This window comes from Mya arenaria, chromosome 12, assembly GCF_026914265.1.
Source record: "Mya arenaria isolate MELC-2E11 chromosome 12, ASM2691426v1".
Classification (NCBI taxonomy): Eukaryota; Metazoa; Mollusca; class Bivalvia; order Myida; family Myidae; genus Mya; species Mya arenaria.
This window is the reverse complement of record NC_069133.1, coordinates 20,364,014-20,508,192: the sequence shown is the minus strand read 5'-3', so window position 1 is coordinate 20,508,192 and position 144,179 is coordinate 20,364,014. Positions and strand designations below refer to the sequence as shown.

The 144,179-nt window shown below is 35.6% G+C and overlaps 2 protein-coding genes and 1 pseudogene across 11 annotated transcripts in view; 1 reads left to right on the top strand and 2 right to left on the bottom strand.

Moving 5' to 3' along the window:
- The window catches only part of LOC128211453 (uncharacterized), a 58,751-nt gene extending 12,208 nt beyond the window's left edge, over window positions 1-46,543 (bottom strand). For 2 of the 10 annotated variants that reach the window (XM_052916252.1, XM_052916261.1), the window contains exons 1-12: window positions 46,408-46,531; window positions 18,247-18,292; window positions 15,879-17,444; window positions 12,449-12,925; window positions 11,409-11,458; window positions 9,842-10,081; window positions 8,810-9,031; window positions 5,247-5,334; window positions 2,742-2,858; window positions 1,456-1,611; window positions 1,161-1,316; window positions 452-599 (exon numbers count right to left, since the gene is read on the bottom strand). In XM_052916252.1, the coding sequence (XP_052772212.1) occupies window positions 452-599; window positions 1,161-1,316; window positions 1,456-1,611; window positions 2,742-2,858; window positions 5,247-5,334; window positions 8,810-9,031; window positions 9,842-10,081; window positions 11,409-11,458; window positions 12,449-12,925; window positions 15,879-17,444; window positions 18,247-18,268 (3,242 nt within the window). In that variant the 5' untranslated portion in view covers window positions 18,269-18,292; window positions 46,408-46,531. Of the gene's footprint in view, window positions 1-451; window positions 600-1,160; window positions 1,317-1,455; window positions 1,612-2,741; window positions 2,859-5,246; window positions 5,335-8,809; window positions 9,032-9,841; window positions 10,082-11,408; window positions 11,459-12,448; window positions 12,926-15,878; window positions 17,445-18,246; window positions 18,293-36,759; window positions 36,811-42,151; window positions 42,170-42,308; window positions 42,346-46,407 lie in introns of those variants that run through there. The other 8 variants (XM_052916253.1, XM_052916255.1, XM_052916254.1 and 5 more) reach the window with 8 other exon arrangements.
- LOC128210526 (uncharacterized) lies at window positions 42,896-44,955 on the top strand (annotated as a pseudogene).
- A 22,649-nt stretch (window positions 46,544-69,192) lies between the features above and the next one.
- Window positions 69,193-121,912, bottom strand: LOC128211455 (uncharacterized). Its single transcript, XM_052916263.1, has 17 exons — window positions 121,801-121,912; window positions 109,201-109,276; window positions 93,139-94,671; window positions 92,210-92,668; window positions 91,888-91,937; window positions 89,289-89,528; window positions 88,690-88,911; window positions 84,755-84,839; window positions 83,977-84,087; window positions 83,606-83,761; window positions 83,213-83,362; window positions 82,783-82,921; window positions 82,195-82,312; window positions 76,673-77,660; window positions 75,896-76,042; window positions 75,225-75,257; window positions 69,193-73,061 (listed from the first exon to the last, which is right to left on the bottom strand). The coding sequence occupies exons 2-17, from the start codon at window positions 109,271-109,273 to the stop codon at window positions 73,048-73,050; spliced, it is 4,518 nt and encodes a 1,505-aa protein (XP_052772223.1). The 5' UTR covers window positions 109,274-109,276; window positions 121,801-121,912; the 3' UTR covers window positions 69,193-73,047.
- Between the last annotated feature and the right edge of the window lie 22,267 nt (window positions 121,913-144,179).

Here is a 144,179-nt window from a genome sequence, read left to right as displayed (position 1 = left end):
ATGTTTAATCTTAGTTTTATTTATACTTCGGTCTATATATATATAATGATAGTATTATATAAGGTTCGGTCTTTATGCCGCTGACAATGCTGCATCGAATATTACTTGCAATGGCAGTTTTATTCCAACACAAAACGTAACACATATACATACCGCTGGCTTAACAGTATTGTAAGACAACATTTTCTTAAGAAATTGAGTTTCACTCAGATCATTACATTGGTAGACTTTAGTGGGATCATGAAATAATGTTCTATAGATTATATTAGCCTTAATTTATGATCAGGATAATCAGGAAAGCGTAAACGACAATAATATTTTATAATCTTTATGCATGCTCATCTACCTTTCATTCTGTAATTGATGACCATTGATATATTGTTTAGTTTGCGCTATACACAGGCATACTCAAAGAATAATCGTTTTCAAAAGCTCCCAGATAAAGTATTACCTTTCGTCTAATTCAGCTCTTTTTTCTAGCTCTGTTAACAAACGTCCAATTTGTTGGCAAGCAAGATCTAGATAATTTTCACTTTTCCCAACCAGCTCGACGGATAAATTCTGTTGACCGCTCTCATATGACCACTCTAAACCACTTTCTGAAATCAAATCGAACAATCAAATTTTGATCTACGTTGCAGGGTAAGCATAAAAAGAGTTCATTTACATGTGTCATTTTCCTGATTCTGTTGAAATTAAGGAGTGAGACTCTTTTTGGAAATAAAGGCAGTTCAGTGTAGGAAGAAATTGAACGCCAGCAGCACAATTGAATAAAACTCTGATAAATTGTCAACAGTTTATACCTTTAAAATAGTTTTCACATTTAAAAACATTAATTGCGTATAGTTATTTTTTTTATAAAACCAAATAATTTACCCGTTTTACACAATAAGCTACATGCGCCTTCTTATTACAGTTCTACACATATTACTCTATTTTTGCTCCATCCATATTACAAGATATTGATTGGCCTTAAATAAACCCCATATACGAAAATCTAACTTTTAGATGAACAAAACTACCAGAAGATACGATGTCTATTTAATAGTTGCTTATTCTTAAGAAAAATGTGAAGTTTGGTTCGTGTCCTTGCGACATCTTCCAAAATATATATATGTATTATTTTTGTATTTGTTGAAATCACGACCTCGATATCATACCTTGTGTCTGCAGAATTTCGAGAGCTGTTTCATCGTGGGTTATGATTTTGAACTTCGAAACGAATGACATGTCGTCTTCGTGTTGGCGAAAAAGGGATTCTAACATGCCCAGCATAGCACCTACTTGCGATGAACAAGGCATCTTTGAAGAAGCATCTAATATAAGAAAAAAAGGTTTTGATTCAGAAATGCAATTACAGAGGAGTGTGTGAAGAAACTTTTACTTCAAAGAACTGTTATACAAATAAAAAAATCATAAATACATGCATGACATTCTGATAAATCATAATTTTACCAGTAAACCACACTGCTTCTGTTATGCGTTCTTCTTTGAAGATCTTCGCCAGATTTGCACTATTTACAGTACCAATAAGTTCGATACTTTCACAAATATACATTTGATCATTCCATGTTTCCGGTTTCGAAGAAGCACATTTCATTGGGCCTTCAACTGAAAATACATAGAACATCAATTTTATCAACTCATAAAAAGAGAGTCTTTAAATTATTTCTGTACTTGTATTTCATACAAGTGATGCTTAGGAATGCCCATCAGGCCCAACATGAAAACCGAATATTCACAACAGCAATATTAGGTTAGGGCTTTACCTTTTAAGCTGCACTCTCACAGAATGAACGTTTTGACAACTTTTTCAATTTTTGTCTTGCGACGAGCCAATTTTGGCGAAAATCCATTGAAACCAGTTATAGAAGACTGCTGACAAAATGTTAGATCGCAGATTTTTATATTTAAGTTAAAAAATGATATTTTATGCATTTTTCTTAAACCGTTAATAACGGTTTAAGCAAAACATTAATTTTCGAACGTAAATAAAACAATCTGCAATCTGATCTGTTGTCAGCAATGTATCATTGGTTTGTAGATATTTACTCAAAAATTTGCTCTTTCCAAGACAAATTATAAAAAGTTGTAAAAATGGTAAATCTGTGAGAGTGCAGCTTTAAGTTTAGATTACCATTTTAATATAAATTGAATAGCTTTGTTAATGTATTAAGTCTGTTCATTATTCTAACTGTCTATCCAAATAACTATACATTGAACTCTAAAGGGACAAGCCCAGTAGCTTTGTTTTAAGATGACTCCTGTTTAAAGGCACCAGGTCTATAACCAACACACATTAAACGAGTGTCTCATTACGAACATACACAGCCAGACATATAACATACACACAAACAACAACGCATAATCATCAACCTATATTTATTAGCAACAATTGGCGGTACCGCTTTGGAGCATCAATCAAACAGGAGCTCACTGGGGTTTAAACCTGTGTACCAGTCCTTTACCTTAGTAAAACAATCATACAAAAAGATAAAATTATTTCCGTACTCATCGACCAGATTCAAACATCAATTTCAAACAAAAATATATATTAAAGCCGATTGTTATAACTGATCGATTAGCGATTTTGATGTCTATGTTGAGTATGACTGTTCTGTGTTGTGTTTTCCTTTTCGGCCAGCATTGTACCTATTTCTAAAATAACAAAGATGGATAAATCATTAAGGTTTGACGAGAGAAATGTGTATGTATAAGTAAACGAAAACTACTATACTTACTTAACGTATTTTTGTTCGTGCATAGTTGAACGGCGTACGTGCTTGGCTTTCCAAAGACTGTTTTAGGCAAGATTTCGAGTCGTGTGTTATTCCCTAATTTCTTAACCAATTTTTTGCCTAGAAATAAAACAAACAAATAATAATTTAATAAATAAGAGTATCGCTGGAAGCGACAGATGCGTCCAATACGCCCATTTTTTTTGAAATTGAAATATTTTTATACAATGACAGCTTGCAGAATGTGAAAGGTTGTACCGTATTTGACACATTTTTGAAGTTTCAAGAAAAGAAATAAAAAGCAAGAGTTGAAATTTACAAATAGCATTTAAAGAGGAACGTTGCATGTTAATCTCAATATGGATAGTCAAACATGTTATAATATCATTACTATTTATCAGTATACCTAGTTGCATTTAAACCTTTTCAGAAACTTTAAAATCTGGCCCAAACAAGCAACTGTTATGGGAAATATCAGGTGATAAGGGGTTAACTAAATAAATATGCAGGGTGGGGTAAGTATTCTTTGGTACTACACTTCCTATCAGTGCCATCTATTTATATCACATTGTCAAGTTTTATTTGAATTCCTAAAGTACAATCCAAGACATGACCTGGGCAAGAAGCCATTTTGAAAAATGGCAGATTACTGGTACACAAATACGAATGGTATGAGTGTGGTTTTTGGCTACGGCGCTTCCTCGTATTGCCATCAATCTATTTTTCAAGTTTAAGTTCAATCCTTTTTGAACTTTCAGAAAGGCAGCCATGATCGAAACGACTATCAGGTTTAGAGGACATATTTCATTAAAACATATGAACGGCATGATTATATTTTTTTTGGCACTGCACTTCCTCTCATTGCAATCTTTTTTTTATTTCAAGTTTCAAGTCGACTCCAAGATATGGTTCGGATAAACTCCCGTTTTGAAAACTATGGGATGAGGGGAGTTTCAGTAAGAGATAACAATGAATGCAGAACAGGATTATGGTTCTAGTTACTATTCTTCCTCTTACTGCCATCTGTCTAGATTTCAAGTTTCATTTAATTCACTTAGTACGTATTTTCAAAGATATGGCCCGGACAAGAACACATTTTCGAAATAAAAATCTGGCCCGGACAAAAACCCATTTTCGAAATAAAAATCATGTAAATGGATATAACTAAAATATGCATGCCAGGATTATAATTCGTGTGCACTGCACTTCCTCTCATTGCCATCTATTGATATTTAAGACTGATTTCAATCCAATTACTATTTTAACAAGATATGACCGGACAAGCACCAATTATGAACAAAAGCAGTCACTAACAGCTATATCCCCAGCCTCATGGGGGCATTTTTGTAACGAAAGCCAATCAATGGTAAGGGTAGTTTCTCAGGAACATAAGAAATGCGTAAAATTTTGAAAGGGCAATAACTCTTCCTGAAATGGTTGAATGGCGAAAGCCCGACAATATGCGCTGCGTCACTATATAGTCATCAATCTTTGAAAGTTTGGTAGAAATTGCATGAAAAATGTAAGTGGAGTTGCGAAGAAACCAATTTAAATGTAAAAAAGGGCAATAACTCTTTCAAAAATGGCCGAATGGCGAAAGCCCGACAATATGCGCTGCGTCACTATATAGTCATCAATCTGTGAAAGTTTGATAGAAATCGCATGAAAAACGTAAGAGGAGTTGCGAAGAAACCAATTTTAAATGTAAAATAAACAAAGGGCTACAACTCTTTCAAAAATGGTCGAATCGCAAAAGCCTGACAACATGCGCTGTATCACTATATTGTCATCAATATGTGAAAGTTTGGTAGAAATCGCATGAAAAACGTAAGAGGATTTGCGAAGAAACCAATTTTAAATGTAAAATAAAGAAAGGGCAATAACTCTTTCAAAAATGACCGAATCGCGAAAGCCCGACAATACGCGCTGCGTCACTATACAGTTACCAATCTGTGAAAGTTTGGTAGAAATCGCATGAAAAACGTTAGAGGAGTTGCGAAGAAAAAATAAATAAATCTAAAATAAAGGAAGGGCAATAACTCTTTCAAAAATGGTCGAATCGCGAAAGCCGGACAAAATGCGCTGCGTCACTATAGAGTCATCAATCTGTGAAAGTTTGGTAGAAACCGCATGAAAAACCTAAGAGAAGTTGCAAAGAAACCAATTGTAAATGTAAAATAAGCAAAGGGCAATAACTCTTTCAAAAATGGTCAAATCGCAAAAACCAGACAATGTGGACTGCTTCACTTTATGATCATCAATATGTGAAAGTTTGGAAGAAATTGCATGAAAAACGTAAGGAGTTACGAAGAAATCAATTTTAAATGTAAAATAAGCAAAGGGCAATAAGTTTGTTGTTGAAACTTACTTTACTCTTCAAAAAGCATTTAACAACCACTATTAAAATAAACGATGTTGGTTTATCCAAAAGTACAGTAAATTATAGATTAGTATTGTAAATTGCTTTAATGTGAAAACATAATGTTCAAAGATTTTTAGAACACATACCGCTGCCATTGTGTGGACTACTTGCATGATCTTCCAACCCAACATCGAAGTATTTCAAGTTGCGTTTCCAGTGTTCATCAAAAAAACTCTAAACATTTAATTACTAATTAAAATTTAAATACATATATGACACAACATACGTGTTTTTACAACAATAAGTAATATAAGGACATTCATATTCAATTTTACGATAATTTTGTCATCTTCTTGAAAATATGATAAAAACCACTATTCATTATAGTTTCTGTTCAGTGAACTACTAGGTGTTTTACTAAGATAAATGCATACTCACCCAAAAAGAAACGATTCAAGTAAAGCAAGGTATCGATTTTCTAAGAATTGAGCAAGAAATTTGTTTTGTGTTGACTTACGAGTTATAAGAAAACATTTCCCACAATAATTTTACATTAATGTTCTTGGTAGTGGTCATCGGAAGTGAGTACCTACCTGGTCCTGTCAAGGCGTGTGAAAACAGGTTTCACACAAAGAAAATAGAAATATTTTTTCATATCATTTAACAATCGATTTTGTCACCGGATTTCATAGACTATCACTTTCATAAAAAACGTCTTATTTACGTATGCATGGTTTACGGAAAAGGTTATTATATACAAAAGCATCTATATGCGGATTACTGCACATTTATTGATTGAAAGTATCTTCTCTGATATATTATATTTGAACCCATCCCAAGAATAGTGGCATATGTCAAACATCAAAAAAGGTAATAACCACAACAGGGAATTAGCATATTTTTAACTATTATAACCTTATGTTACAAATGGTATTTGTGTTTTAGTTTGTTTGGCTTCATTTTTCTTGAACTGAATTAGAACTAACGAGAATTAACCCAGATGTTATTTGCCATGCAGATTAGTCTGTCATAAAGATATTATATTGTTAGCGAATTACTTCAGTGTAGTTGTTCTTTCTAGTTTCTATTCTAAATAACTCGCGAATTATTTCCGAGTAGTTGCCTCTTGTTCAAACAATATTAGGGTATAGGTGAGTTTTTTGTAGAAAGTAAATGTAGACGATCTACATGAAAGTTTTTTTTATATTTTAATATTTTATTCTAAACTGCTATTTTGTATGGCAAATGCCTATATCGAACAGTAAATTTATTAAAAGAAAATGATAACTTCAAATTTGACAAGGAAATTATTTAAAAGCATAATTATGTGTATTGTCGTCATCACATTTTAAACACTAACAATACTTTTTCAACCAGTAAGGGAAACCCCTTGGGACGGACATTCGGACAGTAAGTTTTAGATTGACAAGAAAACAGAACGGGCCATATGTGTACGCATATATTTTGTTTAATGTTTCATCTGGCGGTCGTTCCCTTTGGCGGTTTATTAGCTGTCCCGATATGGAAAAATAACTTAAAATAAAAGTGCTTTTATTATTTCCATACATATTGAAACCAGGTTATCCATTACTCCAGAAACATTAGAACATAAACATACAAATTAGTCGATGTAAAAAATATGTAAAAAATATAAAAAAAATACTTCTGTTTCTGCATTTTAATGAGAAACATATTCCTTTCAAACTTGAATGAATGTTTGGAATCCATTATACCACTAATCAAGAGCTGTCAGAGAAACTTCGCCACTTTTACGTTTTAAGGATTGCAAATATTTGGTGACACTGTTAAGGTAGATTACATGCAAAACCGTAACCCGAAATTCTTAATCGAATAAGAAACTGCTATAATTTGCATAATATGCACAATAATTATGAATTAAATGCGTTGGATGGCTAAGAATCCATATTAAGTTTCAATGCAATACATTAAGTAGTTTTTGAGATATTGTTTAATAAGAGCCATAATTAGAATAAGAGTTATCCCATTCACTTAATTAAGTAGGTTGAATTACAAGGAACATTTGTATAAAAAGTAACAATGCAACAAACCGAGTTGTAGCTGAGATATTATCGTATATGTGGAATACATGCAAGCATTAAGGAGTTGATGATATATTGACGAATGTGATTGCATTCAAAAACCTTAAAACTGCACTCTCACAGATTTACCGTTTTTCCAACTTTTTTTATTTTTTGTCTTGGAATTAGCAAATGTTTGCGGTAATATCTGCAAGCCAGTGATGAAAGACTGTTGACAAAAGATCAGATAGCATATTTTCATATTTCTTTCAAATTTAATGTTAAGGAAAATGTTTAAAACATCCAATTTTTGAGCGGAGATATGAAAATCTACGATCTGATCTTTTGTCATTAGTCTTTTATCAACACGTTCAATCTGTGAGAGTGCAGCTTAAAAAAGAATTTCTAAGTCGATTAATAAAGTGGAAAACATTGCAGATCATTTACAGGATAGAGTGATCTCATTTGACTGTATAAAGTTTCAATGCAATATATCAACTAGTCGCCGAGTTATTTATTTAACCATAAACCACAAGTTCGAAGTCGAATAAGAAAGGGGCAAATTTTGCAGTGTATGCAAGAAAGATTTATCTAACTTTATTAATTACGTAGGTCAGATAGCCGAGAGCTCTGCTAAGATTTTGACTTATGGGAAATAATATACAAAACTTTAAACAGAAAAGACATTGTATGTCAAAGTAGAGTTTTATTTGACTTTGTAACAACTGGCATTCATGAGGGGAGGCTGTTGAGGTCAACCTTTAAATGTTTGTCCTTTGCATTTGGTAAAGGCAGAAGTGTCAATTGCATAATTCATCTAATCGGAGGTTAAATTAAAATATATATCCAGGGAAATTACAAAATCTATGTCTTTTGCAAGCTAAATCGTGATCGTTTCTTTAATGTTTATGGTGGGGCAATTATCACTCAATGACACTCCTGATTTGCTTTGTTTAGCCTTTTTACTACAGTTTTGAATAATAGACCGTTGAAACTCAAGGAAAACTACCCATACAATAATATGCTTAAGTGAACTTCAAACTGGTCTTGGACCAGCACGTTCAACAGTTGAAGACATGGTAGTTTTATATATTAATATAGGACACACGTACACATCTCGAAATAAATTGTTCTGTGCCTTCAGTGACATGATAGGTGCCATTAATTTTTATTTATAGAAACATTTTGTGGTTTAATTTTCATGGTAATCAGATAGAAGGAAACTTTTAGAATATTATTTAAAGTATGTACAACAAACAAAATGCTGTGTCGTTTAATTTTTGTATTGATTTGTGTCAATGTTTTCTTTATAGCTTGGTTTTAAATGGTATTGTAACTAATAAACATGAAAATCATTACAGATTAAAATGCATTTTTATTAAGTTATTTGAACAACTTCAATGCAGAATCGTCTCAATCAGTGACATATTAACACATTGTCATACAATATATTAATCATACAAATGACATGTTCGACGTTCACCTTCGATCGCAGGCAACTGTTATCATGGCTCGGTTTAAAAGCAGCTGAATCAGTTTTGAATGAACAGACAACAAACTGCAGTTTTGTAGTTTTTTCCAGAATAAATTATTTTATGAACATGGTATCGTTTCTTTTTGGATGAAAACAGTTGTTGCTATTTTGTAATTATGGATAATCTATTTCTTACCTGACATGCCTTTTTATCCCCTTCATATACAAATATTTTCACTTCTTGAACATTTGTCATAGCCGTTTCATTTTTGTACTCCTCAATGGCTTCTAGCATTGCCGAAGCGGTTTCTCTGCGTGGATACTTCAGCTGTCCAACCCCTACAGCTGGAAATGCTACACTTTTGCAGTCAAGTCTGTCCGCAAGGTACAAGCATCTTTTGACAAACTTCTTCACAATCTGTGATAATAAATATTGTATGCAAATTTCACTATCACTTAATATGAAAAGAAGATATTTCCATGAGAGAAAAAAGCAGAATAACATTTTAATGTTAGCTTATATTATACTTCTGAAAATCAGTATTCTACTTGATACTGATATTCAAGTGCGATAGTTTTGTATCCAATATGATTACCAAAATCAATATTTGATCTCTATGAAATGTTCAAAATATTTTAATGGAGTCTACAAAATAATGATTAGGTTTTCAATATCCTTTTATTTTTTCATTGAACTGTTCAACAGAAGTAAATATAACTGAAACAAGTGAGACCTTTTTACACCACGTGTCTAGGACAAACTAGTTATTTTACAGGTGCTTATTCTGATCATGGCACACATAAATTTGGCGTAGCATTCAGAGAGTTCATAAGTTTCTAATATTTGATTTTAATTCTCAAAGCTTAGGTATTGAATCGTATACATGTATACTCAAATTATGCCTGACCAAGACGCGTTGGTGTAAATTTAATAGCAAAAGACGTTGTTCAACAACTAATAAGAAAAGAAATCTTACATAAAACGTTTTAAATGTATGACAATACGTAAAACCATACATGGCTCCAAAAACAACCATGTTCTTATGACCATTCTTAAACTTATTAGTGCCGAAGAATCAAACATAAGAACTCAACTTAGTATATACATATAAATCTACGTAATACAGTTATAACATGAGAAGACGCAAATGCGTAACACTTTATAAACGTATAACGTAAACGTATAAAATGTGTTAAACAAAATATTAAATATACTAAGTATACAGACCACAATGACGTTTGCTTTTTCATGAAACGGTAGAGCGCTGTGGAACAGATATTTTACATTTCCTGGGTCTTTCAATTCATATGGCCCTGTATAGGCAACCTGTCCGATTTGAATACCCTCTGGGTATTTTTGGCTACATTCTTTCTGCAGCTTTTCGCCAGCTTTTTGGGCAATCATCTTAGAAACCTGTCCCTTTGTAAGATCTAAGGATTTGTTTACCGTATTGACGATCACAGCAGCCTAAGAAAATAAGATCAAATTATCACAATCAAGCTACAATTTTTTTCCGATTTAATAAAACCATTACGAATGTTTGTATTACACACAAATGTGACGTTGCGATTAAAATGAAACAAATTTATCAATAGTTTACTGTTTATGCTGTGGCCTTTACTGGCTTTCATATATTAGCTTCAATTCTATTCAAATGTGTTTCAAATTTTGGGTACATGGTTTGTTCTAAATTCTGCAGTGTACTTCATTTTTCCAATGAATTGGGTGCGGGTATGGAATTGCTCTCTAGTGGTCATAATCGGTACACGTAAAACAGGTTTTGTTAACTATGATTGGGAAAAAACATGCGATCAAAACAACTTACTTCTCGTGATTATGATTTAAAGACGTATTATACATTACATGAAATAAATCAACACTTAATCCGTGAATGTCCACGCAAGCTTTATTGACACAGAGTGTTATCGATTGATTCCGCCAAATGTTGAAGTAAAAAATTATAGATGTTTAAGAATCTTATCAAGAAAATTAATTCCTATTTTTCAACAAGATCAATCTTTGAAAAACAGTTGACCTTAGTCAATGAAAACGATATTAGCCAGAGTCAAGGAAACAAGTAACTACTGCTCTTAATGGTAATAATATGAACCAAGTGATACCTCTAAATAGGTCGGAGTAGTTCGTTCCACAAATTCCAATATAGTGTGCAAATCATATTCAAAGGCACATAATTCTTAAGGCGTAATGGTTGTAGGTTAAGAATTATAAACTAGGCACTTCTACAAATCATGATGTTGATGTGTACAAAGTACCAAAGTGATAGTTTTGAACGGTTGGAGAAGCTTGCTCCACACAATATAATACAAAGAGTTAAATTATATTCGAGGGTATAACACTCTAAGACGAAATGGTCGCAGGTCACGAACCCTTCATCAGACACTATAAATTATCATGGTGGTAATGTGCACCAGATATCAGAGTGATGCCTCTTAAACTGTGGGAACAGTTCGCTCAACAAACACCAGTATAGCAATGTAAATAAATCAGATTCAATGGCACATAACTCTAAGACTAAATGGTCTTATTTCATGAACATATACACCAGTAAAAAATAACCATAATAGTAATTATATTCTGAACCAAGTATGAGAGTTACATCTCTAATACAAACTGTATTTGCGAGGTTATAATTGAATTAAAACGGTCTTGTTATTTACCGTTATTTATGTTGTTAACCAAGTTTGCAAAGATAAGATATAAGGAACGTTTTAAAAATGGTAAAAACCTTAAGTCGTTCAAATTTTATTTCAACTAACGTGACAACTGTACTTACTTTCGCATCGACAATATTTCCGGCAACAACTTGAACTCTGATTGGAGGAACTACAATATAATGCATTATGTTCGGTCACAATTAAAACATTGTTCGAGTGCGGTTTTCCTAATCACATGTTTTTGAGTGTGTAGGTAGGTGGGGTTTATTGTAGTATGCACCTTTTGCCTACTTACACTTGTACCAAATCGACGGAAACAAATTTAACAACGCAGACTGCCAAACTGTTTTTTGGGTCGGGCCGATTTTACTGAGTCGGTCAGGTAACCGCAAACAAACATGTTTTAAATGATGGCTTTAATTGTTTTTTTATATCTTCTATAATACATCATATATGCTACAAGTGTATACGCTATTTTAAATGCTTGTAAAGGAATTTCGATTGCAATAGTGTTGGGATTTTTTCTTAAATTTTATACTGAACAGTTCTACATTAGTTCCAACAGTAGTTTCCAAAACTATTGATTTTACATGTTTAGTTTTTTATGCTTAGGAAAAACGAAGAGAGCAAGCTAAATAGGAATTCATTTGATGTTTGGTGGTTTTTCAAACGTTGATTTTTCTGTAAAAACTCAGTAAACATCATTCATTGAATAAATGAACAGGGTATTTGTCGTCAATTCAAATAAAAATACCTTGTCCGAAAGCGTAAAAAAACGAAATACAAATAAGCTCTTTTAAGATATCCGTCACACGACTATGTGTATTTTAGACGAATGGTGATCCAATATCATTTTGGAATCATTTTGTGTGAAGAAAAGGCAAACGTAAAACGTTTACCGAAAATAAAATAAAACTATTTTTGATTGTCAATTTCGTCCGCTTTCAGATGAAATTACATACTGTAACTCCTGAATGTTTCATGTCCTTTCTGAAATTATTTAAACATATTTGTCCTCAGTAAGCAATGACCTTTCAAATGATACAAATTTTGTATGGGGGGAGGGGTCACCAGGCATTAAAGTTAAATATAAAGAGTAATTGAGCTATCAGAAAACAAGCTCATATATGTGGGTCGGATTTCTTATTTACACACTTACCTTTTATGCGAAGCACTGTCTTTGGGATTCGCTTGAAACCTTTTCTGTTTTGAAATATCTCGTCTACTTTGTCAGATATTATGGACATGTTGTCTGAGTTACAGTAGAGGACAACATTTGTTTCTCGGTCGTAACTTGCATCCGGAAGAGTATCAAAAGCGGCAGCTAGCATCTGTTGGACAATTTCCAGTTCGGGGAGCATATCTGGATGCCACGTCTTTGTAGAAATAGCAAGAGAATGACATTTCTGATCCATCATAAAAGATAATGCTTTTTGCAAACCTTCTTTGAGTTGTTCATTCGATATTACAACAAGGCTCTGTCCATTCCTCACTTGTTCCAGTGCACAGATAGCATAAACGTATTTGCAGTGATTTTCGCAAGTGTTATTGTTGCAATTAAATGACATCACTTCACCAACAGTCAGCGATCTTCCATGTTTTCCGAATTCATTTGACTTCTCAAGTATGGGGTGATCTTTCAAAAGGATCGCATTGTAAAAATATTTTCAAACAACATCAAAAATGGTACCACGAAGAAGGAGCATATATATTGTGTTATAATTATACATCTATCAACTGTTCTAAAACAAGTATTACTAAAGTCTCAATTCTTTATTTAAAAAATAAGAAGGTCTGAAACGATGTTCATGTTGCATTACATTGAATCTAAGTAATACATTGACTTTTGCAATAGGTGCACAATTTTTAATAAAAAACACATCTTCCCATCTTTCTTAAAATTCGTTTTAGTACAATGATGCTTTTTTATGAAACTCTATGACCACACAGTTAAAACCTTTTATTTGCTTAGGTTGACTGTATGTGATGCTCAAGTTTCAAACAATAATTGCAGCGTATCTTTGAAAAGTTTTTGCATAAGGTACTCTGGATTGTATTCCTTCGTCTGCAAAAAGAGGAGTTGGGATCCCTTATCATTGAAGTACTTGGGGTTTACCTATAAGTGTATTTATGATTATTTGTTTTATTATTAAGTTTCCTCGTGTTAATGCATACTTTGATAAAGTCTACCTTTTACTGTTTACTTCTTTACTATTCCACGGCCTCTAAACGCCAGCTCCACCACTTTACGGTGGTGCAAAGAAAAAGAGCTGTCGACACACCCGTGGTGGAGCTGTGCCCTATGTTTACATGAACAAACGTGAGTATGATTTATATTTGATAATTTCATTTAACGGACATATTTCGAAAATCGGAGATTGTGGTACCCTGTAAGAACACTTCTACTGTAGGCTGGTTACTATTTCGTTTCAATATTGTGCAAACTGTGGTGTCAGGAGCTTTTCTCCCGAATTGGACTTGTGCATATTTTGAGATCTGATTGCATAGCAATACATTTCGGTGCTTACACACCCCGTAAGAACAATCTCATGCATGCAAACATAACTGTTATGTATAGTACCTATGCCGGAACACAACAAAACTGATAAGCACTTCTTAAAAAGGAAAAATTCACATATTTGTAAAAGTGGTGGCGCTGTTGCCCTAGTGGTGGCGCTATCGAGTATGTGTTGCGCTTGAAGTAATATAAAAAGTAAACGCTTTTGGAATGAATACAAAAGTTGCTATGTTTATCATTCATTGAACAGTATGCTGGTTATGCATACTACTTGCGGAAACAAAACTCTACGCGAACTACCTTAACCTTACTGAAAACTATTTCAAAACAAATGGCTAGTTGCTGTTAATTTTACCATATAACTATATATAAGTATATATCATGTGTGTCCGGTACGGATAGAAAAATCCGACCCGAGTGCACGCGCGTAAGCCGGTAACGAGGTTTGCCGAGTTACCGGCCACGCAGCGTGAATAAAGGACGGATTTTTCGATCCGGACCGGAAAAATATGATTGAATTTTTTTCTAGCATATCTACAATTATCAATTTGTGGAATAATTGAGGTAGAAAACGCTCGTTTGTACATTTTATCAAAAAGCGCTTGAAACGTTGTTTACTGATGTCATAAAGCGCAGTGATTTTAAATCACTATTGATGTCAAATAGTAACTATTTAAATCGCGTTTTTACGATTATTCATTATCGATTTTAATTAATTGCATACTTATATAATTGACTGTGCTTTATTGAAATGAAATAATGTACTTTTTATAAACCATACAATAAAAGAAATAAGAAGTAGCGAGTTGTTCCGCATAACTCATCTTACATGGTGGTATAAGATGCGTTTTTTTCAGCACTGGTCAAATGACCGGAAACACACATCCGGTATGCAAGAATACCTCTCTCATAACTGGACACACATGATATATACTTATAGTTATATGGTAAAATTAACAGCACCTAGCTATTTGTTTTCGAAATAGTTTTCAGTAAGGTTAAGGTAGTTCGCGAAGAGTTTTGTTTCCGCAAGAGGTATGCATAACCAGCATAATGTTCAATGAATGATAAACATAGCAACTTTGGTATTCATTCCAAAAGCGTTTACTTTTTATATTACTTCAAGCGCTAAACATACTTGATAGCGCCACCACTAGGGCAACAGCGCCACCACTTTTACAAATATGTGCATTTTTCCTTTTTAAGAAGTGCTTATCAGTTTTGTTGTGTTCCGGCATAGGTACTATACATAACAGTTATGTTTGCATGCGTGAGATTATTCTTACGGGGTGTGTAAGCACCGAAATGTATTGCTAAGCAATCAGATCTCAAAATATGCACAAGTCCAATTCGGGAGAAAAGCTCCTGACACCACAGTTTGCACAATATTGAAACGAAATAGTAACCAGCCTGCAGTAGAAGTGTTCTTACAGGGTACCACAATCTCCGATTTTCGAAATATGTCCGTTAAATGAAATTATCAAATAAAATATAAATCATACTCACGTGTGTTCATGTAAACATAGGGCACAGCTCCACCACGGATGTGTCGACAGCTTTTTCTTTGCACCACCGTAAAGTGGTGGAGCTGGCGTTTAGAGGCCGTGTATTCAGGATTGTTGGGATAAAAGTGAGGTTGTGCACGCAAACTGATCTAAACCCTCAGTAAATTTAAATTTTACTGACCGTCCTAAGGTCGGTACCCTTAATAAACATACATAGTTTTTTATATTGTATATATATGCACTGTTTACCTATGCCTTTACCCTGTGCCATTAAAAGGGGTTTATGTTTTAACTTTTGGCTACTAAGCTTGTTTCTGTTTTTTTTTATATTAATGAATCCCCAAAATACAAACAAATTTATTGCTGAGAAAATAATGCAAGGATCGAACACACGGTCGGACGGACTGTGCAGTTACTATATGCTCTATATTGTTCCGGTGATGATCCTGTTAATTTTCTTATTTCCCAAATTAGTCAAACATCAGAGAAATAACGCTGCATTGAATCAGGATCATAAAATGTAAACTGTTAATATAGACATTAATAAAAGTAAACTGTTTACTCACTTTTAGAATGAAATATATCAGTCAATGGAAACAACTTCTCTTGCGTCAACTCAATCAGGATATCAGTCTCAATATCTTCTAAATGAGAAATACTTTGAATGCAAACATTTAACTCTTTCAATGGATCCACCCAAATTCGATCATAGTTCACGTTATCTTCCACTCCTTGCTTCTGTGGGTTTTGCACTTTCCAACAACATTTGTTTTTTTCTGCGATCTGTGAAATTTCATCCGAGACTTTTATAATGTCAGCTTTATCTAATTTCGCTGGAATCGGCAATGATCTACGCAAACGTAAGATTGACTCTTTACAAAATTGTTTTGCGTTTTGAAGACTTTCAGATGGACCTTCTAAGTATACATGTGTGCCATTTATATTTAATTTCACGTTGTATTTTTGTCTCATTTCCTCTCTAACATCCGATCCAAATGTGCCTAAAAATCTGACAACTAAGGGCGATGTAATGTCCAGTTTAAGAGTCCCTTTGGAATGCGATCCATGCAGCAATTGTGCGTCTGTGTAAAGTAATCTATACACGTCATCGGTACAGGAAATGGTCCCTTTGTCCTTGGCCAGAAACAATTTTCCCTTTTCATCCCACTCCCTGCAAAACTCGCCACCTTCGTATGACTTCAAGAAGTCATGTGAAGGTCTAAATACTTTTACAGCATTTTCAATGTTTTTTGCTATCTCCGAAAACGTTTCATTATTAGCGATGTTTCTTGCATAAACTGCAGCTGAACCGTATCTTTTTCCAAATGTTATGTTACTTGTTGATCCTTTTAAACGTTTCCTCATTGCTATCAAGAAGTTTTCCTTAAGGCTGCCTTTTTGGTCAAATATCAGTCGATCGTCAAATTCAGCATTGAACTTTAACGGAGTACAGACTATTTCATCCAAGACATTTCTTGGGATAGAAGTCTTATCATTACTTTTCAATTTGAATACACATTTGTACTCATCCTCACAATGTGGGTGCATTGAAAATGGCAACTCCGGCGCATTCAATTCCTCTTCAACACCTAAGTCTTGTAAGATAACATAGGGATATTTCAAATCTACAATTTCAACACATCTGTGTCCTATCTCTACTAACAATTTGTCCATGCACTCATTGTTTTCAGCTACACATACTATCTGTTCACCGTCACTAAAAATTACAGCGCACCTTTCTAAAACTTGAGTTGGTGGTTTATCCAGAATGCCATTAATAGGAACACTGGTCAAGCTGATTTTCAAAGTAGCAAGTTCTAATAACACCCTTTTAAGCACTTCTTTTATTTTGCGTTTAATCGGTTTTTTGGTAGTAAAGCTTTCGGATAAACTATCAAAACGAATATAGTTCGTATTTTCAGTTCCGCCTCGCTCCACTCTCACCTCCAAATCCTCTTTAAAAGCATTCTCGATAAGTTCTTTTTTCACCTCAAAAAGAAACTGCAATTGTGGTATGTCGAAAGTATGTTTAAGCTCCTTTAAGTTATTGTCGTTTTTAATTCGATAGCTAAGTCTACATTCCTTCCACACAGGTTTTATCCACGAAGCCATGGCTTGACTGCTCAATGAACCTACAATAGCATTACTATAGCTAGATGTTGTATTTTAGTTTTGCAACTTTAATATACATCCTATGCAGTTTTAGATTAGATACAAATTTAAGATAACAAGAGATGTTTGTCAAACATTATGTCACCCCCACCCCCGGAGTGCCATGTTGTCAGGGTTATTGGGGAATTGAATGAAATATACATAGACCGAAATGAACGCTAATTTGTCATTGACATTGGATGCCTTTGAGACAGTTTTAAGATTATGACCAGTCGAAGTGTGAGGACAGTAGTTACATTTTTTAATCATGTTCAGATGATGACTGATATTTGCAGATAAAAATGTATCCTCTTAACAGCTGGGAATAAGAAAATAAGACGTAAATGCCCTTCTAACCCTTTTTAATTCTAACCAACAAGCACAACTTTAAGAAACGAAGGAAATAATACCCACTACACCCCCATTCTTGTGTGCGTCCGGATGTACGGACGGGACAAGATGATTTCGTTAAAGCTCCCACCACCACCACGTGGTCTAATACGTGAATGTCATTATTCAATGTCTTACATTTTAAGCAGTTGTTTTTGTAATTTTTGTTTATTGTTTAGCTCAATTCCGCAATGAAATAGTGGATTTGCTTGACCTAAAATAGGAACAATTTAAACAAATTAAAGAGTTATTTTTATCTTTCATTCAATAGCTGCATTGTAATTGAAAATATATTTAAAATTATTGTTTTTAAGCTTTTTTAAAGCATTCTATCATGATTTTTTAAGAAGCAATTAAAAAAATGCTAAGTCAAATGTTAAAATGGAACAGTACCACAGTCGCTTGAGCTTTCCATGCCATTGCTTAGAGAGCTTCAAACCTGAAAACAAACAGTAATTTGCCTTAAGAGTATATGCAAACTTAAATAAAGACAATTTAAAAAAAACCCACACACACAACATATTTCAATGATCATTGCATTATAACACAAAAATGCCACAAAAACAGAATCTACAACAGTTAATGTCAAAGATCGATAGACAAATATCCCCACCTGTTAAATTGTTAACTTTTTCTTTTGAAAATGGGTCATAACTCGGTCAACATTTGAAGTGTGTAAATAAAGCCAAACTCAAACACGCGCTTTAAAAAATAAATAAATCCATTGCAATTGTCATAAGTTATCGTCAGCGACCAAATATGGCAAATTCTAACTTAAGTTAAAATATTGGTAGTTTACAGACACCATATTTTTTGGCTAAGTCTAAATTAAAAAGGGACAAAAACTGCGTAAATATTAAGTGAATTGTAACCAAAGTCAAACATTACTTTTATTGTATGGTGCACCAAAGATAATTTCATTTCTGTCAACCCTTTCATGAGAAATTGTCTGGACAATGTATTATGACAAGTTAAAAAAGGCAATAAGGCCAAAAAAAAAAAAATAGGTTCGTTTCCGGTCTCCTTCCCAAAAAAAAGAGGGTAGGTAGGTAGGCATTTTTTTTTTTTTTTTTTTTTGGGGGGGGGGGGGGGGGGGGGGGGGGGGGGGGGGGGGGGGGGGGGGGGGGAGTGATCTAGAATAGAAGGCGGCTGACTTTTATTCAAAAACAACCATATTAACTGCGTATGAGACAATTTTAAAAGGTACTAAAGCATAAAATGTAAATACAAGTCCATTCATTTATTAAGAACTGTATAATGTGTATTAATTATAATGTATAGATATACATTTTCTAGAATATAAATGCATGTATTGTTGAACATGTTTGTCTGTATGACAGATGTCGAAAAAGAGTGCCTCAGATTTGTCAATTTTTCATATTTACCAATTTCACATTTGTGCTATAATGCTATTCTTATATTTGATAGAATATTAAAATTCCAAACATTGTCAGAAGCTGTTTTTGTCACTTCAATGATCTCCGAAGTACACCTGACCCGTGTTCACAAAGCGTTTCCATTCTCAACTGAATTAAGAGTATGAAACTTAATTTCTTATTTAAATCTCAAAAATATGTTTAGTACTAAATTTAAGACACTAACTATTTGAAAGTGATAATTAGGTACTGGTTATCTGACTTATTTGGAGTTTAAACCTGAGGTTTGGTAACACTGATATCAAAATTTCATACTCAAACTCAATTGAGATCCATAAATGTTTTGTGAACACATGCCAGTTCTAATTACACATCCACAAGCTGGCTACTTCGCTTTATGCTGAGAAAAATCAACATTTTTCTCAAAAAATGTTCATGGAATGGTATGACCTGCTGTGATATGACAGAATATAGTAATACTATATCACTTCAAGTTCTCACAGAAGACTACAAAGTGAAAATGGTGTTTTTATATTTATAATTCAAAACATGAAATTCATAACAAATCAATGGAATTTAATATATTTAACAACATTTTGCAAATTTAAGTAAAAAAGAGACCAGAGACATATGTTGAACAAATAGTTGACGAACTCGACATGGGTGCCGCCATTTTAATAGACTGCTCAGGGTTAGACACTAACATTTTTCACAAGGTAGTCCCTCGGACTACTGGATCTAAAATCCAGGTAGTCCAGCAAAAATTCTGATAGTCCAAAAAAAATGCAAGCCTGCAACGGATTCCTTCAGTGTTTTGTTAGACTTTTCCTTAAAAGCATTGTCAGAATAACACTTTGATTGATCATGTTTCTTATCTGTCTCAATCTTAAAATTTCCACATTCTTCAAAACAATGTTTGGCCTTCAATTTTAAAAACTTAAAAAGTCTAAAAACCATGCTAAATTACCCCAGAATAAAAATCTAAAAACCATGCTAAAATACCCCATAATCTGTCACTTTCAGGAAAATGGTGCAATAAATCAATTGACACCTCGACCGAGATCGTTGCTAAGTTACGGCACAAATGACAGACATCCTACTGGTCAGCACTATTTGATAATTGATATTGGCATCCTACTATTCAGTAGTCTTTGTTAATCTATTAAAACGACATACAATAATGCTTTAAAAATATAATGAAATTAATTCCCAAAATGTTATTAATTAATTGGGAGTTAGATAAGAATTGTTATTGGCCCTAACTTCAATGTATAAAATGTTACAACATTTTGGCGCGAAAATTAACGCACACAATTTCTGCCGTCGTCTGCACTTACACTGAATTAGACATTTTTGAGCAGTATGATTATTTTTTAAGCTGCTCTTCTAAAAGCCAGTTAAAATATTTCACAAGCCACACATTATGTTCCTTCTGTCTGCTTTATCAAAACACTGACATTTGACAATACTCTAAACGATAAATAAATAACCATAACGTATTTTGAGAAAATCTAAAAGTAATAACAACCATCAAGTTTTTGCTAACATCGTATCTATCATTGTTTCTGACTGAAAATGCAAGGGATCTAGAAATTCTACCTTATTTTAAACCCAAATCTACCTCGCTGACACTGGCAGACTTTCAAGTGTCTGACGATTAAAACACACCATACAGTGCAAAATGGTTTTTCCCTCTCTAAATAAATAAATTCTACAGACTGGTTTAAATATTGATCGAAAGGCTATATGAATTGTGCGCGAAACTCGCTAAACGGTCCAGGTTGTCCGGAACTGCTCGGCCATCTTCGGCAAACTTTAGAATGAGTATTTACCGGTGATACTCGGCTTTTTTAAAATTTTAACAACACGTTTTACGCAAGTTTAAACGTAATAAATATTTTATGCTCAATTACCCGATGTCATATTTACTTTTTCTAGTAGTCCGACGGACTATTGACTTAAAATTTCTTGTAGTCCGAGCACAAAACTGGTAGTCTCGGACTACCGGACTACCGTTAGTGTCGAACCCTGACTGCTTATCAAATTACCGAATTCGAAATGAGACCAAAGATAAGAAAATTAACGGAAAGAAAGTACCGAAAAGTACTAAATATGCGCGCAGTTAACTTTTACACCAATAAAAAGTATAGGGTCGGCGCCGAAATAAGAGGGTCGGTCGGGCGACCGGAAACAGACCTATTTATTTTTTTGGCCTAACTGTGTCAACAATGAGTGGCTTTTAGCCAAAGTCAAACTTGACCTGTAATCTGGACATTGTATTTTGACAAGTTAAAAAAGGCAATAACTGTGTCAACAATGAGTGGCTTTTAGCCAAAGTCAAACTTGACCTGTAATCTGGACATTGTATTTTGACAAGTTAAAAAAGGCAATTACTGTGTCAACAATGAGTGGCTTTTAGCCAAAGTCAAACTTGACCTGTAATCTGGACATTGTATTTTGACAAGTTAAAAAAGGCAATAACTGTGTCAACAATGAGTGGCTTTTAGCCAAAGTCAAACTTGACCTGTAATCTGGACATTGTATTTTGACAAGTTAAAAAAGGCAATAACTGTGTCAACAATGAGTTGACCAGTAATCTGGACACTGTATTTTGGCAAGTTAAAAAAGGCAATAACTGTGTCAACAATGAGTGGCTTTTAGCCAAAGTCAAACTTGACCTGTAATCTGGACATTGTATTTTGACAAGTTAAAAAAGGCAATAACTGTGTCAACAATGAGTGGCTTTTAGCCAAAGTCAAACTTGACCTGTAATCTGGACATTGTATTTTGACAAGTTAAAAAAGGCAATAACTGTGTCAACAATGTGTGGCTTTTAGCCAAAGTCAAACTTGACCTGTAATCTGGACATTGTATTTTGACAAGTTAAAAAAGGCAATAACTGTGTCAACAATGAGTGGCTTTTAGCCAAAGTCAAACTTGACCTGTAATCTGGACATTGTATTTTGACAAGTTAAAAAAGGCAATAACTGTGTCAACAATGAGTTGACCAGTAATCTGGACACTGTATTTTGGCAAGTTAAAAAGAGGCAATAACTGTGTCAACAATGAGTGGCTTTTAGCCAAAGTCAAACTTGACCTGTAATCTGGACATTGTATTTTGACAAGTTAAAAAAGGCAATAACTGTGTCAACAATGAGTGGCTTTTAGCCAAAGTCAAACTTGACCTGTAATCTGGACATTGTATTTTGACAAGTTAAAAAAGGCAATAACTGTGTCAACAATGAGTGGCTTTTAGCAAAAGTCAAACTTGACATGTAATCTGGACATTGTATTTTGACAAGTTAAAAAAGGCAATAACTGTGTCAACAATGAGTGGCTTTTAGCCAAAGTCATACTTGACCTGTAATCTGGACATTGTATTTTGACAAGTTAAAAAAGGCAATAACTGTGTCAACAATGTGTGGCTTTTAGCCAAAGTCAAACTTGACCTGTAATCTGGACATTGTATTTTGACAAGTTAAAAAAGGCAATAACTGTGTCAACAATGAGTGGCTTTTAGCCAAGGTCAAAATTGACCAGTAATCTGGACATTGTATTTTGACAAGTTAAAAAGGGCAATAACTGTGTCAACAATGAGTGGCTTTTAGCCAAAGTTAAACTTGACCAGTAATCTGGACATTGTATTTTGACAAGTTATAAAAGGCAATAACTGTGTCAACAATGAGTGGCTTTTAGCCAAATTCAAACTTGACCTGTTATCTGGACATTGTATTTTGACAAGTTAAAAAAGGCAATAACTGTGTCAACAATGAGTGGCTTTTAGCCAAAGTCAAACTTGACCTGTAATCTGGACATTGTATTATGACAAGTTAAAAAGGCAATAACTGTGTCAACAATGAGTTGACCAGTAATCTGGACACTGTATTTTGGCAAGTTAAAAAGAGGCAATAACTGTGTCAACAATGAGTGGCTTTTAGCCAAAGTCAAACTTGACCTGTAATCTGGACACTGTATTTAAGCAAGTTAAAAAGAGGCAATAACTGTGTCAACAATGAGTGGCTTTAAGCCAAAGTCAAACTTGACCTGTAAACAGGACACTGTATTTCGGCAAGTTAAAAAGAGGCAATAACTGTGTCAACAATGAGTGGCTTTTAGCCAAAGTCAAACTTGACCTGTAATCTGGACATTGTATTTGGGCAAGTAAAAAAGAGGCAGTTTAGTGGTTATGTTGCAGGTCAATATGTATGGGAAAGTACGATTAATGCAGGAGTAATGCATTAGGTACTTGTGAGTACCATGCAAATTTTGTACTATCGTTGCAAGGAATAAGTTGATTTCGTACGATTTTTAAAAGATTATCTCAAGAGAATCTCACGAATGTCGTCCGAGTATTTTAAATTACAGTACACTCCACGCGGAACTACCACTTTCCGTTTTTCTCAGCGAATTTTGGTCATCGCGGACACGACATCCAAGTTATGTGGACCGCTTAATTACAATTGCGGCGTTGCTCAGGAGTGAAAACACCCCGAAAACCAATAAGAATCTCCTACTGTACATGTATCTGATTTTGTGTAATTTATTTAAATACTGTTCTTTTATTGTGTTGTTTCAATACTTTTCATATTTGCTTGCACATAATAAGACTCGTAATCCATTGACGGCACAAAAATGCAATATATGTCGATGTCCATTTTTGACCGAGTTCTAATTATATCTTACTCATTTGACTTCCAACTGTCCCAGTTACTTAAAGTAATGTAAACATTCTGTTTGCTACGTATATTCAAATAATTTTTCTTAACTGTTTTACATTTAAACCTGCAGTTTGATAAACAAGAGGGCCATGATGGCCCTAAATCGCTCACCTGAGTAAAAGAGTTTAACCTTTGTTATTAATATAGCTTGTTTCTCAAAGAATATTGAACAAGAGCTGTCAAAGTATGTGACAAATGCCCCCCAATGTGACATTGATCTATGAACAAGTACATAAAAAGTTGATCTTGCCTTTATGTGTCAAATACATATTGCAAGTTATATTAAATTGCCTCTGAGCATAGAAAAAAAAACAATCATACTAAATGACAGCCAACACTCTTTATGTCCTCATATTCAGCATTCCATTGTGAATAAACACTAAGTGTATCTTTCACCTTAGAGGTAGGGACATGGGTCTTGCACACGACACGTTGTCTTGGTATGTCAAAAACATATGGCAAGTCATTTTAAAATCTGTCCATATAAGAGAAAGTCACAGCTCGGACACGACAGCCTATATTTTCCTTCAGGTTGCCATGGCAACCAGAGTTCTGCATGGAATTAATTTTTTGAACAATTTTGAAAAAGCACCAACCAAGGATCATTCCTATGAAGTTTCATCAAAATTGTCCAAGCGGTTTAGGAGAAGAAGATGATTGTAACCAATTGTTGACACTTTTCCTTTAGGTTGCCATGTCAACCAGAGTTCTATATGGAATTAATTTCTTTGAACAATTTTGAAAAAGCACCAACCAAGGATCATTCCTATGAAGTTTCATCAAAATTGTCAAAGCGGTTTAGGAGAAGAAGATGATTATAACCAATTGTTGACATTTTCCTTTAGGTTGCCATGGCAACCGGGCCAAACAAAATTATGTGAACAAATTTAAGAGAGGTCCATGCAAGGAAACTTCAAACCAAATTTGCTGAAGATCTATCAAGGGGTTCATGCGAAGAAAATGTTAAGGTTTTTTTTACTAATTTTAGCTCTGGTGGCCCTTAAAAGGGGCCAAACAAAATTATTTGAAAAGACCTGACAGAGGCCCATGCTAGGATGCTTCAGACTTGAAGATCCATCAAGCAGTTAATAAGATCAAGTTGTTTAAAGGTTTTTCTATTTTTTGCTCTGGTGACCCCTAAAAGGGGCCAAACAAAACCATTTGAACAAAGTTGAGAGAGGACCATGTAAGGATGCTACATATCAAGTATGGAGTTATTCTGACCTTTACTTTCAGAGGAAAAGACGTTTAAGTGACAAGACAATGTAAAAACAAATGACCCCTGAGCAAGGCCAATTTGACCCCAGGACAATAATTTGAATACCTTTGGTGTAGGTCCACTAGGTAACACTATATACCAAATATGAAAGCTCTAGGTCTTATATTTTGGAGAAGAGGATTTTTAAAGTTTTATTATATAAGACTATATAAAAATATTGAAAACCTAAGCCTATGAACACCAGAGTTTGAACAATCTTAATAGTGGTCCGATAAACAATGCTTCATACCAAATATCTAAGGCCTTCGCCTTTTGATTTCGGAGAAGAAGATTTTATAAGTTTTCATCATATACATATATAAGGAAACCCATGACCGCCCGGGTGGGGCCATTTTTTGACCCCAGGGCCAAAGATTGAACAATATTGGTACAAGTCAACTAGATGATATATCATGCCAAATATCTAAGCTCTTGTCACTACTTGATTTTACGTGTGCATCTATATATGTATATTTGTTATTAATTGTTGTATGTGGCCCATATTGAAAATTGGTATGTGTACTAAATATGTTATCCAGTTTAAATTAAGACGTTACTTGTCTTTGTGAGTTCGGAGAAGATTTTTTTAAGTTTTCACTATAACACATATAGAGAAAACCCATCAGCCCCGGGGTGTGGCCAATTTTGACCCCAGGTCCATAATTTGAACAAACTTTGTAGAGGTCCACTAGACGATGAATCATGCCAAATATCTAAGACCCCAAGGTGTGGCCAATTTGACCCCAGGGCCATAATTTGAACAAACTTTGTAGAGGTCCACTACACGATGAATCATGCCAAACATCTAAGCTCTAGTCCAAGTAAGTTCAGAGGAGAAGATTTTTGAAGTTTTAACTATAAACATATCAAGTATACCCATGACCCCCCAGGGGGGCGGGGCCAATTTTGACCCCAGGGCCATAATTTGAACAAACTTTGTAGAGGTCTACTAGACGATGAATCATGCCAAATATCTAAGCTCTAGGCCAAGTAAGTTCAGAGGAGAAGATTTCTGAAGTTTTAACTATAAACATATAGAGCATACCCATGACCCAAGGGGCGGGCCAATTTTGACCCAAAGGCCATAATTTGAACAATCTTTGTAGAGGTCCACTTGACGATGAATCATGCCAAATATCTAAGCTCTAGTCCAAGTAAGTTAAGAGGAGAAGATTTTTGAAGTTTTAACTATAAACATATCAAGTATACCCATGACCCCCCAGGGGGGCGGGGCCAATTTTGACCCCAGGGCCATAATTTGAACAAACTTTGTAGAGGTCCACTAGACGATGAATCATGACAAATATCTAAGCTCTAGGCCAAGTAAGTTCAGAGGAGAAGATTTTTGAAGTTTTAACTATAAACATATCAAGTATACCCATGACCCCCCAGGGGGGCGGGGCCAATTTTGACCCCAAGGCCATAATTTGAACAATCTTTGTAAAGGTCCACCAGACGATGAATCATGCCAAATATCTAAGCTCTAGTCCAAGTAAGTTAAGAGGAGAAGATTTTTGAAGTTTTAACTATAAACATATCAAGTATACCCATGACCCCAGGGGGCGGGGCCAATTTTGACCCCAAGGCCATAATTTGAACAAGCTTTGTAGAGGTCCACTAGACGATGAATCATGCCAAATATCTAAGCTCTAGTCCAAGTAAGTAAAGAGGAGAAGATTTTTGAAGTTTTAACTATAAACATATCAAGTATACCCATGACCCCCCGGGGGGGCGGGACCAATTTTGACCCCAAGGCCATAATTTGAACAATCTTTGTAGAGGTCCACTTGACGATCCATCATGCCAAATATCTAAGCTCTAGTCCAAGTAAGTTCAAAGGAGAAGATTTTTGAAGTTTTCACTATAAACATATAGAGAATACCCTAACCCCCCCGGGGCGGGGCCAATTTTGACCCCAAGGCCATAATTTGAACAATCTTTGTAGATGTCCACTGGACGATGAATCATGCCAAATATCTAAGCTCTAGTCCAAGTAAGTTCAAAGGAGAAGATTTTTGAAGTTTTCACTACAAACATATAGAGAAAACCCATGACCCCCCGTGGCGGGGCCAATTTTGTCCCCAAGGCCATAATTTGAACAATCTTTGTAAAGGTCCACTGGACGATGAATCATGCTAAATATCTAAGCTCTAGTCCAAGTAAGTTCAGAGGAGAAGATTTTTGAAGTTTTAACTATAAACATATAGAGCATACCCATGACCCCCGGGGCGGGGCCAATTTTGACCCCAGGGCCATAATTTGAACAAACTTTGTAGAGGTCCACTAGACGATGAATCATGCCAAATATCTAAGCTCTAAGCCACGTAAGTTCAGAGGAGATGATTTTTGAAGTTTTCAATATAAACATATAGAGAAAACCCATGACACCCCAAGGGGGCGGGGCCAATTTTGACCCCAAGGGCCATAATTTGAACAATCTTTGTAGAGGTCCACTAGACGATGAATCATGCCAAATATCTAAGCTCTAGTCCAAGTAAGTTCAGAGGAGAAGATTTTTGAAGTTTTAAATATAAACATATAGAGAATACCCTAACCCCCCGGGGCGGGCCCAATTTTGACCCCAAGGCCATAATTTGAACAATCTTTGTAGAGGTCCACTAGACGATGAATCAAGCCAAATATCTAAGCTCTAAGCAACGTAAGTTCAGAGGAGACTTTTGATTTTTTTTAATATAAACATATAGAGAAAACCCATGACCACCCAGGGGCGGGGCCAATTTTGACCCCAGGGCCATAATTTGAACAATCTTTGTAGAGGTCCACTACACGATGAATCATGCCAAACATCTAAGCTCTAGTCCAAGTAAGTTCAGAGGAGAAGATTTCTGAAGTTTTAACTATAAACAAATCAAGTATACCCATGACCCACGGGGCGGGGCCAATTTTGACCCCAAGGCCATAATTTGAACAATCTTTGTAGAGGTCTACTTGACGATGAATCATGCCAAATATCTAAGCTCTAGTCCAAGTAAGTTCAAAGGAGAAGATTTTTGAAGTTTTCACTATAAACATATAGAGAATACCCTAACCCCCCCGGGGCGGGGCCAATTTTGACCCCAAGGCCATAATTTGAACAATCTTTGTAGAGGTCCACTAGACGATGAATCATGCCAAATATCTAAGCTCTAGTCCAAGTAAGTTAAGAGAAGATTTTTGAAGTTTTAACTATAAACATATCAAGTATACCCATGACCCCCGGGGCGGGGCCAATTTTGACCCCAAGGCCATAATTTGAACAATCTTTGTAGAGGTCCACTAGACGATGAATCATGCCAAATATCTAAGCTCTAGTCCAAGTAAGTTCAAAGGAGAAGATTTTTGAAGTTTTCACTACAAACATATAGAGAAAACCCATGACCCCCCAAGGGGGCGGGGCCAATTTTGACCCCAAGGCCATAATTTGAACAATCTTTGTAAAGGTCCACTAGACGATGAATCATGCCAAATATCTAAGCTCTAGTCCAAGTAAGTTCAGAGGAGAAGATTTTTGAAGTTTTAACTATAAACATATAGTGCATACCCATGACCCCCCAGGGCGGGCAAATTTTGACCCCAGGGCCATAATTTGAACAAACTTTGTAGAGGTCTACTAGAAAATGAATCATGCCAAATATCTAAGCTCTAGGCCAAGTAAGTTCAGAGGAGAAGATTTTTGAAGTTTTAACTATAAACATATAGAGCATACCCATGACCCCGGGGGGGGCCAATTTTGACCCCAGGGCCATAATTTGAACAAACTTTGTAGAAGTCCACTAGACGATGAATCATGACAAATATCTAAGCTCTAGGCCAAGTAAGTTCAGAGGAGAAGATTTTTGAAGTTTTTTTAGAGAAAACCCATGACCCCCCGGGGCGGGGCCAATTTTGACCCAAAGGCCATAATTTGAACAATCTTTGTAGAGGTCCACTAGACGATGAATCATGCCAAATATCTAAGCTCTAGTCCAAGTAAGTTAAGAGGAGAAGATTTTTGAAGTTTTAACTATAAACATATCAAGTATACCCATGACCCCCTGGGGCGGGGCCAATTTTGACCCCAAGGCCATAATTTGAACAATCTTTGTAGAGGTCCACTAGACGATGAATCATGCCAAATATCTAAGCTCTAGTCCAAGTAAGTTTAAAGGAGAAGATTTTTGAAGTTTTCACTACAAACATATAGAGAAAACCCATGACCCCCCGGGGCTGGGCCAATTTTGACCCCAAGGCCATAATTTGAACAATCTTTGTAAAGGTCCACTAGACGATGAATCATGCCAAATATCTAAGCTCTAGTCCAAGTAAGTTCAGAGGAGAAGATTTTTAAAGTTTTAACTATAAACATATAGAGCATACCCATGACCCCCCGGGGCGGGGCCAATTTTGACCCCAAGGCCATAATTTGAACAATCTTTGTAAAGGTCCACTAGACGATGAATCATGCCATATATCTAAGCTCTAGTCCAAGTAAGTTCAGAGGAGAAGATTTTTGAAGTTTTAACTATAAACATATAGAGCATACCCATGACCCCCCAGGGCGGGCAAATTTTGACCCCAGGGCCATAATTTGAACAAACTTTGTAGAGGTCTACTAGACGATGAATCATGCCAAATATCTAAGCTCTAGGCCAAGTAAGTTCAGAGGAGAAGATTTTTGAAGTTTTAACTATAAACATATAGAGCATACCCATGACCCAAGGGGCGGGCCAATTTTGACCCCAGGGCCATAATTTGAACAAACTTTGTAGAAGTCCACTAGACGATGAATCATGACAAATATCTAAGCTCTAGGCCAAGTAAGTTCAGAGGAGAAGATTTTTGAAGTTTTTTTAGAGAAAACCCATGACCCCCCGGGGCGGGGCCAATTTTGACCCAAAGGCCATAATTTGAACAATCTTTGTAGAGGTCCACTTGACGATGAATCATGCCAAATATCTAAGCTCTAGTCCAAGTAAGTTAAGAGGAGAAGATTTTTGAAGTTTTAACTATAAACATATCAAGTATACCCATGACCCCCCAGGGGGGCGGGGCCAATTTTGACCCCAGGGCCATAATTTGAACAAACTTTGTAGAGGTCCACTAGACGATGAATCATGACAAATATCTAAGCTCTAGGCCAAGTAAGTTCAGAGGAGAAGATTTTTGAAGTTTTAACTATAAACATATCAAGTATACCCATGACCCCCCAGGGGGGCGGGGCCAATTTTGACCCCAAGGCCATAATTTGAACAATCTTTGTAAAGGTCCACCAGACGATGAATCATGCCAAATATCTAAGCTCTAGTCCAAGTAAGTTAAGAGGAGAAGATTTTTGAAGTTTTAACTATAAACATATCAAGTATACCCATGACCCCCCGGGGCGGGGCCAATTTTGACCCCAAGGCCATAATTTGAACAATCTTTGTAGAGGTCCACTAGACGATGAATCATGCCAAATATCTAAGCTCTAGTCCAAGTAAGTAAAGAGGAGAAGATTTTTGAAGTTTTAACTATAAACATATCAAGTATACCCATGACCCCCCGGGGGGGCGGGACCAATTTTGACCCCAAGGCCATAATTTGAACAATCTTTGTAGAGGTCCACTTGACGATGCATCATGCCAAATATCTAAGCTCTAGTCCAAGTAAGTTCAAAGGAGAAGATTTTTGAAGTTTTCACTATAAACATATAGAGAATACCCTAACCCCCCCGGGGCGGGGCCAATTTTGACCCCAAGGCCATAATTTGAACAATCTTTGTAGAGGTCCACTGGACAATGAATCATGCCAAATATCTAAGCTCTAGTCCAAGTAAGTTCAAAGGAGAAGATTTTTGAAGTTTTCACTACAAACATATAGAGAAAACCCATGACCCCCCGGGGCGGGGCCAATTTTGTCCCCAAGGCCATAATTTGAACAATCTTTGTAAAGGTCCACTGGACGATGAATCATGCTAAATATCTAAGCTCTAGTCCAAGTAAGTTCAGAGGAGAAGATTTTTGAAGTTTTAACTATAAACATATAGAGCATACCCATGACCCCCGGGGCGGGGCCAATTTTGACCCCAGGGCCATAATTTGAACAAACTTTGTAGAGGTCCACTAGACGATGAATCATGCCAAATATCTAAGCTCTAAGCCACATAAGTTCAGAGGAGAAGATTTTTGAAGTTTTAACTATAAACATATAGAGAAAACCCATGACCCCCCAAGGGGGCGGGGCCAATTTTGACCCCAAGGCCATAATTTGAACAATCTTTGTAGAGGTCCACTGGACGATGAATCATGCCAAATATCTAAGCTCTAGTCCAAGTAAGTTAAGAGGAGAAGATTTTTGAAGTTTTAACTATAAACATATCAAGTATACCCATGACCCCACCGGGGCGGGGCCAATTTTGACCCCAAGGCCATAATTTGAACAATCTTTGTAGAGGTCCACTAGACGATGAATCATGCTAAATATCTAAGCTCTAGTCCAAGTAAGTTTAAAGGAGAAGATTTTTGAAGTTTTCACTACAAACATATAGAGAAAACCCATGACCCCCCGGGGCGGGGCCAATTTTGACCCCAAGGCCATAATTTGAACAATCTTTGTAAAGGTCCACTAGACGATGAATCATGCCAAACATCTAAGCTCTAGTCCAAGTAAGTTCAGAGGAGAAGATTTTTAAAGTTTTAACTATAAACATATAGAGCATACCCATGACCCCCCGGGGCGGAGCCAATTTTGACCCCAAGGCCATAATTTGAACAATCTTTGTAGAGGTCCACTTGACGATGAACCATGCCAAATATCTAAGCTCTAGTCCAAGTAAGTTAAGAGGAGAAGATTTTTGAAGTTTTAACTATAAACGTATCAAGTATACCCATGACCCCCCAGGGGGACGGGGCCAATTTTGACCCCAAGGCCATAATTTGAACAATCTTTGTAAAGGTCCACTAGACGATGAATCATGCCAAATATCTAAGCTCTAGTCCAAGTAAGTTAAGAGGAGAAGATTTTTGAAGTTTTAACTATAAACATATCAAGTATACCCATGACCCCCCGGGGCGGGGCCAATTTTGACCCCAAGGCCATAATTTGAACAATCTTTGTAGAGGTCCACTAGACGATGAATCATGCCAAATATCTAAGCTCTAGTCCAAGTAAGTTTAAAGGAGAAGATTTTTGAAGTTTTCACTACAAACATATAGAGAAAACCCATGACCCCCCGGGGCGGGGCCAATTTTGACCCCAAGGCCATAATTTGAACAATCTTTGTAGAGGTCCACTAGACGATGAATCATGCCAAATATCTAAGCTCTAGTCCAAGTAAGTAAAGAGGAGAAGATTTTTGAAGTTTTAACTATAAACATATCAAGTATACCCATGACCCCCCGGGGGGGCGGGGCCAATTTCGACCCCAAGGCCATAATTTGAACAATCTTTGTAGAGGTCCACTTGACGATGCATCATGCCAAATATCTAAGCTCTTGTCCAAGTAAGTTCAAAGGAGAAGATTTTTGAAGTTTTCACTATAAACATATAGAGAATACCCTAACCCCCCCCGGGGCGGGGCCAATTTTGACCCCAAGGCCATAATTTGAACAATCTTTGTAGAGGTCCACTAGACGATGAATCATGCCAAATATCTAAGCTGTAGTCCAAGTAAGTTCAAAGGAGAAGATTTTTGAAGTTTTCACTACAAACATATAGAGAAAACCCATGACCCCCCGGGGCGGGGCCAATTTTGACCCCAAGGCCATAATTTGAACAATCTTTGTAAAGGTCCACTAGACGATGAATCATGCCAAATATCTAAGCTCTAGTCCATGTAAGTTCAGAGGAGAAGATTTTTGAAGTTTTAACTATAAACATATAGAGAATACCCATGATCTCCCGGGGCGGGGCCAATTTTGACCCCAGGGCCATAATTTGAACAAACTTTGTAGAGGTCCACTAGACGATGAATCATGCCAAATATCTAAGCTCTAAGCCACATAAGTTCAGAGGAGAAGATTTTTGAAGTTTTCACTATAAACATATAGAGAAAACCCATGACCCCCCAAGGGGGCGGGGCCAATTTTGACCCCAAGGGCCATTATTTGAACAATCTTTGTAGAGGTCCACTAGACGATGAATCATGCCAAATATCTAAGCTCTAGTCCAAGTAAGTTAAGAGGAGAAGATTTTTGAAGTTTTAACTATAAACATATAGAGAATGCCCTAACCCCCTGGGGCGGGGCCAATTTTGACCCCAAGGCCATAATTTGAACAATCTTTGTAGAGGTCCACTAGACGATGAATCAAGCCAAATATCTAAGCTCTAAGCAACGTAAGTTCAGAGGAGACTTTTGATTTTTTTTAAATATAAACATATAGAGAAAACCCATGACCACCCAGGGGCGGGGCCAATTTTGACCCCAGGGCCATAATTTGAACAATCTTTGTAGAGGTCCACTAGACGATGAATCATGCCAAATATCAAAGCTCTAGTCCAAGTAAGTTAAGAGGAGAAGATTTCTGAAGTTTTAACTATAAACATATCAAGCATACCCATGACCCCCCGGGGCGTGGCCAATTTTGACCCCAAGGCCATAATTTGAACAATCTTTGTAGAGGTCCACTTGACGATGAATCATGCCAAATATCTAAGCTCTAGTCCAAGTAAATTCAAAGGAGAAGATTTTTGAAGTTTTAACTATAAACATATCAAGTATACCCATGACCCCCCAGGGGGGCGGGGCCAATTTTGACCCCAGGGCCATAATTTGAACAATCTTTGTAGATGTCCACTAGACGATGAATCATGCCATATATCTAAGCTCTAGTCCAAGTAAGTTCAAAGAAGAAGATTTTTGAAGTTTTCACTATAAACATATAGAGAAAACCCATGACCCCCCGGGGCGGGGCCAATTTTGACCCCAAGGCCATAATTTGAACAATCTTTGTAAAGGTCCACTAGACGATGAATCATGCCAAATATCTAAGCTCTAGTCCAAGTAAGTTCAGAGGAGAAGATTTTTGAAGTTTTAACTATAAACATATAGAGCATACCCATGACCCCCCGGGGCGGGGCCAATTTTGACCCCAGGGCCATAATTTGAACAAACTTTGTAGAGGTCCACTAGACGATGAATCATGACAAATATCTAAGCTCTAGGCCAAGTAAGTTCAGAGGAGAAGATTTTTTAAGTTTTTAATTAGAGAAAACCCATGACCCCCCGGGGCGGGGCCAATTTTGACCCAAGGGCCATAATTTGAACAATCTTGGTAGAGGACCATTTGGTGATCCTACCTACCATATATCAACGGCCTAAGCCTTGTGGTTTGGGAGAAGAAGATTTTTAAAGTTTTTCCTTTCCATTGCCATGGCAACCAGAGTTCTGCATGGATTTCAATTCTTTGAACAATTTTCAAAGGGGACCACCCAAGGAACATTCCTGTGAAGTTTGGATGAAATTGGCTAAGCGGTTTATGAGGAGATGTCGTTTAAAGTAAAAGTTTACGGACGGACGGACGACGGACGGACGCCGGACAAATTGTGATCACAAAAGCTCACCTTGTCACTATGTGACAGGTGAGCTAAAAAGAATGCCAGATAACCAAAAGTAGTCTAAATTTAGCGCACAATACGTCACTTCGAAATTTGCATATCACGTGTCTTCCACATTGTCAAAAATACTAGATTGCGTTTCTTACATATATTTCTAATTATTAACTAAAAAGTTATGGTTTCAATATTTTTAAGCACAATATTCATACTAACACCGTAACTTTCATAAAATAGTTCAATTGAAAGCTGAATTATATTCCTTTAGAGTTAAGGAAATAAATTACGCCAATATCTTCATACAGACGTAGATTAAATCACAGGGGTTTCTCTCGAAAAAAAAAATTCTTATATATATTATATCTAGACTGTGGGGTTGAACTCAAATTTTGCAATCCTCCAAAAAATGAAGTAAACAATGTATTACAGTTAAATTAATGTGTTTGTTATAAATAAAGTGGCTAATGTCAATATACAAATGACTTTTAAAAGACCGAAATCAACAGAGTATTAAATTATCCATAAAAATCCATATATCCGCATTTTGACACACGTTCGCAAAAAATCCAATATATGAGATTACCTCAGTAAATATCAAGATGCGTGTAATGTTGTACGATTACATGTATCCAGTTCGATGAAGTATCATAAATTTGAACACCAACCACTTTGTTCGTTGTAATTGAATGATTTACACCACTATAATTGGCGAAAAACAAACATCGAGTTTATTTTTGTCTTTCCTCGGCCATTTTGATTTCGAACACTCCAGTTGTATCCAGCGATTTCATTGGCTGATGACTGGCTCCGTCACGGCGGTGGTTTTTACAATAGCCAATAAATTAATTCGTAACAAAGTTTAATGCACGCGCAGAAAATGGCGAGTTTGACAGATTAACTATGCTGAGGGAATTTTCGGTGTTTTGTGCTCTTCTTTGGAATGCATCGGTAAAAATTGCGCATTTAATATGATTATTTTTTGTTATTTTAATGAATTATAGCGTTTAATATTCGTCATTTCGTAGAAAAAGGTACATTTACCTATGTTGTTTCCGTTTGCGAACCTGTGTTAGGATTGCAAAATTTGAGTTCAACCCCTTGTCTATATAATATATATAAGAATTTTTTTTTCGAGAGAAACCCCTGTGGATTAAATCTGCGATTTTTTAAACAATATGTATCACAAAAGAAATAGTGACCGGCAGAAATATTCACACTTACATGGTACTCAACCCATGCATATTACTCCAAGCCAATTTAGTTCTCAACAACACAAAAGCTGTATGACGTAATTATGGTAAACAAACAACACATGGTGTATCATAAATGTGTGCGGATATCAACAGGCAATTTACGAATATTAGTTGAAAGGTAAATTTATAACCGAACGTGATAAAGATGTATTGTTTTATTGAATAGGTATTCTTTCTTTCTTAACAAGAAAAACTGATTTTTATATTTATTTTCAATAGTAGCAATGCATACAACTCTTGAGTTCCGCGTTGAGGCAAATAAAACAACATGATCACCGGCGATACTGGCAATAAAAACCCCAGCAGAAAACGAACAACTCGGCGAAACTCGGTGGATTTTAGCGACGAAAAAGGTTACATACTCGGCGGATGTCCGCGATAAATTAAAAAAAAACCTCGGAGTGACCGAGGAAAGTGGTAGTTCCGGAGTGTACTGTATAATGAGACAAACAGCAATACTGAAATTAAATACTAGTACATATATATTGTACGACATGATCTTCACGTGTGATCTTTACTTTTGTGATGAGGGCACAACTTTGTGTGCGGCAAACATTTCCATGGTGCTTAGCCATTCATTGATCCGATAACAAATGGGAAAGTTACAGCTAATGCATACGGTTAAAGGATGGACTGACGGATGATGAATGGGAAAGTACAGTAACTATATGCTACCTCTTCACAGCATGACAACATTAGTAATGAAATATAATCTTAACAAACATAAAAAGGGTCGAAATTTGAAGCCATTTACAAATAATCTTCACCTTATTACATCGAAAAAACATACCCCTAAAAGGACACCATTTCTTTGATCAAAACCAACTGCATAAATTCGTATCTGAAAAAAGATTAACATCTGAAGCAGTATATCAAACAGAAAGGTGTTCTATCGTCCATCTATAGTGGTATAGAAATGACAATCGTTTTATTGCTTTATCTCGTAATAACTACTTTTGTAGTTCGTTAAAACGACTTAGTACATTGTTTTAATGATTAATGTTATGATGAACTATTAAGTAATAGTTAGATGACGTAAAGTGAATTCTTTATGATTAAGAATGGGCGGAGTGAGCGTAGCCAATGAGGTTGGCTGATACATTGTCGACACAAAATCTGACGCAGGGAGTGTGTATCGGATGATTGGTAGAAGGCGGAACTTTAAACACGCGCGAAAGTTGAAATTCTTAATGATTCAATCTTTTACTTAAAGCTGCACTCTCACATATTTACCGTTTTTTTCAACTTTTTTATCTTTTGTCTTAGAATTAGCAAATTTTTGCATAAATATCTGTTAACCAATAATATAAGTTTGCTGACAAAAAATCAGATCATAGATTTTCATATTTCTAATCATATTATTAATTTATGTTTTATGGCTAATAGAGAAAAGAAAAATGCATAAAACATCAATTTTTTAACTTAAATATAAAAATCTGTGAGCTAATTTTTTGTCAGCAGTCTTATGTAACTGGTTTCCATGGATTCTCGCCAATATAGGCTCGATCCAATACAAAAAATAAAAAAAAGTTGTCAAAACGTTTAATCTGTGAGAGTGCAGCTTTAACGGTTGCACGTCTGCAACTTTATTGGCTGAAAATGCAGGTTGTATTCTAAGTCATTTTAACGAGGTTTGAAAGTCGTTAAAACGGAAACTAAGTCGATAAAAAAAACAACGTCATTGGCTGACTTATTGTCAACGCAAAATCTGACGCAGAAATTATGTATCGGATTAGTGGCAGTGGGTGGACCTTTAAACACCCGCGAGAAAGTTGAAATTCTTGATGATTAAGCCAAGAACTTAATGATTGTCTATCTGTTTAGGCATAGGGCCGAATTCAAAGCAATGTAACTCTCACTCACACTCAATGAGTTAACTTAATCCTCTGTAATCACATAATAGTCAAGATATTTTCGAGTGAAAGGTATATCCGTATTCACAGGTGTAAGTGAGACTCAAGTGTTTTACGTGAGTGGGACATTTGTGAGTGCTTGGCTAGGCCACTTGAACCACCCCGAGGATAGGTTGTAAATACGAATTGAATGAGTTTGAGTGATAAATGTACATGACAAGAGAATATATCAGATATGTGGAACAAATAAGTGACATCAACATTCCTAGACATTTTTTATGAGACCGGAATAATCCATTGAAGTGAATGTACTTCAATAACGTGGACTTTAATTTTTCAAATGGATGTGCTTATCACATATTTGTTTTCTTTCATGCTGATCTTGAACGCCCAGTTAACGTGATGGTTGCAATTTATTGATGGCTGCAAAAATAGGCAGCTTTAATGTACTTGTAGTGAGCGGCCTAGCGGCATAAAATTAGCAGCCTAGCGGCCTTATGGCATGAATGAAGCGATTTAGCGGTCTTGTGGCCTAAAGGCCTTGGGAGTTTGTGACCTAGCGGCCTAAGTTTGTTCACTTTTTCAAAGTAATTGTTCATGCGTTTGATTGGAAAACAATGATAAATCAAATGAATGTTTCTTATTCATACATTAACATAAGTGGCCTTAAATTGTTTTCTATGCTCTAATAATTGTTTGTATGCAATATTCATCACTCTGGAGCGATTAACAATTTTTTTCAAAAGTCGATCAGACTGCTTTAAGCAGACTACAAAAGCAGTTGTATACGAATATATATTCAACTCAAGTGATTCAATGGAAAACGTCTTAATATTTAAAAAACAACAACAACAACCCATGCATTTTAACACATTTTGTAACAGTTATTTACAATCAAAAATATTTATTTTTTATTAACCAATTGTTTGAAAATGTGAAATTCAGTTTCAGAATAATAATAATTGTCATTTGTTTGTCGCCATATAATATAACAATAAGGTACTCAAATCTCAAATAAATATATGTTTACAGGGATCGAATTTAACGGTCGCTAACTCGCAAAATACGAGTAAGAATAAAAAAATGCGAGTAGAAAATCCTGGCACTCGAATATTTTTGCGACCGCAAATAAAATCGTCGAATTCGCTCAAACTCTCCTTTGCGCTTTAAAAACTCCTTTCCGCATAATAGATAATCACGTGACCCGGTATATGGACGCGTGTCGCTGTGTACAAATGTTATTATCGGATATTTAAGTAAGCGCCTCGAAGATAATCACGTGACCGTGTATGGACGCTTGTCGCTATACTCAAATGTTATTATCGGTTATTTAAGCAAGCGCCTAGGAGATAACTGTTTTCGTCTGGTTTGTGATTCGCAACTGCCAAAAAAGAAGTTAACCACGTTTTGTTACGTGAAAATGCCTGGAAAGGTGAAAAGGCTGACAGCGACGCGGGGGTTGTCCGAAAAGCCCTCCAATAAAACCAAACCTAGCGAAAAGTCATGAATTGTCGGTACTTTGTCGCAAACCAAAAATTCTCGGTCCGATTCTACGGCATCTGTCAAAACCGTCAAAAAAAGGAAACGGAGTTGAACACCAAACTTTTGAATGCAACAAAAGAGAATAATGGCAATGTTGATTTCAAAGTGTAGGGTGATGTTTGTAAAGAATTCGCCAGCGATAAAACATCAACAGTAGGCATTACAGTATTTTATTTTTTATTTACTAAGCAACAGTTCGCACCCTGCCCATTACTACTGGCTAGATCCTCCATGCTTTGGTCACGTGTGCAACATACATTACCATCGAAAAATGTCAGTGTACATATATATTTTCAAGAGAAAAACATCTACTCTGTGTAGGATTCGAGCCTATGAACCCCTGCTTGCAAGTCTGGTCCTCTACCCAACTTGACTTACCAGGCACTTGGCTTTTCAAACGCATTGGAATGGTTAAGAATAATGACTGCTGCACTCCTCCCCACTTTACATTTTGAAAGTATAAACTTAGGTGGGGAGGAGTGTAGTCACTTACTACTAATGATTCAATGCTTTTGAGTAACCAGGAGCTTAGTTATCCCAGCTGGGTATATGACTTAATCTATGTAAGAATTAAAAACAAAATGTAAAGGTTTATAGTTTATTCTTATCTCAGTGCACTTGATAAACAATGAACATAATGCTACAACAAAACCACTTCATTATTTGGCAACTTACATGAAGTAAAACAGCCTTTAAATAACTGCTAGTGGAACCCACCATTTTGCTAGTTGAAAAAAATGGCACTAGCAAAAACTTGCTAGTGGCAAAAAGAGTTAAATTCGATCCCTGGTTTACAATGTATAACACCACCATAGTCAAACAGATAATCCGATATGATCATGAAAACATACATGTATATATACTGTAATGGTCATTTGATGAAGTGGAGTGTTAGCGAGGCGTGTGAATACGAACAGATCACTTGAGTGTCACTCCCCTTATTTCACTCAAGTGATCACTTTAGTGTCCCTTAAGGGAATGTGGTTGGAGTGTAAGTGAGAGTGGATGTTCTGAATTCGGCCTATAGTCTGTAAGTGTCGGTTGTATTTTAATTTGTTTTAACGAGAAACATTTAAAGGGGAAAAAGGAGATAAAATAACAACACGCATTCCACCGTATTCATACGTGTGAAATAGATAAAAATAGACACGTGAAAGATGAAAAATTGTCCATGTGCAAAACATTTATATACTGTGAATTGTGGATAGTGTGGCCTGTTGTGGTTTATCAGTGGTAATACACTTGATAATATGTTATCAATAATTGCATGTTTTTGCAATATTAGCTTCTAGATCATGAGATGTGATATTACACATATCTTGACCTGCAAAAGTGCAAACACAAAACGACAGCCATTTTCAATTTTAACCAATAATACTGTAACCTGGGCTAGGAGGGCTAATTCAATAGTAGATAACACACTATTCTACCTGAATTTCAGCATGTTTCATGACACGTATCTCTACTTCAAAACAAATCCACGTACAAACTGGAATAATGTTGAAGAGAAATATATTTAAAATTATCCAGTCACTAAAATACAAATCGGTCCTTTAACCAGGTAGCGTGTAAATTTTAGTCTATTAGGACATTTGATCAAGTACAGTCAGTTAGTCATATGACCGCGAAAACGGACTGCTTTTCTATTCTGAAAAGTCAGAGGAAAAGCAAAAATAATACTTCCGAATCTCCAGCATCCAACCACAACAATCACTCGCCCAAAAAGTTCCATCACTCTGCATAATAATAAAACTGGCAAAGAATATTGGCCAGAAATTCTATATGTGCATTTACCCCACCCTCAACAGCTGAAAAAATGTGCAACATCCAAGCTATTTCCATTGCAGTTGTGAATGAAACAATCTCATTTACAACAGAAATGAATTCCTTCTTTGCTGGTGCAGTGCTGAATATCCAACACTTTTTATTTTAATCAACATAAATTAAATTTATTAAACATGAGGCGATTGTTTGTAACCACTTGATATCTTGAACCATGAGCTGTGTATTCGGTGACTAGCGGAATAAGTTGTTACAAGATTAGATAATATTTGGTGACTGATCTATGAACTTTTGAAAGTTGGTTTTTAAATTAATATTGAAGTATTAAAATGTACTTAATTTGACTATAAACATATCTAATATAATTGAACAGTTTTGAGAACTATTTTGGTCACATTTAAACAGGACTACCGATGTCAACAGGGGAAAAATGTCCCTTTATTAAAGGTTCCTATAAATTTAAGGTACTTTTTCGTGTTTTAATACACAAATTCACAGGATATAGAATACTACAGTACATTAGTGCCGAGAAACGCAAAATATACAATAAATACATTCATTCATAAATACATTCAAATTATATCCTTGACACTATTCCCTGTTTGATCTCATGCACAGAAAAAGAAGTTACTACAAATCATGACAAACACTAGAAAATACTCCAATTATAAACACTAGAAAATTAAATGCTTGCTAGCATACGTTTGTACATACATTTCTGTTAAAAGAGTACTCATGAACTAACAAAAAGCGTCGTATGGATACCGACAAAGCGTACAAAGTCTAGAGGGTTAACTTCTATGCATACAGTACCGGTATATGCAACTCGAAAGTAGATTGTTTTTACGGATTATAATGTCAGTTACCATCCGTATTTATAACACAATTGAATTAAGTGAACCATATCTAAAAACTCCAGCAACATCATGCTAAACTTTATTAATTTATTAACATATGACAAAGTGATAACGCATTGATTAGTATGCGGAAAACGAAAGTACCTACTAAAGATACAGTTTGGTCGCCAGTAACGAATCTTCTCCAGTAGCGAATCAAAATCGTTAAACTTACTATCTATAATTATTATTGTCAAAGAAAATGTTATTTAAACGCTGTTATTGTTTTCATGAACCTTTAGCAGATATGAATTCACTTTGTTTACCTTCGATGGTGACCTATTTATTTTCCCATGATGCTATCTGTGTTACAAGTACCCGACATGTACACAATTGTAGCCTCGTTTTGAACCATAAAATTCGGAAACGTCATACTGCGCTGATTTAATTGTGATATTTCTTTTCAAAAGCTTTATAGCACATTAAAGGTAAGTTTCCATAGATCAAAATAAAACAAAAAATACAAACTAATTATAATGTTAAACAACTAATTTTAGCACCAATGTAAGCCCATGTGTAGTCGCCAGTAGCGGTTAACATAAAAAAAATACGCAATATGGCGGGTAAACCAGGCAACATGGGGGTCGTCTCAAACATGATTTTATCTGTCAAAATTCAATTTTCCATTCATTTTTTTTTTGTTTTATATGTTTTTACTTATAAAAAACTCATATTTACAAGCATCTGATTATTAACATGTTTAGTCAATACAATCTGTAGACAGTAGTAGTGTATTAAGTTCAATATTACATGGTTTTGTATAAAAAAGTTTTATTTGTGAACTGTAATTGTTCATGTAGGCCCTACAGTATTTAATTTTATAAGATATAAATATTACATTTAATTTCAGATCATGGGTCCAAAACGTAAAGGGCCAGCAACTCCTACCCAGAAAAAGGCAAAGACTATTCTAAAGAAGTATGGTAGAAGAATGACCCCTGACAAGAGACAAAGACTGAGGAAGGCATTATTTAGTGTAAGTAAGGAAGGAAATCATTGAGGAAAGCAGCAGAGGAAAACTCACTTACTTATTCCTTTCTGTATAGACGTTATTCAGGAGAAGTAGACTTGTTTAAGTGTAAAGGTCCAAATTCTGTTTTTACTGAAGCTGAGGAGGAGAAAATGGCTGAGTGGCTTAGTGAAATGGCACAGCGTGGGCTTGGTTTAAAACCATGTGAATTTTTAGATTTTGTGCAAGATGTTGTGAAACGAGAGAAAAGAAAGACACCTTTTAATTCAGGTCGGCCTGGTAAGAAATGGTATTATGCATTTCTAAACAGAAACAAACATATTATCAGCTCCCGGACAGAGACAGATTTGGAAATGAAGAGGTCAAAAGTCACCAAACAGAAAACAGATGAGTGGTATAACAGGTTTAAGGACTTCCTTGTTAGTAAAGAGTTGATCAATTTGCCTGGCAGAATCTGGAATGCAGATGAAGTGGGATTCAATATGGGAGCCAACAAAAGTAAGGTTATAGGGCCTGCACGAAGAGATTTAGCAGTACCTCACATTACAGGTGGGAAGCAGAGGCTAACTGTTATGTTTTGTGGTAATGCTGCAGGACAGATGTTACCACCCTACTTTGTCTACCCAGAGCCTAAACCAAAGGGGTACAATCCACTGAGTGGTGCATTGGAGGGAGCTGATATTGCTTACACCCAGAAGGGATGGATGAATAACATAACATTTGGAAAATTCATCGATCACTTTGACAAGTTCTCCGGACCAGAGCGGCCTATCGTCTTGCTTTTTGACAGTGTGAGTAGTCACATTGACCCAGACATATTTCTAAGTGCAAAGGCAAAAGGCATCGAGTTATATAGGATTGTGCCAAATGCTACCCACTTGATGCAGCCCTTAGATAAGGGTGTTTTTGGGCCAATGAAAACAAAATGGCATGGTGTGTGTAGAAAATACACCCGAGAAAATCCAGGCAAATTAATTGGAAAGGAAAATTTTGCACAGAAACTTACAGAAGCATACTTACAGTTTTACAAACCTTTAACTGTAATTAATGCATTTAAGGCATCAGGCATCTACCCTGTAGATAGCACTGTGATCACCAGTGATATGTTAAAGCCGTCATTGACTTTCAGTGACAGTGCGTCTGCAGCAACACCTGAGAGTACCTCAGAACAACAAGCATCTGTGACTGAAGAACAGTCAAAGGCCAGAGGTGCACTAGAAATGCTTGAAGAGAGTCTCTCAACTCCTGCTAAGGAAAGGTATGACGCACGTCTGAAGGAAGGATATGACTTGGAAGGAGTATCACCTTGCTTTGATGTATACAAGAAACTTCACAAGAAAGCATTTCCAGCTGCAGACTCTCAGCCATATAGTGGTCTTGAACTTCTTGCTGAAGCAGCCATATTTCGGAAGGACCAAGAACAGCCATGTCCTAGTTCAAGCTGTTCCATTGTATCACCAATACTGTTGGAAAGCTTGAAGTTGCCGAAGGTTGTAGAGCCCCCAAAGCCTGTTAGAAAAACTTTAACAAATATCCTTCCTGATAATTTAACATCAGAAGATAGTATAAGAACTTTTTCTCTGAAACAGATAGAAAAGGTCAAGGTATTTGCTGAGAAAGAAAAAAAAGGAAAAGAGAAATACATAAAGCAAAAGAGTAAACAGCAATGTTCTAGCAGAATGAAAGGTTCAAGGTCACTGTCAGCAAAGGGGAAAGTGCCTATGTCTGCCTGTGAAAAACTCCAGAAAGACGTCCAAAGCCATGATAATGAGGACGTGTGTTGTGAAGCTTGTCACATGACGTATAAGGAGGATGAGGAACTGGGTTTGGGTAGAGTGTGGGTAGAGTGTGACCTTTGCCAGAAATGGATGCATACAGATTGTCTCAATTATGAAATTAATGAAAATGACCCATTCCTATGTCCTAGATGCTATAAAAACTGACACTAAGTGCTGAATATCATTATATTGAGGTAGATTAGATGAATATTAGTTTTTTTCTGTTGAACTTTATCTCACTAACCAATCACAAAGTTCCATTCAATTTTATATCAAGAGTGATTAAAGAGTAACAAATTAAAAAAGTAAAGCATATAATTATATGTTGTAAAATACTGTAATAATAATAATAATAATAATAATAACAACAATAATAATAATAATAATAATGTGCATTTAATTCGTACTATTTGTTTAGTTATATAACTTTTTTCCTGGTAGCTTTAGTATTTTAATGCCTTATTAATACAATATTATATCATTAATACAAGAACTGTATTCTTAGTTGCTTAAATATAATATATTATATTTTCAGTCTTCTGAAAATGATGGGTCCTCTACTGACAAACCTACAAGTAGCAGATGTGACCATTCACCTGATGGGAAACTGCCTTCAAACCCCTCAAAATTTTTACTGAAAAACTCTGTTATCAAAGGCAATCATGTGTTTCAAATCCGTCCTCCCAAAACAAATCCATCTACACAACTAACTATTGATAGGGAGTACACAAATACCCATGATGCAAATGCTTGTCTTGTCTGGCTACCGCCTTTGGAAACATTCCCAGAACATATTCATGATCAGTTCACTGATGAAAAAAGACAATTAATTTTAAGTGATGTAGCCGGGTTACCTATTGGACATGTGCCTAAATGTCTCAGTGAGGTATTTTGTGATGTCATGGATAATGGTGGCAAGATAATTGCTGAAGTCACTGGGGACCCAGTACCTAGTTTTCCACCATGGCCATCTAAAGACCAGGAAGGTGGTGGCATTGTTTTACCTTGCCAATACTCTTTTTTAGATATTGATATTGATGTATGTTTTAATAAACTTAAGAAATGTTTGGATAATGTCACTGAGGGCAAGATTATGGAACTTGAGAAAGAACTATAAGCATTTTATAGAATGAACAATTTGTTATAAACACTAGCACATGTCTCATTTTATTAGCAATACTTAAGGATATAGGCTAGCTTTTATTAAAGACATTAAAATACATCTCATTATCATATCTTATTGCAAGTTTGAATAAAAATCAGCTGTTTTCTGTCAATATTGTCTGTTTTGAGAAAGTCCCTGCATTCAAATGTCACGTGATTCTTTACTGGAGATACTGATCCGCTATTGGGGAATCAGCGATGGCCAAAAAAGAAGCTGAAAGTTATTCAGAAGAAAGGTTTTTTTTGATGAATCTGTGTTTATTTATTACATGTACTAATAACAGTAAGAAATATGTAATGACATATTAAACATCATTCATTTACATGAAAATTTCAGTAATTGTTCCGGAAGTGATTCGTTATTGGCGACTAAACTGTATTTTGAAACTCTATTTACATCTCTGACCATCTTTAATTATTTTAAGTTTAGATATAATTGTTAAAACTACTTACAACAATGGTGTAGCAATTAAATCAAAGCGTTAGTTGTTTCCTGTACCAAATGTATGTTGAGTTATAATCAACTTTTATCACTGCCAGCCAATAAATACCTCGATAAAACAGCAGTCAAACGACACGTACATAGCAGCCAATAAGTACGTAGACCACGAAACACAAAATGTTAAAGGAAACCAGGGATCAGCCTTAACTACGTAAAGACGCGCAAAGACTCGTAACGATGCGCAAAGACGCGTAATGACGCGGAAAGATACGTAAAGATGCGTAAAGAAGTGTGTGTGTGTGTGTTTTATAATCATTAAATAAATGCAGCATATTGTATTTAAAATTTAAAATATTGATAATGATATATTTATTTATAAGTGTTATGAAGAATTTTTCATTGAAGTCGACTAGAAGATCAATATTCTTAATTCTTAAAATAACGGAATAGCTTGTCCTTATTCTAAATCATGTGTGTCTAACTCACTATTTGTTGCAATAACCAACCAACTGGGTAAAATTTCATCACTGAACTTTAACTCTTTTTTCCAATGATAGTGAAAATCAATCAAGACAAACAGACAGAATAAGAGTCTCGAATTTATACATTCGTGTTAAAACATTCATAATTATTGTGTATATAAAACCAATCCTTATTAGGAGAGGCTACTAGTATTTGAATAAAAGATATATCAAAATTAAATCGTGTAATAAAATTTTAAATATAGAATATTTAGACATGTATATACACTCGACGAAACTTTTAAGTTTCCCACCTTTATTCATCCTTTTTGGTGAATTAAAACAACTGAATTAATTGTGGTTAATCTTAGTTGGGAGTAAGAGTGCATCTTTAAAAAATTAATGGCATCAGTGCTTTAAATAGCAAAACCTGTTTAATGCACGAGGAAATCGCAGGGTGGCTCAAAATTGCGCGTATGCCTCTACAAGAAAAATGATAGTGAAAATCAATCAAGACAAACAGACAGAATATTTATAAGAGTCTCACATTTATACATCCGTGTTAAAACATTCATAATAATTGTGTGTATAAAACCAATCCTTAGTTAGGAGAGGCTATTTGAATAAAAGATATATCAAGATTAAATCGTGTAATAAAATTTTAAATATAGAATATTTAGACATGTATATACACTCGACGAAACTTTTAAGTTTCCCACTTTTATTCATCCTTTTTGGTGTATTAAAACAACTGAATTAATTGTGGTTATTCTTAGTTGGGAGTAAGAGTGCATCTTTAAACAATTAATCGCATCAGTGCTTTAAATAGCAAAACCCGTTTAATGCACGAGGAAATGATCGCAGGGTGGCGCAAAATTGCGCGTATGCCTCTACAAGAAATCAAAGCGCTGAAAGTGCTAAGGAACGGTGGCCCCGAGAGAGTAAGCAATTTATTTAAATGATGACAGGAACTTCAGTAACAAATTGATAGAAACACACAGGGATGTTGAGAGGTGGGGTTCATATGTTTTACAACAACGTTCGATTTTAGGGTTGGGACGTCGTTATTTCGAAGTAGTTGAAAGGGAAATACAGATACACAAGTTGATATAAAATGTATGCCATTGTATATTTTCATGCAGTAAGTATGCATAATATGGTCATTTTTTAAAACTCATCCAGGCATGTATGCTAAAAGATGTTAATATTGTTCCCAAGGGATAAGTTTCACAATGGAAATGAACATCACGTTAATGTTGAACAAGACTATTCCGCCACTTTTCCGTGTAAGGATTGAAAAGTTTTGGCGAAACATGCATGGATCACTGTTAGATAAGATTTCAATGCAATTCATGTGGTGAGATATTAACATAATTGTGATAACATGGAAAATTTCAACCAGAATGTTTAAGTCTAATAATAAATGGCAATTATTTGCAAAATACAGTTATATATCTTGGTTATTAAATTACATTGATTGGCTGAATACCATTCTATAAAGTCTCAATGCAATACATCGAGTAGTTGCTGAGAAATTTACCTATGTGTGCTTACACGCAAAACCTTTACCAAAATTTCTATGTCGAATAATAAAGGGCAATTATTTTCATTAAATGAAACTAGAGCTATCTTACATGGGGAAGTTTGATGGTTGAGTACAATTGTATGAGTTTCAATGCAATACATGAAGTAGTTGCTTTGACATTTATATAATGTGTGCTCGCACACAAAACCTTAATCAGAATATCTAAGTCGAATAATAAAGGCCTATCATTTGCGTAAAATGCAAAGTCAAGTTACCTTACTTGGTTAATTTATAGGTTGGATGGTTGAGTACCATTGTATCAAGTCTCAATGCAATACCTCAAGTAGCTGCTTAGATATTAACCTATGTGTGCTTGCACGCAAAACTTTAACCATAATTTCTAAGGCGAACAATAAAGTCCTATTATTTGGATTAAATGCTAACTAGAGTTATCTAACTTTATTGATTCAGTAGGTTGGATGGTTGAGTAGCATTGTATTAAGTCTAAATGCGATACCTCAAGAAGTAACTGTGATATTAACTTATGTGTGCTTGCAAGCAAAACCTTAACCAAGGTGTGACGCTGACGCCGACGCTTGGGTGAGTAGTATAGCTCTCCATATTCTACAAATAGTTTAGCTAAAAATTGATATGAAAATACCATCTGCATGCAGACAGAAGATGGAAACAAACAACATAGCAAATGAAAAGTGTTTTGTACAAACAAGTAATACAATGTTTTATTTACATATCAAAATCAACGTAAAGTAGTAATACATTCAGTAAATGTCTGTGTTGGAAATATGTATGTGAGCAAACTATGCATGTTTTGATGAGGTTGGCAATAAACACATGTGTAAATGCACATGAAAAATGTATCAACATTATCAACATATACACTGAAAGAACATGTACAAATGTAAGAATGAAACATTTATGTGTTATCAGTGTTTATGCACCATTTTCAATAAAAGTTTCAGTATAAAGCAACAACTGGTACAAAAAATGTGGTCATTGCAGCATTGCTATATTATGATAGATGGCACAGTGTAATTGCAAGCATGTTTAGTTGTGGAATACGGATGAGTTAGAGATGCTTATGAGTAAGAGCTGAGCATCGTTAATAAAGATTGTTTGTCATTATTCAGTAAAATATACATCGAAATTGGCTGATGAAATAAACAGAGCATCCGAAAAGTTTATGGTCAGTTTGTGGTACATCTCGTATTCAAAACAAGTGACAGTTTGTGTGCTCTTCCTCATAATGATTTCCATGGTAACAGGGCAATGGTCCATTTAGAACGTCTGAATGTTCTTCGGATAGTGGCTTGAAGGCATGTTACATCACAGCTGAGTACATCAGAGCTGAGTAAATCAATATCATGGTGGCGTTGACTTCCTGAAGGCTTCAGTTTTCTTAAAGTACATGTACCACATACATAGTCATTAATATTCATTGCATTATAGAATTAGGAAGTGACTACAACACAATTTTTTGGAACTTAATAGAAACTTCTATTTTCATTTTATGTGTGCTGAATTTTCTAGGTAGTTGTTCGTTTTATATGAACACACAAACAGATCTAGATAAACAAGAGACGTCATTTGAAGATGAAATGGTGGGAACTGATTCATTTCTGAAAAATGCATGCATTTAAAGTATGATGGAAAAAAATGCAATGCAATGTAAAGCATTGTATGAAAATAAATAGTAAATAAAACCTGACCTGTTGGTATCTGAATTACATGCAACATGTCAACATTTAATGTTGATGAAAAATATACCAAACCCTAACAATACATATATGACAGATAACTGTGGTCTTGAGCCTATTTAAGCAACATTTTTTCAGAAACATACTTCAAAACTCCTACAGTTCATCTTCAGGCTATATGCAACCTAAACTGAAAGTTTGGAAATGATATATTAAACAATAAATGAATGAGACAAATATTAGCACCTGTGGTATTTTCATAAAAAGCAGAAACAGCCAGTTCCCTCAAATGGTAAGCTGCAAACCTTTGAAGAGCCATTATTTCCTTATGCATTGGAATAATTTGACCAAGTAAAGTTTTCCTTGTAGATTTCGATGGTGTCTATAGAATAGCACCACAAAAATGGCCTGCTAAGATTTTTTCTAAGCAAATAAGGTTTTTGCACTTCTTTTGCGCTTAGAGTTTTTATATAAATATGAGGCCAAAGGGGCCTATTCTCTACTGGCTGGGTTTGTGTGGTCAACATCACTGTTTTCGAAAAGAACCAACCCCTTATGGGTATCTCAATACTCAAAACTGAAGACAGTATCATGTTCGCAAGCAATTATTACACAATAGCATTTTTTATACTATCAAGGCCCATAATCTTATCATTTCAAGGCCCATAATCTAAGCATGCATGGGCAGATCTAGCTGGTTTTCGAAAGCAACCCAGCTCTAATGGATATCCAAATACTGTACAAGTTTCATCAAGATACAATCAAAACTGAAGACTGTATCGTGTTAAAGAGCAATTGTTTACTGACATATATACTGATTGTTTCAACTATCAAGGCCCATAATCTAGACATGTATGGGCGGATCTGGCTGGTTTTCAAAAGGAACCGAGCTCTTATGGATATGTAGATACTGTACAAGTTTCATCGAGATACAATCAAAACTGAAGGCTGTATCGTGTTAACGAGCAATTGTTTACCGATACGCTGATTTTTTTTATACTATCAAGGCCCATAATCTAGGCATGCATGGGTAGATCTGACTGGTTTTCAAAAGGAACCGAGCTCTTATGGATATGTAGATACTGTACAAGTTTCATCAATATACAATCAATACTGAAGGCTGTATCGTGTTAACGAGCAATTGTTTACTGACAAACTGATTTTTTATACCATCAAGGCCCATAATCTAGGCATGCATGGGCAGATCTGGCTGGTTTTTGAAAGGAACCAAGCTCTTGTGGATATGTAGATTCTGTACAAGTTTCATCGAGATACAATCAAAACTGAAGGCTGTATCGTGTTAACGAGCATTTGTTATTTATTGCTATAATTGCTTATAGAATTTTAAATTAATGTAATGTTTGCTTAAAAGAGCAAACAAAATGTGCGAATAGATGCACAATACATATCAAAGGCTAATATAAGCAGTTTCATTAGAAAATAATATTATTATCAAAGCCGCACCAGAAATGATCGACAAACGAAAGAAATTCATTTAGGAATGGAACAAACAGTATCAGTGGGCTTATATGACCCAAACTTACTCACTTTATACTTCAGTTTGGATACAATTTTCCATTATATGATCTTGAAGTACTAACAAATTACATCATGTTGGCATGTTGGCATACACCAAGTACAGCTCGGCCGGGTGGGCAGCTCGGCGGGCGGGCTGTCTGGCTGGTTCTTTACAGTTCCTCCTGGGTCTGTTTAAAATAATAAGAAAGGAAAATGAATAAATCAACAACAAGGTCTACCCAAACATAAAATCATTGACGCCCTTATAGCCTATACAACATACTCAATTAACACATCTCTGTCATACCAGTTTAAATCGATGGGTTCAACTTTTAAGTGTTCCTCCACGAAAAGCCAAAAGCTGCTCATGACAGGTTCGATTAAGCCAAAACTTGAAGATAAACCCAATATCACGTTTCAGTCTGAAAACTACTGATGTAACCTAAATCTGGCAGTTGTCTTGGCCTTTAATGTATATAAACACGTCTTTGTTACATACTGTAAACATATTTGAGTACGAAACGGTACGAAACTGGGGACGAACACAAACTTTGTGAAAAAACATGGGTTTTTTTTACAAATATTTAAAGAATAGACATAAAATGTATTCATTCTTAATATTTTCACCTATTTACACAAGGGGTACTTGCAGTTTGAAGCTGTCAGCAACTGTTTCATGCATTAATCATCAAACATCAGCCATTTTTGGATTTTTGTTTACATTTTTGCAAAGTCTATAAATGGTCTAAGACCGTTCATAGTCCAGTTGTTTTCGTATCAAAAGTGATAAAAAACTATGAGAGACCCCTCCCATGCTTAAAAACAAACCAAATATTCCTTTGTACTTGCCTTAAAACATGAAAAATCAAATTTTCACTTTCGTTTTTCTTTTAGAAAAACCACGTTTTCAGTTAGTTTTCAGTGAACTCTGACTGGATCCCAGAATATGTCATCATCTAATTTTAACTATAAATAGCCACATGGTTCTCCGGAAATGTTGATTTATGTGTTTTAAAGGGTGTATAAAACCGGTACCAGCATATGGTCGCCTTCCGTGGAAAATTGATATTCATCATTCGTAGCTCCTCGGCCATTGCTTTCGATAAAAATGGCCGAGGAGTTCCGAATGGATATTCATGAGATTCATAAGGGGAGATAACTACAATCGACTTGGCATCATTTTACATGGACGATAAGTTAGTTCCTTATTCCTTATTCCTTATTCCTTTTTCGAATAAGGAATAGGGAACTGGTTCCTTATTCCTTATTCAAAATAAATAATTGTAGATATGCATAAAATCACTTCTTTGTGATATTTTCATCACAATTAAACAACTTTGTGAATAAAATAATACACGATAATAGAAAAAATCGAATAAGGAATAAGGCACTAGTTCCCGATTCCTTATTCAAACTCAAATAAGGAATACAAACTTTTTAAGTAATACATTTTTTTTCAATAACTATGCAGAAGTGGTCTACATAAAAAGTTTGCAGAATTGCATTGTCTATTTAAGAAGGTTTCAGTGCTTCAAATGCTTTAAAAACGTTCCAAAAACCGAATAAGTAATATAATTTACGAAAAAAACTCAATTTCAAGTGCTTAATTTGCTATTTTTTTGAAGAAATATCAAAAATTAATCTTTTTAAACAACTTGAATAAATGCATTTACTTATTTAAAGGGATGGAGAGTTTCAATTTCTTTATAACGCACACTAAGTCGAATAAGGAATAAGGAACTAGTTCCCTATTCCTTATACTGAATTTCAAAGTGCTTCATATGCTATGTTTTTGACGAAATATCAATTGCACATTGATCTGATCAAATAGTTTGAATAAATGCGTTGTCTTATTGAGCAGGATGGAGTGTTCCAAGTACTTTATAACGCACACTAAGTCAAATAAGGAATAAGGAACTAGTTCCCTATTCCTTATTCAAACTCGAATAAGGAACAGAAACGGTGAATTTTCAACATTTTAATTAAGACATATTTTGATCAAATAACTATGCAGAAGTGGACTACATAAAAAGTTTACAGAAATGCATTGTCTATTCAAGAGAGTTTTAGTACTTTAAAAACGTACCAAACTCCGAATAAGGAACAGAAATCTGGAAACTTCAAAAAATTAACTTACTCGTTATATCAATTTTGACAAAATAACTATGCAGAAGTTGTCTATTTAAAAAGTTTAAAGAAATGCATTGTCTATTCAAGAGAGTTTTAGTGCTTTAAGTGCTTTAAAAACGCTCCAAAATCCGAATAAGGAACAAAATTTACGAAATAATACTGAATTTCAAAGTGCTTCATATATGCTATTTTTTCACGAAATATCAATTGCACATTGATCTTCTCAAATAGTTTAAATAAATGCGTTGTCTTATTGAGCAGGATGGAGTGTTCCAAGTACTTTATAACGCACACTAAGTCGAATAAGGAATAAGAAACTAGTTCCCTATTCCTTATTCAAACTCGAATAAGGAACAGAAACGGTAAATTTTCAACTTTTTAATTAGACATATTTTGATCAAATAACTATGCAGAAGTGGACTACATAAAACGTTTACAGAAATGCATTGTGTATTCAAGAGAGTTTTAGTACTTAAAGTGCTTTAAAAACGTACCAAACTCCGAATAAGGAACAGAAATCTGGAAAACTTCAAAATGTTAACTTACTCGTTTTATCATTTTTCGACAATATAACTGTACAGAAGTGGTCTATATAAAAAGTTTAAAGAAATGCATTTTCTAATTAAAAGAGTTTTAGTGCTTAAAGCGCTTTTAAAACGCTCCAAAATCCGAATAAGGAACAGAATTTACGAAAAAATACTGAATTTCAAAGTGCTTCATATGCTATTTTTTGACGAAATATCAATTGCACATTGATCTTATGAAATAGTTTGAATAAATGCGTTGTCTTATTGAGCAGGATGGAGTGTTCCAAGTACTTTATAACGCACACTAAGTCGAATAAGGAATAAGGAACTAGTTCCCTATTCCTTATTCAAACTCGAATAAGGAACAGAAACGGTGAATTTTCAACTTTTGAAGTAAGACATATTTTGATCAGATAACTATGCAGAAGAGGTCTACATAAAAAGTTTACATAAATGCATCGTCCAATCAATAGAGTTTTAGTACTTAAAGTGCTTTAAAAACGTACCAAACTCCGAATAAGGAACAGAAATCTGGAAAACTTCAAATTGTTAACTTACTCGTTTTATCACTTTTCGACAAAATAACTGTGCAGAGGTGGTCTATATAATTTTTTTAAAGAAATGCATTGTCTATTCAAGAGAGTTTTAGTGCTTAAAGTGCTTTAAAACGTACCAAACTCCGAATAAGGAACAGAAATCTTGAAAACGTCAAAAAATTAACTTACTCGTTTTATCACTTTTCGACAAAATAACTATGCAGAAGTTGTCTATATAAAAAGTTTAAAGAAATGCATTGTCTATTCAAGAGAGTTTTAGTGCTTAAAGTGCTTTAAAAACGCTCCAAAATCCGAATAAGGAACAGAATTTACGAAAAAATACTGAATTTCAAAGTGCTTCATATGCTATGTTTTTGACGAAATATCAATTGCACATTGATCTTATCAAATAGTTTGAATAAATGCGTTGTCTTATTGAGCAGGATGGAGTGTTCCAAGTGCTTTATAACGCATTATATTGAATAAGGAATAGGGAACTAGTACCTTATTCCTTATTCGACTTAGTGTGCGTTATAAAGAAATTGAAACTCTCCATCTCTTTAAATAAGTAAATGCATTTATTCAAGTTGTTTAAAAAAATTTTTTTTTGATATTTCTTCAAAAAATTAGCAAATTAAGCACTTTGAAATTGAGGTTTTTTCGTAAATTCTGTTACTTATTCGGTTTTTGGAACGTTTTTAAAGCATTTGAAGCACTGAAACCTTCTTGAATAGACAATGCATTTCTGCAAACTTTTTATGTAGACCACTTCTGCATAGTTATTGGAAAAAAATGTATTACTTAAAAAGTTTGTATTCCTTATTCGAGTTTGAATAAGGAATAGGGAACTAGTTATTCGATTTTTTCTATTATCGTGTATTATTTTATTCACAAAGTTGTTTAATTGTGATGAAAATATCACAAAGAAGTGATTTTATGCATATCTACAATTATTTATTTTGAATAAGGAATAAGGAACCAGTTCCCTATTCCTTATTCGAAAAAGGAATAAGGTACTAACTTATCGTCCATATCATTTACAGTACATTCCTACAACGGATGTCGGAGACTTCGTACCACTTCAATATCGTACCACTACTATATCGTACCACATATATGCACTATATAAGAGTTTTCTAAGGCGATTAGTAGGTGCTAATTATGTGCTTACCTGGTCGTTAAAGGAGACATTTGGGATACTTGAGGTTAAGAATTGTGTGAAAAACAGGTATAACAAGTGTTATACGATTATGTAGATTTATTCAAGTTCATGGAAATTTTTCAAATTATATATAGCACAAATAATCATACAAACCAAACATTAAAACAGCACATTACATATACAATAATGAAATGCAAATACATAACTTAGATACATAGATAGATGGAAGATTTATTATCTTATTTACATAAGCACACAAGAAGTTAAAACGGCAAATGATCATGAATACAAACAGACATCAGATACAGCACATTACAAAAAAAATAACGAATGGTCACTTTTGGTTTCATTCACATGTTATTCGTCCTCGCTGTAATTCTCCGCTGATGTTACTATGGGTCCTAGTCCGATGATGTGGCTGGCTGTCCTTAGGAGTTGGTTCGTCGTCATGTTGTCCTCTTCATACTTCTTCCAGGCTTGATGTAGTTTCTCGTGAGTTGACCTGTATGTCTTCCTGTGCAGGCGTTGTAAGATGTTGGCTGAGACCAGCCGTGCCTGGATGTCCACGTAATGGGCCTCTCCATACAGGAGAGGTACAAGAACGTAGAAGGGGAACTGCGCTCCTCCGGCTGTAGTGTTAAGGCGGCGGTGCCATCCTTTCAAATCATTGTTTGTTCTAACTGTCTCCATGTAGACAGACCAATTTTCTGGGCGCCATAGCGTGCCTTCTACCCATGTTCTTCCGATGTAGTCTACCAAGTCCAATATACGCTCACTCTCCGACTCAACAGCCTGCTCCCTTAGTGTAAGGAAGGCAGGCCTCATATGCACGGCGGGTAGGTAGGGAAGAGCTAGCAGCTTCCTGACAAAGTGATATACTCCTCCCTTCTGAGTATAGGCTGGTGCCAGTTCCAGACATGTCACCTTCCGGTATACACGCTGAGACCAGTGGAAGCTGAAGCCCTTCACAACGGTGTTGGGAAAGACTTCCCGGACTGCTTGCTATGCCGCAGCTTTAAAATCTAGCATGAACCACTCAACAATTGGATCACCAAGCCGTTCCCTCACCCCACGTAAGACAGCTACGTAGTCCTGTTTTGTCCTCCGTGTCATGAGGACAAACAGGAAGGGGACCTGCTTGCCGTTCTCCCCGCTTCGAACATATGAAGGGCCCCCGTTCAAAAAGTGTAGCAGTTAGATTGATTAGGGCGGATACCGCCTACGTATATAGCTAATACATATTGCAGAAAATGGAACAGAGAAAAGATATATCCGCTTAACATCAAATATTTATCAACAAAACGTTTAATTGAGGCAAATACAATAAAACAAGGAAAAATAAAACGTCAAAGTGTATGTTCATTAATTGAAAAGTATATCGGCAGAAGTCTCCTAAGTGAAATCTGATGTTTTTAAAACAGTCTCTATTTTAAATCATCTGAAGTATGTCAATATTGTTGAAAGAAGTCACCGTGACACTTTTTTTTCTAAAATGATTTAACTTTTGGGAACTTTTGTGGAAATACTTGTGTCGTTTTCACCTTCAATGTATATTCGTGAGTCTTCCATATCATTTCTATACTTTCACTCAGACTCCCTCATCTTCTCTCAGTTGCCAAGAGGTTATCGACGCATGGGAAATCGATGTTAGTATAAAATAGGTTTGACTGTTGTACCGCGGAGGGTCCTGTGATCAAAATAGACCAGCCAACATTATTATTATCATTTTTATAAAATAACACTTTAAAGTGACTCGCTCATGTTTTTGGACCAGAAATAAGTTTTACCGGTAATGCATCTGAAAAAAAAACTTATTTTATCATTATTTTACTCTATGGCATCGAAATGCTGAAAGAATATAGTTATAGCATTAAAAACTATTTCGGTTTTTGTGGGGTTTGAACCCACGGCGGTAAAGTCAAGAAAAAAAATAAGAAAACAGCCAGCTAGAGCATACGGCCAACGTGTGTGGTGGATGTGTTAACCTTTTAATGATACATTGATAACATCACGTGATTATGTCAATCAACCATGAATCACACAACACCACATCCGTAATTTATTTTCAATCGCGTTTTAAATGCTAATGAAAATTGTGATCTTCAAAGACGATATTTGAGCAAATATCAACATTTGCTGAAGGGTTCTAGCTTTTCGTATTTTTGTTTTAATACTCCTTATGATTTGCCACCCTTTTCGTAATTAGTGGGCGAGTATAAACCCATTTAAGAAAAAAAGAAGCATCAACATTTAAAAACAAGAGGGCCATGATGGCCCTAAATTGCTCACCTGAGTAAAAGAGTTTAGCCTTTGTTATCAATATAGCTTGATATTTATTCTCAAAGAATAATTAAAAACATACTGGTCAAACATGTTGCCTGGATAATCACTGACAGGACTTGTCACAGTTTCCTGCACACTGACAGGACTTGTCGATTGACTGCACACTGACAGAATTTTGTTCAGTTGTATGTATACTGACAGGACTTGATGATTGACTGCACACTGACATAATTTGATTCGCATACCTGCACACTGACAGGACTTTGTTCAGTTGCCTGTACACTGACAGGACTTGATAATTGACTGCACACTGGCAGCACTTGGTACAGATACCTGCACACTGACAGGACTTTTTTCAGTTGCCTGCACACTGACAGGACTTTGTTTAATTGCTTGCACACTGACAGGACTTCGTTCAACTGCCTACATACTGGCAAAACTATGTTAAATTGCTTGCACACTGAAAGAACTTTTAGTATAGATACACAAACAACTGACAGGACTTCGTTCAATTACCTGCACACTGACAAAACTATGTCAAATTGCTTGCACACTGAAATAACTTTTAGTATGGATATACAAACAACAAACAGTGTACCATCCAATAAAACCAATAAACTGCCTTAAGCTCTAAAAATCTAATAGCACAACACCTTCATCATCTATTATTGCTTCTTCCATCTAGGACAACATCACCATCCTTCAATTTTCAATTATCAAAATTTTCTGTATAAGGCTTATTCACTATCCACACAGAAGATAAGCTTGTAGCTTAGAATAATCTACATGAAGTTCAATGGAAAAGTCTGATTATTAAATTTATTATTAAGTAAAAATAAAATTTCTTCTAAAGAATAAAGTGTATAATAATCATGTGAATCTATGAACCTAAAAACATATCAATAATTACATTATAAGTGACTATGTTGAAGATCGACTTAATAAAATTTAAAATCTATTCCCTTGTTACTAAAAATAGAAAGTAGTGGAATCTCAAAAAAGGGAGACCATATAGCAAGACATGCTGCCCTTGTTTCAAGAGTAAACTTTACATAACTATCAAATTTTAACAAAATGTATTTATAATGAACTTGTAACCCAATGGGTGAGGCCAATTTTTCACCAGGGGCATAATGTGAATAAACATGGTAGATAACCAATAGACAATGTTATACACCAAATATTTAAGCACTTGGCCTAACAGAATCTGCCAAAAAAAAGTTATAAAATCTATTCCCATGTTACTAAAAATAGAAAGTAGTGGAATCTCCAACAAAAAGGGAGACCATATAGCAAGACTTGCTGCCCTTGTTTCATGAGTAAACTTTGCGCGCCCTTGTTTCAAGAGTAAACTTTGCATAACTATCAAATTTTAACAAAATGTATTTATAATGAACTTGTAACCCAATGGGTGAGGCTCACCAGGGGCATAATGTGAATAAACATGGTAGATAACCAATAGACAATGTTATACACCAAATATTTAAGCACTAGGCCTAATAGAATTTGCCAAAAAAAGTTTTAAAATCTATTCCCTTGTTACTAAAAATAGAAAGTAGTGGAATCTCCAACAAAAAGGGAGACCATATAGCAAGACTTGCTGCCCTTGTTTCAAGAGTAAACTTTACATTACTATCAAATTTTAACAAAATGTATTTATAATGAACTTGTAACCCACTGGGTGAGGCCAGTCTTTCTCCAGGGGCATATTTTGAATAAACATGGTAAATAACCAAAGAATAATGTTACACACCAAATATTAAAGCACTAGGCCTAATAGTATTTGCCAAACAAAGTTTTGTAATTTTTCCTTTAGGTTGCCATGGCAATAAGAGTTCAGCATTGAATTCATTTCTTTGAACTATTTTGAAGAAGAACCAACCAAGGATCACTCCTATGAAGTTTCATTAAAATTGTCCAAGCGGTTTAGGAGAAGATGATGAGCATAACCAATTGCTGACACTTTTCCTTTAGGTTGCCATGGCAAGCAGAGTTCAGCATATTATTTATTTCTTTGAACAATTTTGAAAAAGCACCATTCAAGAATCATTCCTATGGAGTTTCATTAAAATTGTCCAAGCGGTTAAGGAGAAGATGATGATTAATAATCAATTGTTGACGTTTTCCTTTAGGTTACCATGGCAACCAGAGTTCAGCATGGAATTCATTTCATTGAACAATTTTGAAAAAGCACAAACCAATGATCATTCCTATGAAGTTTCATTAAATTTTTCAAAGGGGTTTTGGAGAAGATGATGATTATAACCAATTGTTGACGCTTTTCATTTAGGTTGCCATGGCAACCATAATTCAGCGTGGAATTCATTTCTTTAAACAGTTTTGAAAAGCACCAACCAAGGATAATTCTTATGAAGTTTCATTAAAATTGTCCAAGGGGTTTAGGAGAAGATGATGAGTATAACCAATTGTTGACGCTTACCTTTATGTTGCCATGGCAACCAGAGTTCTGTATATAATTCATTTCTTTGAACAATTTTGAAAAAAAAACACACCAATTAAGGATCATTCCTATGAAGTTTCATCAAAATTGTCCAAGGGGTTTAGGAGAAGAAGATGATTATAACCAATTGTTGACGCCGAACGACGGACGACAGACGCCGGACATAGACCGATCACAATAGCTCAAACCTTTGGACAAATGTAATGAGTATTTATTATCTTGCCCCAAAACTCATAGGCTACGGTTTTTACAGCTTGGTTCACAAACCTTAGGACCAGATTCAACAAATCTTAGAAAAAAAGTTCAAGGGACTTATTTGAAATAATCTAATTTTTGAAGAAATAAACTTGAAAACTAAAGGACAACTCATTGCATATATGTTGTTGTTGATGTTGAGTTTATAAAGGGCTGTCCGCTTGACACCGTCACATCCCAACGTTTTACTTAAATAAACTTCCAAAGGGGCAGTGTAACCACTACCGGTTCATGGGATATTCGCCAAAGGTCTACTATAATTTGCATCAAAAACGCCGCAAAACCTACGACGAATGGCTCTGAATATTTGATATGGTCTCATTTATCTGGTCTTATCTAGTTGTTATTTAGAAATTCGAGATTCCATGTATCTTATAAACATTATTTTGTAAGAATGTTATATTTAAAAGGATGAGCAAGACTCGCGGTCAGTTCACTGACAAGAAGGTTTTGTGAGAACAGGACCTTATGAACTGACCACTTTGTTGCCCGATTATTGCCTCATTATTTAGATATTGAAACATCTTCAAAACCAGAGAAGTTTATTTATTTTTTTCATGCAAATATAAAGAGAGAAAGATACTATTTTTTCCGTTTGATTATGCATATTGGGATAAAAATAATAATACATAAGTGCTTTCTATGCACAGACATCTTACCCCTGGTCCAGTGACTTCGCCTTTTTAACTGGCGGTAGGGGGTTACTTAACATATATTCAAAACTTCAATATCTTTATGTGAATGAATTAGGGCTAGGATCAAAAACTATTTTTTCTAACAACGAACCTAGACCAGATGCATAATAAGAACAACACCATCACCTTGTATAGCATGTTACTAGTACCATCATCAGTTATACTATGGGTTTGTACACCGAGTATGTCATGGTTTAAATTGGTATATTGTTAAATCATTATGTCACACCAATCATCCAATCGTACCAAAATGGCGTCTATTTTCCGATTCCGAATAAATGAGACATTTGTATACTTTATATAAGTTTTCTTTCTTGACTACTCCGGTCACAACAAATTGGTTTCGTTCTAGTACCTTGTTATGGTGACTTGCATTTGATAATTTATGGTTAAATCGATGTTTATCATCATACTATTAAATACATCATCGTTTCATGTGAAAACGAAAGAAGAAAAGACAAAAACATGCATGTTCTGTTTCCATTAAATTAAAAAGTAATAGAAATCCAAGCCATACGCGTTCATCTCATTAATCCGGAGTTGAAATGTTTTCTTTACCGGGTTCAATCATGTTGCATATTCGATTTGAAGTAAATTCCTATGAGTCGATAATTTCCAAAGGTAAAATATGTAAAGAAATAAATATTCTATATACATTTGGCAGTTCGCTAAATATTTCATTCATCGCGTGAATGACTCTCGTGTGTGTCGCTAATGGTGCCTGTTTACGTTGCTTTCCCTATTTGTAATTGCTCATTCTTGTTTTTAATCTAATTTAATGTGTTTATAGTTGTGAAGCAAGACTGCCAAATTTATTGTTATTTAATGAGCGTATCACTACGCAAGGCGTCGAGAGGATCTCGATGCACCTCATCAGGATGAATTTAACTCATAGGAATGTTTTTTCTTAGCTTAATTTCTGGATTGGATATATTACCTCTTTTGATAGAGCCCCATCAACAGGTTCTCGGCATATACAATGCTCATGTTTTAAAAAAAATGTTTTGGAATTGTTGTTTGTCGTGAACCTACTCCGAAACTTATTTCTTGTAGTGGTATTATATTTTTATTTATACTTTCTGCAACTGTTTCCTATTGATGTGAAAGTAGCCGTTCTATTTCCACCCTTTTGGAAAGGTACACGGCGAATACGATAATCGCCATTTTGATTTTATTTTGTTTAGATTATGGTTTATGCTTTCTGCTTCTTATGGATGTTAAAACCGCCATTGCATTACCACCATTTTCAAAAAGGGTCCCAACAACAGGCGAATACAATTGTCGTGATTTTATTTTTTTTAATTTTTGAAATTATTATATTCAGCACCCCCGGAATTTTAAATAAGCATACAATTAAATTACCTCCGTTTTTATAAAAAAAACCCCAACATATTTGTTACATAATTATAACAGTATCAAACTTAATTATGGAACTAGCATGGTAATATCGTTGTCTTATTTCCTCCTCTTTTGTACGAATTAATACAATCAAGCTTTCAATTAAATATTTCATGAAAATAACCTTTTATTTATGATTATTTTGTTTTAAAAACATACTAAACGAACTGTTTCTTAGTGGAAATATGAAAATTGTAGTGACGTCCGCGCTAAATTTAGACTCTACCTTCGGGTTTATGGCATGTTTGTAATTGTGATAAATGCATTTATTTCTTTAGTAAGGGGTTAAAAAAGTCGAAGGGGTAAGAAAACTCATTTTGATATACATATATTTCGAAAAGTTAACATTACTAAAAGATACTTGGAGTTTAATCATATAGGATATTTGTTGTTAAATTTAGATAATCAAATGAATATTTCTATTATTGCTATGCTAAAGCAGAAGTTCTAATACAATTTTGGAAATATATCATTATTACATTTATAATTAATCGAAAATGACTTCAGATGCTTCTTTAATACGTGCTCTGTTGTATTTCCTCTCAATATAGTAAAGTGCAATCAGTTGTTTATTCAGACCATTGTATTCTTGCTAATTGTTGAGCAAACAAGCATGCAAATTTTATTTTGAAGATCATAAATGCTATTTTTGATAATACACTTCATTTAACTTGTTATAATTGCTTTGAACTTATGAACTCATATATGCTCTTGTTTTTTGTTTTATAATTATCATACTCCTAAAAATCTTGAGGAGTAAAGAGTTTTCCTTTTTGATGCAAAGCTTGTGTCACACTTACTTTATTTAACTAAACCCATTAACCCTTAAGTGTATAATTGTTATCGTTACAGCATCAATGTGTGAATACCACGTGATAAAATGCGTCATAAATGCTACGTCAGAAGGCAATATTTTCTTCGAATGAATACTTTTAACAAAGATAACTTCACTATTTCTTAACCATTTTAAATGAAACTTAGCGCAGTCTACATCGCTTACAAAGCCCCGCCTTCGGCCTTTTACCAGAGTTTGATTGAGAGTTTATTTTCTTAAAACGCTTCGACAAACCTGTTCACAATACGGCCGTCTGACGGAGCACTGTCAAAACATTATTTTAGAAACGGGTTGGTCGAGGTGTTTGATGAAACTAAACGATTAATCAAACTTCGGTAATAAAACGAAGGCGGGGCTCTTTAAGCGGCAAAGACTGCCCTTTGTTTTATTTAAAATGGTGTAGTAACAATTTTTTTTTCTTTGATTTATGTCTTCATTTTAAGCCAAATGTTGCCTTCCGAGGTAGCATATATGACGCAATTTATCACGTGGTATACACACACTGATATTTGGGATGTTATGTCCAAAAGGGTGACATATATAGTTATCTGATCGTCTGTCCTACCTTCCGTCCATCCGATCAATATATAAAGAACGCTTAGGTCCAGGGTTCTTTAACTTTGAAGGCTGGATGTTCATAACCAGCAGTTAAAGCCTTTTAATTCTGAGCTTAGTTTGTCGAAGGTCAATGTCGTGGTGACCTGAAGATTTCTTTCAGCTGCAAAATGTCTTCCGATCATTTTATAAGAATGCTTAGACACAGGGACCTCAAACTTGGTAGTATGGTTTGTCATGACCAGCAGATGAATAATAATATTTTTGAGATCATTGAATAAATGTTGGTGACCTTAAGCTCAAAATTGTTTTCCGATTAATATATGAAGAACGCTATGACCCAAGGACACCAGTAGACACATGACGAGCAGATGAGCCCTGTTGCTTGTGAGGTCAGTGGTTCAAAGGTCAAGGCCGTTTGACCGTAAGCTGAAAATACCATATCAATAATTTTAAAAGGCTAGGGCCTGGAGACATTGAATCTGATAGAAATCCGTCAGGCGATGATTATAAAATAATTTCTAATTGTCTTGCTTAAGCCGATGCTTCCAAAACTTATTCACACCGATCGAAAAAGACGCAGATTCATTAATGTGGCTAAAAGATTTAAACAAAATTAAATGAAATACGTTCATGAATCTAATGAAGGGGGCAATTTTGGTGGAAATTTTAGTCCGTACATCAAAATGACGCAATACAGCTCCAAAACTACAATACAGATACCAAAGATATGCGAATCTTGTTGATGATACAAAAAATCCAAAAAATCTCTTTTGCATATATTTCACAATTTATCGGACTATGAAAAAGGATCCGAACTCAACTAAATAAATCCAAAACAACAGGTCTGCTGATAAGTAACGATATATTAAAGGGTTAATACACCTTTTTTGAGGTCGTTACCATCTGCAAACGCCCGCAAAATGGTTTACATTCCGAATGCGTATTGCATAAAATACACACCATGAGAAACGTTTGTGTTTAAAAAGCTGTTAAATGTCACGAAAATGCAAAAACTGTTAGTTAAAAATAACCACCATAACAGGTGCTTGTGTGACGTCATGAGTGATGTCATTGAAAAAGTTTTACATTAAGTTGGAATAGGGCCGCAACATAACTCGGCAGTTGCATTTTTGTTTCGATGTCATTATGCAGTGTTCCTTCGTTTTGGAAAGTTTTTTTAGGGGGAAATTGACTGGATTACTGGGATTATTTACCTATTTGGTAATCGATTAATTACCGATATATTCCTACTTTAAATTTATTTGTTTTGACAACTAATTTAAGCCTGAAAATTTTGTTAACATTTTCTTGATAAAATGTACAGCATCTTCAGCATCAGATAAAAAAAATATATTTGAAATTTCTTTGTTCATTGCATTCGACGTCATTGACATATCATCTAATTTCACTTCTATACAGTATTCATTACATATGCGGAAGCTGCTTAAGGTAAAATGTACTGAATTTATTTAAATAAAACATAGAAATGATTAGTACTGACATATAGCAATGAAAGGAAGAGTATTACAAATAAACACTGCGCTTTACAACCACCTGCCACATTTACTGAATTATCTCCCCTTTGCCATATTTGTTTCTTATCATTGGTGCAAACACACACCCTTGTCTGAATATCAACTTAATAACAGTTACTTATTCAATGAAATTTTAAAAATAGACAGAGGGCAATAAACAAAAGGCAGAGGCGGATCCAGGATGTGATGTTAGAGGGGGCGTAACTTAGGGGGCGTAACCTTTTGATTTGCGCCCTTCCCTTAGACCAAAATTAATTGAGTTTATACTTTATAAACTTTATAGTGTTTAGAGGCGGGTTTGGGCTCCCATAAGAACATTGTAACAATTTGTAGTCCGAAATGGTGCATTTTGGGCGTTTCTCTTTACCCCTTTTTTCCTAAGTATTTTTTTTCGATTTTAAGGGGAGGAGGGCGACGAATGTGCCCCCCCCCCCCCCCGGAACCGCTAGTGCAAAGTCAATGCGTAAACATATGAAATTTTCCTTCGGTAATTGTTGAATCATCTCACTCTTTCAATTTTACGCTTCGCATTAATAAGGAAGCTGCTTGTCCACACCAAAACTAAATGATTTAAGGGATTAAAATGAACTATAGTAATTAGAGGAAGTACAATGCATAAGTCTATTTACTACGCTTTCAACATATTGTATACCTTTTCTTGTCAAGAGCATTTATCCAAAAGTGTTTTAGGTATTGACCTCAACCTTTTTATACAGATATATGTAATAGTGGAGAAGTGCAGTGTACAGGAACCACAGGTCCTTCTTTGGCTTTTGTAGAGTTGTTTTTCATATTAATACTGATGCATTTTGTCCGGAGAAAAACTCAAAAAAGCCTATAGAGCATGAACTTCAAACTTTTTAAACATATATTTCTTAATTAGTAGAAGTGCGAGCATAGAAACCATAACACTGTCTTTGGTATTTTTATTAAGATATTATGGAAGGGATTATCTGCCAGTTATTGCATGCTGCTTTATTACATTTCTCTTTTTAAATTGCTAGTGCATTCGTTTAAAACGTAAGTGCCTTCATGCAATTTCTTTGTTCGTGTTTGTAATAGACTACCGCATGTGTCTATGTGTACAACTTTTAGTAGCCTTCATTGTATTGCTTAGTGTCTAATCGATAAATGATAGATGTCAAGTTTTTACTTTTAATTGACTATTGTGTACTAATTAAAATACAAGAGTACAATTAAACTTCTAATATTTTTACTAACATTATTTATATATTGTAATAATTAAGACCATTAAAAGCTAAATTAGACATCAATCAAACATAGCAGTATGCATTTGCCAATAAGTATCTAGACGAATGCATCTAGACGAACGCAACTAAACAAATGGAATTAAAAGGGAACCAGTAAATATTGGTATCATGCGACAGCAATATTAAATGGGAACGGAAACCAAATTCCCATTTAATGTTGCTGTCGCAGGATACCAATATTTACTGGTTCCCTTCTAATTCCATTCGTTAAGTTGCGTTCGTCTAGATGCATTCGTCTATCGTCTATATGCTTATTGACAAATGCATACCGCTATTGATGAATATTACTTTAGCTTTCAATAGTCTAATATTACAGTATATAAATACTGTTAGTTATTTAGTACTTATAGTTAAATTGTAGTTTTGTACACAATTTAGTTATTTACATGTAAGAACTTGACACACGCCATATGTCGTTTAGACGTAAACACTAAGCAATAAAGTGAAGGCAACTTACAGTTGTAAACATAGACAAATGCCTTTTTTGTCAATAACAAATAGGCACGAAGCAATTGCACGAAGGCACCTGGCATTTAGATGGATGCACTTGCAATTTAAAATGAGAAATGTCATAAAGCAGCATGTATTAACTGGCGGATAATCCCTTTTATAAGATATTGCCATTTTCTTTTTATGCTTACTTTTTGTGTAGGGCATAACTATAAAATTGTTTGCGATAAGGGTTTCAAACACAATTAAAAGGGCTTCATACACAGATATATTTTATTGAGGCAGGGTGCAGTACACAAGAACCATGATGCTGTTCTAAGTGTTTTAACAAAAATAATCCTTGTTCATTTGTGTACAGCTTTTCTTTGATTTTACTCATATCAATTTATGATACATAATACAACTTCAAAACATTAATTATAATCGTGACAAATTGACCATTGCTTCGAACTATATATTCCCCTAATCCAACGAGAGAATCTAGACGAATGATCCCCCGAATAACAAAAAGAAAACACTAGTTTATACTTTTCGTTTACAGCGAACGCAAAGAGGAGTTTTAATTTAAGAAAATATATCATATAACATTGTCCTGAACACTTATCAGACACCGTTCAAAGGTATGCTTTCAAATTACATGGCTATCAAATTTTCCAAAGAACAATCCGAACGATTTCCACTACTAGACTATTATTTTTACTTTAATGAATGGCAAAATCTAGTAATAAATAGAATACATCGGCATGTTGATGAATATTCACTAAATAAGTTACAAACAATATGTCTCAACTTTGTTTTGTATCGGTTTGCTAGTCGTTTTTGCAATATGTAACTGTTCGCAAAAAGAGTTTCATCAACTTTTAAACTATCGAACAGAATTTTGTGGCATCAACGTTTAAGTAGGTCTTAGACATTGCTAGACATGCAAATTAAAAGTTATGATTGAAACTTGAAGCAATGTTGATAGGCATAATATATCGCGAAAGTTTGATAGCCTTCCAAATTGCAACATTCAGTTGGAGTTAATGGCCTGAGTTTACAAACATCTACAAATCTCTACAAATATAAAATTATATGTTTGAGCGCATTTCATCATGTGAATATAGTGCAATTTGTCGCTCTTGTAACATCAGTCCAACACATGCCTGTTTGTTTCGCCATTAAGTTTTCGTTTCAAGAAGAGGACGCCAGAAGCAGGCGAAAATTTAAATCGCGAGGCTCTTGTTTATTTTCGTCATATGTATTGCGTGAATCAATTTAAAGAAATCGGAACAATAGAAATTTATCATAAGGAAATCATTTCTTTTGTCATGTTTCTTTCTCTCTTTATGTTTGTGTTTTATATAAAAAACTGAGCTTATCAGAGCAATACATCAATACAGAATAAACTCGTCTCAGATTAGTTGATTCTGTTATGAAAACATTGCATTTAACTAAATATTTTATGCGGGGGGGGGGGGGGGTCATGGCAAGTAGGTCACCTGGGAGAGTGTCATTATCCTATCAACAGAAGAACCAAATTGCAGCCCAGTTAACCTTCAAGTCCGCAGTTGCTTCATATTTTGAGGCCGTTATTCCATCCAAAGATATGGTGTGTTATGTTTATAATTGAGCATGAGAATCACATTAACTCGACAAAATGTTTGTTTAAGACCATGAAACATTTAAGGCTGCTTATTCATGAGCGAGTTTAACAACATATTGTCAGTATGGGATTTTTTATTTTAATTTATGGAAAGCCAGAGTTATTACAGTTCAACTTAAAGAGGTCACACAGAGCAGTATGTATAGCAGTGTTGCCGCCGGAAACTCTCAAAATAAATTGAAATGTGTATTTTTTGTTAGGTATGTTCTGGGTGGATTAGTTATAACAATGTATTGTCTTAAACTGCAGTTGTATTTCTTCATAATAAAATGCGACACTCCTCGAGAAATGATGAAAAATGATGGGAATGATGAAAGCTATGGAGTAAACACTAAGAACAATAATGCAAAATTGAATCAAGGCATGGCTTTTCATAACGATGTGATGAGCATGTATACCACCTTAACAAATGTATAGATTACGCTTGAACATGGTTGTGGGGGAGCAATTACTTGCAATAAAAGACCTAAAAATGATAGGTTTGTTCTCCAATTAATGGCAGTTGATTTTTGAAATCTTAATACTGTTAATAGCGATAAACGATTTTGCCAAATCTTTATGACCACATGTTTTGAAAGAATTTATTATAGTGGTATAATCACCCGGGCGCATGAGTCATAACAAATGTATGAATACATTTATTTCATATCATCTTTTAAGTAGATAATTCGATAGACAATTTACTGTCTCTAATATTTAAGTACATGAATATAATTTATTTACATGTGCTTATCATTTATAAAGTGTTGGTAGAAACCAATCAACATATTAATTTTCTAGTAATTAAGTAAAACTAGTAAAATGATATATTAATTTGAATGCTTAATGCATACTTTAACCAAAAATTACAATACTTTTTATTGAGACACACACGCACGTAAACACGCACGCACGCGCACACACACAAACATACATACAAAGGAAAAGTAATTCTTGTCACTTTTACAAATGTAAGATTTGTGTGCATATATCATAAACAAAAAACAATTAGCATACACACGTTCTGCCTAAATGTTAAAACTGTCATTCCATAAATCGCCCTAACTCACCTTAAATGTGCCAGGGCTATTCCTGACAACAATGGCTTATTTCAATCAACATCATATGCAACTTACTTGAGTTTTTAACTTTTAGTGTAAGGGAGAAAATACATATTTTATAATTATTCATAACCGCGCACAAGTCTATAGAGACAATTATACATGTCGCGGGATAAACCTAATTTATGATACAATGCTTTTAAATATGGGATTATGACCTAAAGCGTGTCCAATAGATAATGTCCCATGACTTCTCATTTCAGAGAGGTTCCCCAACTGACTAATAAACGTCTGTCTAGAACCAGTATGACCAGAGAATTGATCTGGAATGTATTTCTTGTTTTGACGGAATTTAGTATATACAGGTAATGACGTTTCTCATGTTTGAGTACTTCGCGATTTTTGAAAGTACGATGAATACGCTTGAACTTTGTTGCTTAGACAAGTACAACTAATTCTGCCACGTTTTGCGTACACGATGTCCGCTCCCACCACAATGAATCCCCTTTTTGTTATCACTGACTATTTACGGTTTGTGACATCTTCACATTTGATACATGCTTTATAGTTTTGAATTTCTATGTTTGGCTTGGTAAATGAGACTTACCAACTATTTTAATATATACGTTCCAATTAAATCATTTCTAAATGTTGCAATGGATATAACAAGAACAAACATACAGCTATACACATACTATTCTTGTGTTAATTCCAATTATATAAGACAAAAACACAAGCAGGATTGCAAAAACAATTTTGAAAAAAAGTTTACTTTTGGCAATTGATCAATATGTTAATTCATTAAAAAAAGGAGCAAATAAGCAATATACATAAATATTGCTGATGCATATCGAGATAAAAGCGTCCGCTTTTCGTTCGATACCCGTCATGGGTCATAATTATGATCCGATCCAGTTTAAATAACTTGATTGAAAAATGGACATTCTGACGTCTTCAACCTCCACGTTGGTTGATTTATAATACAAACATAAAGAATATATATGCAACAGAATATAAAAGAAATAAAACCAAAAATGAATATAAAACTGATAACACCGTGCATTCAAATGCAACACACACACACACACACACACACACACACGCACGCATGCACGCACACAGACACACATTTCAAATTAGCATCATCTCCTCACTTTGATAAAATAGTTTCGAATTTGTAAATTTGTACAAATCATACTTATGCAACACATTTTACCACATATTTTACTTATAAATAATAGAAGTAGACTTCAGAAAAAGTAAAACGTTCAATCACTGTTCGTAACATATCCTACTCCGTTCATTGTATCAGTTGATAAAACAAGAGCCGTCGTAAGACAGCGCGCTCGACTACGCCGCTTTGACTTAGAATACAATAACTATGTAATAATACCAAGTTTGGTCTCTTTATGTCAAACCTAACTAAAATTATTTGATACATAAAGGGCCATAACTTGTATTTAGGCTTAAAACGGAGTTATGTTTCTTGTTGTAAGATGGTCGTAAATAATTTTAAATTTTATTAAGGGCATTTAATGAACGGTATAGTTTTTTTTATTAAAATCCCAACTTGCCCTTAACTTTTACTTGCCTAAAACTTTAACCTAAGTCAATCAGGGGCCATAACTTGTATTAAGGATATGGAGTTATGTAACCTCATTGGGTGATGGTCCTGAACAAGTGTGAAGTATTAAGTCAATTGAATGAAGGGTATAGAAGTTATTAAACAATATCCCAACCTGCCCTAAGGTTAAAGTTTCCTAGTCAATTAGGGGCCATAATTTGTATAAAAGATAATATGGAGTTACCTAACCTCATTATGTGATGGCTCTGAACATCTGTGTGAAGTATTAAGTCAATTGAATGAATGGTATTGGAGTTTTAAGTGAAAATCCCAACTTGCCCTAAAACTTTAACCTGCCCTAACACTTTAACTCAAGTCAATCAGTGGCCATAACTTGTATTTAGGATAATATGGAGTTATGTAACCTCATTGTGGGATGGTCCTGAACAACTGTGTGAAGTATTAAGTCAATTGAACAAAGGATATAGAAGTTATTAATAAATATTCCAACTTGCCCTAAAACTTTAACCCAAGTTCCATAGTCAATCAGGGGCCATAATCTGTGTAAAGAATAATATGGAGTTATCTAACCTCATCATTTGATGGCCCTGAACAACTGTGTGAAGTATTAAGTCAATTGAATGTAAGGTATTGGACTTATAAATCCCAACTTGCCCTAAAACTTTAACCGGACGCCGACGCTGGGGCGAGTAGTATAGCCCATCTATTCTTCGAATAGTCGAGCTAAAAATATTGAATAACAGTACGTATTGGATAATGGTACGTATTGGATAACAGTATGATCACCATTTTTGTACATGAATTAACCTCAGAAGTGTTTATTTAACATGGACGTATTTGTCTCCATCTTGTTTTCACGGAAGTAGAAAGGAAAATCCTCCATTGCCATTAAACATTTAATGTTTCATAAGGCGGTAGGTGGTAATCACAATGAATTCGATGTATTTAGTTCCACATCCAGAACATCACGTGTTGTAAAGCGATATTTAACGGTACTTTGTTTGAAATACTTTTCTCTCAGCACAACAAAACACTTCTTTGCCTCGTCATTGTATCTCCTTCCTTTTCACACGGTCGATTCTGAAAAATGAAATTGAATCTATATGTAAGCAAACTATGTAACTGAAGTATGGTTTCAACATTAGACCACTAGTTCAGCTGTCTTTTAAATATACACTCTTACTCCCAAATAAGATTTTCCACAAGTAATACAATTGTTTTAATATATCAAAAAGGATTAGTACTTGTCGAAAACATTTGTTCTTGTGAAAGAAACTGTGTTTAATTTGAATAAAGGTACAGAAAACAAGAAATAAGAGTGCCACTTTAAGTTTGTACAAGTTGACTAAAATCCTTAGAGAGATCATGCTAGATGATAGGGTGGATTGTATTTTGAAACCCAAGCTTCATGGCTTACATTATTTCTAAAACAAATGAGGTCTGGTTAGCGCAGTGGTTAGCACACTAGCTTCTCACTTAGGCTACCCCGGTTCGATTTCGGGCTTGGGCGCATCTGAGTTTGGTTTGTGGTCGCAAAGCCGATAAAGTGTGTTTCCTCCGGATACTCCGGTCTCAAACACAAGACTACAATGTCGCGTAATATCGTTCCAACTAGTGATTAATATTATGTTTTATTAATCAACTATTACGTATTTGACGAGATACGGAGACAAATGCTGTACCAATACCAGACAATTGAAGACAATGTATGCCAGAACTAGCTCAATATCGACCAAACTCGGCTAATATCAACAAAACTCGCCTAATATGAGTTTCCTCCGTTTTGATTGGCTACAAAACTCGCCTAATATAAGATTTGAGAAATGGGCCATATTCATTGGCTGTCGAAACTCGCCTAATATGAGAAACATGCTGGAAATTATTTTTAAAGGTAGCCATTTTGTTTTCCGTTTTCCGACTGTTTTGAAAAATTTGTGCTTCGTATAACTCTATTTGGAATACTTGAACCTATTGAATGATTAAACCACTTTGTTAGGTTTGATATTACAGTTGTATTTAACCCGTTGGCGGATTTTACGACTATTATGATTTTGTACACCAACAAAATGGACGACAAAGGTGAAACATCATTCGGATCTCCTCGGCCATTTTATCGAAAACAACCTCGGATGTATTTGGACGGTTTACATACTCAAAAAGTGGTACGTTTAAGTCCGCTGCAAGTAGATCGCGTAGTGATTTTATTTAGCAGTTAAACTTTGTGACTTTACTCTTGGAATTCTTTATTATGTTTGCAATAATTCAATTCAATGGCAATCAATTTAAACTTAGATCAATAAATACAACTCTGAAACACTATATTTAATTAATGATATAATTCAAAATTTTACGAACTACTTCAACTGATGAACCTGCATACATCCGAGGTTGTTTTTGAAAAAAAATGGCCGAGGAGTTCCGAATGGTGAAACATTTGACGTTTTAGCAAACGATTAACGAAATTAAGACGAAAAGACATGCTTCCTTACAAAGTACAGTGCTTAATCATAAATATATGCAATGTCACTTTAAGGATGCATGTCAAAATCAGCAAAGTCAAGACACCATGAATGGATAAGGGATAAAGACGGCTTCAGTGTGAACTAAAGGTGTTATAAAAATGTTTTTAACCCACATGGTAATAGTTAATTAATAAAATACTTATTAATTAGGTGATTTCATATTGGCCAAGTTATTTGTCCTCGGTCAGCTGTGTTTGCTTGAGCCTGAAAGGGCTCAGGCAAATACAGCTCACCTCGGACAAATAACTAGGCCAATATGAAATCACCTAATAACATTATAGTATTAACATGTTTCACGATCAAGTAACAGTGTTGTAGTAATTTGAGCCATGTCTAACATCGACACGAAACATCGCTGTTATGTGTCAAGCATGGTTTGTACCTATGGTAATAACTCCTTGAGGTAGGATACAGTGGGACTCTTTGACATCAGATATCGTCGGAATAACATTCGAGATTTCCCGAATCAATTTCTATCCTTTTGGGAATTGATATCAAAATGAAACGAATGCGATAAGCTAGCTTAACATAATATATTAATGTTTGTCGATGTAAACGCATCCTTAACTTACAACATGTATATTTGAAATTAATTTATTAACACTTATGCAATCTCTTTGAACGCAAATTTATGCAAAACCTATATCCTAAAAAGGATTGTTTTAACAAAAACCTTCTTGGCCATCAAATGTTTTATGGTATAACCTGGTCAAACACTTACCTTTTTGAAGCTGATGTTGACGTCCTAGAGTGCCTACAAAATGATAAAATTGTAACTTCACACGAATTATTCCTTATGTATATCTTAGTCTAGTGCATATTTTTATGTTCGATAGTTAATAGAAGAGCCCTAAGTGAGGCCTTTTCCTCTAAGACGATAAGAATACACACCATAAAATTGAATGCATGCAATCATTTACAAAGGGAATTCAGTTTTATAAAAGTGTCTGAGTCACAGCACGCCTAGGAGCCAATGACGTAAGGAAAACGTTTAACCTATTTTTCGTTAATGTATATGTAATTCTCAATAGCGCTGTATATAACGCATGATCAAAATGATAATCATAGAAACTTTTCGTCGATCAAATATTCGCAAACCCAGGTTGTTTCCAAATACTTTTACTAAAAAAGCCCGGTTTTACGTATCTTTAGCAAGTGCTATATATGCATTACTTCAATTAATTATGTCTTAATTTTTGAGAATATCAAATGTTACGAACAATGAAATAACAGGATATTATTCTATTATTAAGGTGCTGTAGTAATAAGGATAGATACACGCAACAACTGTCAATGAAATATTCAGTCGATGCAACATTAATTTTGGAAAAGAAAATACAAAATGTGTTACAAAGATAAATTATATTTCAGTTAACGTGCTGAACTACTTACCAAAGAAGGTTTCAAAAACAGTATTTATTTTGTCGGCGTTTAGGTCAACAAAACAAATCTCCTTCAAATTTGAAGATCGCAACTTGAAAAATGCCTGAACGTAAGCATTTGCACAGTTATGTAAGTCAAATCCCCCCTTGTTTTCTTCTGAAATCAGACAAAAGTAACTGTACGGTTTTACCAAATATAATTCTATATTAAATATCATCGTTTATATACTAATCAGTTGCTATACACCTTATCTGTATATTCTTTAACTGATGAGAGACGACAAAGTAAAATTTGTGTTTTCTGGTGTATGTCTAGGTGTTCATTCACCCGCATGCAGTTTGTTGATCGTTCGTCCATCAAATAGATTCAATTAGTTATACTGTATTAAAATTAAAGTTCTACTCTATTAAAATGTACGTCTTTTTCCGGCTTTTACCATTTATTTCCACATCAAAATCCACCAAAATATATGAAAATAATACAATAAGTTTAGCGATAACATAACAACAGTGAAAATATCAATTTTGTCTTTGTAATACGAATTCCCGAGAAAATATCACACAACAATTAACAGATTAACTGATAATCTTTTTACTCCACCCACCCCTTAAGATATGTCAACAACCTAGCGTGGTCTTCACTCTTTACCTGGAAGAAACCTGTCTTCCGGTGAATCAGACTGGTTCAGTCAGAAGCCAGTCTGATTCACCGGAAGAAAAGTTTTTTCCAGGTAAAGAGTAGAGACCACGCTAGGTTGTTGACAAAACTTGAGAAAAAAATAGTTACCTGATCCTAAACACGGCAATGCAATTGATTTACACCCCATTTCATCAGCACGCTTAAAGCAGTTCAGTATGGAATCTTCAAGACGAATGAACTGAATTCTTTGTGAACTTTGTTTCTTTTCATTGACAGGCAGCCGCAAATGCCCAATAAACCTACGATAAGCTAATCCTGATGGAATAACTCTGCATTCGTATTCCTGTATATCTCCTTTTTCTTTCAACGACTTTTCACAGCTTTCCAAAAAATCTTTTCCTAGCATGTCCGCCAATAGTTTTCCGGCGCCTTTTCTTCCCGTCATTTTTGCTGACGATGAAATGGCAATGAATTCCACACTCTCATTTCGTATATCATTCACAGTGAATTTGAGTTCCACATCACTAGTCCTTATGCGACGGGTATTTGGCATCATCGGAAGCATCCCGTCGAAGCATTCGCGCAATATACCGTAATCGAACGAACCGATAGTAATTTCGGAATTTCTGCAGACGATTGCACTGTCTTCTGTTAAATTTGTATTCTCAAGATTAGCTCTAGCTTCTTTGGCTTTTTCGTCGTTTTCGAATACGATACATTCCCGCTTCATTTTGTTCAGATCTTCAGTAACCTGTGTTCGAACATATTCCATATGCTCCTTCTTGCAGGTTATAACTAAGCCTTTTGCGACATCAAACGTCCATCCTTTAACACTAGGAAGAACAGCATATCGTGAAAGTGCACCAATGCCTGATAAAAGGGAGAACGATTTCTCGTCCATATACACAACAGTTTGTGGGTACACATTTCGGTCACTTTTGGCGTAATCCCTAACACAAGTTTTCAGATGGCTTTCAAACTGTAAAACTGACGCAATTGTCCCGGAGACAGACACATCTTTGCGCTTTTGATTTACATTTAAGTTAAATTTCTGTTTCATTGATAAAAGCCACTCTTTGAGTTCTGGTTCATGCTGTGCAATAATGCCTTTGTTTATAACTGCCGAAATCTCGATCTGTTAAGAAAACAAAAACACAAAACCAATGATATGTTTTAATGTCATATTCTATTATGAGACTGTAAATTAAGTATCAATTAAAGTTTTTTTCACTGAATTAATCCACATCAACGCCTTTTGATTCTATGCAATACGATTAAAATATTGTCTTTTAAATATTTATATGAACAAGAGGGCCATGATGGCCCTAAATCGCTCACCTGAGTAAAAGAGTTTAACCTTTTGTTATCCATATAGCTTGTTTCTCAAAGAATATTGAACAAGAGCTGTCACAGTATGTGACGAATGCCCCCGAATGTGACATTGGATAATGAACAAGTACATGAAAAGTTGATCTTACCTTTACATGTCAAATACATATGGAAAGTTATTTTAAATTGCTCCTGAACTTAAAAAAATACCAACCATACTTGACAGCCTACACTCTTTGTCCTCATATTCAGAATTCCATTGTGAATAAACACGTAGTGTATCTTTCACCTTAGAGGTAGGGACATGGGTCTTGCACGCGACATGTCGTCTTGGTATGTCAAATACATGTGGCATGTCATTTTAAAATTTGTCCGTACAAGAGAAAGGTACAGCCAGGACACAACAGCCTATACTCCATGTACTTATATGCAGCATTCCATTGTGAATAAACACTTAGTCTGACCTTCCACTTAGAGGTAAGGACATGGGTCTTGCACGTGACCTGTCGTCTTGGTATGTTGAACACATGTGGCAAGTCATTTTAAAATCCGTCCATACAAGAGAAAGATATAGCCCGGACACGACAACCTATACTCTATGTCCTTATATATGCAGCATTCCCTTGTGAATACCACTTAGTGTGACTTTGACCATAGAGGGAGGGACACGGGTCTTGCACGCAACATGTCGTCTTGATATCTCAAACACATGTGGCAAGTCATTTTAAATTATGTCCATACAAGAGAAAGTTACAGCCCGGACACGACAATCTATACTCTATGTTCTAATATGCAGCATTCCCTTGTGAATAAACACCTAAGTGTGACCTTGACCTTATAGGGAGGGACACAGGTCTTGCAAGCGACACGTCGTCTTGGTATGTCAAACACACGTGGCAAGTTATTTTAAAATATGTCCATACAAGAGAAAGTTACAGCCCGGACATGACAACTTATACTCTAAGTTCTTATATGCAGCATTCCCTTGTAAATAAACACTAAGCATGAGCTTGACCTTAAAGGTAAGGACATGGGTCTTGCACATGACACGTCGTCTTGGTAAGTGAAACACACGTGGCAAGTTATTTTAAAATATGTCCATACAAGAGAAAGTTACAGCCAGGACATGACAACTTATACTCGAAGTTATTATATGCAGCATTCCATTGTGAATAAACACTAAGCGTGAGCTTGACCTTAAAGGTAAGGACATGGGTCTTGCACATGACATGTCGTCTTGGTATGTCGAACACATGTGGCAAGTTATATTAATATCTGTCCATACAAGAGAAAGTTACAGCACAAACACGAGTTATTGAGCCAGACACACAGAGGGACAGTGCGATTTTAATATGCCAACCTTCGGGGGCATAAAAACATACTGGTCAAAAATGTTGCCTGGATAATCACTGACAGGACTTGTCACAGATGCCTGCACACTGACAGGACTTTTCACAGTTTCCTGCACACTGACAGTACTTGGTGATTGAGTGCACACTGACAGGATTTTGTTCAGTTGTCTGCACACTGACAGAAATTGATTCTCACCTGCACACTGACAGGACTTTGTTCAGTTGCCTGTGCACCACACTCACAGGACTTGATAATTGACTGCACACTGACAGCACTTGGTACAGATACCTGCATACTGACAGGACTTTTTTCAGTTGCCTGCACACTGACAGGACTTTGTTTAATTGCCTGCATAATGACAGGACTTTGTTCAATTGCCTGCACACTGACAAAACTAAGTAAAAATGATATTTCTTCTTAAGAATAAAATGTATAATAATTATTTGAATCTATGAACCTAAAAAAAGAACAATACTTACCTCAAAAGTGACTATGTTATAGACTTAATAAAATTTAAAATCTTGTTACTAAAAATAGAAAGTAGTGGAATTTCCAACAAAAAGGGAGACCATATAGCAAGACTTGCTGCCCTTCAAAAGTAAACTTTCCATAACTATCAGATTTTAACAAAATGTATTTATAATGAACTTGTAACCCACGGGTGAGGCCAATTTTTCTCCAGGGGCATAATTTGAATAAACATGGTAGATAACCAATCAACAATGTTACACACCAAATATTTAAGCACTAGGCTTCATAGTATTTGCCAAATAAAAACTTTTGTAATTTTTCCTTTGGCAACCAGAGTTCTGCATGGAATTCATTTCTTTGAATAATTTTGAAAAAGCACCAACCAGGGATCATTCCTATGAAGTTTCATTAAAATTGTCCAAGGGGTTTAGGAGAAGATGATGATTATAACCAATTGTTGACATTGTCCTTTAGGTTGCCATGGCAACCAGAGTTCTGCATGGAATTCATTTCTTTGTACAATTTTGAAAAATCACCAACCAAGGATCATTCCTATGAAGTTTCATCAAAATTATCCAAGCGGTTTAGTAGAAGAAGATGATTCTAACTAATTGTTGACGCCGAACGACGGACGACGAACGTCGAACGACGGACGACAGACGCCAGTCATAGACCGATCACAATAGCCAGGTGACCTAAAAACTACAGAATAAAAGCAAAAAAGGCGAAAGTTTAAGCATAAACCCCGTTTAATGGCATCGGTTAAAGCCAACGAACACAAAAAAACAACAACAATCACAACCCAGAAACATGAAACAACAGCACAATTAACGGCATTCTAATCCAAACAATGCCGAATAGAGTAAAGACGATAAAGGTAAATATTTTCGAAACTAAGTTATAAAACAAATAATAATTAACTTAAGGTAAACCCCAAGTACTTTTATGATAAGGGATACCGACTCTTTCTGCAGACGAAGGAAAAAAACACTTCATAGTATATAATGAATAGAATCATTGTACTAATCATTGTAATTAAACAGTGTAACATAAAAACACGTCATATATTTGCTAAATTATTCTTCGAAATCATTACCTAAGTAATATTTTAAAAGAAAGAGACGTCACACGCTAGAACATTCCTAGCAAGCAAAAAAGGTTTTAAAGATAACACGAATCTGCAAATTTTTAATAAAATCAAAGCACTGAAAGTTTAGTTATGTAAGGACGCCATATTCAACCTTATATTGTCTTTGAGGTATTCACCATCAAAATCAAAAAGGCAAGTATTCTTGAAAGTATTGCCGTTATATTCACAGTTTAAATGAGATCCAAGCAAATCATTGAGTTTGTCTGCCCAAATAGCTGCTGAAAACATCGTAACTTTACGATTTTTCTTTAAAACATTACCATAAAAATCGGGATGAGCAAAACTATTAGCAATCAGTGCTTTAAGACAACTATTGTACGTTGATTCAATATATAATGAATTATTATAGTATAAATAAATTATAATTAATGTAAAAAACGAAAAATCTGGGTTTGAGACCTCTCATATACCATAGATAATGATTTAGGCGAATTTGGAAGACCACTACCAGATTATGAGAGAAACTCAAGTTGATCTCATCCCTTCAAAAGTTACATGTTTTGTTAACAATTTTAATATGAAGGTTACTGCGGAGTCTCCTTTTTACCTAAAGGACTCTTTAAGTAGACGACCATTTATTTGCATATGTGGATAGTTTTATGAGATTGATGCAGATCAAGAGTCGCAAAGCCTTTACTAAGTTTATGCATACCCAACGGTTAAGGTACATAGTGTATTCTATAAAAAAAACCCACAAACAATATTAAACATACTTCTATCAAAAATCATTAAACACGGTAGACGAAATGCATTCTGGTAGACCAATTTGGAACTCTGTGACATAATTATTGATTTTTTTCTTTTACAAATGTTAGCAATGCAATTGTTTCACATGGCTCAGTGGGGTTTAATACGAAACTGCAGTATTAAGGAGCAGAAACACACAGATGTTAAGTAAGTTAAAATACTGTCTGTAAACATCCTTTTCAACATTAAGAAATGTTTTGAAATTTATTTCACTTGTCTGAAAATAGTTATTCATTAAGTGAATACCGTAGCCAGTGCCAAGTTACGCTAGAAAAATATAAGTATTTACTCAAAGAAATATGTCAATCATGGTAGGGTTATTTAACATTTTTTATTTTTCCTTCCTACGGGAATGGAATTTTAATCAATGTTAGGTTGTTATGTGGTTAAACACGAAGATTCAGTATTGTGAAACTGAGGCCTTTTGGCATCTTTTGATAAAGTAACTGTACAAGTCATTTCGGGTGGCATCTTTTGATAAAGTAACTGTATAAGTCATTTCGAACAAAGGCCCATGCTATGAAGATTTGTGGTACATTGTATATACAATATGTATTACATAGTTAATCAGTTAGCACAATGTTCGGTTTCAATGTTCGAGGGTTTAAATATTATATACCTCTTCAGTTTCATTTTCACTCTCGGAACCTTCCGAATCCTGATCATCCAACACGCGTTCGCTACCAAGATGACGATTCTCATTATCAACATCACCCATCATTCTTTCTTCTTGTCGACTATACAACACAAATGTTAAAAGACAATTTTTATATACATATTCAAACAGACAAACATTTGCTCATATCTGCATTTAAACTCAATAAACGTTAAGATTAGATGCGTTTTAAAGTGAATCACAATCGAAAACAATTCACTTATTTGACAATTTACTTCTTCATTTATTCGTTTCGTCCATTAAATTAAAAAATGAAAAAAACAACAACATGGTAATGAAACATATGCATCTGTCGCATATAACACAATCCAATGTGTGAATTTATATTATATTCAGAAGTGACAAAACTGAAAATACCAAAAACCAAGTGACCTTGTTTCCAATCTCAAATTAAAAATAACATCTATATCATGTCTTAGCCACTCTAAGTTGCGAACAAAACAAATTGTCGACATTTCTTACAAACGTCTATTCTTTAACTACTTTCTTTTAAACACAACTGTAAGGATTGCATCTTATCAAACCTAGTACCTGAACTCTTCTTTTTTCGTCTTATTCAAAAGACTTTCGATGGAAATCCTCGCTCTTTCAACGCATTCTTCTGTTTGACCAAGAAGTTCGATTGCTATGTTTGACTCCTCAGCACATTCAGTCCACTTCCATCCTTCATCTGGAAGGCATGTCGTTTACAACTTATATACTTGTAAAAATGTTGGTTACAAGTTTTAATAAACTATACGTAAAATATCAGTGAAATCATCTTCTTCAAGTCCACGCAACATGTTAGGATTTGCGTTTACTACATTTGTATGTATTTAGTTCACTGTGAGTTGTAGGATAACGACTGTGATAGTTTAAGGTAATACTATGTATTGCATACAACTTAATGTAGAAGTAAAATAAATGTCAGGTATAAACAAAGTGCCCTGATCTATAGTTTAAGTATGAGTAGAACGTTTACCTGACGCAAGAACAACGTCCTCAACCTGATCATCCACAAAAATAGTACATGTCTTCAAATAGGTTGGCTTCTTTGTGTTTTCAGCTAGTTGCTGAACTAAATTTGCCAAGAGAATAACCTGTTTAGAAAAAGGCAACTTGTCCTTTTTATCTGAAAGTTAAAACGTGGTACAATGAAGTAAATACTGTCGACACAATTCAGTATATGTACAGACGGAATCCTTAAGAATTTTAATGTGGTATAGCTCCTGACCTTAAAATAGTTTATCATTATATTATTGAAATTTCATGACATAAACGATTCATCTTGATTTTTTTCCAAATGTTTGTGAAAATGTGAATATATAAACTTTGTATGAATGTTTAATGATTTCAATCGTTTTTGCACATTTACCTGCAAAGAAAAATACTTCAGTTATTCGTTCATCCAACAAAATGCTTCCAAGCTTTTCAATGTCTATGTTTGCAATGCCAGCACACTCAAAACAAACATCGATCTGATCATTCCACGATTGAGGATGCGTTGAAGCAGGTTTTATTCCAATTGATCCTGAAAATATATTGTATGCAAATCATTATATATATTTATATTGTGCCCTTTTTGTGTGGTGGTTGTGACCTAGATTTTTATGAATATTACTAGTTATTAGATATCAACTCTTGCTCCATGTTTACTATCATTGATCGTTGTAATAATCAATATTAAGGAAAGTTCATCAGCGTGTTTCTTATTCAGTACGACTGAATAAGTAAGTATATACTTGCCTACTCGCATAACAATTTCCACAGCAAATGTTGGCTGTCGGCATGCTCCGACTCTGGCAATTTTTACTTTTGTGTCTTCTCCGATATTCTTGACTAGCACCTGACAGGGCACTGAAGCATTAACTATTCAGAGTCATTAATTATATCACAATGGTTAGTCTTTAAATTCAAACAAATATGTCCGATTTCATAAGATGGTTATGACATAAGTTATTGAACAGATATATTTATGTCATGGCTTGAATTAAATTCAATTGAATTATCCAATTATTCAAACGCATTTTAAATATCATTTCGATGGATATTGGTGTTCTGAAATTAATGCCATCGCTGTGTATTGCCGATGGCTTGTTGAGCTATTTTCGATTCCTTGGGTAAAAACGTTTGATGATATATCCGCATTAAATTTCGGCTATATTTAAATATCCCTTAAATGATACACCTCTTATAAACACTTATATAATATTCGTTCACTGTATATGCGTATAATATCAAGATTGCAATGATTAATAATTGTAAGGGAAGGGTTATGGTAAAAAAGAGAACTTATTTACTAGTCAAGACCTCTAATGTACTTTTGTTTCACTGAACGGTTCTAATGTGGCTACCCCAATATTTGCTAATAAACATATGTCGATGCATGTTTTGTATGACTGCGCAGCTTTGTACGTTCTGTGACTGTTTGGCTTTGACCTTTTGGGTCAAAGATTTAGAGTGAAACACTATGCGCACACATAAAAACGAACGTTTATTTTGGATTATAAAGGTTGGAAATTACCTGGTTTGACTTCAGTTGTTCCAGCTAGCTTATGTCTGAGTTTGGCAGCATTCGTCGACTTTCGCCATTCTTCCGCGCGAAAATTCTGTAATAAATGCCACATACTTATCTATCTAAATGTATAACATGACATAACACATTTTTGTAAAGGAAAGCCTCCGGCCTCTAACAGAGTTATTCGTACATGCAGATTAAAACAACATGAAAATGCGTTGATGGACAATGAGTAAATACTATTTATATTCTAGCAAAATAAGTCCAACTAGAGCTATCACTGAAGGTGATTAATACCACCGAACGCCGCCTTTCATTATGATCAATCATTGTTTTATGCTTTTCCATCTAATAGTTTTCAAGTTACTGTCCGGACAAAAAAATGACAAAAAAACACACAGAAAAAGGCAATAACTCTGTAATTTGCTAAAATAGTGTAGTGATTCATGTACACTCAACTCTTTCTCATTGTGCTGTACCTTTGTATAATGTTTTATTACATTAGATCCGGTAGTTTTCAAGTTATGCTCCGGACAAGAAAAAAGTAACAAAGGGCAATAACTCTTTAATTGGCTGAAATATAATTGCGGTTCCTGTACACTACATTTCCTCTCAGTATGATCTATCACTGTATGAAGATTTATTAAATTCCATCCAATAGTTTTCAAGTTATGCTCCGGACAAGAAAAAGTAACAAAGGGCAGTAACTCTGTAATTAGCTGAAATAGAATTGCGGTTCCTGTACACTGCACTCCCTCTCGTTATGATCTATCGCTGTATGAAGTTTCATTAAATTCCATCCAATAGTTTTCAAATTATGCTCCGGACAAGAAAAAGGAACAAAGGGCAGTAACTCTGTAATAAGCTAAAAAAATGCGGTTCCTGTACACTGCACTCCCTCTCATTATGATATATCACTGTATGAAGTTTTATTAAATTCCATCCAATAGTTTTCAAGTTATGCTCCGGACAAGAAAAAGTAACAAAGGGCAGTAACTCTGTAATTAGCTGAAATAGAATTGAGGTTCCTGTACACTGCACTCCCTCTCGTTATGATCTATCGCTGTATGAAGTTTCATTTAATTCCATCCAATAGTTTTCAAGTTATGCTCCGGGCACGAAAAAGTAACAAAGGGCAGTAACTCTGTAATAAGCTAAAATAAATTGCGGTTCCTGTACACTGCACTCCCTCTCAGTATGATCTATCACTGTATGAAGTTTTATTAAATTCCATCCAATAGTTTTCAAGTTATGCTCCGGACAAGAAAAAAGTAACAAAGGGCAGTAAATCTGTAATAAGCTGAAATAGAGTTTTGGTTCTTGTACACTGCACTTTCTCTCATTGTGCTTTACCATTGTATGAAGTTTTAATAAATTCCATCCAGTAGTTTGCAAGTTAATGTCTGGAAAAAAAATTGACAGCAAAAAACAAATAAAGGGCAATAACTCAGTAAAAAGCTAAAGTAGTGTTATGGTTCTTGAACACTGCACTTCCTCTCATTGTGCTTTACTTTTTTATATGAAGTTTCAATGAATTCTATCCAGTACTTTTCAAGTTATACTCCTGACAAAAAAAATAACAAAGGGCAATAACTAAGTAATGAGCAAGAATAGAGTTATGGTTTTTGTACACTGCACTTCCTCTCATTTTGCTCTCATTGTATGAAGTTTAATCCAAATCCATCCAGTAGTTTTTAACTTATGCTCCGGACAAGGTAAATTGCAACGGACCGTCCGACCGACCACAGGGTGACTCCAATATACCCCCTTTAAACTTCGTTTGTCGGGGGTATAAAAATGTGGAAGTTATATTGCTAACAAGAGCTGTCACAGAGACAGCGCGCTCGACTATTCCGCCGCTTTTCAGCTTTTCAGTGTAAGGATTGAAAATTTTTGGCGAAACATGCATGGATCACTGTTAGATTAAATATCAATGCAATACATGATGTTAACATAAATGTGGTTACATGCAAAATTTTAACCAGAATTTTTAAGTGTAATAATAAAGGGCCAATATTTGCAAAACACAGTTATCTAACTTGATTATTCAATTAGGTTGGGTGGTTGAATACCATTGTATAAGTCTCAATGCAATACATCAAGTAGTTGCTGAGATATTATCCTATGTGTGCTAACATGCAAGACCTTAACCAGAATTTCTAAGTCGCATAATAAAGGGGCAAAAATTATATAATATGAAAGATAGAGTAAACTTACTTGATTTAATAAGAAGGTTAAATGGTTGGGAGCCTGTGTGTAAAGTTTCAATGCAATACATGATGTATTTGCTGAAGCATTGACTTAAAAGTGGTTACATGCAAAACCTTAACCAGAATTTCTATGTTGAATAAAAAGGGGCCATTATTTGAATTTAATGCAAACTAGAGTTATCTTACTTGGTTATTTAAGTAGATTGGATGGTTGAGTACCATTTTATAAAGTCTGAACTCAATTCATCAGGTAGTTGCTGAGATATTAACCTATGTGTGCTAACATGCAAAACCTTAACCAGAATTTTTGAGTCGAATAATAAAGGGCAATTATTTGCATTAAATGCAAACTAGAGTTATCTAACTTGGTAAATTAAGTAGGTTGGATGGTTTAGTACTATTGTATCAAGTCTCAATGCAATACCTCAAGCAGTTGCTGAGATATAGTAACCTATGTGTGCTTGCACGCAAAACCTTAACCAGAATTTCTAAGTCAAACAATAAAGGCCTATTATTGGCATTAAATGCAAAGTATAGTTATCAATCTTAGTTAATTAAGTAGGTTGGATGGTTGAGTACCATTGTATAAAGTCTCAATGCAATACCTCAAGTAGTTGCTGAGATATTAACCTATGTGTGCTTGCACGCAAATCCTTAACTAAGGGGTGACGCCGACGCCGACGCTTGGGTGAGTAGGATAGCTCTCCTTATTCTCAAATAGTCGAGCTAAGAACACTTGAACATTAATATCGCCTACAAAGCATCCGAGAAATTAAGTGCTTTGATTAATATTGAAAAAAAATGTTAGTAAGTAAAACACGTTTGTGGTGAGAATGGTAGTTTTCCACATAAATAATTAGAAATGTTATTCTTTCTACATAGTGTTGAAAATAAACTTTGAAATCAAGTACAAAACTTTGAAATCAAGTACAATACCGTGTATTTACTCTGTATTCTGACATAATGCTAATGCTTCCATAGGGATTTCTGTAGTAATAATCTTAAATTTATAATATTCACTTCGCAACGTGGATTACAAAGGTCTACCCATAAACAAGTGCAATTTGTCTTCAAAGACATATAAATCTTAAGACAAACAATTAGCCAATTTCTAAATTTAAGTTTGTTAGAACTGAATCCTCCAACGCCGCTTTTTAATACCTTAATTAAATCCAAATTTATTCAATGTTTTCGATGTTTTCAATGGACAAATTTCATTTTCAAATACAAAATGATGTATGTTGAATTGCTAAATAACGAATTAAGAATTAATCTTATTTCTGATATCTTAATCTTTGGTTGAACACTTTAGTTGTCATTAATTATCTAGGGGAACAAAAGTCATCCATGTTTTAACATACTCCAGCTAATCTAACCAATTGCAAAATGAATACCACAGAAAACGGGGACATTGGAGTTTGATGGGCATTTTTATCTTCAAGCATTGGTTTAATATTTGGATTGTAGTGTCGTTTACATAGTATAGTACATGGAAATTCGGTCAGTGAAAAGAGAATGTTACTATTATGACGCATTTTGTTTTTGTTTCACAGACAGGTCCATTTAACCTTGTGGTCGTTCTTTTATTTTCGGCGTGCAAGATATTGACATGTAACATTGTTTTTTTTCCTTTAATTCATTTAACGCGCATATGCTTGATAGCCTTCAATCATCTTCCATGAATAAAACCAGGCAGAAACCGTATGCGAGTACGCTAATTCTGATACTTGCCATACATGATTTTCGGTCACCTTCAAACACCATAATGTCTACTTCTTGAATACCACAGTTTGCTGCTTCTTTGGGGTATTCTTCAATCGCCTCAAACATTGCCGCAGCCGTTTCCCGTCGAGGATAACCAAGGTTCCCAACACCAATCGCAGGAAAAACCAAACTTCTACAGTCTAGTCGGTCCGCCAGATATAAACAGCGCTTCACAAAGTTCTTCACCGTCTAGAAAACACTCATGCCATACGAATGAAGCAAAACAAAAGACCCTACATATCCTTAAAAGGGTTTATCAACTTCATTTTATATTTCCCAGTAAAATGTTTTGCAACGTTAACTGTTAGTTTAAACTCTATTTAACAACGATTGATAAGATAGTTATATTTACTTATGCTTAGTCACTCTCGTTTGCACAATGTTGCGCAAGAGTGTGGTGTTTTTTTGTGGGGGAAACCGGAGAATTCGGAGAAAATTCAATTTTCCGGCTATGCGACAGCCAACCAAACTCATGTTTACTGTTATGAAGTTCATGGTTTGTTACTCCTATTAAAGATAGGCTACGACACAAGACTATTACAACTGAATACGCATATATAACTTACCTTTTCGTAATCGTGAAAAGAATAGTTTGGTAGCGCTCCGTGAAAAAGGTACTTGACGTAGCCACTGTCTCCCATGCGATGAGATTTTGTATAGGCGATCTGGTCATGCGCAATGCCATACGGGTACTTCTTCTTACACTCTGCTTGCATCTTTGGACCTGCTTTTTCTAAAATCATCTTCGAAACTTGACCCCTTGCAAAGTTGAGATTCGCATTCACAGTGGTGACAATAACGTCTCTCTAAAAGAACAACAAATACAAGTTGGCTTAAACAAGAATAATCTCAAAGTGATGCATCCGACAAGTTGGCTTAAACAAGAATAATCTCAAAGTGATGCATCCGATAAGTTGGCTTAAACAAGAATAATCTCAAAGTGATGCATCCGACAAGTTGGCTTAAACAAGAATAATCTCAAAGTGATGCATCCGACAAGTTGGCTTAAACAAGAATAATTTCAAAGTGATGCATCCGACAATATATGCAATCTTTAAACCGCATTTCGGAGGATTTGTGTAGTCCGATCCGACCCCGACCGTAAAACATTACAATCTAAGTATTTAAATGAATAATACGCTTCCTGTTCCTTTTTTCCGCGCACTACGTAATCTCTCCTTTAATTACGAAGATAAACATTATTAAGAGTGATGGTGATCTGAACAATGACAGTGTAGATTCCAAAAACCAAAACCTAAACTATGTATTAATTAATATACGATTGCTATACATTTCTATCCATTAAGACATCCGTAACTTAAATTACTGAGCCAAAAACAACTATACTATTTTGGTAACTGACAATCGGCTAGGTACCAATATAGATTTATACTCACCCAACATGACCTGTCACAAAAAGTGAATACTTTCTGCGATTGTAACTGTTCTGAGTTATTGCAATTTGCATGATATAACAGTATGAATTCATGAATATGTCTTGACACGCATTTTGTGACAAAGTTACAGTTGAAACAAAAAATCTTAAAACAAATCCATATTCGCCTTCACTGACCACTGAGTGTGACCTTGAGTTTTGTCAGAAGAGCATAGGCCATACGCAATACACTTCCCTATGTTTCTGTACAATGCTGCGAAAATTGATCAGAATCCGAATAAAAGGGACAACATAACAACTATAGGCAGGGTTGTTATGCACGAAGTACATTTTATCGAAAAGTGATTTTATGTTACAAACTTAGAGCTTCGGATGACCTTCCTGTGCAGTCGATAGTATGAATGCTGAAAACGGCACAGTTTCCCATGTTTTTTACATATCTGAATTTTTTTTATCGAAAGTCGAAAAAAAATTTGTAAAATTTAATCAAAATTCGAATATAAAAATGAAAGTTACAGTTGATTGTGTGACTTACTGCTCAACGGACTATATGACAGCCAGTGCGACTACTTAATTAATGTTAGCGGGCACCGGAAGTGAGTCTTGTGCAAGGGTCAACCAGACATATACATACAGCATTCACCCAAAGAGAATAAAAAACTGTTTTTCATCATTTTTTTAAATCGAGTTCTTCATTGGTTTGCACGGACGTTTCAGTTACGGCTTTTTTTCATGCAAACAATGTCTGTAACACATGTCCTGCGTGAATGGTAATTTTCATCACAGCATTATTTCAAAGATCAAAATCAATATACCGCAATATATTGCATGATTGACATCCAAATAGAAATAACACCAAAGGCTTAAATGTGTTTAGCAAATTTTATAGCTGTAAAACATACATATCTCAATTCAAAATTTCGGAAAATGTGGATATTTCCTGATGAACGGAATAGTTCGGATAGCGAATCATCGCGTAATAATAATTTAATAAAATTTAGTATTCTTAAACAATTCTGGAAATAAATAAAATATAAGTAATTAATTGCGTTGTTGGTGTCCTTATCGGGGATACCGTTAAAGAACACTCTAAAACTAGCCCAACTGCGTTTATACCCCGATTATGAGATCAAGCACGCAATTATTTCCTTAAATTTTCACATTTTAATCCAGTTAACACCATAAATGCATTATATTTCACTTTTGGATACCCAAAGTGTACTTTTGGCGTAGCTTTATAAAAATAATCCGTGTATACAGCTCAAGCACGACGTGCCTAATACAGCACTTGCAAATCATAATAACAGCTCCATTCCAAAGCAGGTGAATCTTTTTGTTACAAAACACAATAAAAGTTTATAGAAGATACCTCTGCTCGATAAAAAAGTGTGATTTTTTTCAATAAACCTTTTAATATAACGTCTGGTTTTTGTTTGACGGAGCATACTAAATGTCTTTGGAATACTTAATCACCTGCTCTGTCTTTATGATATTAACTTATACAAACAAACCGCAAATACTTCTCCGCGTGGGCTTGCTATATACACAGTTATATTGTTATATATTGTTCTTTTTTACGTTTAAAACCACCTGGTGACCTCTGCCCAGCCACAAACCTGAGACGTCAACTCCATATTGCCCGCCCGACCAACACAATACTCAATTGTCCAAACAAAGTTCAACAAAAACACTTATTGTTTTAAAAGAGAGCTAATTATTCATGCAAAGTATAATGAACTGGATTATGTAATTGAATTAATATCATTTACCATCGATTCAGTGATGCTGCCAACCTTAACGTTCGATTGTATGGGTGTATCTGAAATTAAAGATACAACTAAATTGAAAACAACAGCTTAAACCAATTTCTAGAAGAGGCGGTCACATCTTATATATACTTTCAAGATTTTTTAAAGTTAAACAATGATACACTCTTATAAATATTGAACACTTTACATGTATCTCAATATATTTGTTGTTAAAACTGATTCACTAGTATTCCAGCAATAAATATTGCAAGTTACTTCATTATCATGAAAACAGCCAAATAATTCCAATCAACAAACAAAAATAAACAATGAGAATGATTACTCTCTCTGCTTGGATTCAATGGTAAGCTCAAGATCCTGCGGTAGCCTTTTCTTGTTTCATGCATATTCTCAACAACGTTACAAATGTCTTGAGAATTTTCATTTTCGCAGCACAGAATTATTTTCTTAAAGCGGTGTTGATGATGCAAATCGACATATTCCTTTAAAGACGCAAAAATGCTCGGTGTGATATGTTTTTCAATCGGAAAATCTTGCAGCAATTTTGTCGACAAAGCTAACGATTCCATTCCATTGTTGTCAGCATATTGCAATGCACGACTGAAACACTCCTTCAGTTTCGAAAAGGTAATACTCTCTTCATTTCCTTGACTGGAGTATATGACTACAACATACATGCTTTTGCAACATAATGTATCTGATTGAAAGGGCCCGTCGAGTGTTTCTTCATGACCAACGAGAACTCTTTTTCCAGACTGCAATTGCTTCAATGAAGTACTTTCTGAAAGAAAAATTGAAGCAAGTGTGCATTCAGTACTGAGCATTTTATTGATTGCATGTGGTGAGTGTCAAAATGATTAATACCTTTTTCATAGTATACTACATAACAAAACAAAACCAAATTAACAAAAACAATGTCGGTATTATATTTCTAGTTTTCGCTTTTTGTGATAATTCCGGTCAATTCTTGTAAAATGTGTTTCTTACTATGAAAAACATCTGACAGGCAATTAAAAGTTCACACTTAACATTTCGTTCTCTGACTGACTCGCATTCATAAGTGTTTACATCAATTGTTTGTTTAATATCTGAGTCTGAAAATCACGCTATAAGTTTGGCTTTTTTCAAATGAACTGCGTATACTTTATACAACCTTTATAGTATTTAATACTATATATACACAAACTATATACACGTGTGAAGTATTTGAAACAAGAACAACCCTCGTATTTTATTACAAAAAACACAAACCTTTTATAAATAGCTTTGATAGTGGAAACAGGTTGCTGGTAGTCATTTCGATAACAAGATCAGCAGCAACCAAATCACCGTTATCAACATTCTGGACGCAAATAATGATATTCGCAAGAGGATCGTGCCATGCCCCAAGGTACTTGCTGAGGTCGATATTGCAGCACTCATTTGTGAAGTTCAGTTTCCATGAACAGTTGTTTTCTGAGGTTACATTTTCTATCTTTGCTTTTAGTTTGAGAACAGCAACTTCATTTATATTCGTTGAAAAACGTGTAAACCGTTTGTTCAAACTTCCTATAAAAAATTCCCTTCCTTCTTTCAACAACTGCGGGTCTTTTCCTTGAAGAAAACATCTGTTGTGTTCCAGTATTAGCTCAATGTGGTACTCTCTCTGGACCTGCTCTTTTAACGGCATAGCAAACCGATTTAAAAACGATACATGGAAGTCTGATAAGTGTAGTAGTTCTTTTCTGTAAGGTGTTGCTTGATTAATAAGGTCTTCCAATTCAATCTCCAAATCGCTGGTACAAACGATTTTATTTGTTTTTGTACTGTACTTAAGTTTTCTTGAGCGTGTTCCATTCACGAGGAAGCCCTGCGAATAGTCTCCTTTAAAAAAATGATATGCGGTTTCCTTGTCCAGTTGTCTCTCAGTAATAGATTGGTCGACGACATCAAGAATGGGCTCCAACTCACCCAATGTAAGAAGAGTTATTGTCTTTCCGTCTGAGCCAAACGTAAAAAGCGGGCATACCAAACCCTTCGAATGCTCCGTCCTATTTCTAATGTATTGAATGTAAGCGTTATTCACATGTCCATCGCCTTGAGAATCAAAGACAATATGTCGAGCATTCCTACATCCTTCTAAAACCGAACAGCGTTTTACTTTATTTTCGAATTGTGTTAGCAATTCGCATCCGCTTTGTTGCTTTCTACCATTCCACATGAATACAACATCCTTGTCCTCAAAAATGATGTCAGTAATGTTTGAATGGTAAAGCTGAATCTCTTTAGTGAATTGCAAATCATGCAGAACAGGTCCAGATATATCATTCAGTCTGACTCTATCGACCTCTTCATAACCAATTTCGATCAAAAGAGCATCTAAAACATCATTGTTTTCTGCAACACAGTTCAACTGCCGACCGCTCTTATCAAAATAGACCGCTCCGTGGCTGTCTGATGTCAGGTTTAAATGTTCAGCCTTTCTTTTGACTTCTTCAGTAGACTTTTTCCTCAGATCAATACGATATGTTACTTCCCCTCTTAATATATGGTTTTCAAATAGTTCTTTCAGTGTGTCTGGGGATAATTCTTGGCTATAAACGATTTCAATTCTGCAAATATTACACGTCTGGTCAAGCTTAAATTCCATGCCCTTATTACCCAGTGCTGTAGTCACACGTTTACCCTTTTGTGTAAAAATGTACTGTAATATTGATGTGTTCATCTTATGAAACCATTGTCTCGGTGTGCGAGATTCTTTACATCTGTAGAATATGTTCAAGCCTTCCCACTGTAAATCGCATCCTAAAAATATGTATAACTTAATAACTGTCATGTCTTTCTCAGCTTGTTATTATGAGTGGGTATTTCAAATAAGACTATATAAATCTACACACGGCTATTACTATTACTCAACCCTTAACCTTTTAATGCAAATTACTATTATTTATTGACTGAAAATTAATGCACGTCTGTTTTGTCTTAATCCGACCAAAGACTAGCCAATAAATATCGTTTTGGCGCCAGATAACTTATTTTATTTTGTTTGTTAAACATTTTCCCAAAAGGTTATTCTCATTATTCCGTCAGTAATTTTCAACGACAAAGTTATTGCTCGTCATTGTACAGTCGAAACCCGTTGGCTCTATAACGTTTGGCTCAATTTCCTCGTTGGCTCGAACTTGACGTCAAGGACCGGTTTTGTATTAGTCTTTATAAAGATTTCCGTTTGGATCAATCTCGCGAGGCTCGAAGTATTTGGCCGATTCCTTGGATATCGAACCAACGGGTTTTGACTGTTTATCAATTGTTTTCACTAGAAAGTGCAATATGTCCATATGACACGAATACCCCACAAGCATTTATCTGTGGCTTTGATTGTAAGGAACGTTTGTGCTATAGATAAAGCAATGGAACATCCAAGAAATGTATTTAAACAAAAGCTGTCACAGTATGTGATGATTGCGCCCGAATGTGACATTAACCTTTGAACAATGTCAGATAATACCAAAGGTAGGAAAAAAGCAAAGAAAAATGTGGATGAAGCAAGGAATGTTTAGGAACAAGTGGAATATATAAAAACACAGAATTACCTCTCATTGATGTTTTGAAACACCACATGAGACCCATGCATGGTCACTGTAATATGTCAGTGTTGTTGTTGGTCTTATGCCAACTGAACCAGAGGGATAAATATGGTTTAAATTGCCCCTCAACATAAAAACACTCATGCTTGACAACCTACATTATTATATCCTTATATGCAGAATTCCATAAAAACAAACACTTAGTTTGACCTTGACCTTAGAGGTAGGGAGACGGGTCTTGCACGTGACACATCGTCTTGGTATGTCAAAAACATGTGGCAAGTTATTTCAAATTCTAACCATGCAAGAGAAAGTTATAGCCAGGACACAACCAACTATACTCTTTGTCCTTACATGCAGCACTCCATTGTAAACAAACCCTAAGTGTGACCTTGACCTTGACCTTAGAGCGACACGGGTCTTGCAGCGACACGACGTCTTTGTATGTCAAACACATGAGGCAAGTTATTTTAAAATATGTCCGTACAGGAGAAAGTAACAGACACAACCACCTATACTCTTTGCCCTTCTATACAGCGTCTTCGTATGCCAAACACATACGGAAATTTATTTTAAAATGTGTCCATACATGAGAATGTTACAACCCAGACACCACCACCTATACTCTATATCCCGATATGCTGCAATACATTGTATTCAAACAAAGTATGACCTTGAACTTAAAGGTAGGAGCACAGATCTTGTACGCGACGCATTGTTTCTATATGCCAAACAAAGATGGCAATTTATATTTTAAAATCTATATTTTAAAATCTGTCCATAAATGAGAAAGTTACAGCCCCGACACGACCACCAATACTCTATGCCCTTAAGTGTTTCGTATTTGCCGAAACTTGAGTGAAGGATATGTGTGATGCGAAAATAAAAATGGCGGTCTTCGAAGGGATGTTTGTGTTTTAGGAGGATACGGTCACCTGGTAAATAAGTTATATCAATTTTCTCGCAATCTAAATATGTCTACCCGGAGGCCACATTTGTAAGCTTCTCTCAGTTTTAAACCTTTGTTACTAGAGGCCTTAACCAAAAAGGTTATTGAATATATAAGCTAAACGACTGTTTGTTTACAAATTGAAAACAGAAAATTGCGTGACATTAAACTGTGTCTTTAGCCAAATTGTACTATTCTTTGCCTATTTTAGCTATTTTTTAGCATCATTTTTTTTCGACGGCTAGTGCACTTACATAGACACTATACGGCCAATTTGTTGATGTTTAAACACTTTTTATGTTGGGCGAGAAAGTATAAAATGAAGTTTCTGTTGGATGCAGAATCAGAATAAACATGTGTTGGAAACATATTTATACATATGTTACTATATATAGTAACACATTTGTACAGGGATTTCGCGAGTATTTGTATGACTCAGCCATTATCAGTTTTGTAAAATAATGTCTTGACTTAATAATCAAAATATATTGACGCGCTTGAACATATTTATTAATAACATCCTAAAGGGAGGCAAACGCGAACGCAGTTTAGGAATATATCCTAGTGGTTGATAACCAGTGTGGACCGTTAGGGCGGCGTTTTTTTTTTATTCTGTTGACATTCAAAAAACAAAACAAAGGAAGCTGCAAAACTCACCATGTTGGCATCAATAATACGAGGTATTGGTTTATTTAAGTACAAACAGTCGTTCTACTTGTTAAGTGTTCATGTTTTTTTAATTGAATTCAGTTAGGACATGAACAGACAGATATCCGATGATTCGTACAGAAAAAATCGGACGTGTTGTGGAATTTTCAAGGTGATCAATTGAAATTGGAATGGGAACATAAAAGTGACAACAAAATGTTGTTTGCCTGTTTGGTCAACTCTCAAAAACTAAATAAATAAAAAGTAAATTTAATTTGAGAGTGAGTTAACTCATCATAGTCAATATTTATGCGAAAAGCTACAAGCCTGAACGAAATGAGAATGCACAACTGGATTGCAGGTAAACTTTAAAAAGCAAACTTTACACTTGCAAAAGAAGAAAAACAAACATATGGATTAAAGAGGTTAATACGCGGCGTAGCCGGGCCATTGAGTGAAAATTGGCCCTCGTGCTCATAATGTCACTCGACTACGTCACGGGCCATTATGAGTCACTCGGGCCAACTATCACTCAACGGCCCGGCTACGCCATGTATTAACCTTTAAGTATTTAACACACGGGCTGTAACGCATGTTGATATTTATAAGTTATAACAATAGGCAATTCGTAACCCACTAAGAACATTCCGTGTATTTGTTATACACAAGTGCTTACCAGATACACTTGTATACTATTCTAGCAATTCATATATGCGCTCATTAAATTATAACATGTACTCTTTTTATCAATGTAAGAACTCTTGATGTAACACGAACGTCTTGCAATACAGCAAATATAATGAATGCATACATTACCCGTCTGATACTATTTTACCACGATTATCAAGAAGGTACGTTTTGAAAAGGTGGTAGTCTACCCCCCCCCCCCCCCCCCCACCCCCGCCCCCATCACACACACGCACACACCAACCCCATCCCACCAACCCCGGCAATTGTCTGGCAATGGATGGGCACAACGCTAAATAACAAAATAAATTTATGAAATAAATAATATTATATAAAAATAAATTGAATACTCTAAACATACATCATTTTACACTGACAATAGATAGATTACTGGTTTACTGAAATACGTGTTAATGTTTAGGGGGTTTAACATGGTCTTACACATTTTTAAACTAGTCTTAATATTCCCGCAAGTGTTTATACCTTCAACATTACTGTTGCAGGCTTTTAACCCGGTTTTTAATTTGTACACTCGGTAAATTGGTCACATTTAACTTTAAATACTTTTTACACAGCCTTGATTTATACCAATTTAAATACTGTATACCCTTCCTTTAGATATTGGTTCAAACTGTTTTCCATTTTTTACTAACATTGACCAAAATTCAAACCGAGCGGACTTTTCACATGAACTTCCTTAATACAAAGTTGATTCACCATATGTTCTCTTAAATCAGGTACAAAGTCCTTAGGTGTCTATGCTAACGATATTTTTGTGAAGAAACAATATCATTACTTTAAGTAACAGCGATCATGACCTTAATTCATTGACCCCAATTCCAATTGACACGACACGATTCCCAGAGTAGCTTAACCCACTCGTCACGTGACCACGACCTCCGACACGCATAAACCAAAATGGCGAGCTCTCGAAATTTTCTGAGTGATTTTGGCGAAAGCTTTCTAACTTATTCATAATTTGCCAAGTTAAAGGCAAAGAAATTATGCACAAAGTATGCAAATGAGAGTTACTTTGCATCAGTAGATATACTTGTGGAGAAAAATGATGCAGTATGTTCAGTAAAGGCGACAGCATACCGACCACAGAAAAAGAATGAGAAACGGTATGTAATTCATATTTCGGCCGGGCTTCACCACGTCGCTATTGCACACTGTTCCTATAAAGCAGGCTAATTTGAATATTTAATCCTAGTAAAATAACCAAGTGTAGGTTTTAATAATATTCATAATGACTTAAGACTTATATTCATTTCATGAGTCTGATCTGTCTCAAATCTGCGATAGTTAAAAAATCGTCATTTAGGTAGACTTATCTGTTTAGCAGCTGCTATATGCACATTAATTGGATTCACTAATTTTTGTTTCGTGTCTTAAATAATACAAAGGCATTTTAATACCTTTTTTTCAGAGCTGGAGGGAAGTTGCACAAATCATGGGTCTCATACTTAACAATTGACAGACTGGCTGACCAGTGGACTGCAAGAAGTGCCCAGTGAACCAGCCTGCACCTTAAAACCTAGGGAACAGAACAGGCCAAGGGTGCATAAAATAACTGCAGAGCCAGTTTCCTTTATGATAATCAGTCAGCCGATAACTGAAGACACAAATAAACGACCAGTCACAGCAGACTTTAGGTGTACTACCGTATTAAGGAGAGTAAAAAAGTTTCCCCCCGTAATTCAATTGTTTGTTAATAGTGAACAAAACAATTCCTTAAGGAAGAATTGAAGAAGTTCTCCTCAAACTTCCAAAATTAAGTTTTTCATATATATATATAATATATATATATATATATATATATATATATATATATATATATATATATATATATATATATATATATATATATATATATATATGTACAAATTATGATAATACAATATAATGCACTTTTTCAGGAAGGTTTGTCCTTAAGGGTTTTCAAATCAACATTTTGTAGTATCTGCTCAGGTAGTCTTTGTCCCAGAGCTTTTTTTGCAGAAGCTTTTCACAGATTCCCTTCTGTTGCTCATTTTCTAAAACCAAGGCTAACATGTCAAGCGGTGATGCTCCTCAAAAATATTAGCAACAAATTTAAAGCACAATTTTATACTTTTTTCTTAAATACTTTTGCATACAATAAACTGTTAACTGTTTACAGGCACCACTGATACAGCCTATTGGGTTGCACAGTGACCCCCCCCCCCCCCTCTCATTCCACGTGGGGACCTGGCCCTTTCCCCAGGTACCAGATATCAGCAACATTGACATAGTGAATGACTACCAGCCAAAGTTGAGTGCAGTTATTGTGACACTGGAAAATATAGACAAATCAAGATGAAGACTTAAGGGTCAATCAGACTGAGAACTTCGGCTACTTGAAAGAAAGAAACGAATCATCACATCAAATTTTGAGCACAAAATGAAGAGAAAATCCCCAATTACAGAGAATATAATATGAATCTATCCTGACAGAAGTAAAATGGAAGAAATATTTGGGGATGCACAAAAAAGAAAATTATCAGTTTCTGTAGAATTTGGCTTCAGCTCTGCATTCAGATTTGCATTTTCATTTCTGCTGTTGGCGGACAGTTCTCGGCATTCATAGGATTGCTGAAATATATTGGAAATATTTATTTCTCTTTAATGTATTTATGTCCAATTAGTTATATTCATGTTTCATGTGCCATTTGACAAGCATCCAGCTATGTTTTGTCTTTAGGATGAGACATCACTTTTTAACTGTTGAAATATGATTTCACTCTGCTCTTAGCATAATGTACATGTTTATCTTACAAAGTTCAACATATTGTAGAAAGTATCTGTTGTGAAATTCAAATGAAATAAATCATTTACGCATCTAAATATATCTTGTTTTGTCGAATATTTATATTTTATTTATTTACATTCTAAAAGGGTTACTGTTTGTTTTGTGTTAGGAACTAAAACATGAAAAATAACTATTTCACTCGTGGTATAACCATTCAGGAAATACAACTTTGTGCTCACTCAGTGTAAGCCTTTGAAACCAAATTAAGTTATTTTATTTTATGCTAAATTCTTCAAATCAATAATAAATTGACATCTTATTAGAAAATCACAAATTTAAAGACATTTTATACCTGATGTCTTTATGTGCAAAATCTTCTCCTCTTTGGTACCGGGTCTGATTCATGCCTTCTCTTTGGTCTTCTGGCTGGAGTAGCTTGTTGAACAGCAATAGCATCAAACGGTGAAGGAATGGGAAACTCTGCAGAAGGCCAGCCATTTGAAAAATGCTGAAATGAAATCAACATACAAGTTAATGACGAACAATTACGGGCGGTATAAATGCAAAATGTTAAGCTGATCTTGTCGCAAAATCATGCAATTTATCAAAATATAAGCCTATTATATAAGTAAATGACTGCAAGAGAGGAGCTTTCCCTGACAATTTTAGTTGTGTCTGTCTTTCAAAGAAAAAGAGTACAGTTAATGTGAAAGTCACCAGCGTTGTGTGAGTATAGGAAGACAAACAAATATTAAAACAACAGATGAACAGTACTATATGCTATGCTCTTTGCTTGACAAGTACGAAATTAAAACTCAAATATGGAATATGTATAGTAGTAATGTTCAAGATGTACGAACAGTAAATAGCAATAATACTCTATGCATAAATACTCACTAAACTTTATTAGTATGCAAAGTTTCGGGTGTGTGACAAAAGGCACTTGAAGAATAATTTTGTAACGTTATATTTTAATCAGTGTCAACAAGAAGTCGTTATTTACCAATACCAAATACGGTGACTCGTCCGTGAACAAAAATAAAACGAATAAACCGATTGGTGCAAAGCAGGGAAAACCCGGCCAAAGTTATGATGTTTATCCATCTCAAGCATTTTTCAAGTTTAGTTTTCGGCTTTGGAAATGGAATAAATTTCACTTACCCTGGTAGTCTTTCACGATATTTATTGTCGAAGTCGGAAAGATCCAATTGACATCGTTTCAGCATTTTAACTTGTCAAATACATATAAACTCGAAACAAAATAAGCGTTCAAAACAACATTGACTATTGCTGCTTTGTCGGAGGTCATGGCGGATAGTAACATCGGCTGATAAGCCTCGTCGTTTCTGTATGCTGATTGGTCAATCGGGAAACAAGTGGTTGGTTTGATTGACAGGTCGTGTCATGTCAATTCCAACGTACGTGTTCACAATAGGTTAGTTTCAAGCTATAAGTCATTCAAAATCAACTTATTATTAACAAATATCTCGCTATATTTAGTAACAGCGAACTTGACCCTATCAAACCCGAACGCAATTACAAGCTAAGTCTTAGTTGGGACAAGTGTGAAGTTATCCGCATATAAACTAGTTAAACCACCTAGTAAACTCGCATTCCATGGCAGTGCACGCATTGTCACCGACCGTTCCAGCAGAAAATTAAATATTAATATACAACTAGGGGTCCAAAATGGCCCAAAATCGCTCAACTGATTAAAATGACAACTAGTCAGTGGTAATTATGGATATTGCTGCTTGCTAAGAAAGAAGTTGTCCAGTAATTTTATGATTGATAAGAAGGTATGTTATATATAGTAAACGTATAACAGAGTAAAAATGACAGCATAGCAAAAGGAAGTATTCAGATTTAAACATGCATGTGTACTTGTGAGATATACTGTTATGCATACCATCTTACATTTCAAATGTCAACACAATTGTAGCATAGATAATACTGTACCAATTCCAAACAAAGCTCAAAGAGAGTAATACAAACTATTTACATATTTAGCCCAATTATCCGTAGCAATACTACATGGAAATAAGAACATTCATAAAACATAAAGAATGTTTCAACTTGCACAAAAATAGCACCAAAAAGTTAGAGTATGAACCCGATATATACTTGCAAAATCTAAGGTATATATTGATTGATAATGATATAGGATACATGATCTTCCGTATTTATAACCAACAATGCTCCAAACTGAGTATATGTCGTCTATCTAGCTAACTTCACAGCTCAAATGTTTTTCAGTGCAGTACAGAAAGGAGAAACAACACATTTAGTGAATTAAGTGTTGTATATTCAGTTCCTTTCCATGTAGCTGCCCGTGCAGAAATTTATCCTGGTCTTCCCAAAATCCTGGGAATTTCCTGAGAATCTCATGATTCCTGGAGCAGGTACATGTATCCTGGTATTCCAGGCACACCAGGATTTTTTAGTTACCAAGAGACAAGGACCAGGACAATTCCAAGATACTCCAGGACTTTTCTTTTAGCAAAAAAGATAACCAGGAATTGATCAGTCAATTAACACCAGGAATTTTACATTCAAACTATCCTGAAAGTCAGGAATTTAGTTAAATTCTCAAAAATTCAGCAACAAAACAAAATTCCTTGTTTATCCTGGTAGCTAGGAAACATTCAAAAGTTAAATTCCTGTTTTTCCTGCAATAGCAGGCATTATTCAAAAAGAAGGTTTTGTTCATTATTTTTTAAATAACTTAATCTTCATTCTAATGAATACAATTAATATTAATACATAACTAATAACTAATTAAGAATACTGTCAAAATCATTTCAAACTATCATTTATATATTTATATAAATATAATACATGTAACTGTCTTTTATTGTTTTATTCCTAAAACAATCATGATCATCATCATATATTTTGTTCCATCATACATTTATGGCAATTAACATCTATATTTAAATGAACAGAAAGTATACTGCTGAAAGGTTTATTATTGCTGGTGTTCAAGACTTTTTTCACTCTTCATGAGTCCAGGTGTTTCACATCCTGGGCTTATCAGCAATTGAAAGGTCAGGCCAAAAGCTTCCGGCAGAGACTTATCTGAGCCAATCAGCACCAGGTTAACATTCATTTGTGTAGGAAATTCAAATGTATGGAGAAGAAAGTAAACATGGTGGTTTCTGAAGCTTTTCATATTTTGGATGGATAAACCTTTTTCCTTATCATTTAAAAGGTAAGAACCGTTTCAACATGTAACTTTTATACTATTACACAGTAAAAAGAACATAAATACAATATGGTTAGTGATTAAGTAAATGTTTTTGTAATTCTTTATCTGACAGCATTTAAACATTCTGTGTTATGCTCTCTTTTACCTCCATTAACACAATGTTGGGATGTTTTGGTGCAGACATGACTGTTAAACATTGTGTGTAATTATATGAATATATGCAGAGGTGCTATTACATGAAAGTATAAGCTGCATTTAACTTTATATTCTCTTCTTTATATTAGTTTTACTGCAGAGGTGCTATTACATGAAAGTATAAGCTGGATTTATTCTCTTCTTTATATTAGTTTTACAAGTTTACAATTGAGCAATCATTAATTTATCATTGATGATCATATGGGTGTGCATGTATGTGCATTATCTTGTTATTTTGATACTATAGATGACCAATGTTGTGTCTGTGGTATAAAGATGAGGATCCTGTGACCAAACAAGATTTGATGGGAAAGTTGGAAAGCTAAAGAACATCAATGGCAATCCCTGCTCAACCACATGGTAGGTTGATGAATTATCAGTTATTTAATTAAGTTATTAGTTTTTAAACTTCATTTTATTTTTATAAATATGAATGTGAAGCATAATGTAAAACTATTAATTATATAATTATAATTACATTCCTGATGTAATTAGCTATAAATCATGGCAATAAGCATATTAGGGCAACACTTTAAGGCAATTTCAAATGGAAAGTTTGTGCATGTAAAATGCAGTTTATCACTACCAACGTTTGAGCATATTGTTTATATCGAATTCTCAACCCTTTTTATGTAAATAATTATTTAGTTTAAACCTTTGTTTTAAGTCAATACCTTTTATTTATCTGCATAAATTGAATTGGATATAACTCACATGAAATTTAACGTAGAATCTAACAACGACCTTTGACCAAATCGCTTTAACCTGATGTGGCCTATTTAAAGAAATTATAAAATATACAAATTTTCATACTTTTTTCAGATGTGGTGCAAAAAAAGTTCGGTGTGAACACACGTGTCATCTTAATTGAGACTGGCTTATGCCTTGATATCATATGCCAAAGGAACTTACCCAGCGAATAACAAAATTAAAATCTTTTGTTTGTAAATAGTAAATCAATAAGAAGTGGAATGAAATTAAAGTTGTGGTTTACTTTTAATAAAACAATGGATAAAATATGGTCCTGTGTTTTTTTTGGACAAGAAAAAACTATCCTCTCAAAAGAAATTCCTGGTCCTCAAGATTTTCCCAGGAATTTCCTGGTCCCAAGAAATTCTCAGGAATTTCCTGGTCCCAAGAAATTCTCAGGAAGTTCCTGGTCTCCAGAAATTCTCAGGAATTTCCTGGTTCCAGGAATTTCCTGAGATCCGGGGTAATTCCTGAGAAAATCCTGGACCCAGGATTTTTTGAAGAAATCTAAATCCTGCAGTTCCTGGAAAGTTCCTGTTCCAATACCGTGCCTGGGTCCCAGGAAACCAGGAATTTCCTGGGATTTTCTCAGTATTTTTTCTCAGGAAATTCCCAGGAAATTCTCAGGAATGTCTTGGTAATTTCTGCACGGGCGGTTGTTCTTTCTTATTAATAAAATCCTCATGCAATGTAGTTCCAATGAGGTCACAACAAGAACTTTCCCTTTCATGTCTATGTTTTAAACGTGTGTTAACTGTGAATATACGCAAACATTACACATTCTTACTTCTGAATAAACATAAAAACATTCTGTAAATCATACATTATTGCAGATATGTTTCAGCAGTACCATTTGCAACTCCACATAGACTTAACCTGGGACCCTAGGGCAGGGCCATTTTCACCCCTGGACATTTTAACCACTTCATCAGGCTGCATATCAAACATCATGGGTACGGGCCATGCGGTTTCAGAGAAGAATTTCAAACATTTTGCTATATAAGTATATAGAACACCCCGCGCCTCGGCCAACTTTGATCCCAGGTACATAATTTGGGCAATCTTGGTAAAAGACCTCTACGTGAGGCTACGTATCAAATATCAAAGGTCTGTGCCATGCGGTTTTTACTAAATAAGTACATTGTGTATATAAAATCTTGTAACCCACTTTTAACGCCAGGGACATAATTTGAACAATCTTGGTAAAGAAGCACTTCCTGCTTAAGGTGAGCTTAAAACTAAGTATAATACGTGTGTGGTATAGTTGTGATATTTGTACGTTTGGCCTGTCGTTCAGTGTCGTTGCATTACCTTGTGCCTCTATACAAGGTTATATTTGAATTGTGGACTACTTGGCTTGTGCCTGTAGTTTTGACTGTTTTATTCACATCAGCTTCCTACACAACAAGTTATATTTCTACATACTGATTTGATATAACGTTTAAATGAGCGGAAACCATTTGTTTTATTTTCAGTTTCTTCTTTCAGTTAGCTTCATACACAACCATATGCATCAATAAACTTCCATTCTAAAAGAAGTAATTGAACCGAAGCTATTTGTTTTTTTCTGAAAAGAATCTTAATCCTACTGACCCTCATATTCAATCCCAATGTACATGTACATCTATACATTAGCTTGTCATATACTTAGCTTTAACACTGTTATTACAACTAATTTCAAATGTTGGGGGAAACCATTGTTATATTTATAGTATTTTAATAACAGCGACCTTTACATTGACCTTAAAGATCCCGAAAGCAATCCCTATGTACGTCTTCACATATGATACCTACCAACCAAGTTACGTCATTCTTATTAAAGTGATTGAGCGAAACCCACATAATTATGTGACATATATCCAGACCACTTGTTCAACAACGTACCCCATTCTTTTAAGTGTCCGTATACTTTTTATGAGTGAAGGTGAATATATTTGGCGCTACATGCGACACAAGCTCTTTCAGAGCATTGACCCTTTACTTCATAGATACGCAATTTTACTTATCTATCCATAGCTTCATAGATACGGATCTTAACGTTTTATCCATAGCTTCATAGATACGTAATCCTACGTATTCGTAATGTAGGGGCATTTATTTTCATACCTGATGCTTGTTTATTCGCTATAAATTCATATTCATGAAGTATAAACATCGATAAATACAATGCACTAAAAAAAAACACTATGTTACTATTTAAAGAATTTCGGAAAATCGCGAAATAAGGTCACTGGTATCAAACATGCGTAAAACGTTGACTGCGCAGGTTTGTGGGCATTCCTTTCTCGTTTTCCTCGTGGAAATTTACACAATACTGCAAGTTATAATTAACTACCAATAATACAACTATATTTTATTGATCACGCGCCTGACGTCACAGGTCATGGTTCGAAAACGTGTCAAAATGTCGGCCATGTTGGATAAAAAAAAAATTATCTGGCTTGTATAAACAAAGGCCATAAATCATTATATGGGACATATGTGTCACTTCTGTTTCGCTAATCCGGTCATAAAAATGCGCATCTGCGTCTACAAATTGAAAGTAAGTACAAATGTGTTATAAAATAATGACTATCCCTATTGTTAAACTTTGACATGACCCAATTTAACATCGATCAGCTGTTGAAACACGTGTTTTCGAATACACAAGAATGCAATGAAGAGCTAATTTCTGCTCTTGTTAACTTCGGTTTAAAACAACATTACTGAATAATGTCATTTATATTTCAGTGTTTGTCTGACGAATCGGAACATTCTGGCTTCGATTAAACTTAGTTTGAGTACGACGTCGAGATGGCGAATTCGGACCTCGGCGTCACGCACACAAGGATACGAGAAATGAGGATTTTTAAAATCAAACCCAAATGACAATACCTGGACATGCAATAAACGATATAAATTTAGAAAACAACAACATGCAGGCCTCATTTAGTAGTAGAATAATAACTTTATTTGTTCATTGTATTGTTTAATAACCGAAAGTTATACGTACTGTGACTTTTGATCAACTTTTTTTTCTTCTGTTTCATATATATAAATATACCGTGCTTCTTTGTTGTGAATTATTTTTTAATTCTGTCCATCTTTGTTTCAATTCAGGTTGCATTAAATGAATTATAAAAATATGTTGTTTATATAATATTTTGTGTTATGTTTAATAAATAAAAGTGTAATAAAAATTAATTTTCATCAAATTTGACATATTTTTCTGTTTATTTATGAATATCATGCGTAAATAATTTAGATAACAAAATAAAATTTATATGACTGGATTGGAAATTTAATTCTCTATAAACTTTACATTGATGACTTATTGATTAAACCAAAAGAAATACTAAGAAAATAAGTTTGTAATACATGAGGGCTAAAATTCCAATAATATCAATAATCTCCTATGAAGTAGGGGTACTGATATGAACTGATGAGCCATACACTGGCAGCCTGAAATGGCTTAGATTTACACCAAGTGAAATGTCAAACAAATAGCAGGCGCATTCACAGTTATTTCTTTATCGATAATAAATTGTTCCAGTTAATCATATTCAAATAAGCTCCATTAAATGAATGTGTATTTGGCAACAATATGTGTATGTCTTTGGTTATATTTGTGCATGGCAGTAAAAAAAGGATATACATGTACTTTAAAATATTTATGCAAAAAGCTACAGAAACAAGTTCAGTAGCAAAAAGTTTAAACATAAACCCGGTTTAATGGCAAAACTCAATTTCAAACACAGTTGTGCTTTAACTGCCAAAATAGAACTCTGATGTTTATTTTTGTAAAGCCCGATCAATGCTGAGAATCATTAACAAGGCCTAAAAAAAAATACATTTGGTTCGGGTTACCCGACCCTACCTACGGAATAGGCGCCGACCCTAACGTTTTTATAGTCAGTTTGAAAAAAAATATGAAAAACTAAAAAAAAATAAAAAATATATATATATTTTTTTTCTTTTTTTTTTTTTGCTTTTCAATATGTAGTTTAAAACCTTAATTGCTTATATAGAAGATAACTTTAACACCATTCTCCAATGATGAAAATGACATTCTTAATAAAGCCTAATAAAAAAAATAAAAAAATAAAATAAAAAACTACCTACCCTACCTATTTTTGAAAAGGATGTAACCCTAACCAAACATTTTTTTTAGGCCCAAAGTAAAAAATAAAATGCAAGCAAGATGGAAACCAAATAAAAAGTGCACACAAACAACATATGATAATAACACAAAAAAATCGTATAACCGTCATGTATTTTATGTAAGTGGTTATTAAAAACATAAATTGTATATATATATACTGACATTATATAATTGATTCTAATATATAATCCTGTATTTCAGATTATAGGGAGCATTTTATTTGTTCATTTAATTATCTTTCATCGAAAGCAAAATGCAAATGCGAAGAAAATAAACAAATTAAAACACTATGAATTAAGTTGATATAAACTTTGTTTAATAACTAAATGTAAAGTATTTCTTCGTAAGAAACATATTAGAGATTTCTTAAACATAAGTTAAACGAAATGTTTCGCTTGCCTGGATTTTGTTTCGACGCACTTTCTGTTCCACCTTCTGCGACTGTTTTGTAACCGTACGAAAACGAACTCATTTTCTAGAAATATAAAAAACAACAACATTATATGTCCTGTCGGTGATGACTAGTATACGACTTGATTCATGAATGTCCGCAATACGAGAAAGTAGAGTACTTCTGCAACGACATGTACTACAATAAGCCCTCGTGCCAGCCAAGGCTGTTGACGTCGCGTGTAAACAGTTTGGGATAGGTCCCAGTGTTGTACCATTGAGGATCACGTGATCAAAATGGACCATTATTATTGTAAAATAAAACTATACAATATGTTTGATAACAAGAGCAGTCACAGACAGCTATATCCCCCGCCTCATGGGGGCATTTTTTGAAACGAAAGTCAATCAATGGTAAGGGTAGTTTTCCAGGAACATAAGAAAGGTCAAATTGCAAAAGCCTGACAATATGCGCTGCGTCACTATATATAGTCATCAATCTGTGAAAGTTTGGTAGAAATTGCATGAAAAACGTAAGAGGAGTTGCGAAGAAACCAATTTTAAATGTAAAATAAACAAAGGGCTATAACTCTTTCAAAAATGGTTGAATCGCGAAGCCCGACAATATGCGCTGTGTCACTATATAGTCATCAATCTGTGAAAGTTTGGTAAAAACGCATGAAAAAACATAAGAGGAGATGCAAAGAAACTTAAATTTAAGATGGCCAGTATTTATTGGAAAAAACGAAGCTTTTCAACCAAAGACGAAGCTTTAAAAAAAAGACATAGCTTATTTTTTTTGTATATATTGCTTTGTAGGTGCACTTTTTGTGTTTTAAGTGTATTATTCAAATAATAAGTGCTTTTTCTTAGCTGAAGATTTTTTTCTATTAAAAATTCTGCATTTCATCTCAATAATTCATGTTCAAGTTAAGGATTTCTTTTATCAGCAGTAATTTAATTGTTTCAGTTTATCCATGTGTAAATCTACAATAACATTAAAAAAATATTCAGTCATTCATCAAATTCATACCTTCTATTCCTGATTGAATGAAGTATTCAATCCCTTGATGAATGAATGAAAAATGGAAAAAAGGGTTGAATCCCAAATTGAATTAATACATGGATGAATGAATAAATGAATGATTGATAGATTAATTGATTGATTTATTGACTGCATAAATGAATGAATGGATGGATGGATGGATGGATGGATGGATGGATGAATGAATGAATGAATTGATGAATGAATGAATAAATAAATGATGAATGAATGTGAATGTTTGATTGATTTACTGATTTATTGATTGATTGACTGATGGATTGATTGATTGGTTGGTTGATTAGTGAGTAATTGAATGAATGAATAATAAATGAATGAATAAATGAATGAATGAATTAATTAATTAATGAAGATTTGAATAAATAATTGAATGAATAAATAAATTAATAAATAATAAACAAATTGATTAATTAATTTACTTATTAAATTAGTTACTTTTAAATGAATGGATGAATAAATGAATTATCAATTAATGATTCAAAATAAAATAAAAAAAAGGAAATTTTTAATTAATCAATGCAATAAATCATAATTTTATAATATTGTGCAAAATAATACACTTACTAAATAAATTGCATGTAACTGAATATTCGCAGATTTCATATTACTTTAATTTGTTATCATCATAGATCTTAATGCTTTGTTCATAAGCCATTCCTATGATAATCCATATTTGTACAACAACCAATCAGAATCTCAGAACCAAATTTGAAAGAGAGGCGGCCATTTTGTTGGGATTTCAGCAGGAAGGGTTGGATGGTTTTAAAAGAATTAATGAATTTACACAAATAACAACCATTGATAATTAAAGGAATAAATCAAATAAATTTATGATATAACTTTCATAAGATCAGATGAACATGGACTATGATTTGGAATATGACAATCCAATCATTTAATGTTTTGTAAAAGATGACATGCAATACTGGTGAGTTCTTATAATATTATGATCTTATACCTATTTCAGTTGTTTATCAATTACTTAAAAACCTCAGTGACTATATTTTTTTAAACTATGCCACTCTTTAACATGTTAGACTTATATTTCAAATTGATATCAAGCCCATAAAAATACAATGAAATTTATAAGATGCAGTTTTAAAACTCACTGATTTCTTAATTTTACATTTTGAACTTGATATTCAACAACTTCACATTTTAACACAGCAATAAAAGGTCATAATGATTTTTTTTATTCTTGATTGGGGAAGTTTTGCAATAAAAGTAATGAGGCTAAACTTGATTGCTATATATATTTATTAAAACTATTTTTTGTTTAGATTTTAATAACAGGGGTTAGAAATCAGTTTGGAGGGCAAATACTGAAAAAATGGCTTCTTAAAAGCTGCATTTAAAAAACAACAACCTGAAGCTTTTTTCACAAAAGTTGCGGGGGTTTTCTGGCATAAACTGCACAAAGGCTTGCAAAATTATTTTTTTAATAAAAAAACACAGTGCTTCGCAAAAGCTGCGTTTTTTTCCCAAAAGGCACACAGCTTTGCAAAAGCGCAGCTGTTAAATGCAAAAGCTGTGCTTTTTCAAACCAAAAAAACACAGCTTAAGCAAAGAGCTGCGCTTTTTTGGCCAATTAAAGGTGTGCTTTTTACGCAGCTTTTGCGAAGAGCTGCGCTTTTTGTGGCATAAAGCTTCCCAAAAGCTGTGCTTTTTTGGCCAATACCGCACAAAGCTTCGCAAAAACTGCGCTTTTCTGGTAAAAACGAAGGAGCTTCGCAAAAAGAGCGCTTTTTTGAAAAGCTGCGCTTTTTAGAGAACAATTTGAAAGGTTCACGAAAGGTTCGCAAAAGCTGTGCTTTTTTTGGCCAGTACTGCATCGTTTTGTGCAGCTTTTAGCAGCGTGTTGCAAAGCTTCTAGCACCACATTTGCAAAGCTTTAGCGAAGCTTTTTTGGCACAGGATACATTACGATCCAGTGGCGGGTTGCTCAACCCCTACCCCCAACACCCCTACAAATTGTCTAATCAAACTTTTCAAATCAATATGGTCTGGGACCAATCCAGAATAATGAGATATGGTACCCCCATGCCAGATAAGACATGCGCAACAAAGCGCAACTTCTTATTTGTTTTATTGTATGGTTTATGAAAAGTACAGTACATGTATGTCATTTCAATAAAGCGCAATTTAATATGAGTATGCAAACCTTAGTAGTTTAATGCACCAGTCAATTGTAACCACGGCCCCACCAGGTCCGGGGAATAGCGGGGACTCTGACTTTCGGTCCAGCCAACCCCAGGTAAATTCCCCACCCTGCGAGGAAGAACAGATGGTGGGGGGGGGGGGCGTGGTTACAACTGACTGGTGCATAATATGCTCATTCAGACCATATGCAATCGCTGACCCCACGATATATTTAATGTAAAAAGGAAAATTGTACTGTAATGTTTTTGTTTTTCTTATAGTTTATGAAGTACACTAATATATTACAATTTTAAAATCATGGAGCAATCACGAAATTTACCCCTTGTAACACAAAATGCATCAAGAAGATCTATTAACAAGATCCTACACGTACATGTCCCATAAAAACGGTGCAAGTCAGAACAGATTTAACAAGAGTGTTTACATCTCTGTGCGACAGACCGTAGAGTGTCTACCTCATCTGACCTCGTCAAGTGTTAAGTTACATTGGTTTAAGTGGTGAAATACTTGAAACGAAATAGCTAAATATTAAGATTTACGATTATACTAAGCAGGTTAACTGCTATAAAAGTTACAAAATATAAAACTTAAAACTGATGGTTTAAAAAGGGCTGTCTGCTAATATATCAGCGAATATAACAGCTATAATGGCGGACTATCGGAAAATAGTTTTTAAAGATCGTCGCGCCTTAAGAATCGTCTGCTAATAAAAAATACTAAAATTACTGCCAAATATTACAGCGAACTGTTATCACGAACTGTATTAAAGGGACTCACTCATGGTTTGTCAAATGCACTTTTTACTAAAAAAATGTATTACAAAATAACGTGTGACAAATGAGAGTGTAAAAACTAAGATACTGACAACTGCAACCTTTCAGGAAAATGCTGATATTTGCTCAAATATCGTCTTTGAAGATCACAATCTTGAATACCGTTACTAACGAGATTCAGCTATGCTTTGTAGAGTGATTGGTTGCTTGGCGTTATCATGACTCCTAAAATCAATAGGGGTCATCTACTGGTCAGGCCCAGCCTCCATGTCAAGTTTGATGATCATAGGTCCAGGAATTGTTGAGATATCACTGATAGAATCTTTGCTAACTTTTTCGCATTAACGGTAGTGTGACCTTGAACTCTGACTCAATGACCCCCACAATCAGGGGGTCATCTATTAGTTCAGGGATGTGATTTGTCCGCGGATTCGCGGAATTCCGTGTATCTTATGCCCCCCCCCCCCCAAAAAAAAAAACAAACAAGAGATGTTAGTGAAACATTTATGCCCCCTTGGGAGCCAAATTGTTAGTAGGATTTGGACACTTAAATAAAATATGGACAATCAGAAAACCTTTTTTCAGCTTACAGTCACACTGACCTTGACCTTTGACCCACTATGGACAATCAGAAAACCTTTTTTCAGCTTACAGTCACACTGACCTTGACCTTTGACCCACTGACCTCAAAATCAATAGGGTTCATCTGCTGGTCATGACCAATAAGCCTACCTAGTATGAGGTCCCTGGGTCAAAGCGTTCTCAAGTTATTGATCGGAAACCGTTTTTCATGTTAAGGTCACACTGTCCTTGACCTTTGACCCACTGACCTCAAAATCAATAGGGTTCATCTGCTGGTCATGACCAATACACCTACCAAGTATGAGGTTCCTGGGTCAAAGCGTTCTCAAGTTATTGATCGGAAACCGTTTTTCATGTAAAGGTCACACTGACCTTGACCTTTAACCCACTGACCTCAAAATCAATAGGGTTCATCTGCTGGTGATGACCAATACACATACCAAGTATGAGGTCCCTCGGTCAAAGCGTTCTCAAGTTATTGATCGGAAACCATTTGGTATTCCGACCGACCGACAGACAGACAGACCGACTGACATGTGCAAAACAATATACCCCACTTTTTTCAAAAGGGGGCATAAAAAAAAAATACCCGAAAAAAATTATTTGGTTGCTTTCAGTTGTTTAAGTTAATATTCCAGTTTGCTTCAAATTGATAGTCAGGTAAGCCCTCAAAAGAGCTTCTAAAAAGCCATTTTTCTTCTACAGCAGTGCGCTTTTGACCCAAAGAGCGCCCCATAAACCCATGGCCAAAAATGTTTCAGCCCTCCGGCTGCCTGGTCAATCACATCCCTGTAGTTAGAGCCAACCTTCATGTCAAGTTTGATGACCAAAGGTCAATGAATAGTTAAGTTTGCCTTAAAGGTCACTGACATTGACCTTTGACCTGATGACCCTCAAAATCAATAAGGGTCATCTACCTCAGGCACAACCTCCAAGTCAGGTTTGTGGGCCAAGGGTTCAGGCATTGTTGAGTTACATGTATCACTCAAGACAACCTTTTATCATTCAAGGTCACTGTGACCTTGACTTTTGGCCTTATCACCCCTAAAATCATCAGGGATCATCTACTGGTCAGGCCCAACCTCCAAGTCATGTTTGAGGGCCATGGGTGCAAGCATTGTCGAGTTATCACTGGGACAACCCTTTATCATTTAAGGTCACTGTGACCTTGTCATTTGTCAAGTTTGAGGGCCATGGGTGCAGGCATTATCAAGTTTTCACTAGGACAACCCGTTATCATTTAAGGTCACTGTGACCTTGATCTTTGGCTCGATGACCCCCAAAATCAATAGGGGTCATCTACTGGACAGGCCCAACCTACAAGTCAAGTTTGAGGGCCATGGGTGCAAGCATTGTCGAGTTATCACTCCGATAACCCTTTATCATTTAAGTTCACTGTCACCTTGTCATTTGTCAAGTTTGAGGGCCATGGGTGCAGGCATTATCAAGTTTTCACTCGGACAACCCTTTATCATTTAAGGTCACTGTGACCTTTGGCCCGATGACCCCCAAAATCAATAGGGGTCATCTACTGGTCAGGCCCAACCTCTAGGTAAAGTTTGAGGGCCATGGGTGCAGGCATTGTCAAGTTATCACTCAGACACCCTTTAACCAATCAAGGTCACTGTGACCTTGACCTTTGGCCCGATGACCCCCCAAAACAATAGGGGTCATCTACTGGTCAGGCCCAACTTCCATATCAAGTTATCACTCGGACAAGGTTTAAAAATTATTTATCATTAAAGGTCACTTTGACCTTGACCTTTGACCTGACGAGCCCTAAAATCAATAGGGGTCATATACTGGTCAAGCCCAACCTTTATGTCAAGTTTGATGACCGTCCAGGAATTGTGTAGTTATCACTTGGACAAGCTTTGGTCTACCAACGGACCGATCGACATGTGCAAAGCAATAAAAAAATATATACCCCTCTTCTTCGAAGGGGGGCATAATAATCATGATACGTTTATTTAAACCAAGTAACAATACATGAGTTTATTACCAGGTATGCTATACCAAAAGTATATAAAGTTTTTACCTGTTTTTTTTATGTAAATTGGTAACATGTTTTACTTAATTATTATGCAAACATTTTGTTTTAATGTTAAATATAAAAAGGTACAAAACAAACACTAGCTAAGACTTTTCATTATGAATTACTTACTCACCAACACAGCCAATTGTATGAAATATCATTGTATCATTGAACAAAAAAACAGAACATAAACAATGAGGCGTTTTGGAAAACCAAAATATATTTTTTACGTAGTAGTTAAAGGTTTGTCGCCAAAATAAGAAAGTACATGTTCATATTCCATAAAACTGAAAAGTGACACTAGATTACATTATATTATGGCCTTCATAATAATAAATGCATTTGGATAGCGTTATGTGACTTTAGTGGCACTCAACGAAAAAGATGCAAAAACATCGAGTCGACGCCATTACTTGTACTAATGGAAACCAGTAATAAATCATATTTGAAACCATTAACGCAATCATACAACAAGTTTGTATTGCTCTGTAACATTTGCAACATGTCAAGTTTTAATACTTATATTTACATTTATTTAAATCTACATTTCTGCTTAAGTAAATAGATTATGCAAGAGCATTTTCTCTTTATTCTTTCACTCGTTGTTCTCAACGATGGGTAAATTAGAACAGCTACTGTAACCTAATTTTGTACAACAATGAATGCGCAGATAAAATAGTTCCTTTTTTATGTTTATTTTCTATTTTTTCAAGGTCAAGTATATAATTACAGTACGGGTGGGCTCAGATCAGGGTAGGACAGCATGTTGCACTAACACCAAAAAATAAAGTTGCATAAATCCTTTCAATTTTTACGAGAACGGACTACATAGGCACTAGGGCATATTTATTCCGAACGGCATCAAGATCACATGACTAATAAAAAAGTTATCACAATGTCTTTACATCTAGTATTGCAGTCTACGGACTATACACAATGTACAATAACAAGTTAATAAATGATGGAACTTTATTGTTTATAACTTGTAAACTGCTTTGAGCAATAGAACAATATACTACAACCATAAGAAAAAACATTTCCATTACAAAAAAATTCCTCACTAAAAATAATAGGTGTTAGCCCCTGTACTCTACTTTCAAAGAAATGGCACTATCCTGTCAAATACAACTATGGATAGAAAAGTATAGACAGAATGACAACTAGTACTTTGGCACACCCATCAGTTTTCATACAGAAGAAAACATACAACTCTCTTTGCATATGGAGTACTAGTGTTTACAAAATATGCTATACAATTCTTGTTTTTAAAAGTCTACAGACTATACAAACATCATACAGTTATTAAATATTATAAAACAGTAAACTAATATTCACAAATAGTGGTTGGGAATTTTACTTATAAGTCCAATACCATTCATTCAATTGACTTGATACTTCACACAGTTGTTCAAAGCCATCACACAATGAGGTTAGATAACTCCATATGATCTTTTATACAAATTATGACCCCTGATTGACTATGGAACTTAGGTTAAAGTTTTAGGGCAGGTTGGGATATTTATTAACAACTTCTATACCCTTCATTCAGTCGACTGAATACTTCACACAATTGTTCAGGACCATAACACAATGAGGTTACATAAATCCATATTATCCAGATAATCCTTTATACAAGTTATGGCCTCTAATTGACTTAGGTTAAAGTTTTAGGGCAATTTAAAGTTAAGGGCAAGTTGGGAGTTTAATAAAAACACTTCTATACCTTTCATTCAATGCACATAATGAAATGCAAAATTATTGACGGTCATCTTACAGCAAGGAACATAACTCCATTTTAACCCTAAATACAAATTATGACCCTTGAATATTTATTTTTATTAAATTTTATTTTAATTTGTTTTGAAAGGCACATTTTTATATTCTTAACCACATTTTTATAAAGGGAAAACAAGTTATTTGAATGACTTGGGTCATTGTTCAGGCGGGCTGGTGGATGGGCAGCATCAAAGTCACCTTATGTATCAAATAATTTTAGCCAGGTTTGACATAAAGAGACCAGACTTGGTTTATACGAAGAGTTAAGGGAAAACTTTTATGCGTTTGAGGCCCCTACGATTAAGGTCAAGGTTACCGGGTACTATTAATAGAAAAAGGGTTGGTATTGAATAACTTAAGTAAGGGTCTACATATTGTGACCAATCTTTGTATATATGAAGAGTTTATAGAGACCTTTCCTAAGATTGTGTTTTGGGCCCTGAGAGCTATGGTCTAGGTCAAGGTCACTGTTGCTAAAAAAAGATATATGGTTAGTACTGAATAACTCAAGTAAGGGTTGACATAGTGTGACCAAACTTGGTATATAGGACAAGTTTATGCAGAGCTTTCATGGATTACCTTTTGCCCCCATAGGGTCAAGGAAACTGTTACTAAAAATAAATTACTGTTTCATTTATGGATGACATACTGTGACCAAACTTGATATGTAGGAAGAGCTTATGGAGGATTTTCATGGGATTGTGTTTGGGGACCTTAGGATCAAGGTCAATGTTACAAAAAAAGAGAAGAAAGCAGTTGAAACTGAATCTCTTCTGCCAATCATTGAAAACCTGGTTTTGTTAAATCGCGATTCTTGTTCACTTTTTAATTTGATTGTTTTATTGCTTTTGACAGGCACATATTATATCGTTATTGTATTCACTTCTAAGTCAAAGCTGCGTAGTCGAGCGCTCTGTCTTACGACAGGTCTTGTTTATTTGTCCGCTTCCATTTTGCTCTCAGATTTATTTATTTAAAATGCCCCTTGTCTTCATTTACACTTTTTACTGTAAATATAACTGTTAAAACTGTATGTTATAGATATATGGTATAGTCCGTAGACTTTTTTATCATCCATATTTACAGTGATTCAATCATTGGAATACTACATACATGCTAGGTAGTCTTATTTATTTAGTTAGTGTGTAAACAAGCATCTTAAACATCATTTAGTGCATCATAAATAATATAGTTCCACAGTTTGATAATATGTTTGCAGTTTCAATGCTTAATTTACTAAATTCATTGAAAATTATGAAAAATAACTAAAATAATTATGGTTTTTACATCTTAAACAAACCACAGTACTGAAAACCTTGTACAAACAGTAAATAAAGTAGTCCTAAATGCATTGCTGTCAAAAATAATGGTGATGAAATATTAGGTCTACGGACTATACGGTCTACGGACAAAGTTTGACAGCTTGTTGTGAACACAACAACTGTCCATGGTGGGAAACCATACTGGTTTCTTTTTATGTTTATCAATCTGAAATAGAAAATGATAAAGACGAATGATTAAAGTAAGCAGTCTAACAACAGGTCTACGGACTATACAAAAAAGCCAGGGTTTTGAGATTGCGTTTTTAACACATGTTATGCGTTCAAACTAATCATGTAGTATTGCTTGGTTAATTGATGTCTAAATAACACTAAAAAAAAGAAATTAGTCATTAACCCATAAAGCTTGTAGAAATTATGTTATTTGTTTGGAAATGGTCAGGATTAATGATTTCATAACGACTGCCTTCATTTACAGTATATGTTGTATCTTTTTTAATGTTTGTCCGATTTTGATGCGGTAAAAAGAGTTATTATTGGTAATGAATTTCTAACAATAATATACAAATATAGCATTAATTCTTTCATTTGCAACTGACAAAAATATTTTCAAAAAACAGTAAAATTTAAGTGCAACATGAAAATGCTTTAAAAACATCAATTTTATGGAACTTTATGGAATACCGTGAAGATGCGATTCCACAAACCATGCCTTATTATATATGAAAAGAAAGAGAAAAGCCTCACCAATCTGAAAATGTCATGAAAGTATCGATAAATCTTAATATCGTTTCCACACATTCCTATAACACAGGGCAGGTAGCCATTCCTACCCTGATCTGAGCCCACTCGAGTACTATAACTGTATTACAGCTCGAAATATACAACTTGAGTTTTGAAAAAATTACAGTAACAAGAAAACAACACAAATATCGCCACCTACAAATTCTCAGTTATATCTCGCGTGATAAGCGATACTAGCGTTTGTTAAGTCACAATTGAGTTTTCAAATTGGAGAGAAATTCCAGTCAATTTACTTGTTGAGCGTTATTTTGAAGAATCAGTTGGTGTATGAATCATGTTGGAATACAGTGTTGGACAAAGCAGCAAGAACATTGTCATTTCTTTGGAAGTAAACATTCAATGAGGATGAAACGTCTCTGTGGAAACGACAGTGGCAGTGGGTGGGGTAACATGAACTTTCGCGGAAGGAAAGCCAGAGGATGCGAAAAGACTTAGTGCTGAACTGAGCTATTTCTTCTGGATGCTGCTGGGTGCACTACAATATGTTATTGTTTCATTTCCTTGATTTCATGTTTTCCCGTGCCAAAAAAGGTTCGCTAAAGCTAAGCTAAAAGCTGAGCTAAAAGCACAGCTAAAAGCATGTCAGATGCTTTATTTTTACCAGATGTCAATTCCAATTTTCGAAAGAAGTTGTCATCATTGTAATGTATTATTTCTTCAACTGTTCCATCCATTATGATATCATCTATATTAAAATCAATCAAATTATGGTTGCTTATTTTTTTTAACTGCTTAACTGCAGATTACAATTTTGCAGGTTGCCAATAATTTTACTACGATTTCATTGAAAAAATAGTAGTAAATATGCCCAGGGCTTTTTCTGCCCATTTTGGGAAAAAGACCCTAGACATTTTGGGAAAATTTGAGTTGAGAAAATGCCAAAATTGGGAAATTTTACAGTTAAAAGAAAAAGCTGTCTAGTCTCCTGCGAATTAGGAAATGATTTTATATTAGTTTATTTTCCCCTTAAAAGACGTTTCCTCATTCAACAACAACAAACTGATGTAAGTTGTTTATTAAAATCAAATGATTGAGTAAAAATATATAAATGATATTGTATATGTGGTGAGTAATTGTTATTATCATTTTCAAAGAGCGTTGTTGCATCTTCTTTAACAACAAATAAGACTGTTTTGTACAAGAAGTCTGGCAAAACCTCGTGGTTCGAATGGCGGCAATGGGAGACATTTCTTAGTCAGGCACAAAAAAATGGTTTGCTAAGGGTTACATTCTTTTCAAAAATAGGTAGGGTAGGTAGGGTTTTTACTTATTTAAACAAAATGTTATAGCTCGAATGATTGTCCGCCTTGGATATACTTATACCAAATTCACCAATAAATGTTGAAAAATAATCAGGTGATACTTTGATTCTAAATAACAGTCCTGGTTGTCATGGTAACATATACACTTATTCAGTGTTCGTGCAGTAACAGATAGTCTTTTCTATGGTGACCATTCTGTAATAGTTTCAATTTATTATCTAGAATTTAATGACAGTAATCTTGCAAAATATTACATGTCTTTTTTTTTTTTAAATGTTCCAAGAATTGTCATGGTGTTGCTCTTTGATATTGAAATTTGGCATTGTGATTGAAAAATAATGCATTTCGTTACCAGTATAGTTGGTATTTTTAGATAATATACTTTGTAATTTTGCCTAAAAAAAAACAATAACAAATTTTGATAAAATATGAGATAAGGGTTGTTTTCACAGGCCGGCGTTCATATATTTACAATTCCGTAGTATAATATATTGGTGCTTATAAACTTACGAAAACCTTGGACCTTGAACCCAAATAATTCACTTCCTTCTAGATAAATATGGCTTAGTGGGTGAGCCTTTACGCATATATGCAAATCGAAAGTAGAATGTTTTTCGGTTTAAAATATAAAATATCTTTATCAAAAAATGTAGTGTACCATATATGAGAACATCAGCAGAGTCACCCGATAATTTAATTGAGTTAATTGACTGACGCTACGTTTATTTATCATAAATTTATTAAATTAATGGATAAATAATTATTTAGAAAACGAAAGTACTGAACAAAGATAACACTTTAATCAATGATTCTGACATTCTATGCTGATCTTAAATTAATTTGAAGTGTAAATGTAATATTTAGAGTAACTTACCACAATTTTGTACCGATTAAAACAACGTGTTAGATGCTCTCTGTACAAAAACAACCATCTCCCTGCACGGTCTAACACGTAAAGACTGTATGACAAATAGCGTTCAACCTTATGTCGGTCAATAGTTAAAACCAATACCCTAACGTTTATTCAGCACTGAACACCAACAAGCTGTTAATAAAACCGATATATACCGAAAGGATATTGAATAGGAGCAGGACTTTTTAAGAGTGTTCAACCCTCTTTTAAAACGAAGACTTTTCAACCCTATTTAAAGACTTTTCAAACCCTTTCTCTTTGGGCGTTTCAATACTTTTTAACCCCTAGTTGAAATATTTTAATAGCCATGTTAATGACTTTTCATCACTTTGTCAGTCAGGCGTTGTTGTTAAAAAAGTTTACGCTATGAGAGCATATCTCCATTTTAATAATTAGCACATTATTATTGAAAAACATTTAGAGATTTGTTAGTCTCATTTGTTACATCTTCAACAAAGTATTGAATGGAGCAGAGACAAGAGTGTCGCATTGATCTATTAATCACAATTAAATGTAAGTAAGTAAGTAAGTAAGTAAATTGTTTATTTTAGTGATATGTGTACAAAGCATAATAACATTTCATAATAAATAGTTTTACATTTACACCCGGCCCATCGATCGGGCCTACATGTCACCCATATGTCGGCGGTATATGGAGCATAAATTTATATAAAACTTAAGTTGTATACATGTAACAGTGCAGATTTATATACAAACAATCAAGTACTATTTTACATAGCATCAATGACTGGAATTAAGACAACAATAATCAATCCAGTATTTGCAATTATTGCAAAATGATACATATCTAAGTGATACATTCATTGCATTCAATGACTGGGTAAGAAATATTATAAATAAATAAAGATATTGAAGTGTACAATGTACATGTGATATCAACAGTGATAATAGAGCGAATACACATTTATCAACACAATATACGAAGTTAAGAGAATAAGACGTTTCGCCTAAGCGTGTAAGCTTTTACAAAATATTTCGCTAATTGTCTGACATGGTTTTGCATTAAATGTGTAATTTTTCCTAAATCATACAAATTAAAAAAAGTCATCATTGGACAAAAGCTGCCCAAAACAGGTGGTTCTAATAACATCGTTCACTTGACATTTGAGAACTCAACTTCCTCATGCCAAGAAATACCAGCCAATTTTTGCCACTTTTCATTTCTACACGAGAAACTTCAGCTACACATTAACCCCTAATTGACCGAGAATCTAAGGTCAAATTCTCATGTTATCGTGTCTAGGGAATTGCTGCGGGTAGGGTAACGATTTGGAAGAATGTATTTAAATTAGCCAAGAAAAAAATATTAAGAAGTATTAAGTGGTATACATAAATATTGAAAACTTAATATAAACTTATACATAAAGTATATTGTTGTTTTTTAATGAGTAACATTAAACTGTTTTCAACATGTGACAGCTGTTAATTAAAATGGTACGCTTATTACAACCGTTTTATTTGGAATGTAAATGTAACCTGTATTGATTTTGATCTATTATGAAACAGACTATAGATCTATTAATACTTGTACCCTTGCTTAACCACTGGATTTCACTTGTAGAATAAACTTAGTAGCAGACTCACGTCTTGTGTTTGTCTTTCACTACTATAACTTGAATACTTGTCAACCAAAACATACAACATGGTGTCAGAAATTATTGAATTTACGTCAACAAAAATGGATTTTATAAAATAACAGTTCTTATAAGTGAACACTAATAAGCAAAACGGCTCTATCTGGAATATCTCCACCTGTGATGAATTGGGGCAGTTCAAACTTGCCGACCACGTGGGAAAAATTTGAAAGGCACATTTAACTGATATTCGCAGGACCTTTAAAAGACAAGACCGAAGAAGAAAAAGTAGCATTCTTACTTATTTGGGTCGGAGAAAAAGGACAAGATGTTTCACAATTATGGACATTAACCAATGAAGAACAGAAAAAAAACTTGAAACATACTTCACCAAATTCAAGAAACATGTTCAGCCGAAACTAAACCCAGTATTCGCAAGATTCCAATTTAACAACGAAAGGCAAGGAGAGGACAGCATTGAACAATTCGTCACCAGACTAAAATTAAAAATAACTGAGTGCAGATATCAAGAAATTACTGTGGACGAAATGATCAGAGATTTTGGTATTAGTAATCAAAAACTAAGAGAGAAACTAATCAATGAGGGCGAAACACTCACCTTAGAAAGGGCCATTCAACTATCTCAAAATTTTGAATATTATAAACAACAGATGAATATTCTTAATGCAAGATCACCCCAAGATGTCAACTACGTCAACAGCCGAGGTCGTGGACGTGGACATGGACGCAGACCTCAGATGCCAAGAGCGCAAAATCCGCCGCAGATTAGGAGGAAAGAACCGACTTGTGGAAAATGTGGGACAATACACAACCAATCAAACAGAAGGAAGTGTCCAGCATATGGGAAACAATGCTTACTGTGAAAAAATTACAATCACTGGAAAATTGTATGCCGGTCGAGTAAAGATGTACACCAAGTGACAAATAGCGTGTCGCAGATGAGTGTGCATGACAATTCAGAGAAAGAGGATTCGTGGATGGATAATTACTTTTTAGATACGGTAAGTCATACACAATCGTCCGCCCCAGATCGCGCATTTGTAAATTTAGGCATTGGTCCTCATTTTCAAAACGTTAGTTTCAAAATTGACACAGGAAGCAGCGTAAATACTTTGCCAAAACGCCACTTTGAAAAGCTCAATGTCAAATCGCCATTAGAGGCCTCCGAATCAAACCTTACGTCTTACTCTGGTAACAAAATACAAGTCGACGGTAAAATCACACTCGCGTGCAAATATCGTTCGGAAACCGTTAACACAACGTTCTATATTGTAAGCAGTGAGGCACCGCCGTTAATTGGGCTACAGACATCTGTAGATCTAGGATTAATAAAACTGACTTACGCAATTGACCGAGAGCATGGCCAGCCAGTTAATAAAGAATACGTCATGTCAGAATTCAGTGACCTATTCAAGGGCGTAGGTATACTACCCGGAAAAAGCAAACTGTATTTACGTAAAGACGCTATACCGGTAATAACGCCACCCAGACGCGTACCGGAAGCTTTAAAATCGCGCTTAAAAGCTGAACTTGATCAAATGGTCAAAGACAAAATCATATCGCCAGTTACGGAACCTACCGACTGGGTTCACCCTATTGTAGTGGTTGAAAAACCGAACGGAGAGCTACGGATCTGCCTGGATCCTAAACCTCTCAATGACGCGATACGCAGACCGCAATACGCAATGTCAACGCTAGATGATGTGACCGTTAAACTCGCCGGCGCGACACACTTTAGCCTGTTAGACTTGACTCGTGCGTACTGGAATGTACAATTAGACGAAGAATCTTCTTACCTAACTACATTCGCAACGCCGTTTCAAAGATATCGATTCTTACGTTTGCCGTATGGATGTAAAGCATCCTCTGATATCTCTTGTCAAAAGGTCAACGAAATATTTGAGGGCTTATCAGGCATACACCCGCTAGTAGACGACATTTTGATTTGGGGACAAACCCCTGAGGAACATGACAAAAACCTCAATCAAGTATTGATACGCGCACGCCAACGCGGGATAAAATTCAACGCACAAAAATGTTCAATCGGTGTGAAATCCGTTCCATGCTTTGGTCACGTGATCACCGACACTGGAATCATGGTCGATCCTAAGAAAATCGAGGCAATTACGCAATTGCAAAGGCCGGATTGCCGCGAAAAGGTCGAAACATTGTTAGGATTAGTTAATTACCTATCGAAATTCGCCCCGAACCTAGCAGAGGTTACCGCGCCTATCAGAATTCTCCTGAAAAAGGACGTAGAGTTCCTGTGGGACGCCCCACAAGAGCAAGCATTCTCAAAGATCAAGGAAATAATAACACAGGCCCAGTGCTAGGTTATTATGACCCTAAAAAGCCGCTTGTCGTCGAAACGGATGCAAGCAAATATGGACTAGGTTGTTGTCTCATGCAAGACGGAAAACCCATCGCGTACGCAAGTAAGTCATTAACGCAGACTGAAATAGGTTACGCTGTCATAGAAAAGGAACTATTCGGGATCTTATTTTCATTAAAAAGGTTCCATCAATCAACTTATGGCAGAGAAGTTATTGTGCACTGCGACTATAAACCAATCTCAGCGATAATGAAAAAGCCATTGTCGGCTGCCCCGCCGCGCCTTTCTAGAATGTTACTCGCACTGTCAAAATACGAGGTAAATGTTCGCCACGTACCGGCAAAAACATACCTGTAAGTGACTGTCTCTCGAGACAATCATTACCCGATACATTTCCCGGAATGATCGAAGGTTTAGACTATCATGTTCATAAGGTGCAAAAACAATTACATGTCACAGACAAACGACTCGAGATCATACGCGCCGAAACTGCAAAAGACCCACAAATGATAAAATTGAAACGGGCTATAAGTCCAGGCTGGTCAGGAGTAGGTCAAACTGTGATCCAAGTATCGTGGAATTTTTCAATCATCGCGATGAGATAAGTTCAGAGGATGGTCTAATATTTCGAGGTCATACGCTTGTTATCCCGAAATCAATGCGAAATGAGCTTGTAGAAAAGGTTTACTCATCCCACCTGGGAATTACAAAAACGCTTGAACGAGCGAAAGACTCATTATTCTGGCCAGGCATGTCAAAACAAGTTACTTATTATGTAACAAACTGCCCAATCTGCCTTACCCACAGAGACGCGAATGCTTCGCTACCCTTGATCACTTCTGAATTCCCGGACAGGCCATTTCAAAAAATCGCAACGGATCTTTTCCATTTTCATGGAAAAGAATACCTATTGACAATAGACTACTACAGTAGATTCTTTGAAGTAGATTACCTAACAAACACAAGGTCACAGACAGTAATTCTAAAAATACAAAAACACATGTCGCGAATGTCAATTCCCGATGTATTGGTATCAGATAATGCTAGCCAGTACACCAGCGCTGAATTTAAAAAACTTCGCGAATGAGTGGGGTTTCGAACACCGAACCTCATCTCCAGGTCACCCGCAAAGTAACGGCCTTGCCGAAAAAGGTGTAGGTATCGCGAAAAAGTTAATGCAAAAAGCCAAAGACACTAAATCTAATCCTTATTTCGCGTTACTAGAATATCGCAATACTCCGTTGAAATACGGATACACACCAAGTCAATTATTGTTAGGGCGCCGAACTAAATCAATCGTGCCGATAACAAACAAAGCATTAAAACCAACTTTGGTGAATGATCATGAAGTACGAAAAAGAATGATCGAATCGAAACAAAGACAAAAGTCAAATTTTGATAAGTCAGCACGATCGTTACAACCATTATGTGAAGGTCAATCTGTCCGTGTAAAATTCGGAAAAATCTGGAAATTAGGGAAGATTGTGAAAGTTCACAGTGACCGATCGTATCAGGTTCAAATGCCTGATGGCAGCAGTTATCGAAGAAATCGGTCAGTATTACACAAAACGCGCGAAAACACGAATGACATTGAACCGTTCCAAGCGCAAGTTTTGCAACATGAGTAAATACCTGTTACCCTTGTGTCTCCCCCAGAACACTCAATTAATGTTCCAGATAACAATATAGATCCGCCAGTAAACTCTGGATATTCAAAAAGGACTGGACGATTAGTGCGTGACAACCGAAAATATGTAGGAAGTGAATGGGTGAATTGAGAATGAACAATAACATCAGATAGTGAAGTCAAAATAAAAAGACAATGTTTAACTTAAAATTATATTTAGATATAACACTTTAATTAAAGGACATATATATATCAAATTACAAAGAAAGACACTCTATAAAACATTGTTGAATACTTTATATTGATAAAACATATTAATAATGAATTGATGAACATTATGTATATCATATATGTTTTCTTTTTTTAAAACAGTATGCTTAACTAAGCGTATAGATATTGAATTTGCAATGGAAGCTTGATTGATTTCGCATTTTATAAAAGATACGAACACTCTTCTAACTATTCATTTTAAAAGCTTTGCCGTTGTTCACTGTATTTTTTTCATATAATCCGTTAGTACAGACGAACCACATTGGCTCGAACTCATATGGACCGGCGAAAATAACTCGAGCCTCGGAAATTTCGAGCCAGTCGGGAATGCTTACCTTCAGTATAATGAAACAATTTCGGGCCAATGAGGAATTCAAGCCAAACGAGTTAGAACTAACGGGGTTCTACTGTTTACGTATACACCATGAAAAATAGAATCGAAACTTGAAAATATATCGTATTGGTGAAACTGAACTTCGAATGTCAAATCAACTTCAATTACATGTTAACATCATCATGAACACTGGGCACTGTGAATTCATTTTCGTATAACAGATGCATCTTGCATTGTCTTCATACCTTGATCGGTGTAAGAACATATTTTGGCCGACTTAAAATCATTATCCTTGAGTGACTTATTTTCTGTATAATATTGACATCCCCCTACGGAACCTCTAAAAATAACAAACAGGGTGAGGAATCAAGTGACTTCAACGGGGTTCTCACATGTGTCACCACGGTTCAAAACCGATGTAAACAAGCAAGAAAGTGACAGTAATTTCTAAATAACTTTTTTGAGAGAAAAGATAAGGATATATTTCTTAGCCTATAAAAGACTATGCTATTTTCTGCTTCTACAAGTGTAAAATATTTTGGATTTGGTTGTATTTTATTTGTATTGTAACGATAGAATCCTTGGCAAAATTTTTAATTCGACAGGATTTTAAGGAACGATGCAACGCTGTGTGCGCCGTGAGTCTTTGTTTTGTATACATTTCTTGGTAATTAGTAATATTTAAGAACTTAAATATCTGCTGTTGATAACGTGAATTCTTCTCATAAAATGCTTATTTTATTTAATAAGTAGTTTGAACTTTGAACTGCTCGCTCAACTGTGACGCTATTGCATTCAACATGTAATTATTATTTCTAATGATATTTCTTTCATGAAATAAATGAATACCCATCCATTTGTTCGAATTTAAAATGTCAAATTTATGCTCTAGGTAGGCCGTCATTGTGATACGTCCAAATTATCCATTGTCCCTCTGTAGGGGACGGAGTCAACCCTCATATGTTTCATCAAATGTTGACAAAAGATGGATAAATTCAATTGATGCAGTTATGGAATGGAAGACAAGATATACTCCAGCCTACTCGGACCGTTCCATGTACACCCCCGGTAAAAGAAAGTCAACAGACAAGAAATGATTGAACTACGTGTAAATGTACAATTCTGTTATTCATCGTTAAACTTTTGAATAGAAGAAATAAATGATTATATGTGTTGCTGGTTTGATCCATTTTATTTGTATGTGACGTCATTATAAACTGCTTATTTCTTTTTCATGATATACGCCATACCCTTTGAGTGAAATGACTGACAACGGCGCGCTCGTAATGTAAAGTTTCAACCCTTTTAAGTTATGAATGGAGTGGATGTAATAACAATTTCTTTGATATAGTATATATTTGCATATTACATAAGTATTGTCATGTTGTTGTTTACATCAATATAATCATATTCCATTGTTGTTTGGCATGGCCTTTGCACAACTTTGAATACATTGTACGTCGGAAATGTGTACACAAATGACAAAACTGAGTTTTTAAAATAGCTGTAGTTTAGTTTTCAAAAAGGAAACGTTTTTAGGGCAGTCTATTTGATCAGAATCTGAAAGTGAGTTACAAAATAACCTATTGTTGTTTAAAGATTACTGTTATGGATAAAACGTTTTTTCACATACATACTAGTGTAAATGCAAATAAAACAAAGGTAATCTTCTTCTTCTTTTTAAAAAGGCTGAAACGTTAGACGAAATTTAATATTTTTGTATCAAGGCTTGAGTTTGAAATTGTGAATAACTGTACTTATCTAAGAATAGTATTTAGCACTGGTGGGTCATTTAGCACAACGTTTGACACTTGGTCAGGACAAGCCATGAATACTTTTTAAAACCTTTTAAATTCAGACCTAGTAAAATTTTCACTATTTATCTTTGTTTGATAAATACATATATCTTGTTTTAAACTATGGTTGTGAAGTTTTGGGTCAACAAGATAGCATAAAGTTAGAAAGAGTTTATTCCAAGTTCTGTAAAGAAATACTGGGTGTCAGAACCCAAACTCAGAACAATGTTGTTTATGGAGAACTTATAAAAATTGTAAATGTGATTATTGGTTAAAGATTTTACAATGTGATGATGTTAAATATGCTCAAGTTGTTTAAAGAAAATCGTTTACAGATTTAGAGATTGCCAACGTGTTAGTCATGCGTAAAAGTTATTAAAGATATATTACAATCTAGGATGGTTATTTCAAAGTGTTGGTGATTTAGATATATATATATTTATTAACAGGCACGAAAAATTTATACTAAATATAACCGAATTCGTTGAACCTTTTCAAATACAAATAAGACTATTTAAAGGAAATTACCAATGTTTATCCACTAGGCTTTTGATTTGTTAGTCCATGTTATATGTATAATGATATGTTAAATACTCCTTTAAATGATATTTGTATCCACTATCAACTCACTATGGTTATATGATTTTCTATGTTTACTGTCTATGTTCAATTTGTGTTTCGAAAGTACCTTGTTAGCATAAATAAGTGTACATGTATTAATATATATCATGGCCTACGATCGATTGAAAGAAATGCATTTAATTCTATATATTATGAATTCCATTGATATACATATGTATGGTTATGGACCTTTATGCATTTGAATAAACTATAAAACTTTATTATCACAACTCGAGGCTTGTGATTCCACTTACGCTGTCTGGTTGGAGATATATTCTTCTATGGCGTCAAAGCTATCAATTCCCCGCCCAGATAAGTAGATTCAAATATTTAGCCATGCTGGACATCTTTATCGTGTTCATGGCTAAAGATAAAAAAATACCTGTAATGAACTACTCTTCTATTGTCATCACAAAATTGCCTCTCTTGTTGAAGACCGTCGTCTGTGGCATAATAGAAACATTGTCATATGGTATTATTTGAAATGTGAAAACTTTGTAAACCTTGTTTCCGCATAACACACTGGGGTGAACCTTTCTTACACGAAAAGCCATGCAAGATACAAATTACCATCTTACCAGGGAAGGCCATTTTTCATGGTCGTCAATTTCATTGTCAGTGATTCTTATTATTTCCTAATTTCTTCAATATAAAGTTATTTTGACCGTCTTCGAAGCAGGGGATTTAACTGGAGTGTAGGCAGTTTTATGATTTACCTTAGGAATGGCGATTTTATAATTGAATGTTATAATTTCTTGGCTGTTGAATTTCTTTTCACTTTGGAACGTACATGGGGCGGATTCGGCTGAAGTGTATTTTTTTCCATTTTATTGTATTTATTACTTTGTCCATTTAATTTATCTTTGAAAACATTTGGTGAAATTACAGAGGGACAATGATTATTTGGAAGTGTCCCTTTGATGGCCTTCATGCAGCATGAATTGAACATTTTCAAATAGATCAAATTGATGTCAATTTATACCATGGATAAGAGTTTTGGGTTGTTTACATTCTCGTCACAATTGAGAGAGCAATACATACTATAAAATACAATAAAATAAGCATGTTTTGATACGTTTGTTAATCATACCGATTAAGTCGGCTTTATGTAGATGAGAAGGAGTTCACGTTAACGGCAACACATATAACATTCACCTTTACAGCAACATTTCTTGAAAATTCGATATTTATTAAAAAAAACTAAAAACTAAAAACATTTAACGAACGACTCATTTTATGAAAGTAATGAGCAAAACTAATTTTTAACGCAACAAAGAATCACGGCGCACACAGCGTTGTATCGTTCTACGAAATTCCGTCGAGTTGAAATTTTGGCCAAGGATTGCGTCATTAAAAAACAAGCAAATCTTAAATATTTTACACGTGTAGAAGCAGAATATATCATAGTCTTTTATAGGCTAAGAAATATTTTCCTATCTTTTCTCTAAAACAATTTATTTAGGAAATACTGTCACTTTCTTGCTTGTTTACATCGGTTTTGAACCGTGGTGACACATGTGAGAACCCCGTTGAAGTCACGTGATTCCTCACCCTGATAAAAGACTCCCACGATCGTGTCTGTAAAAAAGTATAAAACCCGGAACAGAACCGACTTTGTTCTATTGAAGTTTAAATAAATATATTAGGTGAGCATGTTTGGTGATTTAATGTGTGTGCTTTAAATCTTACTAAGCTGGTAATGCCTCAGTTTTTGCTGTTCATACACCACTAATGTTTCTGCTATTGCCACTGTCATCACTACCGCAACAACACCACCGACGCTACCACCACCTCAACCATCACCACCACCGATATTGTGATGACGTTGCTTCCCCTAAAACCACTGACGCTGCTGTTGATACTGTTGATGTTGCCACTTCTACAGCTTCAGGTATGACTCCAACTATCCAGTAACTACTTGTACTGCTGTTAATCTCGCGATAATCAACTATACGTAGTTGTGGATGAAGGGACTACGTTTTTTGTATCAATGCGAAGAACCTTCATTTATTTACTAATCATGATGAAGGCACGAATTAAAACGACAATTTTCGCAGATTTCCGACATCCACCCAAAGAAACCTCCCTGGTATCATTTTATTTCGTGCACATGAGTCAAAATATTTGTTTAAACATTATATTTTACAACGATTGTGAAAATCATTATATCAATTACTCTTGTTCAGGCACGATTTAACGCGAGAGTGTGATCTTGTTAATAGGTGGAAATCGGAGAACGCGGTGATAAACCAAATGTCCCGCCCTATACCAAACTCGCATGCGCCCACGCCGGGAATCGAATGTGTGGTCCTTTTGGTGAAAAGCCAGCGCGCTTACCAGTGCGCTAACCAGACAACCAACTCGGTAGTCGATAAAGTGTGACCCATGGGCCATTTTGTTTAAAGAATAATGACTGGGTCTAGTTATTTTTGGGTTTAAATAAATCCTTACACAGGCCAAATCCTAATAGCATCTTATACAACGATACAGTAATCAAGTTGTTGAATAAATCGACACAATCTAAGTTAAAGGCGCTATTTTAATACATTAAGATGTTAAGAAATATAGTAAGTTACATTTATACTTGATGTTTTCAATCTTTAAACATAACTCAAATGCTTGGTTTAGAGAGTTAAACTCCGTTATCAAGGAGATTTTTAAACTACATCAAAGTTTTAATACTTAATCATAGTTCAGAAAATCATGTCTATATTCAGTAATAAATCATTATTGAAATGTTTGTGTTATATTTGACAAGTATCGACATATAAAAATTGAGATGAAGCGTAAAACCTCAGAATCATGCACTATTCCCAAAACTGACCAGAGTCATTTCTCCTATGCAATTCATTTTGGGCGTAATGGCCATAACAATTAGATGATTTAGCTATTAGCAGATAACTGATAAAATTTGCCTGGAGAATAACAAAACCATTGACTGGACAATCCTGCCTATGCCAGGTATATGCAGGCATTATAGCCCATAAAAACAAGGGTTTCCTTCTTAATCGAAAATTGGATAGGATTTCTTGGCATGCGGAGTCGCACAACCTACATATTCTAGAGTCAACTGGTTCCCCTACATAACGCCCAGTTTCAATTCGCAATGGAAGTATTCCGGTTCTGAATTGAGCGAGTAATGAGCGTTCGTTTTTCTTCAGCCCTAAGTTTAAATAGCGTTCACAGTTAAGTTCTTGTTTAAATTCACGATAAGTTCTTAGTTTTGGCATGGAACCTACATGTGCTGACCAAATGTTATTACTGTAGTGGTTTCGCACAACTGTTTGTACATTAGATATGCTTACAGGTATTTTATTGTTGAAAGTGTCAATTAGTCCAATTTTTGTCATAGTGCAACGGTTGTAGTCCATTTTAAACACCTTGGCACACAGTCGGTAACGGCCCATGATCAGTCTATTCCAGGGGCGTAACATGCTGGTCCATCGGCGATAGCGAGCAGGAATCCATCCAGCGTCTCCTATTACAGCGGGTATCGATGCAAATCGAAGAAACCCCAAGAGCGTACCTCATTGCGCGATATTGAACGTTATCCGAAGATTAATATTGCATGTATCCCCACTCAGAACTACAAAAGTCAATTACACGACGCAGGTATTAAACAGTTTTTCAAAGGGTTTAAGTCCAAGGTTCGTTAAAGTATGCACTTTATTAATGACACTCTCAAGTGCTCTGCCAACCCCTTTAGAAAGACCTTCGCAAGTAGACAAAAATCACCTTTGTCGTGTTAAATGGTACCGAGGTATTTGTATTTATCCACCATTTTAATCACATTTTCACCAATTCGGAAATTATATTGATTTCTTTGTGTACGTCTTTTCCGGAAGTGCATACATTTTGACTTTAAGGTATTGGTCATTACACGCCAACGTCTGCACGAACTATTGCGATCATCAAGCATTGATTACAACTTTTCTTCACTCTCGGCCATAAACACAATGTCATCAGCGTACATGCGGATTGACAGCTGATTGTCTCCAGTAGCTATGTCACTGTCCAAATAATTAATTTCATTGACGAGATCGTTAGCAAAGATGGCAAAAAGTGTCTGAGACAGTGTGCATGTATGTTTTTTTTTAAATATTTTAAATTTGTAAAACTATAATGGCATAATTACAAGAACATGTAGTTAATGGTTAGTGTTTTTCAATCTGCTATAATATTCGGTACATTACCACTGGTACAGTTATGTTAGATTTTGATGCCTAGTTACTTCGTACAATTGTTGTATTACTCTAAAGTGAACAAAACTTGCAATACCGTCTCCGTAGTAGCTCCCTTGCCTGGTATTCGGCATTTAAAAGGTAGTAATTGGAAAAGTGGGAGATTAGTGACCTGGGATACAAACATGTCGGTGTTGGTTGTGACCTGGGAGATGAACATGGCGGTGTTGGTCATGACCTGGAAGACAAACATGTCGGTGTTGGTAGTGACCTTTGAGATGAACAAGTCGGTGTATAAAGTAACCTGGAAGACCAACATGTCGGTGTTGAAAGTGACCTTGGAGACAAATTTGTCGGGTTGGTAGTGACCTGCAAGACAAACATGTCGGTGTTGGTAGTGACCTGGGAGACGAACATAGCGGTGTTGGTCTTGACCGCGGAGACGAACATAGCGGTGTTGGAATCGACCAGGGAGATGAACATGTCGGTGTAAGTAGTGACCAGGGAGTAAAACATGTCGGTGTTGGAAGTGACCTGGGAGATGAACATGTTGGTGTTGGTCATGACCTTGGAGACAAACATGTCGTTGTTGGTAGTGACCTGGTAGACACACATGTCGGTGTTGGAAGTGAACTGGGGGACAAACATATCGGTGTTTGAAGTGACCTGGGAGACGACATGTTGGTGTTGGTAATGACCTGGGAGACAAACACGTCAGTATTGTAAGTGACCTGGAAAAAACACCTGGACTAACTTGTCGGTGTTGATAGTGACATGGGATACAAACATGTCGATGTTGGTAGTGACCTGGTAGACACACATGTCGGTGTTGGAAGTGAACTGGGGGACAAACATATCGGTGTTTGAAGTGACCTGGGAGACGACATGTTGGTGTTGGTAATGACCTGGGAGACAAACACGTCAGTATTGTAAGTGACCTGGAAAAAACACATGGACTAACTTGTCGGTGTTGATAGTGACATGGGATACAAACATGTCGATGTTGGTAATGACCTGGGAGACAAACATGTCAGTATTTGAAGTGACCTGAGAGATCAAAATGTCGGTGTTGGTAGTGACCTGAATGACGAATATGGCGGATTTGGTAGTGACCTGGGAGATAAACATGTTGGAATTGGTATTGACCAAGGAAACAAACATGTCGGTGTTAGTGATGACCTGGGATATGAACATGTAGGTGTTGGTGGTAACCTGGGAGACGACATGTCGGTGTTGGTAGTGACCTGGGAAACAAACATTGCGATGTTGGTAGTGACCTGGGAGATAAACATGTCAGTGTTGATCCTGACCTAGGGGATGAACATGGCGGTGCTGGTAGTGACCTGGGTGACAATCATAATAGTGTTGGTATTGACCTGGGAGACAAGCATGTCGGCGTTGATAGTGACCTAGGAGATGAACATGTCGATGTTGGTCTCAACCTTGAAGACAAACATGCCGGTATTAGTATTGACCTGGGATACAAACACGTCGGTGTTAGTAGTGACATGCGAGATAAACATATCGATGTTGGTGGTTACCTGGGGGATGAACATGTCGTAGTTGGTAGTGACATGGATGACGACATGTCGGTGTTGGTAGTGACCTGGGAGACGAACTTGTCGGTGTTTTATAGTGACCTGGTAGACAAACATGTCGGTATTGTTAGTGACCAGTGATTTGAACATGTCGGTATTGGTAGTGACCTGGAAAACGAACATGTCGGTGTTGGTAGCGATCTGGGAGACAAACATGTCAGTATTGGTAGTGACATAGGAGACAATCATGTCGGTGTTGGTAGTGACCTGGGATATGAACATGTCGGTGTTGGTAGTGACCTGGGAAATGAGCATGTCGCTGTTCGTAGTGACCCGGGAGACAAACCTGTCGGTGTTGGAAGTGTCCTTTGAGACAAACATGTCAATGTTTGAAGTGACTTGGGAGACGGACATGTCACTGTTTATAGTGACCTGAAATACAAACATGTCGTGATGGTAGTGACTTGGGAGACAAACATATCAGTGTTGGATTTCACCTAGGAGACGTAGATGGGGGTGTTGTTCTTGACCTGTCGGTGTTGGTAGTGACTTTAGTGACAAACATGTCGGTGTTGGAAGTGACATTTGAGACGAACATGGCGGTGCTGGTAGTGACCCGGGAGATGAACATGTTGGAGTTGGTAGTAACCTTGGATACAAACATGTCCGTGTTGGTTGTTACCTGGGAAACAAACATGTCGATGTTGATAGTGAATTCGGAGATAAACATGTTGGTGTTGGGAGCTACCTGGGAGAAAAACATGTCGGTGTTGTAAGTGACCTGGTAGACAAATATGTCGGTGTTGGTACTTCCCTGGGTGACGACATGTTGGTGTTGGTTGCGACCTGGAAAACAAACATGTTGGTCTTGGTAATGACCTGGGAGACTAGATGGCGGTGTTGGAAGTGACCTGAGAGACGAACATGGCGGTGCTGGAAGTGACCTGGGAGTCGAACATGGCGGTGTTGGTAGTGACCTGGGAGATGAACATGTGAGTGTAGGTAGTAACCTGGGAGACGAACATGGCGGTGTTGGTAGTGACCTGGGAGACAAACATGTCTGTGTTGGTAGTTACCTGGGAGAAAAACATGCCGGTGTTTGTAGTGACATGGAATACAAAATATTGGTGTTGTAAGTGTCCTGGGAGATTCACATTAGGTGTTGGTATTGACCTGGGAAACAAGCATGCCGGTGTTGTCAGTGGCCTGGGATACAAACATGGCAGTGTTTGAAGTGACCTGAGATACAAATATGTCGCTGTTGTTCTTGACCGACCTTGGAGACAAACATGTCGGAGTTGGTAGTGACCTGGGGGATGACTATGTCATATGTTTGTATTGACCTGGGAGACAAACATGTCAGTGTTGTAAGTGACCTGGGAGACGAACATGGCGGTGATGGTAGTGACGCGGGAGATAAACATATCGGAGTTGGTAGAAACCTTGGAAACAAACATGTCCGTGTTGGTAATGACTAGGGAGACAAACATGTTAGTGTTAGTTGTGACCTTTGAAACAAACTTGTCAGTGTCAGAAGTGACCTGGACGACGCACATAGCTGTGTTGGTCTTGACCTGGGAGACAAACATGTCGGTGTTGGATGACCTGGGAGACAAGTATGTCGGTTTTGATTGTGACCTGGGAGACGAATAAGTCAGTGTGGGAAGTGACCTGGGAGACAAACATTTCGGTGTTGATCTTAACCTGGGAGAAAAGCATGTCTGAGTTGGTCGTGACTTGGGGGATGAACATGTCGGTGTTAATAGTGACCAGGAAGACAAACATATCGGTGTTGGTAATGACCTGGGAGACAAACATGTCTGTGTTTGAAGTGACAAGGGGGACAAATATGTCAGTGTTGGAAGTGACCTGGGAAACGAACATGGCTGTGCTTGTCGTGACCCGGGATATGAAAATGTCGGTGTTGGTAGTGACAATGGACACATACATGTCCGTGCTGGTAGTGCAGGGAGTAAAACATGTTAGTGTTGGTAGTGACCAGGGAGATCAAATGTCGGTGTTGGAAGTGACCTGGGAGACACACTTGACGGTGCTGTAAGTGACCTGGGTGACGAACATTTCGGTGTTGGAAGTGACCTGGGAGAAATCATGTCAGTGTTGGAAGTGACCTGGGAAACTAACATGGCGGTGCTGTTAGTGACCCGGGATATGAAAATGTCCGTGTTGGTAGTGACCAGGGAGTAAAACATGTTAGTGATGGTAGTGACCAGGGAGATAAAATGCCGGTGTTGGAGGTGACCAGGGAGACAATCTTGACGGTGTTGGAAGTGACCTGTGAGACGAACATTTCGATGTTGGAAGTGACCTGGGAGAAACATGTCAGTGTTGGAAGTGACCAGGGAGACAAACATGTCGTTTTCGGTAGCGTCATGAAAGATGAACATGTCAGTGTTGGAAGTGACCTGGGAGACAAACATGTCGGTATTGGAAGTGACCAGGGATACACACATGTCGGTGTTTGTAGTGACATGGGAGACAAACATGTCGGTGTTGGAAGTGATCAGGGAGACGAACATGTAAGTGTTTATAGTGACAAGGGAGACAAAGATGTTAATGTTCGTATTTAGGCTATTCGTATTTACCTGGGAGACAAACATGTCGGTGTTGGATGACCTGGGAGACAAACATGTCGGTGTTGGAATACATGGGAGACAAACATGTGGGTGTTTGTAGTGACCTTGGAGACAAACATGTCAGTGTTGGAAGTGACCAGGAAGACAAAAATAGCGGTGCTGGTAGTGACCTTGGAGACAAACATGGCGTAGCTGGTTGTGACCTGAGATATGAACATGTCGGTGTAAGTAGTTATCTGGGAGATATACATGTCGGTTTTGGAAGTGACCAGAGAAACAAAAAAGTCAGTGATGGAAGTGACCTGGGAGACGAACAAGGCGGTGCTTGTAGTGAACCGGGATATGAACATGTTTGTGTTGGTTGTGACCTTGAAAACAAACATGTCCCTGTTGGCAGTGACCAGGGAGACAAACATATCGGTGTTAGAAGTGACCAGAGAGACGAACATGTCGGTGTTGAAAGTGACCTGGGAGACAAACATGTGAGTGTTGGAAGTGACGTCGGAGACAAACATGTCGTTGTTGGTAGCGATATGGCAGATGAATATGTCGGTGTTGGAAGTGACCTAGGGGACAAACCTATCGGTGTTGGAAGTGACCAGGGATACAAACATGTTGGTGTTAGTAGTGACCTGGGAGATGAACATGTCGGTGTTGGTAGTGACCTGAGAGACAAACGTGCCGTTGTTGTAAGTGATCTGATGGATTAACATGTCGGTGTTGGTAGTGACCAGGAAGTCAAACATATCTCTGTTGGTTTGGACCTCGGAAACAAATATGTTGGTGTTGGAAGTGACCAGGGCGACAAACATATCAATGTTGAAAGTGACCTCGGAGACGAACATGGCGGTGCTGATAGTGACCCTGAAGATAAACATGTCGGTGTTGGTAGTGACCTTGGAAACAAACATGTCCATGTTTGTAGTGACCAGGGAGACAACTTTGTTAGTGTTGGGAGAGACCAAATAGTAAACATGTGGGGTTCTGGAGTGACCAGGGAGACAAACATGTCGGTGTTGGTAGTGTTTTGGGAGACGACCATGTCGGTGATGAAAGTGATCTGGGAGACAAATATGTCAGTGTTGGAAGTGACCAGGGAGACAAACATGTCGGTGTTGGAAGTGACCTGGAAGACCAACATGTCGGTGTTGGAAGTGACCAGGGATACAAACATTTCAGTGTTGGTAGTGACCCGGGAGATGAACACGTCCGTGTTGGTAGTGACCGACCTTTGAGATAAACATGTCGGTGTTGGAAGTGACCAGGGAGACTAATATGTCGGTGTTGGAGGTTACCCGGGAGATGAACATGTCGGTGTTGGTATTGACCAGGGAGACAAACATGTCGTTATTGGGAGTGACCTGGGAGACAAACATGTTGGAGTTGGTAGTGACCTGGGAGACAAACATGTCAGTATTTGTAGTGAGCTAGAAGACAAACATGTCGATGTTGGTAGTGACCTGGGATATGAACTTGTCGGTGTTGTAAGTTACCTGGGAAACAAATAGGTCGGTGTTGGTAGTGACCTTGGAGACAAACATATCGGTGTTGGTAGTGACCTGGGAGACAAACATGTCAGTGTCTGTATTGACCTGGTAGACGAGATGGGGCTGTTGTACTTGAGACAAACATGTCATTGACATGGCATACAAATATATCAGTGTTGGTTGAGACCTGACAGGCAAACATATCGGTTTTAGTAATGACCCGAGAAAGGAACATATCGGTGTTGGTAGTGACCTTGGAAACAAACATGTTCGTGCTGGTAGTGACCTGGGTTGGTAGTTGCATCAGAAACAAACATGTCAGAGTTTATAGTGACCTGGGAGACAAACATGTCGGTGTTGGTAGTGACCTGAGAGACAAAAATGTCAGTGTTTGAATTCACATGAGAGACGTACATGTCGGTGTTGGTAGTGATCTGTAAACCAATCATGTCGGTGTTGGTAGTGACCTTGAAGACAAACATGTCGGCAAGGGTAGAGACCTGGGTGGCAAACTTGTCGGTGTTAAAAGTGACCTGAGAGATCATGATAGGCGTTTTGGTAGCGACCTAGGAGACAAACATGTCGGTGTTGGTAATGACCTGTGAGACAAACATGTCGGCGTTAGAAGTGACCTGGGAGACGAACATGTCAGTGTTGGAAGTAACCTGGGAGACGAACATTGGGGATTTGGTAGTGACCTGGGAGACAAATATGTCGGTTTTGGTAAAGCCTTGGGAGACGAACATAGCTGTGTTGGTATTGACCTGGGAGACAAATTTGTCGGTGTAAGATTACCTGTGAAACAGTCATGTCGGTACTGGAAGAGACCAGGGAGACAAGCATGTCGGTGTTTATAGTGACTTGGGAGACGAACATGTCGGTGTTGGAAGTCACCTGGGAGATTAACTTGTCGGAGTTGGTAGTGATCTGGGAGACAAACATGTTAGTGTTGGAAGTGACCAGGGAGACAAACATGTCGAGGTTGGGAGTGACCTGGGAGACCAACATGTCGGTGTTGGTAGTGACCTGGGAGACAAACATGTCAGTGTTGGTATTGACCTGGGAGACGGAAATGAGGATATTGTTCTTGATTTGGGAGACAGACATGTCGGTGTTGGTAGTGACCTGGTAAACAGATATGTCAGTGTTGGAAATGATTTGGGAAACAAACATGTCTGTGTTGGTAGTGATCTGGACGATGAACATGTCGGTGTTGGTAATGAATTGGGAGACAAACATGTCCATGTTGTAATTAACCTGGGAGATAAACATGTCGGTGTTGCATTTGACCTGGAAGATGAACATGTTGGTGTTGGTAGTGACCTGGGAGGTAAAGTTGTCGGTGTTGTAAGTGACCTGAGAGACAAAAATGACGGTGTTGTTAGTGGCCTGGGAGACGACATGTCGTTGTTGGTAGTGCTCTGGGAAACAAACATGTCGGTGTTGTTAGTGACCTGATCAGTGCTCCAGCTAGCCCGTTTTTCAATGGCGCAGCGCCCGCGCCCTTTTAAAATGTGCCCTGACACCTTTGATCCCGGTAGTGCCCTTTTTTATATCTAAATGCCCTTTCAACCACATCAGAGACATGCCGCCCTTTTCATATTGATAATCCACAGTATTGATCCAATGCCGCTGTCTTATTAGCCCCGCCTCAACGCTAATCAAGTTTACAGTCGCTCTGCCCATCGTCCAATCAAGCACCGCGATACTTTTAGACGTAAGGCAATAGCCGGTTGTTGACATAAGTTACACGAATATGTTCTATATCCCGCCAATAAAAAAGAAAAGGGCGGTGTTATTGACTGACATATTTATATTTTTAAAATAAGCTCAAAGGAAGCCAGTTACGTTAATTTGTTGTCCGCTATTGTCATTACTATCGCTAATAACTCAAACTTTAAAAACATGCCTTTTTCACATATGTGCCTTTTTTACGAACAATTTCATTTTTAATTCATAAATTCATAGTTTATTGTGACAATGCTGCAAACCAATGACATTTTACCGTTACCTGATTTTGACATGGTTAAAGGCAATTAAGAACACACTCAAGTTTATATACGAAGCAATGTTCTAAACGCCTGGGGTTAAATTTAGGACGTATATAGGAATTTCTCGGCGTATAATATGTAGTCAAGATAATTTCATAAATGAGTATCAAAATGTTAAAACAGTTCCCAAAACGCTCATAAATGTGGTTATATAATATGTTACGCTAAGTTATAGATATATTTTTATATTTTAACTAATAATGGTCAAAATTAAAAGCTGCAACCCTGCATCCATCAAGACCCTTGTTACATACAATAATTGTGAAGCAAAAATATTACTATTAATCTGTTATGAACGTAAAAGGCGAAAACGTGCACGACTCTTCCTGGATTCCTTAATTGACATATCCTCGTGACAAGTGCGAGTCGTATTTCGCAAGTTTTAGATGGCAACTTTTTGACCGCGAGAAACGTCCACTTTGCATTCACACACGCGTGTCAATAAGTGTCAATTAACACTCGTCTAGCAAGTCCTATTAGTTTATAGTTAATAAGAGCACGGTAATTTGCATTGGTCATATTGCTAGAAATCTAGAAATTGAAAGAGTTGCTGTACTTACAACACTCGAACTGTCTTTTTGTTCAGAAACAAATTGTCACGAGTTTAGCTTTCGAGCTTGCTCAAACAGAAAGAATCTGTCAAATTGTCACAAAACAGAGTTTAGCTTTCGAGCTTGCTCAAACAGAAAGAATCTGTCAAATTGTCACAAAACAGAGTTCAGCTTACGAGCTTGCTCATATAGACAGAATATATCAAATTGTCACTAAAAGAGTTTAGCTTTCGAGCTTGCTCACGCAAAAAGAATCTGTCAAATTTTCACAAGAAAGCTCAGCTTTGAAATGCTTTCAGCCAAGAGGCGCATTGCCGCAAATAAGCGCGACAATGCCAAAGTCGCCAAGTTTTGTAATACAATGTATCCTTCTTTAAAAACCCCCACCAGACATCCCCAAAGCTACTGAGTGCCAGACCTTTGTTGACACCACAATCGAATTCGACCACATCAGCGACATCCCCATCAGCAATGACCACACCAGCGATACAAGCCCCGGCGACGACCACATCAGCAACACCACCAGCGGCGGAGACCACATCAGCACCACTACCCCCGGCAACGACCACATCAGCGACACCAACAGCGGCGGAGACCACATCAGCACCACTACCCCCGGCGACGACCACATCAGCGACACCACCAGCGGCGGAGACCACATCAGCAATACCAACCACGGCGACGACTCCATCATCGATATCAGACTCGGCGATGACCTCTTCAGCACCACTCTAAAACATCGGCGACAACCACGTCAGCAGCACCACAGCCGGATACAAGTGGACAAACAAATGGAAAGCAGCGGTCACAAAACAGGATATAATCCTAAATGGAAAGAAGGACGACCCTGGCTGCAATACAAGATAGAAGACGACAACGGCTGCAAGACGGGCGCACTGTATTGTGCTATATGCACAAAGTATAACCAAACGACGAGGTCTGTGACATGACAACCACTAAACACATGGCCGTATGCTGTCGGTACATAAACGATGAAGGTGTCGTTCAAACATCATTTCTGTCAGATAAGCCAATTGCCAGCGCGACGGCGAATACCCTTGTAGAAAATATCGTCCAGCAAGTGGAAGATTCCGGCCTGAACATGGCTCACATGACGGGGTTTGCTTCCGATGGGGCTGCCGTATTTACAGGGAGGAAGACTGGCGTGGAAAAACAGTTGAAAGACCGGAACCAGTCGTTAATAACGACCCATTGTAAAGACCATCGCCTGGCATTGGACTGCAAAGACAGCTTCGCTGCAGTACCCGAGTTCGGGAATCTGGGCAAAACCCTGGAGAATCTATACTTCTATTATAAGTATAGTTCCGCCAGGAAGGCAAGC

Excerpts from the sequence above, each read along its gene's own strand:
- LOC128211455 (XM_052916263.1), bottom strand. The coding sequence starts at position 109,273 with ATGAGTTCGTTTTCGTACGGTTACAAAACAGTCGCAGAAGGTGGAACA. Across the intron at positions 91,938-92,209 it reads ATTGAATCCAAGCAGAGAGA|ATACACCCATACAATCGAAC; the intron begins GTAATCATTCTC and ends CTTTAATTTCAG. Across the intron at positions 83,762-83,976 it reads GGAAATTGTTATGCGAGTAG|GATCAATTGGAATAAAACCT; the intron begins GCAAGTATATAC and ends ATATATTTTCAG.